This window comes from Copadichromis virginalis, linkage group LG18, assembly GCF_057382275.1.
Source record: "Copadichromis virginalis isolate Kocher_CV1m ecotype Utaka linkage group LG18, C_Virginalis_male_GT1.1, whole genome shotgun sequence".
In the NCBI taxonomy this organism is placed as follows: Eukaryota; Metazoa; Chordata; class Actinopteri; order Cichliformes; family Cichlidae; genus Copadichromis; species Copadichromis virginalis.
The window spans coordinates 9479885-9622805 of record NC_140635.1 but is presented as its reverse complement, the minus strand read 5'-3'; the positions used below and the strand labels follow the sequence as shown (position 1 = coordinate 9622805).

Below are 142921 nucleotides of genomic sequence, written 5' to 3'. Positions count from 1 at the left end.
ATTTCGCACAACACTCTGCCATCACTGGAATGGAGCCTCCTGGCTACATCCCACCCCCATCTTATAGAAGAGCCCTACCCCCAAGAGCAGTTTCAGTTAACCGCAATGAAATGGCAAACTTAAGATGGAGGGCAGAAGCTTTGCAGATGCCAAGCTCAGATCCCGGAAGGTGGTTTTACAGACAGGCAAGTAGTTCCTGGCTGGAACCTTATGGAGAACGTAGTGCGTCCTATCGAAAACAGGTACTTTCTTCTGGACATGAAGAACAACCAGGTCATGCCCGACAGTTACCCACTGAAGACTCAAGAGCAAAACAAATCTCAGGAGGGCCTGGCGGAAATTCTCTAACAGATATAGACAAGATGCGCAACATCAACAAAGAGATTCCGTCCGCTAAGATTTTAGGACAATCTACACATGATAGTGCCTTTCCTCCCCAACAGGGGCCAGCTCTCAATACCGAAACCCGAAAAACAGCTCCCGGTGACAGTGACAGCAGTAATCGATGGCCCAACAGGGGAATAAAAAAAAGTGACAGTGTAGCTTCTGAGCAAACCCGTACTCCATTTTTACCTTCATCTATTCTGGGTAAACCACCGCCACCTCCATGTAAGCCGGCTGACCAGGGTGTATCTGAAACTGTGACAGAAGTAAAAAAGGCAGAGCAACCTGAACCACCGGAGAAAGACAAAACCAAGAATCTTAAAAAGAGGCTTAGTGAAACAATTTTTTGTTTGGTGTCTGTCCCTGTTACTCCGCAGCTCACTGGGACAATTCGTGATCAGAATAATAACAACGAGAAGTCGCCAGACCCAGCTGACAGTCCCAGTGGCAACAAAACTGGCCATTTAACAAACCAAAGTCTCCAAAGCACATCTTCAGCTGAAGCTGAGCTGCAAGCACTAACTGGTAGCATAGCGAGCAGCAAAACGAGCAGTAGAGCAAGCAGCAAAATGTTTAAAAAACTACCCTGTAGACCCCCTAAAATAAATCATTACAAGGAGCTGAAGCTGTCAGGATCCTGGCCTGCAAACCAGTATCGAGACCAGGAGACACAAACTAGCCCAGAGGCCCGAAAAGCTGGCCCTGAAAACAAGGAAGCACAACAAGACCCTGTTCCTCCTGGCACCGAAGTAACCCCTGATAGCGGCGGAGTAGTGGGCACTGCCTTCAGTTTTCCCATAAAGGGAGTGAAGAGCCTAAAACTTTCAAGCAACAGCGCCTTCTCCCTGACCTCCACCTTCTCCAACCAGCTGAACAAGAGCACAGCTCAGCAGCCAGCAGTACCACCCTCAGGAAATGTGGAGGAGATCAAACCAGCAGCAAACACAGGACAGGAGAAATTTGAACCGTTCCTTTTGAAACCGGCCACCCAGCGACCATGGGATGCAGTCAAAGAGCTGGAGACCATTAAAAAAGAAGTCCAGGATCAGCAGCAGCAACAGAGCAGCAAACAGCCCAGTGTTGACAAGTGCATTGAGGACCTTAACGAGGCCTACAAAGACATCTTGGAGCTAGGTACTGCCAGCAATAAAGTCCCAAACGGTTCCGTCCAGATCCCTGAGCGTATCAAAATCCGACTGACATCAGAACCTCTCAACAAGCCCAGCAGCCTTAGGCGCAGTGCAGTAAGCTGGTCTGTTGACCCAGAATACAGGGAAGTGAAGAGCGCCTTCTCCAGGCCTGCAACAAAGTCGGTAACCTTCAGCAAGCAGCTTAGGGAGGAGCTCCCGGTGCCACCTCGGGAGACGGGCTTCAGAGAATACAGGGTTGTTGCGCATCTTTCACGCAGAAGGAGCAACGATGGCAGGACAGTAAAATTAGACCTGCCAGATGAACCTATCGAAACACCTCTTTGTGACTTTAGTCCAACAACGCACACCACAGCAGCTGAGGTGCCATGGGCAGACAGACAGCCCATGCAGGATGCCTCTACACTCACTAGTCCTCCAGATTATGAAGACATATGCCAGACTTTGCGTCAGTCTAGAGACCCATCGGATGCCAGTAAAGCATCCGCAGGCCATTCCAGACCTAATGACACAGAGACTCTTCAAGATCTCAGTGCTGAATCAGAGGAGGAGTGTCCTATTTGTAAACGAGAGCTTGAGAATCAGATGAGACAGGGTCCATTGCCTCCACTTCACGAGGAGAACAGCTCAGACAGCTCGGCCAATCAAAATGGCAGTCCGCCACAATGCACTGCATTAGAAAGTCCATCAGAAGATACAAAAATAGAGGAGCCAAATGCATCATGTTCAAATCAGTCAGGGTCTGAAGTGTGTGCTGAAAAAACAGAGCAGCATTCACTGACACAGGAGAATGTGGGAGAGGGTGAAAAAACAGACAATGCTCAGGCAGAAAACTTGGACAATTTATGCATAGTTAATCCTGCTGAGAGCATACCAGTGGATGGAGCCACAGAGGATCTCTCCTCTGCAGCCACAGTATTAGCAGCTGATCAGCCTACAGACCCCCAAGTCACAGAGGAACAGAGTGTTAATGAAACAGCAACTGAGGAAGAAAAATCAGAAGATAAAGAAGCCACTGCAGGAGAAACACCTGAAGGCAGTGCAGGCAAACAGACAGCTGAAGTGAAAACTGAGGAACAAGACAATGCAACGCCAGTTGACAAGCAGGAGCAAGAGAAGAAGCCATTTGCTCTCCCAGAGCATAGACTTGGTCTACGGACTCATCTAGGGCGAGACCTCCCTGGGTTACCTGAGTTTCCGCCTGATAGACTGCCACTTTCCGTTCCCCCGAACCTAGACCGCAGACTATCTCTTAGCTTGGAGGGTGAGCGGAGGAGCAAGGGCCCCTCACAGCGAATTGAAGCATTGCAGAACAAACTGGCTATTTCTCCAGGTCGGGTGGCAGTTGAGCGACTCGCCCGGATGAGAGATGTGGATGTTATGTATCGTGTGAGGCGCTTAAGCATCAGGAGTACTGACTCTGGGGAAGGGGAGACAGAGGCAGAAGGGGAGGGCAAGGAAGAACAAGCAGAGGAGTTCGACCCTGCTCCTCATATGGACAAAGACAACGAGCAAGAGGTCACCAACTCACAGGAGAGCCCCGAGACAGTGTTGCAAGATGAACAGGAGTCACCTCTCTCAGGTAATTATTGCCTATAATGGCATAGAAGTGAAGCCTGGTGGATGTAAAGATGATAAGAGAGTTTACTTTTTTTTTTATGCGGTTTTGTCATTTTTCCTGATTTTGGAGCTTGAAAACCTTTGCCCAATTAGACAATTTTGATTCATAAGATAATGGATTTTTGCTAAAAAAATACTCCTTTGTGAATAAATATCTTTCTTCCTCATGTCCCAGAACCCCAATGATCCCAGCCGAGGGGAGACAGTGTAGAAAGACTGCGTCCACCATCTCCATCTGAGGTTTTTAGCTCCAACACTGTGACCTGGCTGCCTACTAGAATGCCTTCATCTCATCTTGACACTGAAATTGCCTTCTTGTCCGACAAGAGCATTGTGTACACCCTCACCCTCGGCGCTGCGTTGACTACTAAGAGTGCTGTTCCACTGCCAAAGGGAGGTGCCTCTTTAACTTGTGGGGCAACTTCCACCCAGAATCCCACCCCAGCCTTCCCAAACTGACTACCCACTACCCCATCCGTCCTCCATCCCCAACCCCATCCTCTTATAGGGTTTCTACTAGTTAGTCTTGTAGCGGCTTGTCCTTTCTATTCTATCCTCCCTATGCTTTTCTCATTGGCAGACATTATGCAATTCTGTCGTGCATACTAGAATTTCTGAAAATGTCCGCAGCGAAAACATTTTTCGCATACCTGAACGTTTCTGTTTGTTTACGGGCGAGTTGTTGAGGATTATGAATGTAAGTGTTTATGTTTAACCTAATGTAGACATAGAGGGGTTTATTGTCACAAACATGTTCTGTTGCATTTAAACTACACCAAAATAACCTGCGTATTTGATTGTGGTAAGGCGACAGCTGTTTTAGAACTGGACATCACTGTCTTTGGCTAAAGAACTGTTTTGATTTTCAGATGAGATAAATCAGCCTTTCTTTTTAAAAAAAACAAAAAACAACTGAATGACATTGTGCCCTTTCTCATTGCTTTTGTACACACTGCAACCATAACTCTGCAACCATAGCTCTTCAGTGAAGAGTGACTCTATACCACATGGCATGACAGATCAGTAAACTATAAGATAACGTTGGCCCTACTTTAGAGGGGGAGAGTTGCCTTTCTTAACTAGATGTGCGATTCCTGGTTGGATAAGGTGAAGTCTCTGATTAGTCCCCTGATCAAGTTCAATCTATAGCTCCCATTTCCAGGTAATTTCAGGAAGCAATAAGGGCACAGATTGAGTTTAAATGATGGTTTAAGCAACCTTGATAAACATTAAAGATCGATATAGGAATTTAGAACAACAACAAGAAAAAAAAAGATATGTAGAGCAATATTGTAAAAACAGGTCAGTGGTGTAGTGGAGCTACCTGTAGGAACCATTGTCAGGAGTCTTAAGTGTGAACGTGTCATTGAGATCATATTACAGGGAAATGGATTCGTGTCAGGGTATAGGGGCGCTTAACAGGGGGTGGGTGCTTTACTTCATGATATATATATAGATATAGATATATCTATTTATATATCTATGTTCATACATCTGTTTCGCAAAGAGGCGACATTTCACGGAATATTTATTTTTGTTATCATCAAATTGTTAATCAGTTTGCATAATGTACAAAATAAAGTATATTTTAAATATTTTAAGAGAAATTTTGTATTTAACCATGACATTTTATTTCTCCACACCTATAACAAGCTGAAAGTATCATACAAGTGTATAGTATCATATTGAGAGTATACATAATTTTCTAGTGCTTTAAAATCTTAACAGAGCGGTATAAGGAGGGATGGCCCTGTGGTGTGCCTTGATCACACGATTTTGGTTTGAGTGAGCAAAAGGGTTCATCACTGCAGGAGTTAAACCTGATGGAAACTTTCTGATTGTGCCATGATTTCCTGTTTGATAGTGCTCTTTCACATGCTAACAGAGTCAGTGTTGGACGCTCCTTGTGATATTTGACACATCAATCCATCTCAGCTGTACGTTGGTGGTCAGACATGGCCTGTGTCTTATTTCTGTCTTTGTATGTCTTCCAGTTTGAATCATGTATCGTTCTGTTGTTGGTTCCACAAAAAAAAAACATGTTTAGAAATAAAATTGGGAATTTTTTTCTTTTCCTTCCTTCCTCCCACCCTTCCTTCGTTTCCTCTTCCTTCTAACCGCCTCCTTTCTTCCTCCGTTTCTTTCATCTCACGGCGTGTTCATTTTGTGTAAATTGTTGTGCTGTCACTAACGCTTATTGCACTAAAAGATGCAATGTAGGATGCAATTTTAGGCTAAAAACCACATATCTGCATAATGTTTCTTTAAAATAAATTTTAAATTATGAGTCTAAAGCTAAACGATGATTGAAAAAATTGCCTTTTGGATTAAAACAAGTTTGCAGGTACGTGGGTTTTCTTTGTTTTCATAAAAGGACTGTTTCACTGGTGTAACATATTTAAGAGATCTGTAGGAATCCATCACTGTTTAACCATCAACTTACTGTTATGTAGCATTTTGCAGTTGTAGCATTTTTATCAACTCAGACCTTTGTCTTGGTATTTCAAACATTTCATGTAAATCCGAAATAATCATGTCGCCTTATGATGTGTGCATTACATTACACTCCAGGAAATGCCAAATATTAACGTACTAAGCACTGTTTCATACCTTAGGTTTGTACCAACAACTTACTGTTCTGCCATCCCTCTGGCTGGAGAGGTACAGTAGCATTGCGGATAGTTTCTGCTCTTCATGCTGTTTATCTGTAGGAACATTGAGTCCAAAACTGTGAACTTCAAACAATACAAAAAGCATAATTTATTATAAGTACGAGAGGAGGGTCAGTGCTTCAAGACAAGCTCATAGTCAGCATCACAGGGAGGACAAGCTGGCACGCCCATAATTACTAACACATCTCATTTTCAATTCATTCTGAAGACTAAAGGGCCTCGCCTTAGTCTGGTGTATAAACTGCCCCTGACGACATTTAAATAGCTATTTCAGTACATACGCCCCCCTCCCCCAATAATTGGCATGTCAGGTACACTTGAACATAGTGTCGTTTGACTTTTTGTACTGCAGGTTATGTGCAACATGAAGTAATTATGCACACTTGTAATATTTTCTATTTTCATATGAGATTTAAGTGCTTTTTGTACTCACTGACATCTTTTTTTTCTTCCTTGCATGAAATGCAAGAGAGAGGAGGAAAAAAAAATGTTTTTCATAAAGTATATTTGCATTTGGTACTCCAATAGTAAAACCAGTGGGCAAAACATTATGTTTCATAATTTAATTTACAAAACTATGCCAAGTATTTAAAAGCTATTTTTAGAGTAAATCAAAAGAGAACTCATTCATTTTTTTTCTTTTAAGACATGCCTTTATCTTTGTATCTATAAATATGAGCATAATCCATAGTCATATGATTGTGCTACTGTTGTATGATACTGCAGTCTGATTCATAAATAAACTCTTTGCATGAAAATGGTGTTTGTGACAGTTGCTGTTGTCTGTATGTATGCAATTTTTATTTTTTTATTTTTTTTTAGAAATGTGCACTTATATCACATATGCGCCAGGACATGAGCAAAGATAATAAGGGGTGCATATGTATGAAATACAATATATGATAAAGTCTTTTATATTACAAACGAAACCAGTTATGTATATAAAAGCAGAACCAGTTACAGTTACCATTACTCTGATATCATGTTGGTTTTTGGAAAAAGTTTTTACATTGGTGGCCCCTTTACAGGTTCATCTCTGGAGCTAAATTATACATCCTAAAAGTGATCTGAGAAAATGAAAATTGTGTGTTGGTGATGCTGCCATACAGGCTTTGTATACATTGTTTTAGAGCTTGCACATGAGGCATCTGATCTCAGCTGCTGACACTGTCCCGCAATATGGAAAACGAGAGAAAATCAGCACAAGTAACTGGGCTCCTCGAGTGGGTAAGTCATTATTATGTAAATGTTTCATTTTCAAAGAGCTGACTTTTATTCTTTGAGCAATGCTAAGGCAATGGAAAGCAAGCATACGTGTATAAGCACAAATATGCGAGTGTTTTCACACATGTTCACTTGTGTGCTGGCAATTTCAGCCCAATTACCGTGCCAGACTGTCACACTGAGCTCCACTTGCTGGATCAAAGCGTTGGCAAAGACAATACTTGAGCTGAACCTTGTAAAAACCTCCCAGCATGCTCTCTGGGAGACTTGGAGGGCATCCATCCTCTTCAATTTCCTCTGTGTGCCATCTTTTTTTTCTAAGATGAGAGTGAAAAGTCAGATTACTGCTTCCTCTTATATGATACTTTATTGATCCCAATATAGGTAGGCTGTCTTTTCATTACGCTGTGGGTGTTTTTTGTTCATGGGCACAGCGTACAAAGGCACTGCAGCGTTGTTTCTTAAGCTACATGCAGCTTCTGACAGTTACCATATTTGGAGTGCAAGCTAAATTACAAGGATCAGCTGCGACATTAAAAACACTGACAGATGAAAGCGTTTTGACACCAGGAGGGTGACCTCCACTATATTAGCCAGTATAATGGTTACTTACACAGTATAGCTGTATAGTATTTTTTATATACTTTACTCTGGATGTGGCCATAATTAATAAACCAGTAAAAGGTTTTATTTCAGTCCTGTTTCACACTTTCAAGAGTTCCCAGTCTTTAATGGTAAAATGCCATAGTTAGTGTTATTTACAGAAAGCTAATTAAAGTTTAGTTAGCTTTCTCTGGACATTTAAACTGGAATTTTGGACTTTTTTGAGAAAAGGTTAGTCGTGGTCTTACCTTTGTTTCTTACTATGACTCTGAACATTTTCTCTGGTGCTCGTTTTTAACTGAAAGTTGTCTCAAAGACTGAGGTGGTACTTTTCCCAGTGTTGAACTTTCAAAATGGCCGCCTGTAACCTTGATAAGAGCTAGCTCAGGTAAATATATAAAAAAAATTACACCTGCACGCCTTCAGTTAAACGAAACTGTTGATTGTTGTACATTAGGGGCTAATACACTGCTACTTAATTAAATTATAAAGTCTGTACTGCTAGAATAGTGTTTCCTTATATAGTTATATGATGCTAATTCAGTAGCTAAAATATTTTGACTGCTACTGTGCAGTGCTATCTCTACCTTTATTATTAAGAGCCTAGAAAAACAATAGGTCACTAATATATACTCTATATATACTATATATATATAGTATATATAGAGTATACACACACACACACACACACACACACATCTAGCTTCTGTGTCTTGTATGGATTGACAGCATGGACAATGAACCTGAATATTGAAGCAAATCTAATTCAGAATGGCTTCAAATAAAGATAATCTGTCTTTTGAAGCGTCCAAAACCTTAATCCAATAGAATGACGTTAAGATGTGTATTTACACTGAATACAGCTGAGATGAAGGATATCTGCAAAGAAGGATGATCTGAAATTTCCCCTGAATGCTGTTCACATTGGATCCAAAGCTACCAGTTTGAGATTACTGCTGTCCAGTCAGGTGATGTACAAACTGTTGGTAAATGCTGGGGATTTGTAATGGTTGTAATTAGAATTCTTTTTGTCTGTAACTCTCACTTAATCACCAAATAATGCAAACAGCAAGGTTATTCCAAATCTTCATACACTTCCCCATTGTATCAAGGAAAGCATCACTTCTCTTTTGTCTTTTTGTGTACTTGGGATTCTTTGAATGAAACAGTCTGGCTTTGTTCTGCAGACCTCCCTGCCATCCATCTCCAGCTGTCCCTCCATCACAGCTGCCTCAGCCTCTGAGTCAGTCCAGTTCTCAGTAAGTTGCCTACATATCTGTCATTACTGTACACCTGTCAAGCCTGCTTGCCTGTGCTGGATGTGGAATAAGTAAGTCCATTAATGCCACAGTGACAGTTGCCCTCATTTTCTGCCACCCTTCAGCCTGTCCACATAAACTTGTATTCCTGACTGTAAACAGGATTTTTCTGCATGCAAAAAGCTTCCCATGAACACAATTGTAATAAAATTATTTCTTAACCAGTTTTTTTAAATTTTAGGGTCATTTTCTCAACTGGAAAATATGTTTTGGTTTACCAAGGCCACAAAATAACAGACAAATGGATAGATTTCTGTTAGGTAAGTGGTCATTGCCTTTATTGAATGCACATTAATCCTACTTGTGTGTGTATTTAACCACAAAGATGCATTTTATATAGGAAAAAAATGAGAGTAAAAGTCATGAATGTGTAGATATACCCAAAACAGATGTGTAAGGCAGCAACATTGTTGACTGAAATTACTGAAGTATATTGATTACGCATCTGACTGTTACTCATAGATAAAACTACATAAATGTGGCAAAAAAAATGACAGAAAAAGGTCAGAACAGAAAAATAACATTTTTCCAATGTGTTGTAAGGAGATAAATTATGAACATAACTACATAAAGTGATTTCTTTATCTTTAATCTTTATTCTGTAAAATGTTTGAATTGGTGACCCGTCCTGCAGTTACAATGCAACACCACAAGATGGAGACAAACAGCAATTAAACACAAAACCGACTGTAACAAGGAGCAAAACCCTAAATTGACCTGCTTCTCTTTCACCACAGTTCCCAAAGACACATATCGGTAGCCACAAGTTAATCACCTGGATGTGCTGATCTTTTTTTATATAGAAAATACAGCGTTAGGACTTATTTAATACAGTTTAATGTCCCTGCTGTTATCAAACATCTTAAAAAGCCCATAATTGCTTTACTGCATTTGCGTTTGTATTTTACTGTTTGATTCACTTTGTTTAAAACATGGCAAGGAGTCCTTGTAGTAGCAGATGAAGTTAAAGTAGTGATATGCATTTGTTTTTTTTTTGTCTGTTTTGGACATGAAAACTGCAACTTTTTAAACTGTGTCATACATGTGAGCTTTTGTAAACAGTCGGCTCAAGAGTTCCTGTTTTGAGCATCTCACAGCTGTCCTGTGTAAGCAGTTTGACATGGATCATGTTGATAATCTGTCAAATTTATGTGAAATTCTGCACAATGAGGCTGCATATGTAGTGACAGTTGTGCCCCTCAAGCTCCAGAGATGAATTTAAATGTCCTAACATGAAATGCAGCATCATCCCAGCGTTTGATGCAATCCTAGTTTCTTTGAACAAACTGGTCAGGTGGCTGGTTGAAATGAATGCAAGTGAAACAGTGCGCTGTGTATGACCCTGGTGTCATAGAGCAGGCGTTCCTGCGCAGCCTGGATCACGCAGTGCTGCTGGATTGTAGTTGTAACAGCTGATTCGATCCTCCTGCTCCGGGAGCCCGACGCTGCCTGGCTATTTATGGCAGATGCCCCTCAATTGAGGCTGCTCTCTTCAGCCCATACATGGTAGCTGTGGGATAAGGTTACTGCAACAATTTTGGCCCGCACTCCCTAAACTCTTTGGAAGTAGCGCGGTGTCGCCTCTGACCCTCAGTTTAAACTCTATTAGACCGGTGATACAAACCTGATTTGCAGAATGGACATTTCAGGAACCACCTATCTTCACTTTTGGAATAGTTTGAAGAATCACTAACTATAGGAGTATCCAGACACCTAGCCTGTGTACCTTTTCTCAGCTTCACCCCTCTTTTCCCCTCAGTTCTTTTCCCTCTGTCCTTCACCCATCTCCTGCATACCCCACTCCCTCTCCTTCTTTCTCCCTCTCCCTCCTTCCCTTTCTTTGCTTGGCTGTTCCAGGACTGATTTATTTATCTCAGAACCGCAGAGCTAGAGGGAAAGCACCGGGATATATTTGTCAGCTGCTGAGGTTGGACCTGCTTCACGGTAGATGACTTAGGCTCTCTGTTTGGGTTTACCTGCTCACACCTGCACCTCCTGCCTCCTCAGCATCATTGTGTGGCGGTTTGATATCTCTCCTTCCAGGATAGATGGACTTCACCTGTGAACCACTTTTCTCGATTCCTTTTTATTGGAGCTAACGTGAGTTGCAAGTATGATTTTATCTCTGCTGGTTTAATCTTATGTCTGCTATCCTAAATTCTAAGTCAGCACATCACATATAAACAGATTACATGATTGCAAATTCCTTTATTTTTATGAAACGTCAGTCATTTAGCATAAACATATAGAGGGCAACAATGCTTAAAGATACCGGTAACTTTCTGCTTGTTTGATTAAGTAAACTTGGCATTGTGCGCAATCACCAAATGATGCGCCGTCAAATTGGATGTCATTTTTAAAATGCTGAACAGATATTTGTAGGCGAAATGCTTTGTAATAAGACCTCTTTAGCTCAATGACCATCTGTATAATGTTTCTAAGACTTTGATTTGATTATATTTTTAGAGGAATCTTTATTTATAGTTTCAGAGTGGTACAAAACACTCATAGATGACTGTTACTCCTGTAGGTGGTTGTGTTTGCAGGTTCACTGACTTTAACAACAGTCCTATAGTTTAAATGTTCTCTTTATGATTGGAAGACGTCCTTCATTGTCCCTCCTTTTCTGTCATATGCCCATGAATGGAGGCAAACTTTACCTCCAAAACACAAAACTGAACAGTCTTCAGATGGTGTCTAGCTTACATTTTCTTCATAGCCGAGTCTGCTTCTTGTTAGTTTTGCACTTATGTCTCAAGTAACCACATGGGTATTAGCATTCCAAGCCCCAGATTATAGCTGTATGGTGGTATGCAAGTGCAGCTGATCTGATGAGTATGTGCTGGGCCAGTGTGTTGTTCCGGCATCGGCCGGCATCATTTCTCCACAGTTTTGTTTTTATAGCATGTGTGCCTCTGTGAGGGGTGGTGGGGGGAGCATGTGATGCCATACACCAGTTGTTTGGTGCTCTGCACCTGCTGCACTCATCAAAGTGAACAGACAGGTTTACTGGCCGGCCCCAGGCTTGACCCTGTGCCACTGGACTCTGTTCATCCACAAATGAGAATTGAGATTGGCTCAAACCTCCAAGTGTTACGAGCTTATGTGTAGGCATTTACCCAGTTAGCAATACATGCATACATACATACTTTGTTCTGTTTTATTGGATACGTGTTTGATCTACTTTGAAGAACAGCAAGGGTTTATAGTGTGTTTCATCTCTAGAAAACAAATATTCAAATTAGAAGATTGATTTGTTTCTTTCAAGGAAGCAAAAATTTCATGTTTCTAAAAAATTATTTTTCTTTTGAACACTGAGTCAAAATAACACACCAGATAAATATTTGTTAACATGCAGATATTATCCGACAGGACATATATCTGCCGATACACTTGCTCTCTGATGTATCCATCGGTGTGTGAATGGTAGATAGAAAGCAATTCTGCATAAGAAGGGCTCGTGTGATTGGGTAAATGAGACATGCTGTATAAAGCGCTGTGAGTGCTCTGGGAGAGTAGGGAAGTGCTATACAAGAATTGCAGGTTGACTGACTTTAACAACAGATTTCCATGCTTTTAAGCATAACTTCTCATAACTTTATCAAAGGGAAAGGATTTCTCTGGTGTGCATTAATCTTAGCTGTAGTCTAGGCTAATTAGAGCCATTTCTACTTCTTTAAAATCCTTTCATCACTCTTCTGCAGCCTGAATGAGAAACTTTCCTGACCCCTGTCTCCTCAGCTCAGCATGATTTGTGATTGTGCTGTCTGCTGTCCGCACTGTGTTAGGCAGCTATCCATTCTGGGTCTTCTAATAGTCTGGCTTTACTCTAATTGTATGATTAATGTTTAGGTTAAGGGTGATAGAAACCTCTGAAGTTGGCCAATGCATGCAAATTAATAAATTAGTTCTTTAACACAAGATCTCTGTAGATACTCAAGTGCCATGGATAATCTCTGACCGATTTTTAGCATGTGATTATGAGTGAAAAGGGAATTATTGTGCTCCTTTTCAGCTCTGTATTTTTATTCTTGGCCCCTTCTAAAGTAGTTTTGTGTGATTCATAGTTATAAATAATCCTATTTTTATCTCTTATTCGACCCCAGTGCAGTCTCTTGTTTCTTCAGCACTCTGAAACAAGCCCTTTCAGCTCCTTTCCCCCTCCATTTAAGCTAACTTTCTTCTGATTGGCTGTCATTTGTAAACATAAAGTTTGTACACCATAGAGCTGGGGACTTCGGTGCCAGAACTGTGTGCCTAAGGTGTCCATATTAAGGATATCCTCTCTTACTGATATCGTGTTCTTGCTTCATAATGTTTTACAACTCATAACTGAGGGTTTGTCGCCTTTGTTTTGGTCATTTTATTGTCTGCAATCACGTTGATTATAGTCAGTCTGAATCTCCAGTAGTGTAACATGGGCTTTAATAAGAGCAGTGGCTAATCATGGAGTCTGTCTCAGCTCAGTTGTCTGCTCTTTATCCAGCAAACAGTAGAGAAGCTGCAGAAATGGATCTGCATTAATGCAAAGTACAAAAGTAACTATGCACTGTATCTAATTGAACTGATGTTTCTCCTTTGTCTGCTCATGAGTTGCCTTAAGCTACCTCGTAATGTTGTATAATGTGAAGACAACGGACAATGTACCCCTAAAGAAAGGATAGCCAAATCATTAAGTAATCATTTCTCGCGTGAAATCGTCCTCCTCCTCTGTTACTGATTCTCTCTCGGTCTCCATCTCTGTTTTGTTTTCCTCCCTCTCTACTGCTCTGAGAGTTGATGAACTCTAGTGTCTCTCCTCTGCATCGACCTCTGTGCTCATCAATATCCATATAAGAGCAGAGCGGGCAGATTTCTGTGTTGAGCGTCAGGCAGAGCTGATGCAACTCAGCAGAGAGGAACACAGATGTGAATCTAAAGAGGGAATGCCAGAGTAAATGTTTAAGGAAGGAGGAAGCATGAAAGTTCCAGCAGTGCTCACTCTGCTTCTCATTTGACCTGTGTGTGCATCTTGTACGTGTGTGTACATGTGTCTACATAAGCACATGTATCTCTATGTGATTTAGTGCACAATAGCTAATCAAAAAGGAAGAAATTCTCCTAATAAAGGCAGGCCAACCTTTATTAGGCAGGCCAACCTTTATTAGGCAGGCCAACTTTGAGCATATTGTCTGCTGCTGCTGGAAGTGCAAAGTAGCATGTAGATATAATCAACATTTTTCTGCAATGAAACAAAAGCTTTTTGCTGTTCTACAGTAAGCACCAGATGTGTTGTAATCTTGTTTTTTTTACTACTCTGGGAAAAGTTCTGGGAAAAGAAAATGACAGAATTAATTTATTCATGTGGACTAAAACAAGATGTGAGTAGTTAGCGGGAGCAGAGATTCATATGCTGTACAGAGTATTAGAGAACCTGAAAAACAATGCTGAGCAAAGTAACCCATCTGCAGTGTGACATCACAACGACGTTGTGAAGAAACATAGAGGAAAAAAAGAGAGCGTCTTAACGTTTAAATTTAAATGTCTGGTTTAGAAAAGAGTCACACAGGGACCAAGCTGTGCTTGTGGCCACAAGAGGAGGCTGACTGCTGTTTCTATGTAATTATCTTTTAAATCCAGATTAAAAATAAAATCTTGTGAATAAAAAGTACAGATTTATGAACCATCCATCCATTTTTTTCTCAGGTATTGTTCTTGGGTCACAGGGAAGTTGTAGCCCATTCCAGCTCATATTTGACTAGATGCACCCTGGACATGAAGATAATTTAGTACCAACCATTAACCTAACATATATACTGGTGGACTGTGAGGCAGGGCCAGAGGATTTAATTTAAAAAGAATCAAGTTTGTAACCCTGGATCAGTTTTAGCTGCTGGTTGCTGATAGTTGTTTGTTGTTCATCACTTTTTGGCAAAATTAACTCCAGGGTCAAATCAACCAAAGCAACAGACAGTACACAAGAGAGGTAAGGAAGAGGAGTGGACAGAGACAAATGTCTCATCCCTCAGAGACGAGTGTCAAGGATGAAAGGATAGCAGCAATGGCGAAAGGGAAAGTTTCAATAGTGATAGTGAGACCTGCTACAATGTCTGGTTTGGAGACGGAGGCACAGGCAATATCGGAGCTTGAGAAGGAGAAGAAGGTGGCACAGCTGAAGATAGTAAGAGGGACCAGGAGGGTCAGTGGTAGAAATGAGTATGTCAGAGGGACAGCTCAGGTTCAGTAGTTTGGAGACAAAGTTAGAGAGTGAAGGTTGAGATGGTTTAGACATTGGCAGAGGAGGAAAAGTGGAGACACTAGACAAAAGATGCTGAAGACGGAGCTGCCCGACAGGAGGAAAAGACCAGATTCACGGTTGCAGTGAAGGATGACATGTAGAAGAGGATGCTAAGGGTCAGGTGAGATTGAGGCAGATGATCCACTATGACGACAACAAAATATATAGAGTGTAAAGGAAATTTGGGGAATGATTTCTCTGTTTAGTTAATCAGTGTGTATAATGATTTTTTTATTGTGTCATTATGGTTAATATTTGGAATCATTTAATCATTTTTTTCTTTATAATGTTGACACATAGCAGTTTAAACTCACCAAATGACTTCATGGAAATTATTTTTCTTTAACTCACTAAAGTGGCTGCAGATTGTGATGCAGTGCAGCAGGAATGGTATGCACGGGAATTAAGTGCTTGTTTTTGTGAGTTGAAATATTGTCTTTAACTCAGAATGCAAAAGCACAACATTGTACTCGACACAAGCCCCCCATAAGTATCATCGCAGAAAGTTTTAAGCCCAGTAAAGCTAAGGCTGTCAAAACAGATTCAAACAAACTATCCTATGGTGTTGCTGTCTGTAGGAATACCTCCAAACTTAGCTAAAACTCTTTATATCCAGCTTGGGCTTCTCAGGTCAAGCGTGATTAGCAGAGAGATGCTTTGATGCTGAGTCATGCAGGGATTTGTTAAGTGGTGTTTACATGATGTTCTGGGTGTTGAGTTTTATTGAAGGTTGCATGACAGCGTTTGTACATCCTGTGCTGAAAAGTGATGAAATTGTAGAGCAAAGTTTCACATTGTGTCTTCCACCTAACAGACCGTGAGACCACCAAGTGGTCTGAATGTGCACATCCATCCCTTTAATGTCGCTGACGGCCTGTTAACATCAGAGTTTTGTTGCTATGATTTATTTACAGATAATGTTTTGGCAGGATATTCTAATTTCAAAAGTGAAGTATTTTTTTTAATTTAAAATTTAGATTTGCTGATATTGTGCATTAAGAAAGCTCATTTATTGTACAAATGCACTAAAAATTGTACAAAAATTGCATAAGTGAGATATTTACAGCTGACCTTTTAAATGATATCCTCATATAAAATTAAGGAGACACTTCTTTATTGGGTTACTGTAAATTCTGAATGATAGAAGAGGATTGCAAATCAGATCTTAAACCTGAGCGCTGGTCGTGATGTCTGACACGAGTTCCCATCTTGTCATCAGCTCATCCACCCGTAGTCCATCTTTATTACTTGGAAAGCTTGAAGTATTACATCCCCTGCCACTGTGGTTTACTTCTAAGAAAAGCCTTATGAATGACGTCTGGCAGATTTTGAAATGATAAATTTGTATGCAACCAATGAGACAGAGAATGAGTGAAAGAGGATGTCTTGTGTTTGTTGCTACTGGAAGTGGTGGAGAAACCGATAAGACAAAGTGAAATAAAATGAATGCAATAAAGAGTAGAAGAGAGAGAAAGACATGGAGAATGAGAAGGAGTTGTTGGGAATGAGTGGGAGAGACAAGAGGAGTGTGTGAGGCAGATGCACGGATGGCAAATCTGGGGAAGGAAAAGAAGGAATGGCAAGGAAAACAAGATAGAGCAGCGGGGAGAAGGCGTGGAGATGGTCCCTTGATAAACACAGGCAGGCTGCCTGACGGGGTGACCTCTCTCCGAGGCAGCCACTCACAACACATGTTGCCTTATTAGGGGCGTCTACAGGGTGCAGAGGCAGACTGGAGGAGGTGGGGGTAGTTTGTGTGTGAAAGGGTGAGAAAACGCATCACGCAGAGAAGACGAGTGAGTAAGCAAGTGATTCCAAAACTGTGTAACAAGATTTTGTTTTTAAATCAGGTCACCGATCGTTAAAAACAACTTCATCCTCTGTTATCTACAGGAAACACTACAGGCTGCATACATCCTTGCTCCAGGTGCTCTACACATTGTGATTTTAGGGCTTTTTATGCCTCGTACATTGCATCACATATAAGCATTTATTGTCACAAATAGCAGAGAATGATTGAAACTGTGGCCCACAAACAGCTAAGAAATCTCACATGACTAATTCTGAATTTTGAGGTGTTTTTATTTACCTTGTACTTTTAATGTACTTTGAACTATAAATTTTTTAATTGCCATATATAATTTTAGCAGTAAGCTACGCTACCTAATGTATTTGTGATCCAAACTTTCTGCTGAAAACATTACATATACAAGGGCAAAAACAAGAGTGGGAGAAAATGGATGGATGGATATTTCAGAGTTTAAGTTCTTAAAAACAGAGAGCTTTTCATACATTCTCCCAATATATATTTCCATGTGTTATATCACTAAAGGTGGCCAGCTGTTGCACTGCTGGAGGAGATTATGCCATGACTCTCTGAAATCTCACTGTGACCTCCAGGGTGCTGCGTTGTCCTCACTCGTCTCACTGATGTAATGACTGACAGAAGTGGCTTCTGCCATTTCTTCAATAAAACTGCCTCTGCACCAGCACTATGTGATTATCATATATGCCTGACTCGCTGGCATATTTTTAGCAGCAAACAATGAACATGAAGCAGGTGCTGAAGCAAAAAGCAATGATCTTATAGCACAGTTTTGATGGAGTATGATGAGAAGGAAACCAAATTTAAGGCCATTTCTTATCAGCCACATCCCTGTATATGAAAGTCTTACTGACTTCAGGGTGAAACTGATAGCCTTGCAACTAGAGTGAATCATTGCTTTGGGAATACACTGAATTTTATTTTCTTGTAAACTGTAATACTAAACTAAAATACTAATAAATAATAAATACTAAAATGACTAAAAGTTTCACAGCCACACTGCAGGTGATCTGGGTCACTTTGGTATGTGGTACTGAATCTGATACATCTGATGTTTTAGAAAGCGACTGCTGTTTGAACGGTCATGTCGCTTTAAATCCGTCTTTTACGTCACTGACACAAGACAGACACCAATTATCAGCGCCGGAGAAGATTCCTGGCCATCCCGTGTAGATGTTAGTGAAACTGTTGGGAAGACAAAGTTGGAGAAATGTGAACATTTTATGTGTACTGTATAATCTGCAGATTCTGACAGACATTTCCAACTATCCTTTGAAGCACCGCTCCTCTCTAAAACAGCAATAAGGATAATTATTAGGCCATATATAAATAACAAAATAACTCTATAACTTAAAACAGAGCGCGTTGTGTGTGACGTCTTCTTTTGCGCATGCGGGCCGCTTTGAGGGGTCACACAAGAGCGCATTTGCTGTCGCATTTTATTTGTAGTGTGAACAAGCAGACAAAAAATCGGATTTGATCAAAAAATCAGAACTGAGCATTAAGACCTGCAGTGTGAATGTAGCCTAAGAGCCTAATCATAATATTAATGCAGTGTTTGGCTTCAGTTTATAGAAGTTTGATGGCACTTGGCAATGTTGGCTGAAGCATGCCCTTACTATGCCAGTGTTAAGCTACCATCTGACTTCCAGTAGTCCTGGGCCCCACACCACCACCTGCAGTCCTCCTGGCATCCTCCTCCAATCCTGTTCCAGAGTTTTCATCATCAAGGCTAATTTCTGCCTGTAATCTGATTAGGGTTCTGAGCTGCTTTAGCACCCTGCTGTGCTGTCTCTCCCTCTTTCTCTCGGCTCGCTTGCGTGCACGAACACACACCGACATACACACCGGCATTGCACGACTGCCAGTCTGTCCAGGCTGTAGCTTGCTTTGTGGCCAGTCACTCTGCTCTGCGTGTCCGTGTGTGTATATATGTGTGTGCGTGCGAGGTCGTGTCACCACCTCCATCCCTCCTTTTCGGCTTGCTGGTAGCAACCTTCATCTTCACTGCTGCCACTCCTGCTGTCCACCACCGTTACCACCACTGTGACCAGAGGGGAGTATAGGCGTAGGCTATCCTTCTGTTCTTCTCCTTAAACATGTTTCGAAACCCATGGATCTCTAGTTACCATGTGAACCATGTGCAGCCCTCTGGCACAGGTAAGGCCTGTTGAAGAGGAAGAGGCTTTAGGAAGACTTTCTTAACCCACTTGAATACCTTTAACTGTCTAGATTAGCTTGGAAGATCCATGCAATTTAGCTCTTAGCTAAGAAAAGTGACAGAGATTGATAGATGAGGTGATTCACCTTGAGACTTCTTATTGGTTGGATCAAACAGTTGTGATATGAGATTTAAACTATGCAAAATTTTTTAAATTAAGATTATGATACTAAAAAGTGTGGTTTAGCTACTCTCATTTAGCACTTTATATTTCAACAGGTAGATGCTCCTGTGGATGCCTTATCTTGTAAATGCACTCTTCATGAAACGCTTTGTAAAAACATCACAAGGTGTATGATGGGAAGACACTGTGTGGAAAGCAAAGCCCTAGTTCACTCAGGGAGTCTATTTTGCACCTCTGAATATTTATAGAAAATCCCTCTCCTCTCCACGCTCACTTTAGGACCGTCAGCAGCCTAAGCCGCTCTCTGGCAGTGCCAGCTTTGATGCTTGTGCTGCTTGTTTTGTTGACAACCTGCAGGCGTTTCCAAGGAAAGACAAGCTGACATCTGTACAAGGGGCTTTCCACCAGAGGAAGTATGTTAGTGAAATCACAGACTGACAGATACATGCAGCTCTACGAATTCCCACAGGCTGTGAAAACGCTGAATGTTTGTGGATTTGAGAACAGATTATGCCAAAGGTTATGGCATTTATTGATCGCACATGTGAAAATACAGAAGTACAGAGTACAGAAGTAGTCATGGACAGCTTTTCAGCAATCTGTGTTTTGTAAACAGAGAAGAGCATAAATTATAAAATGAAGGAGTCTAACAGATTTTGATTTCTCTGAAGTCACCTACATATTACCGAGAAACCCTTAAACTTGATACTTGTCAGGATTTTGCCTTCTCCAGAACCACATCTTTACACATCCACGCTTCCTTCTTACCCTGCAAAACAAAAGTTGCACAGCATTGCCACACAGTCACTCGGGGGCCAAAATAAGATGTTATGGAGGCGTCTGGAGCAGTAATGTGATCGGTCCCCTATACTGGGATACAACTTTACAACAGGCTGCTGTTGCTGTGACATGTGAGCGAGAAGGTCAGATATCAGTTGGGAACTGGATGTGAACTCAGAGTTTTCTTTTTTTGAAGTGAGCTCATTGTGGGGTTGGAAATTTCCTGTGAGAAATGAACCAAGTGTTTAGTTTGAGAAGAGCACAGCAGCAACTCTTGGTCAATCGCTCTATAATATCAACCTATTTTATATCGGTCTTGTGTTTTCCCATCAAAATAATCCTGTGAATTATTTCAAAATGTCTTTGTCTGTCTGTTCCCAGCTTGGTAGGTGTTTTGTCCAAAGCTGGTCATGGTTTCGTTTAATATTGATTAAGTTATTTATTGATTGATTTTTGTTTCCTGCATTAAATGTCATTGTTTACTTTAACTTAAATTCTTGTGCCCATGTAAAGAGATTTTCTAATGTTGGTAAAAGGTTGTTGTTTCCTCATAAAAAATTAGATTGTGAATGGGTTGAAGTTTTGATTTTCCTCATCTTTAAATGTCAAAAGAAAAATAATATAAGGCTATATGTCTTGTACTGATTGTTGGATTGGTAGGTGTTATAGTACACTATAAAAAAAAACTCCACCAAGCAACACTGGTGGATATGTATGTTGTTTGAAGTACTTTGAAATCAAATATGGATAAGGACCGAGCAATTCAGTCGTGGATTTATACAAGTTTCAAACACAAAAACACATATTTAAAGTGCAGCTAGACAGGATTTAACACCTCTGGAAAGTGATCGAAGCAACAAGGCTTTTCCATTCTTTCTTGATTGTCTCTAAGCAGTACAATTATAGCATAGTTATACCATGTATGCTACAACCATGCTACCAGAATTGTATGCTTGTAAATACAATAGAGCAAAGATTGTGCCATTCTTTTGTTTTATTGTAAAGTTGTAGTTGTTTTTTTACATTTAGATGTAATTTTAAAGTTCAAAATAGCTCAGCTGTTCAGAAGGTTTTAAAAAACTTTCTTTATGATGCATATTGAGCTGTTTCTTGTTCCTTTTCTTAAATTTTGTTTCAGGTTTTGTCTTTGATTAGTGGATAAAGAACTCTGTAATACATTATAGTGAAACATACGGTTTATTTACGGGGCGACCGTGGCTCAGGGGGTTGGGAATCGCATCTGTAACCGGAAGGTCGCCGGTTCGATCCCTGGGCTCTCTGTCCTGGTTGTTGTGTCCTTGGGCAAGACACCTTACCTTGCTTGCCTACTGGTGTTGGCCAGAGGGGCCGATGGTGCGATATGGCAGCCTCGCTTCTGTCAGTCTGCCCCAGGGCAGCTGTGGCTACAACCGTAGCTGCGTCCACCAGTGTGTGAATGAATAGTGGCATTGTAAAGTGCTTTGGGTGCCTTGAAAAGCGCTATATAAATCCAATCCATTATTATTATTTTGATACAGATGCTTCGGTACTTGCAATGCCAACATATATATGTATATATTTATTATTCAAGTTTAACTGTGTCTTGTTTCTCTTCTCAGGATTTGGATCTAAAGCGTCTACCAAACTTTGTACCTCCACCTCGCTGCCAACAGACACCTTAAGGTCAGTAAAGAATAAACTCTCTTTATGTGAAATCACGATGGGATACCAATATTAAAACAATTTAAAAATGGGTTTATAGCAGGTGGATTTATTTATATAGCTACCTATAATGTAAACTAAAAGTAAATGATATGCAGCATTTACTGTTATTTTATGTTTTGTTATCTAGGGACGCATTGAACCGATCTATATGATTTACTTACTCGAGTGCTTTAGCTTATCATGCTTAGTAACCATTAAAAGCTGAGATGCCTGGACCAGCTTATGCTAAGAAACCTTTTAGTTCACATGGAATTAGAGCTATAATACCTCCTTCAGGACCACACTGCACCAAGCTCCGTTTTGCATTAGTTTACAGGACAGCGTTAGTGCTCTGGGGCTACAAGCTAAATAGCTTCACTTCTATATAAATTATAAGACAAAATTAAAGGTATCTGGTCCTAAAAATGAAGAGTAGCACCCTAAAATCTTATTTAAAAGATGACAAGAGCAGCTCAATGAGATTTAATTCTGGATATGTAAGCATGAACAATGTAGTTCAGTTTTAGCTTTATGTTTACTCTTACATCATGTTAGCTCAGCATCACTTCCAGAACTTTAACGCACACAACTGATGTTAAGATTTATGTTTAAGTGATGAATAAAATAGTTGGAGAAGCTACTGGATACAAAAGAAGGGTGAGATTAATTATCCTGGCTTGTGTGATCTGTTCATGCTGCCAAATAAAATCATTAAGAGAAGACCTTAATTGGCGGTTTCTAATTAAGGAATTGATGACCTCTTTCTTAAGTTGGATCTTAATAGAAGCTACACCAGCTGAGCTTCAGCGTTACAGCTTTTACCTCTTTAGGACAGGTCAGCTGAGGAAGAGTTGTTGTGAGGGCTAAAGAGGAATTTAGTTGGCTATCTGAGGTTTAGAGCATCATTAGTTTTCTTTGGGTTGACTTTAGACTTCCTGATTAAAAGAATAGAAGTTTATTGCATCATAAGTTTCATATTGGTTTGTGTCTTCTTCTCTTCTTTTTCAGTTTTCAGAGTGACTTCTCCTTGAATGACAAGACCGCTTTGGTCAAGAGTGTTTCAGATACAGATGCCAAACTTCTGGTTGTCCTCCCCAAAGGTGGGCTTCACTTCTAAACACTTACAAAAAATAACACAGAATAAATTAATATTTAGTTAGTCATGCCATTTCTTTAACTCAAATTTCTGGTCCTACTTTTAGTTTCAGAGTTGAAGAAATATTTTGAGGGAGCGGTCAGAAAGGATTTGGGAATGAACAGGTATTTTCAAGAACGACAACGTATTTTGATGTAAACATGTCAAAGATTTCCTTCACTTCTAACCTGCACCTGCTGTATGTTGTCTCCAACAGGAAGGAGAGGATAGCCCGGCGCCTGGAGGGCATTGAAAGTGATGCACCACCTGCACTGGTGCCTGGTGGATTGGTCGCCAACAGGATGCTTGAGGAGGATCCCCCACGATACACCCGTGCCTCAGACCCCTGTGAGCCTTGCGTGATGGGTAAGCATGGGATGATGCATTGCTGGACTGTGCTGCTTTAATTGGACTACTGAAATATGTCTCAACAATTGAAGAGGACCTCATTTCTAACTCTATATATGCTTTAATAGACTCTGTTAGAGTAGGTTGGCATAGTTGGGTTTTTGTGCAGACCCACAGCTCATTGTCTGTCTGAAACAAGGGGAAACCTCCCTCTTTAAGACATCCTATCCTCAGATTAACAGATTTTTTTATGCAAGGTGCATCAGCATGCACAGATCAGATGGAAAGTACAGGAAGTCAGCCTCAGGAACAACATAGGGAATCCTGTCAGCTTTTAAAATACAAAAACTCAACATGACACTTCTGAAACAATTTGGAGCTTTTGAAATAATGGAATGAAACCACATTGGAGATGCAATGTCAGTGTGTGTATTCCCAGAATTGGTGTTATCTCAACATACCTTTGAGCAATCAAGCACCCCTGAAACTGCTTGTAATTGCATGTTGCCACAGTTTGCAAGATGGGAAGTAAAAAAGTGATACGAATGTCTGAGAATGTTCTGTTTCACCACATCAGAAAAATGTCACCCTTGTGTAAACTGCATCTGTGTTTTTTACAAAATGTATTTTGTACAATCATGTGAAAAGGAACGTTTTCTCAGGACTACACAATCACTCTATGATTCAGCAGTAGTAGTTTTCTGTATGACTTTATCAGTCTCTCACATAACTGTCGAGGAGTTTTGGCCAACTGCTCTTTACAGCATTGATTCAGCTCATTGAGGTTTGTGGGCATCTGTTTATGGACAGCTCTCTTGAGGTCCCACCAAAGCATTTCAATCAGGTTGAGGTCTGGACTTTGACTGGGCCGCCGTAACACCTTGACCATTTTTGTTTTCAGCTACTCTAAGCTGTTGTAGATTTACTTCTGTGCTTGGGATCATTGTCCTGTTCCATGACACAATTTTGGCCAAGCTTTAGCTGTCAGACTAATGGGCTCTTTGACGCTACAATACATTGGTAAACTTTTGGTGAACTGAATTATGGTCGACTGCCCAGACCCTGTAGCAAAACAAACCCAAATCATCAACCCTCAACCATCCTGTTTGACAGTTGGTCGGAAGTGTTTATTTTGTTATACATCTCTTGTTTTTCTTCAAACATGGTGCTGCACGTTCTGGCCAAACTTCGCTTTGGTCTTGTCCGTCCAAAGAGCATTGTTCCAGAAGTCTTGTGGTTTGTTCAGATGCAGCATAACAAACTTATGCCATGCTCATGTTCTTCTTAGAGAAATTGGGCTTTCTCCTGGCAGTGCTTCCAAATAAGCCATACCATGCTAACTGAGGCCTGTAGACTTTAAGATGAAAGCTGGAAAGAAAGCTGGAAAACCTGTCAAAATACAGGTAAACGTCCAAAATGTATGCCATCCTTCCCAAAAAGTTGAATCTGTTTATCTGGAGGTCGCGTTTTCAGTGGGAGAAACGTTTCATCACTCATCCAAGTGACTTCTTCAGTCTCAGCTGCCTGCTAGTTTCCCCAACCTTATAAAGCACAATTGCACAATGACTGGAAGTAGCCCACTGAATGAACAATGGGCTGTGAGGTCAGTTCCTTGATCATTAATATGCAAATTCTCATGACCATTGATCAACAACCACTGATCAAAGCCTGCGGATCAATGGCCATGAGTATTTCACAGAGAGTTGGGGAATGGCGGCAATCACAGCAAGATGGTGACAGATGTACCCTTAGGCCCCCTCCTCGATTCAGCGATGGTCTTTCCCTTTTTACATAATTAGCCTCCTTGACTCCCCGCTCAAACCTGTAGACTGCGGAGTCCTGACCTGAGGAGTTAGCTCTTCTGTGTTGTGCCATCCGTTTCACCAGAGGTTGTTTGGTTTCCCCGATGTATAAGTCCTGGCAATCCTCTTGGCACTTAACAGCGTACACTACATTACTCTGTTTGTCGGGGGACCCGATCCTTGGGGCAGACCAATTTTTGGCGCCGCGTGTTTTAGGGTTTAAAAGCCACGGAGATGCGGTGTTTACAAAAAATGCGTCTCAACTGTTCCAATACTCCTGAGACATATATGGGATCACTAAGGGTTTTCGCTTATCCTTCACATTTTCCAAAGCCATTCAGCAGACTGGATTGGGGTCTTTGCCAGGATGATTCTGGCCTGGGATTATGTCATTGTGTTATCACACTCAGTTAATAAAATGCATTTGATTAGCAGCACCTGGCATCTACTTTTCCCCTTAATTCTTAAAGAAGTGTTAGGGATATGCTAGTTTTTCACAGGCCTGCATTGAGTTCTGTGAAGAATGTTCTTTTTCACATGAATCTATACTTGATCTCTTGAGCATTGTTCTGCTGTAAGTGTGACTCAACTTCAACATTTTCAGTTTACAAACGTGTGACATGATTTTGGTATAATTTTTAGTTCTCCAGGGTTATTGCTGATAATTAATGAAGTATTTTTACTATTTACCACAGTGAAACGCTACAGCCGAGAGGAGACGGTGGCTCCACAGAAGCAGGTGTCATCTCCTGACAGGTCACCTCAGGTCAAAGGTGGTGCTGGCAGCAGCCGCCCAGAGCCAGTGTTGGTTTATGTTGACCCAGTAACACTATCCACCTCTTCTACACCCACATCTGGCCCCACAGAATCCACAAACCTCAGTTCTAAGGCTGAGCGCATCGCCCGCTACAAAGCTGAGCGCCGGCGCCAGCTCTCAGAGCGTTATGGCATCCTCCTGGATCAGGAAGCGGACAGCGATTATATACCACGCTACCGTTCCAGGCGTGATCCAGACTCCGCTGACAGACAAACTACTGCCAGGCGAGACAGGGACAGACCAGAAGTAGAGACAGAAGGACGCGACCCTAGGGTGCCGTACCGCTCTGGAGTGGGCAGGGTTTCCATGAGGACTCACCCAGATCCTGCGCCTGTTAGCACATCAAGCTCCTCCGAGTCAAACCAAGCCCCTCCCCCCTCTCAAGAAAGACCAAGCCGATTTTCAGAACGGGAAAGAGTGATGAATATGGAGAACTATCGGCGTGGTGGAGCTCAGGAGCGCTCAGTCTCTTCTAGAACAAGGACTCAGGAACAGCATCCAGCCCAGCCCCAACAACAACAGCAACCCCACCAGCAAGATGCTGCCCAGCAGGAGCCAAGTCCAGCCACCACCCGGGACTACAGCATTGCAGCAGTGCCCAGCTCCCCTCGCACTGCCCGCCGGGCATCCCTGCCCTCCACTCGCTACGGCATCTCACCTGGGGATTTATTCATTGAGCAGCAGGCCCAGAGCATCCTAAACAGGCAGGGGTAAGATGACAAAATAAAACAAATTGCATGCAGTCAGGTTAAACTTTGTTATCTTTTACACTAATACCAAAATACAGCACAAGTATATGTTAATATAACTCCAAAAAATTAGATTAGAATAATAAAATACTGCATAAATACTAACACCCCACATAAATTATTGTTAGCTAAACTTCTGTTATTGTATTCCTACTTTAGCATAACATTATTGATTCTCCTATTTTGTTGTGTGGTTTTACTCCATGCACCTGCAAATACTTTAAGATTTTACTGCTGTCAGTAGTGCATCAGTGATCATACCATAACATTTCTGATGCTTCTCTTTCAGTTAATATTTCTTAATAATCCTTTTCATATGCTAATTTTTAATTACTTTTTCATCATTACAAATTCAAATTATTATAAAATATTTATTTGCAATCTTGTTAGAATTTGGTGTTTGTAAAAAAAAGCTTGAAAGAAGTATTTTATCTTTTCAAAATCTATAATCTGGAGTTTGTGGCTCCCATTATCTGCTGAGCTTCTTAGCTTGTGGCTTTTACCACTGTGTCAGTGCTAGGATCTTTCTGGACTGTGGGCCCAGCTCAGTCACACTTGGCCTGCTCCAGTTTCACATAGAAAGAGGCTCTGGGGAGCTCATCAAGAAAAGGTTGTACGTGAGAGGGATGATTACAGGGCTGGATTTTGCTTGCCTTTAGAGGCGAACCTCACTTAACAGCAGCCTGGTTCATTAAGCAAAGAGTTTGTCAGTTTCTATTATAAACCTGAAGACGCCACCACAAAAGGAACGAGACGCTTAATGGATGTGAACGAATTCAGGGTGATGACACTGTGGCAAATCTTATATGAAGCCTATAAATAATGTTCTTACTTATTAAACTTGACTCTTGTTGTAGTTGTAGTTGTCGCACAGTCCAGCTGCTTAGTGCACATTTGGTCTCTTAAGAACTTGAGCAGAAGTTTCTCTCAGGGTTTGATACTGATGCATGAAATCATCCTGTAGCCTGGCCGCCCTGTCAAAGAGCGACTGGTCTCTCAACACAGACTCAGAGAGTGATGCTCAGACAGACTTCACCTGGCCCTCAAGGTACAGTCCACTTGGGATGCCGTTAGCGTCAAACCCCACCAATTGCCCACTGTCCACTGGGTACATATGGTTTTATAACACAGCACTGAGGCACTAAATAAAGTCCAGGTTATGATTGCTCATGTGATATTTTCAGGTAAAAACCAGGCTGTGCTTTTCTTTTAATGCAGTCCTTTTCTGGGAATAATGGTGTGCAGAAGGAGTTTGAAATGTCTTAAGTGCAATTTTCCTAAAAGCCTTGAATAAAGCCTTGAACAATTTTGAAACCTGCTTACTTATATAATATAATACTCCTGACAATACTGTGACAAGTAAATGTAATAACATAATAAACTTGAAAGAAAAATGTTTCCAGTGGACAGTCAGCTAAATCTTTTCCATACATCAAAAGCATAACTATTCACAATTATTTTTAATTCATTAATAATTCCCACTATAATTGACATCATAGTCTCTCATTTAACAGTTGTTTGGTGTTCTGAGGGTTTTTCCTTTTTCAACTGACAAACTTTAATTTCTAACATTTTTTAATTCAAAGATTTACCTAAAACCGCATCTCACACGATCAGTTTGAAATTTTCAGTTTGAAATAGGCACTAGATTTTGGCGAGCAGTTGATAAGTGTTAGTGAAACGGAGTTGATGGGGTGACAACATTTGAAAGCTCCAGACCCTGACCTGAGTCGGCCGCAGACCTACTGACTTGGCACTTGTCAGCAAGGCTGTACTCACATGCCCCCTCCTCAGGTTCTGGCCTGTTAGCATCTATGAAACTATATCTCAGTCTTACACTGAATCACTTACTTATAATGTTGTGGAATAAGGAGCTTACATTAATGATTTTAAAATGTTCTAAAATGGTTTTGTGAGGTAAACTGGTAGAAAACTGAAGTTTTATCTGAGTTTTGCTGTTAAAAAAGTGTGAAGACTTTGGCTATATGTGGATTTCTGGAGAGGACAGTGGCATAGATAAGAAATACAGCCAGTTTGCAAATAGCTGGTGAAATGATGAACACTAAAATTCTCAAATGAACACTCGAATGAATAAGTGAAATTAACAAGGTGTGGTATGACTTAGTCAGACCTTTCACCAGACTATTATGCATCACAGCACATCACAGCAACATCAAAAATAATGGTGCTTATTTGTAAAGTTTATTGGTTCTTTTAGGGCGCTTATTTTAATCACTTTTTCTTGAATGCACCCAAATGACTGTGACTTCTGTTTGTCCTTGTCAGCTGCTTATTCTAGCTGGTATTAGAGTACAAGAAGGACTCTTTTAGGTCTTTCATGCCATGTCAGATAAAGCAGAGGCACATCAATTATGTGTGGCTTAGTGGTGTACAATGAGATTAGTGCAACCTTTAGCTACCAAGGGTTATAAAGTTGTAGATAAAAATAGTTTGACTGACTTTTTTGGCATCGGAGAGAGAGAGGGACACTTGGATTCAAATTTAAACCTAGGACATGCTATACCTGAGAGCTGGAATTGGTCTTGTGATAGCCTCATGTTTGTGTTCTTTATGTCTGACATTGTCTAGTTGGAATTAATGGAATTGAAATTAGGTTTTGATGGGGTTTTTTCTTCAGACAATACAACGGTTGTCAGTTTATGTAATTATTTACCAAACTTTGTGTAAGGCAGATTTACTGGATGTGATTAAATAGTGCAGAATTTGGCAAGTATCCCCTTTGCACCTTTATATTGCACTGTTTCTGATTCAGATTTGTAATTTCACCATATATTACAAACTTACACAGAAAGAATTTTCTGTCAGTCTGACACAGCCTTTTTGATGTTAGATGTCCAGCTATGACCTTAAGGCCAAAGTGTATCAAGCCGGCTGCATGACCAGGAACAAGTTTATTTTATAGTTGACACTTTTGCATTCCTTGGGTCAGACTGTCAACACAAAGTGCCATCGTGTGGCAGATTTGGAAACATGCAGCTTCCCAAAAATTTAAATAAAGTTGAAGAGTTGCCAATTTTGATGGTGAAAGTGAAGGCGATCATCGCAAATTGTTAATGTGCATATGGAAGAGGGCCAGTCAGGTAGAGACAAACTTCAGAGTAAATTGGGTAAGGGCTTTAATTTCTATTTCTATTTATTTATTATTTATTTTTTAGTGGAACTCTGGATTACAACTTATATACCCTTGTGTTTGAGTTGAGTTTTGGGCTTAGAGGAAATAGTAGTTTCAAATTGAACTGGAAGCTCAGTTTCCCTTGTGCATTCCTTTTTCCAAGAATCCGCGTAAGGGAACGATTGTCCAGGGATGAAACTGTCAAGAGGCCTCCTGACTGCAGTCCTGATAGGCACCAGGATAACAGACATCGTATTCAAGGGAGCACAGCTCAATATACGCGACAGCATTCAGAACCCACCCAGCAAAGGACAGTTCCCCAGCCTCAGCACAGCCTAGGCTACCATCCGATTCATGGGCAAATACCCTACCCTACTTCGAACTCCGACTACCAACACTCTGGCCCTGCTATGGACTCTCAGCCCTATTTGGCCATGATTCCATTAGAACCAAGTGCCAGACCTTCTGAACCCCCTGAAGTACAACCACGAAGAAGAGTTAGTTCTGACCAAATCTATGCTGCCCATAGGGAGGCACGATTGGAAGCGAGGCAAGCCCTAAAGGAAGAAGTCCAAACAGAGGGCCTGTTAAAGAGCAGGAAAGCTGTGTTGCCCTCAGAGATACGGCGAAGGGAAAGGAGTGTGGATGACACACATAGGGGACGACATGAAGATGCAGACTGGCAGAACAAAAGTCCAGAACGAAGGAGGGCAAGTCGAGGTGAGGAAGACTGGGATTGGGAGAGACCAAGGGAGAGGGGGAGGGAGAGAAATGTTGAAAGGATCAGAGAATGGAGGAGAGAGCTTGGCCATGACGGCCTAGAGGAAAGAGCATTTAGATCATCGCAGCCCAGACAGCATCAATCCTCTGACCCTATATGCTATCAAGAGCCCCAAATTCAGCAAGCAGGGCCTCTAATGCATCAGCACCACAACAGACAGCATGCTGCACAACTTCAACAACAAGACCCGCAAATGCAACATAAGTATGACCACGTGAGACAGCAAGTGGAGAGTCAAAGACAACAACAGGCTCAAAGACAACAGGAGTTGGAGCTACAAAGACATAAGACTGTACGTCAACAGCAAGACTCCCAGGAGAAACAACATCCCCAAATACACCAGGAGTCTGAGCATCACAGGCAGCAGCAGCAGGCTCCATCTGGGCACCAGAGGCTTAACTCAGCCTACCTCCAGAAGGGCTCCTCTTTGCCTCAGGCCAGACACAGAAGCACGGAGATGAGTGGAGGGTCCAAACTCAAGACACGAACCCGCTCCATGTCAGATATAGGTATAAGCCAGCATGCTGTCCTGTATGGTATGGACATCGGCAGAGAGGCATCCAGGACCGGCCCTGCACCAGGAATGGCTAACGGGGAGACGGGCACCCTGGACACAAGGGTGTCAGTGGCACAGCTGCGACACTCTTATCTGGAAAATGCAAACCGGAAACCAGAATTGTAGGTCCACTGAGCATGGGCTCTGTGTTGCATTGCTAAATAACTGTCTAACAGTGCATTAATAAGCTGGTGCAAATAAATAATACAGTGGCAATCTGAGAAAATAATAGTGATGCATTTTATGTGGCATGGAAGGTGTGAAATACTGTTGTGTTTCATTACATTTCTGCAAACTGTTTTGACAGTTGGGTCACAGCTGCATGTTACCATCAAGTAACTGACCTTTATATTTGTGTTGCAGTTAGGTCTGTGTGTCTGCTTTTATTTTATTTTTTTAACCCAAGTGCGTCTGAAGGTAATATGTTAAATTAAAAAAACAAGACCAACTATCTTTATTATTGGTTTAAATGTACTTTTCCTTTTTGTTGTCTTCGTCACACTTTCCAAATTCATCCATTCCTCCAAAGTGAGACTACTAAAGTAGATCTCTCAGCTGTGGAAGTAGATCCGTCTAGCAGCAGTGATCGGGACAGGGGTGTTCGCAGACCTCGGCGCTACATCACTCCAGGAGACAGTCGAATGTCGGAGAGGTTTAGGACCCAGCCCATCACATCTGCAGAGCGTTTGGAGTCTGATAGGTACAAGAGGAGGTTTCTGTACTAGGAACTCCTTATAACAAGTCCATTGACAAAGCAAAAAACACAGAATGGCATGAAAGAGCATGACTCTGCACCGGCCATAAGGTTATGGTCCCGTGGTCAAAAGATTAAATGAAATATGGTATAAATTCAGAGGAATGATGTATTTTTATGTCTTCTACAGGTCTCGTCTGAGCCCTTCACAACTACAGGATGCTGAAGGCGAGTACAGTCTATCAGAGAAAATGTATTTAGTTTAAAAACTGTTTAAGGAAATTTTCACAACTTTTGCAATATATAATTATGCATATAACATAATTCTTCCTTTTTAAAAGCAGATGAAGAAAAACTGGATGAGAGAGCTAAGATGAGTGTGGCTGCAAAGAGGTCTCTCTTCAGGGTAAATTATTCATAACACAGGATTAATGCTTTTAAACCGTTTTAAAATCATAGTTTCAAAAGCTGAAATTTGGCTTAGATCACCTTTGGTGAGTTATCTGAGTATACACGGAGGTTGAAACAGGTATACGTTTTGTTTTGATACAGGAACTTGAAAGAACATTGGAGGGTGGTGTTCCCAAACCACGCTCACGAAATGCGGCTGTAGAAAGACGTCTGAGAAGAGTTCAGGACCGCTCACACACACAGCCTGTCACCAACAAGGAGGTGGTCAATGCTTCAAGGTAGATGGGCATTTTGAAGCTTTTCTTTTCCTTTACTCCTTCCCTTCATTTTTAAAAGTCATTTCTCTGCTCCTATCTGTAATTTTCTGTGCCTCTCTTGTCTTTTTCTTCCTTTCTCTTTGACACATCTGAAGACACTTCTATTTCTGCCTTCCATCACCTTAATTTCACTGTTTTTTTCTGTATATATATATATATATGTCCTTTTCTCCACTTTAAGTGATCCTGCCACATCTTCACAACCTCCGGTTTTCCACAGTAATCTAGATAATGTGTCCGGATCCAGAGTAGGCAGCACCAGTGTGACTAGCATCAGGTGGGCTCTGATGTTTTCCTGAGTGTACGTGTGATATTAATGTACTTAGTCAAACAACTCTGCTCAGACAAGTATATAAAGACTGGTGATGTGTAAAATATCTCCCTGGACCCAAAAGGGTGGATGCTGGGGTGGTGGATGGGTTGAAACAGAAGATGGTAACGCAGGGCAGCAGCATCGACATAAGGGAGAAATGGGATGTTTTCCAGCATAAAAATAAATTTATGAATTTTATAGAGAAGAGGGTGCGTTACAATGTATAGTAAAAAATTATATTTAGCACTGAAGGCATCTAGCCATTATGCTTGATTAAAAATAATAATAAAAAATACTCTTTAATAATGCACTTAGAGAATTGGGGTAATTTATAAACTGGAATAATTTATGTTATCCAAGAATTTATTGATATATTGGGGGTTCTTTTGGGTGCGTTCGTTCATAAAACAGTCCAAAAGCAGGAAAAGTCAGACGCAGGTAGTAAAATACAAATTGTCTTTAATAAGACATTAAGAGAAAAATGGCAATAAAACGTGCTATTGAGCTTTTCTGGATAAGTCAAATTCAAATCAAATTCAAATTCAAATTTTATTTGTCACGTACACAGTCATACACAGTACGATATGTAGTGAAATGCTTGGACAACTGCTCGTGACCTAAAGAAAACGAAAAAGGAAAAGGCTATGAATAAGATAGGAAATAAATATGAAAAAATTAAAAAGGGTAAATTTAACTAGGAAGGAATAAAATATAAATTAAGGTTAAAAATGAAATAACTGTACAACACAAATTAGAATGAAGGGTAAATTTAACTGGGAAGAATAAGATAAAATATATAAATTAAAGTTGAAAATAAAATAACTGTACAACAAAATACACAATATAGAACTATATAAGAACTATATAAGTCCCAAATTAGGTTAGGAGGAGCAGGTCGACTTCAGTCCAAGAAGTAAACAAGAATAAAGAACAAAAGAGAGCAAAAAGATAGCCTGAAAAGCTGCACATGAACAACCCTTACATTTGCTTCAAGCAAATCCCTCCATTGAATGACATCCACACATATGAATTGGAGAGATCTGCATGATGTTTGTGCTCTAAATAAAGCTAAAACCCACAACCACACCTAGTTTCTAACTACCCTTTCCTATTTAATTTGCCATGTTGTTTGCGGTTAATAAATCTCCGTCTCCCTCTCCTGGTTGCAGTGCTGATGTGCTCATCCAGCTCACCTTACCTTGTTATTTCTGCCCCCCTCATGTCCTGCTTCTTTGCTGTGTGCACCTTATACGAGATAGAAGACACTGCTTACACAATAACTCATTCAGAACTTTAAACATTCAGTTTCCAAGCATCACTGCTTCTTGCAGTGATTTTCACATGCAGGTCACAAACCTCGGTGAAGGAAAAGGTTGCATATCACCAGAAAGGTTAAAGCGTGAGCTCACGTGTCTTGCAGTTTGTTTACCAGGCCAGGTTTAACTCAGCACACTACTGCAAACATTCAGCTGCATTATATGATTATCAGTCATCTGTGGGCTGATCTGCTTATGCCTCTGTTGCTGTGACTGTAATCTGACACAGCTGCCACAGCCATTTACTCATCAGGTAAACTTATAAAGTATATAAAAAGCAGACTTTAAGGATGCTGCTCTGCAGGTGGTTAAAGTATCAAAAAGCAAATTTGAAACTCTATAATAATGTTTTGTTGTTGTTGTTTTTTTTTTTTTTTTTAACAATTATTACTCTATTAACTCAAAGAAATATTTTTGTGTGCTTTCAGTGGCACAATTTTCCATTTAATCCAAGTCAAAGGCAGATATCACTGTAGTATAAAAATGTCCCAGGTTAAAGTAAACATTTATTTATTTTTTTAAATCAGTCACTGACATCCCTTTGTCTCTACCCCAGCATTCAGGGTTCCTCTCAGCCAGGCTCAACAGTCCAGGAGCAGGACAAGGAAAGCCAGGAGCACCAGAAACCAGCTCAGGCTTCCACTGCAGAGGTGGAGGTAAATGGCCAGGAAGGTGTCCCAGAGGAGCCAGACCTTTCCACGCTCAGTTTGTCTGAGAAAATGGCCCTGTTCAACCGCCTCGCCCATTCTACAGGCAAGACTGGTGAGGGGACTCGAGGGGACACCCGCCAGCGTAGAGCTAATGCTCGTTTTCAGACTCAACCTATCACCCAGGGAGAGGTGAAGAAGGTACAATAATTTCACCTTTTGCAATGTCAATATACAAAGATCCCTAACGACCACTACTACTTCTTCTACTTTTCTTCTAACATATATGAGCAAAGCTCTGTGCAATACATATGTTATAATTAGATTTGTTTTATTCAAAACTGACGTGGGATTAGACATAAAATAAGGCACAAAAATTGGTAGAAGTATATAGAAAAGAGACTGAAAGAAATAACATGAAAGACTGCAATGCTCAACAAAAAGTGCAAAGAAAGCAGAGAAAATTGGCTGAAAACAAACAAAGGGAACAATTACAACTAACAACAATGAAATTGTGTAAGTAGTGATAAAATGAATTGAATGATATTCTTGTTTATCACAAAAGCTCTAGAGTAAAAGCAAATTTCTGCAGGAGGTTAACAATTTTCTGATGTGCAGACAAAAGTGTAATTTAATTAGAATGAACAATAGATCATCTAGAGTTTCTTTGCTGTAAGATTTGTGAAAAACCTGCAAACATTTTACTTTTAGGTTACTTCCAGTGACTGCAGTGAGCACCACGAACAGTTTGCCTCAGTGCTTTAGCGACAGCTGACGTGGTTCTCTGTGCAGAGGGATGACTTTTACATAGCACAAAAAAGGTCACAGAGTTTATTTTGCACTTGTGTTTTTTTTAAACTTTACTAGCCTCCATATGTCACAAATGACTAGAAGTCCACAAATGGGAGGCCTGACACAATTTTCATTTATCACATTAATGTTGTTGTTTCCAGAGCTACCCTGAATTTTATAATACTGTATATATTAGTAAGGGTGAAAAATGAAAACGTTCCTCCCCGGCATCCTCTGACAAAGATAACCTGACATCACGCTGAGATATTTTATAAAAGGTCGACTTTATCTCCACCATGTTCTCAGCAGTGAGTCATAGTCAATACCTGGTTTCCACACAGGAAGATGAGCTGGCAGTAACCTCTGCGGTGTGCAATGGTGACTTAGAGACCAGTCAGGAGGAACATGTAAGACCCCTGCTGCATTTGTGGAGCTTATGATTGGTTGCATTGAAGAATCCCGCCAGGACTGATCTGATCAGGTCCTGCTAGAAGCCAGTGTTTGTGTCTAGTGGCTTTTGGTGTCGGTTAAAAATGAATTTTATTTTGCCTCAATGTTAGATGTGTGTACTCTTTGCAAAACAGCATGTAATTAAAAGTTCCGGTTGAGTTTTTTTGTTATCTGTGGCTATGTTTTTTAATGGTTGCTGCTTCTGGGACATGCTTGTTCCCTGCATAACAAGCATGGGATATTCAAATGCAAGCAAATACAGCTCTTTAGTTTGTTTAGTCCTGAAGTAACTTCTGTTGCAAAAGAAATGCTTACCTGTGGATTTAGTATGTGGATAGATGTGATACTGAATGTGTACAAAATTTGGTGAGACCTTGAATTGCAAACAAAATCAGTGTGTTGTAGTGGTGTGGAGCTTTAGCATGTTATTGATGACTGGTTATTTCCGTAAATGTATAAGCTACCTGTGCTGGAGCACCTTGAGGAAGAGACATAAACTACACAATGTAGGAGATAACATCAATACAGCTTTGATGCACTTTTCTGGCTTTTAAAGTTTAATTCCTAACCACAGATGACATATTAAAGATAAACTGCATAGTGTAGTGCTTTACACTTTGGCCTAACAAGCGAAAGAGCCTCAGGTTGTTCCCAGCAGGAGACAAAAACTCTTGGCTGTTGTGTCAGGAAGTCATCGGGAAAGTGTGTACTTGCGGTTGGCTGTCTTTTATATACAGTGTGTGTTTCTAACTAATCCTTTGACTGACTCTTGTTTGAAAGATTCAAATCAAGTGTCAAATTTTAAATCCAGCTTTATTTTTTAGCTCATCATGCTCCAGTACTTTAAAGTATTAGGGTGTCTGTATTCATTAACTTCTTGTTGCTCAAGAATTTCAGGTGCATTTTAATTCAATTCAATTTTATTTATACAACTCCAAATCACAACAATGGTTGAGGTGCTTTAAATTGTGAGGTAAAGACCCTACACTGCACTGATCACTCCATGATGCCACACTGGTTAACAAAAATGGAAGTATGAACCTAATTAAAAGGAAATTACTGAGCTGTGTTTAAGTATGACGACGTGGCTAAGATGTATATTATCAGGTAATTGTGTGAATGACAGCTACTGCTGTGGCTTCAGTTGTGCTGTGATTGCTGCTTTCCTTCCTCTCAACAGTCCACATGTTTCTTCCCTACCTTTTGGCCTCTTTGCCATCCCGTCGTCTGTCTGTTCACCATCACATCCACATAGGCCTACGTTCTGCAACCTGTCCCTCCATTGAGTTCTAATTTGTCTGCTTTAATTGTATTCACGTCCTCCGCCCTTCATATCGATCCCTTCACCTCTTCTGTTGTTCTGTCTTTTGTGTCCCGACTTTCTCACACGACTCCTGCTGTTCTTGCAGCTGAAAAATAGCGGCGAGATCAAACTGGAGCCCCTGTCAGCCTCCCTGGTTCGATCGGTGGCAGCTGTCACCTCCCAGGCCTCCATCGCCATGGTAACCAAGGCGTCAGGCAGCATTGCCGGTGATGATGATGGTCTCCGTTTAGAGAAGTCCACTGCCGTCACCTACATCCCTGCCCAACAACAGGCTTCCAGTAGCAACAGCATTCACCAGGAGAGGGCGCCGAAGTACTTCTCCATGACCCAGAGTGGGGACCCAGGCCACCCAGAGTCTGAGCTCAACTCCTCCCCTCATCCCTTCCCTGAGAGCCAGGAGAAATTTGGGGCCCCTCCTGCTCCCACCTCCTCAACTGATCACAGGCAGGAGGAGGAGAGCCGGAGAGCACCGAAAGAGGAGGAGGTGAGGCAAAGACAGCAGGGAGGAGCCAGAGAAGCCGGCCAAGGCAGCAGCATTAAGGGTAAGCGGCACTCCCCCGACAGGGACAGAGACGACAGGCAGCAGCATCCCCGGCTTCAGCACTTTGCCGAGCCCTCTTTGTGGGGGGGCGAGTCAGAGTCTCTGCCCAGCTGGAGAGCCGCAGACGGAGACTCCCACGAGAACAGAGACAGAGCAGAGGGAGGAGGACGAGGAAAAGGAGGCTACCTGAGGGAGGCTGCAGCAGCGCACAGTTCCTCCACACATGAGCAGGAGAGAGGCAGTGGCCCGGTCTCAGGTAGGAAGCTTCTCTGTTGATTATAACATAAAGAGATGGAGATAATTGGGGTGATGGGTGGGTGGGTGGGGGCAGGGGGTGGGGGGATTGAGAGAAGGATGGACAAAGATATAAAAATAGAAGGGGCAAAAAGAAAAGACAAAATGGAAATGACAAAAAGACAGAAGGAGAAATGTCTGGGGAAGGGGCTGCTCTCATTATCCTCATTGTCTCATGCAGCATGCTCCCACGCATGATTGGTTTTTGCCGGCTGCACACACACTTGTCCCAGCTGGGGGTGTTTGATTTGGCTGATACAGAAAGAGAGAGGGAGAGGCGTCTGAGACTGCATCTAATTAGCATTTTTTTCCATGAATTTACCTCGTGGCTTCTTTGTCTGGAAAGAGGAAGCCCTTTCCTAACATGCTGTTGATCAGCTAAGATTTTTATATAGAACTGTCTCTCCTCACTGCTGTGGCCTCTACAGGGGCTGTCATCCCTTTTGCACCACATTACGCCTGTGGCTTAGCTGTGCACATGCTACAGTAAAATAGGCCTGACCTGTTTTTATGTACTAATGCACAGAGTGTCCAGGGGTGGTCCTTTCCCATGCATGCACACAAACAGTACATGCAGAGATGAAAGCCCTCATTGAGAGAGTGCAGAGCAATTGTTGGACACTTAAATAAAGCAGGTAGAGGACAAGAGGGACACAATGGAAGGCTTGTCTGCAGGCTATAGCCTTATTTACTTCTGCATGAGTAAATCTTCACTATAGTAAGATCCTTTATACGAGCTTATCATGATTCACTGCGGAAATACCACAACATGCCTAAAAGCCTTAATAAGACACATGTTAAGCCTACTGTGTAGTTGTCCTTCTGACTGTGGCCAGAGTTTTTCACCATACTGTGAGGTATCTCCACAGTATATTTAATACACATTAAGTGGGGATAGTCTGGGATTCCTCCCTGCAGGAAATCCTGATCATCTCACACTTTACTTTCTATGCAGCATTTTTATTTTCTGTATCAGTATAGTGGACATTTTTTAAAAGAAACAGAAAACTGCACTGTAATGCAGCGAGGCTCTCTGGTATTCTGTGCTGCTTTCAAAAATATTTCCAGTGTAATATTATTCCTGCTATCCCTGCTGAGTCAACATACATATAGATTTACTTTGCTGCCCTCCTAACTTTGCCTCGCTCCAGAGAGTGTAATGAACTAACAGTGTCATATCAGGCTTTTCTGTTTTTGTTTGCCCAAAGGGCCATTTGTCACCTGCTCACATTAATAATTACGTTTCTTTTAATAGCTCAGATACCCATGTTCAAAACTGTGTGCACACTTTAAAGTATGTCAAGTATATCTGTGCTTTCAGGTGATTCAGAGGATATTCGTGTGCATCTCAGATATGTTTCTGAGGGTGAAAACACAGGCAGGCAGAAAGATAAGATAGCACACTAGCAACAAAACATATTCAAAAAGTTGCTCAAAGCTTCTTCTTCTTACATATAACTTGCAGAGTAACAAGTTAACAAAAGCATTTTTCATTGGTGGGAAAAATGTTTTTGCTCAAAATATTGAGGTGAACGTGTCTTCTAACGTCTGCAACTATGTGACTCGAACTTAAATCTGACAAAATCGTTTCCCTGTGTGCATGCATGCATTTCACGGAGTTGGTGCACAAACAGATATATGGTAACCTCATCTTCGTGTTTAGTAACACATGAATCCATTTCCAGATAATTATCGGAGTATTTACACTGTGATTGTTTGCAAAAAAGGGTTCTTTCAAAAAAATGCTTCAGGAACGTTTTGATATATTCAAATTTATAAGAGACAAACAAAATTATAATCAGTTCAGTGAAAAGAACAATGTGGTCATTTCCAATAAACCCAGCGCTAAAATATCAGATGGAGCTTCCCTAAATTCATCAGCCAACAAACAAAAAGTGAAAGGTAGATTTTAAAGAGCCTTTAAACTAATGCTACACCCACACAGTGCGTTTTAAAAGTTGACTTTGACTTTTCTGTTAGTTTAATTTAGTTTTACCTTTTAGGGCTCCTGCATCCATGCTAATATGTTTTTACTTCAAAACACTGCTAACATCGACACTGTTTCACCGCATTAACACCAATTAAGGTGGGACTATTGAAAATACTGCTGAACCAGATGTAGTTTGAAAAGTCTTAGTTCAAGATATAGACTGTATATAAAAGTTGAACATAGAAATGCTTTAATTCTTGCCTTTGGTTGGAAAAAGAAATCTGAGAACGTAGAAGTCTGAAAAGATGAAAGGTGTAATGTTGTATTTCAGGCTGTTGAAAAGATTTGAATTTTACCCAGTTCCCAAACAGATCCATGTTCACTCCCACTCAGCAATTTTCTGTTGAAAAGAGTTACTAAAAACTTCTAAATGGTAACCATTGTATATATAAAGTATAAAAAAAATTTGCATGCCATTTATTGTAAAACCAAAAATTGTTTGCACGGACAGGGATGAAGTGGTAAACAGTGTCATCTCACAGCAAGCTCATCTGAGGAATTTCCAGAGGTATCATATCCTCTCAGATTTTAAACAAGTGTAATCACAGTGGGACATATTTTCCATATTTTCACATCTGGAAAAGTTATCTTTTTAATATTTTTTCAACAGGTTTTGATGGAAGGCCTGTGGCACATAATCTTTTATGTAAATATCTGTAATTTTGATCAGTTAATATTAGGGATGGGTACCGGTGTCCGGTGCCATGATGGCACCGGTTCTGACATAAACGGTAGTAACCAGACCGAAAAGCAGCGCACATTTCGGTGCTTTATTTCGGTGCTTTTTTTTCCTGAGCTGTGATACACTTTTAGCCAATCATTTTACGTTTCCGAGGATAGTAGGCGGGGCCAGGTACGTACGTTCTGTTAGAGCAGAGCCACAGATTAAAAATGTCCAAGGCGAAGCAGTCAAAATTCTGGCTGTACTTCATAGCAAAATATGCAAACTCAGCAGCCTGCAACAAGTGCTTTAAGCTGATACTGTGATACTGTCAAAGGAGGTAACACCAAGAATCCGATTAAACAGCTGGCGACGCATAGCGTTTTTTTTTAAAGCCCAGAAATGCGCCGTATTTGATAGCTTGCTGCGAGACCTCACACCGTGCACGTCGGGTGGGTTGCCAGTTATCGGACCCGGAGCAACATCCCCCAAAAACCCGAAGAATAGAGTCCTGGCCCCTAGCTCTGCCAGTGTAGCAGAAATGATGAGGATGATGATGGCAGCAGTAGCAGCCGTTCTTCTCTGCATGAGTAGCTTCATGTTGTTCGTGTGTAATTTACGTTGCGTAGGCTAACCACGTTATTACATTAATGCATGTAAGGTGAACTAGCAAACATCATCATAGCTACATGCGGCTGTCCTCTTGTTTGATGGCAGATGCTCCCTTCACCCTGGCCAAAAAGGCTAAAATGACCAAAGAAAAAGTGGGAAACAGCTAAACATGAGAGGTTTTGGACAAAGTTTGTGTTTTTTCCATTGTTTAAGCACTGCTTCCAGCCAAGAGTGATGCCATATATGCCACATAGCTGCAGAAAAGGCACACATTGTTATCTTTTTACAAAAAAAAACAGCTGAACATGAGAGGTTTTTGGACCAATTTTGTGTTCTCCGTTCTTTAAGCACCGGTTCGAGCACCGTTTAAGCACCGGCACCGTTTCAAAAGTACCGATTTGGCACCGGTATCGGATAAAACCTAAACGATACCCATCCCTAGTTAATATACACTATTGCATTCTATTTTTCTCCCAGATGTGCCGGATCATCACGCGTCACTGAGGCCACTGATAGCTAAAGTGTCATCCAGGACTGTGTCTCACGTTTCAAGCAGCCAACAGCAGCAGAAGACCGTCATTCAGCCTCCCCAGACCCTCCCTAAACCTTTCACACAGCAGTCTCCTCCAAACCAACCCAAACCTCCGTCATACATCGAGCCCCAGCCGTACTCCCAGGCCCCACCAACATATCCCAAGCCTTTCAATCACTCGCCACAAACCCAGCCCAAACCTCAGGGATTCGTCCAACCTCTCCCTAAGCCTTACCAGCAGACAGCACCGCAGCCTCAGCTCAAACCCCAGGTGCCTCCTCAGACCCCCCCCAAACCTCAGTCCTTGCCCCAGGCGCTCATCAAGTCCCAGTCCCTGCCCCTGGAACACATCGAGGACTTGGGCAGACACAGTGATCATTCTGGGGACCTGCTGTCCCCCACAGAGTCCGGAGACCAGCTGTCTGACGGCATGTCCAGCAAACAGATGTCCATAAAGGAGAGGTGAGTGACAGCTGAAGGTTTCATCTAGTGCAGATTTACTTATAGATTTATTTATTTGTTGTAGATGTAAAAGCAGAGGGGGAAAAAAGATGTAGAGGATATGATTAAAATGTCCAAAACAACACCCAAAAGCAAATTAGTACTCAATTCCAAAATTACGATTTGTGGTCTCTGGAAGGTGCTGCTCCTCATAACGACAAAACTCTATGGTGGTAATCCCTCAGAGCGCTTATTTGGGCAGCTGTTTTGGAGATAAAAAACATGCTCAGGTTTGAGAAACAATATCTGGTATAAAATGCGAAGTCTATTGCTGCCGTGTTTGTTGTTATGCCTCATTATGTCTAGTGAAATTGGTTCAGTAACCATACAAAACCATTTTTTCACATAAATTAAATAAGTGCAGTGTAACCAAAAGACCTGAAACTAATTTTTTTCTGAATATAAATACCTTCAAAGGCTTTGCTGCCAAACATGGAATACAAACAATGGCACGCATGACCGTGACTGGGATCCTTTAGGTGAATGAAAATTCACAAAGAAAATAATTCTTTAAAGCTTGTAGCCTAGCAACACTGGCTAGGCTACAAAGTGGATTCACAAGTTCTGGATCCAATCAGAGTTCGGCTCTTTACAAGGTGTAAAATTAAATGCCAGCAAAGATCAGATTTTGATTCTTTTCTGCTGGCTGAGTCAAAAAAGCCAAAGCTTGCTAACATTGTAGTGTTGCACCTGATAAGACTGTGTGTCCTTCACTGCCGTATATAGGTTTGTTTAACTCTTTCACATCCATGGAGGTGGGAGAGATTCATTATTAGCATCACTGTGTTTCACAGCTGGCAGAGAGCTGAGTGGACTGTTAGAGTCCCCTGAGAGTTTGCACATTCCTCCTAATGCCCTCATTTCTGCCCTGTCCAGACAAGGAGAGGAGATTATGACATACTTTCCTTTACCCCTCAGCCATTCGTTATCAGGGCTCCTCATGCAGTCTTTGGAGGCCTTTGTTACAGTTTTTCTCGATTGCTTAAACACATTTCTTGAAACTATGCCTTGTATTTTCAAAACAGTAAACACAAATCCATAACTTCTCACCCAATTTCCCAAACATCGTATTGTCAGGTCAAAATGAAGCTCTATACTCAAAACCATTTGCTCTTGCTGAAAAACCAAACTTTGACTACAGACATCACACACACGGCCTCAAAAACACATGCACGACAACATAGTCGTACACATTGGTGCAATAAATGTAAAACAGTATTCCCAAAACTGGCAAGTTATGTTGCTTGTGGTTCTTCCCCTCAAAAACCTTTTCACATGATGAACACAAAAGACGCAACCAATGTACATACAGTGGGATATTTTTATTCCTGTACCATACAGTACAATACACACCAAAAACATTATTCCACCTCAGCATCCTGTCTTTGGTTTGAGTCAGGCCAGAGAATCTCATCGACATAACAAGCTATATTGGCCCTAGCTAGGCAGCGGGGGTAAAATCCTCTTGCATGCCTGATCCACCCCTGGCATGCATCTACTGATATGTCTAGGCAGGCGTCTTTCACGGCCTGGAGGAGGACATAAGGTGTTGTACACCTTCCACTGCCTTGCCGAAAATACCTCCTCTATCAGGTTTAGAAAGGGAGAGTATGCAGGCAGAAAGATGTTAGAAAACCTTGGGTTATTGGTAAACCAGTCATGAACCATAGCAGCGTGATGGAAGCTGACGTTATCCCAAACAACAACGTAGTGAGGCTGCTCTGGCTGTGCTGGTTACCTGCAGTCCCGCTGAAACATATGTTGTCTCAGACCATCAAGAAAAGCAAGGAGAAGCATAGTGTTATAGGGTCCTAGAATCAGATGGCGGTGGAGTATCCCTCGTTGGCTGATAGCTGCGCACATAGTGACATTCCTTCCACGCTTACCAGGGACATTTACAATAGCCCAATAACCAATTATGTTCCTCCACCTTCTCCACCTCCTCCTCCCTGGTGTCCTAGACCACCTTCTCCTACTGCTCCTGGACCTCTTCCTTTGCATGTCTTTGGATCCATTGTTTCAAACCTGAATGAGCTGACTTGGGCCCTTTTGTTTATCCATTAAAGTTTCTGATTGGTGTGTGATACATTTTGACTCATAGTGTTTCCACTTCGTTAACTATGTGCTATTTGAGCTAAAGCTGTGCTGATGTGAGTTAATTGACTGCTAGTGCTTTCTAAGTGACCACATGGTGTAAGCACTGACAAATGTAGGGATTTGTGTGTAGTTTTACAGTTCACCACATCTGACTCATGTGGTAAAGCAGGGGCATCGTGTTTATAGTTCAGGGAAATGGGTGTGCTTCTTGGAAAGTGGCATTAAAATTTGAAATTTGGGTTCACAAGATTGGTTATAGTTTTTAAGCAATCGAGAAAAACTGTGATAGTTGTGTTTGCAGCAAAAGGTCTCTGGTCTGGATTTTCTCCCTTGAAAGGATTTCTTTCCTATGATTTGAACTAAAAGCACAAATATGTAAAACATATTTATATATAAATTTGAAAAGCACCATTATCTCAATATTTTTATTTCCATGTATTTTTATATTGTCATTTTGTACACATATATGGATTTAGCCATCGTAAACGTGGAGGTTACCCATTGGCTTCTGGACTTTGGCCCTAAGAATTTTACAAGGCACTGTCCAATGACAGAACACAGATTTTTTTTAAAAATAAGTATAGGATATTAATTAAAAGCCTAATTTTTGCCTGTTAAAAGATTATCTCTTGTCTTATGTCAGAGTGGCACTGCTGAAGAAGAGTGGTGAGGAGGACTGGAGGAACAGGATCAATAAGAAACAGGAAGTGGTTAAAGTGGCATCCACTGAGCAGCCAGCTCAGCCATGGGAAACAGATCAGACCAGCCAGAAGAAGGTTAGTCTTTACTGTGTATACAGTATAACAACTGTGAAGCCTCACTGTGGTCACATTTAGAGTGAGTCATATTTGATTTGGCAAATTTAAACCTAAGCTAAAGAAGAAAGTACCAAACAAAATGTAGCTTTAAAAAAAAAAAAATTATAGTGAAAATTAAATCTCTCTTTCCAGTATCCAGCATTAAAATAAATGATCATTTATGCAGTTAACACTTTTGTGATTATATTTATTAATTTATTTGATTAAGTCAGACCCATTAACTAACTGTGCGGCTGACTTGCAGTTTTGTCGTGCTTCCCAGATACACTGGGCTGGTTCTTGCGCACTGTATGTAGAGAAACTGCACTAAAACCTGTCTCCTCGCATAAATGTTTGTGGTTTCTACATCGCTGTGAATAAAACTGTGTGTGCTCAAATATGACTGGCAGGTCATTCTCCACGGATTACATTTCCTGGAGATTTAAGTAAAGTGGGCACAGGTTTCTCGCTTGAGTTCCAACAGATTGTGGTTTAAAACAACATTTGTCTTAAATGTTTGCAGAAAATGTCATGACATGACCAATATAAATGAAACCAAATAATAGGAATAAATTTAATCCCCTGTTTCAGAAAAGTGTTATATCCGCTTTTCATTTAGCTTCAGGTATATTTTTACAGAGCCTTTGCTCTAACAGTTTTTGTTAAACATAGTAAACACCAGTGCCTCATTTCCCTCCCCATCTTTCATCGTTACCATGCCAGCTTCTGCCCCCCCTCTCTTTCAGTTAAGTGCTCCTTTTCATTTCATTCCCTTTAGCCCATCTGTTGTTTGAGCGCAGTGGTGTCCGACCAGCGTGGCATCCAGCCCTCAGACAGCAAACACTAAATCATACGCCTCGTTCTGCTTGTAGAATTAGCAGTCTGGGCTATTACAAATGAATTTTAACACAATCGGGGAAGCTTCAGGCTAAGTTTGACTTAAACCTCGAGAGGTAATACTTGAAAGCTTATCTGACAGAAAGAGTTATTTTGGGAATCTCTTATAAGTATTTCTGCATCTCTGTTGGCTTAAACAGCAGCTAGAAAGATATTTATAAGCTCAAAGAAGTTCTAATTTTGGGATTTGGGACTAGGGCACTTTAAAGGACTCCTTTCCTGCAGCTCGTACACTCAAAATTAGTATTCTGTGAGTTGAAACCGCCTGCTTAAACGCTGGATGCTAATCCTTAAGGCGATCTCGCCCCTAAAACCCATTAGCAACAATAGCAGTAGCCCCCCCTCACTCTGACGTGTACTTCCCCTGTGTTTAACCCCTCAGGAGGAAGGGGTGGTTGTTCAGGACTCCTCTCTGTCTGTGTCTGAACAGCTGTGGGTAAGACCTGTTGGTTATTAGCTTGGCGTGGGATCTCTGTTTTCCTGTCACAGTTTTGTTTGGATGTTGTGCGAGGCTGCTTTTTGCTTTTCCTGAATCTGCTGGTCTGTCGATGTTCTAACAACATCTAATATTTAACATTTAACACATGGTCTTAATACTAGATTATATAAACTCATTGGGGCTCTAAATATTTTAATTAAGCACTTCTTAAGTAAAGTGCTCATGCTCAGAAATACTATAGCATTTGATGAGCAATCACGAGTTCACTTTGCACAAGTCACATCTCCACAGGTTGGCTAAGAAACTGCTTTAAATGCCAATATATTATATTTAACGAACCATGGTATGAAGATATGTGGCTTATTATATTTTTTGAGTTTGAAATAAAATACACTGTGAATGTCTTTTATAGTTTTGTATTTTGTTGTAAAATTTAAAAATAATTCCCGCAACTCGTAGCCACCATTGTTGTTAAGATTGTAGTGTTTGGTTGCAATTTTTGTTTCCTTCTATGACATGGACATGTTTGATATTCAACCTTTTTTACAACCTTTTTTATTTAAACCTGAAAATAGTTTAACAAGGAAAGCAAAGAAGAAAACATAATGGGCGTTAGTCAAACTGTATATCACAATGATGATGTTCACAGAGGCGATACGAAGAGAATACGGAAATATCTGTGTTTGTGCAGCATAGCTCCTCTTTGCCGATCTAGAAGACGGCAGTTTTATATATTCTGATTTTCTCGATCGATTCCATTAGCAATAATTTGTATTTAATGTTTGTTGCCCTTTTGGAAATTCTATTTGTGTCTTGTGGCAACTGTCAAACAAGTATAACAACATTTAACAATAAAGAAACCACTGTTATGCACATTAAAAACCTTAGAAAAACAAAAGAAAGTGCTGCAGTACAAATCCAGCAGCAGCAAGACAGCATCTATTTTTGGTCGTTATCAGAGGCCAGTTAGACTCCTTGTGCGAGAAAAATGTAGACACAGTGTTTGGTTTTATGATCAGCAGATCTTTTAGTTGACTAAATGCATCAAATGCTTTGTCTTTGCGCACAAGCACTTTCCTCCGTCTTTCTCCTCTTCCTAGCAACAGGAAGGCTTTGAAAACTAATTCTACATGTTTCCTTTTTACTGGAAATTGCAACCAAAAGCAGCACTTTAACATTTTATGATGCTTCTAATATGGAGTGCAACCAGTTTACATTGCAGATCAAAATATGTGTTAAATATTTTCAACTTTTAACCAGTAAAAATATACCGCACATGTTTGACAGTGTGAACAGGCAACATGTTAAGACCCACGAGATTGAAAGAGACGGGGTTCCTTTAAGCTTTACGTTTTCATTGCACAGGTAATGTAATTTTCTCCTGGGCGAAGCGGCTTTTGCAATTTGTTGCCTTGTTACTAACAGTAAACATAAATGTATTCAGCAACCTTTAACAAAAGTAAGTGCATTCTTTATTTTGGAGTGTTTTATTTAGAGACAGTGAAACTTCCTTAATTCTTTTGAAAGACTTTTGTCATTTCTTAAATGAATAATGAATATTTAAAACCGGCATGTTTTAAAGGTAAAATTAAATTAGCGTCATGTTTACTGTTTAATAGTCAAACTGCAGTCCCGATTTCTGGCTTTGGTCTTCTTTCCTTTGCATCCATCGTTTGTCATCCTCTGTGTTCATCGTTTTTCCCTCGTTTCCTTTCCTGTCTTTCGATTTTCCACCCACTACTACATCCTCAGGAGCCTGTCTTCTCCTCTACCTTTTCTCCTCCTATCTCCCTTGGCCAAAAGTGTCAGTATATTGACCATCATAGTCAGGTAAGGTCATGCGCCTAGCATGCTCAAACAGGCAGCATGTACTGGAGTCTTATCGTTCTTGCTTGGTCTGCAGCTACTCATGTGTTGAGCACTTTCTGCGTTATTGAAATTGATTTGGTTACGCCAACACGAGTGTACAGCCATCACTTCCACTGAGGAATACAGTAGACTATATATAGCAATGCACCTAGCATGCTCGAATGCATCCAATCTTTTTATAACTGCTTGGTTTGATACTGTTACTACATGAATAATTGCGCCTTTGGGAACAAAGCAGTGAATTGGAGCTACAGAGGTGATGCAGTTCTTCCATGTATTTGTTTTATGTTTTAATCTTATTAAAAACAAGTCCTACATGGCTGGAAATATATTGAATTGAAGACTAACAGTTAGCTTCATTGTGTAGAGATGATTGCTTTTCATGCAGGGCTTGACACTTTAACCTAATAATCATTCATAATCTGATAATTTGACATGTCTGTGCAGAAGACGGGGGAGGAAATTGAAGCCCAGATGACCATTGAGGAGAGGAAGCAGATGATTTCAACTCGGGAGGATGCTTGGAAGGCAAAGGGCAAAGGAGCAGCTAATGACTCCACCCAGTACACAGTGGCTGCACGTATGGTCAAGAAAGGTGGGTGACTGGGGTGGTGTTTAAAAATGCTATAGAAAAAGACTTTGAAGCAACAGTATGCACCCAAAAAAATGGATGTATTTGGACTCTAGTGCTATTTACAAATCTGCATTGACTTAGTTGGTGACACTGGCTGTCGAAATGTAGAGATGCACTTGGCTTCTGATGCCAAAAATGCCAAATGCAGAGTCTTTTTTTCACAGGCATTAAAGAAAAATTCAAAGACCTGATTGTGAGCAGGTTCATGTAGTAGTTACATCGCTTGCTCTAAATTTGTGTCTATGTGTCTGCAGGCCTGGCAGCCTCCTCCTCCGTTATCAGCCCAATACTGTCGCCTGTCTCCACCAAGCTGAAGAGCAGCATGCCAGCTGTCAACAAACCACAAGAGGGTGAGATAGATTTGCAAGTCATCACTGTCACCCCAGAGAAATCGCTGTCAGAGCTTTTAAAAAACTAGTTTGCAGTTTACAGAAGCTGATGGATTTAAAAATAATTCCTAAAGTTCATAAAAAAATATCAGCTAATAACTTAAAACAGTAATAACGGCACAAAACACAAAAAAGCTGGATGAACTTGTGTGTTTAATTTAATTACTTTAAGAAAATTTTAAGGGGTCCTGATATGTTTTCCTTTATTTTCTGTCAACTATAACTTTAAAATAACTTGGTGGATCCTCATATTGAATATGGCCAAAGTTTCAAATACGTAGGCCAGTTTATGTACAAGTATGAGACAGAAACTTTAGACTATTCTAGGTTTGCTATTTATCCAGAATATCAGTGAGAGCAGGTAATCCTGTGAACACAACAGCCTCACCTACCTACTGTTCACAATTTTTGTATGCAAATAGCAGAAGAGCGTTGGCTTAAAGGGAGAGACACTAAAACAGCTTGAAAACAGAGGAAGAACTAAGAGACTATGCCAAGGCCCAGTATATGATAAATAAGGATAATTTTGAACTGTGAATAATGTAAAAGCAGTCCAGAAAAATACAGGGATAGAAACGAACGTAATGAGAGCACCTCAATCTTATCACAGCTGTTGTTTTAAAACTTGAATTATGTCTTCCAGAAATTGAGGCGAGGCCGGACATGGAGTCAGATAAGAAGCTTGACAAGTTGGAAAGCTTCTTGGGGCGCTTGAATAGCAAAGGTAAGTACATCCGCAGTGACTTTGACCTCAGCTTAGGAATATATTTCATTTTAAAAGCATTTTTAGTGCCAATCCCCCAAAAATATCAACACTCTGCAGTGTTACCTTCAAAGAATCTGTATAGATTGCATCCTTATTATTTTAAACTGTTTTTTTTTCAGTGGCAGGTTTGCAGGAAACCACTATAACAGTGACTGAGAAGGCCGTGAAGGAAGTGATGAAGCTGGATGATGAGATCTTCTCCAAGTTTTACAGGCGTGTCGCTGAATTTCCACGCATGCCCACCAGGATTGACATCAGCGAGGATTTTGACAGCATATTTGGCTCCCAGGCTCCCAAGTAAGAAAAAAAAGCTTCTAATTATACATCATCGGCCTCTTGGTAATTATTTTCCATTGTACTCATACTCATTTTTTCTTCCTGACTAGGCTGACTTCAGCCATGGTGCAGCACAAGCGCTCAGTTCGTCCTTCTAGAAACGTTCAGTCATCTAAAAACCCTCTGAAGATGCTGGCAGCTCGAGAGGACATCCGACATGAGTACACAGAGCAGAGACTTAACGTGGCACAGTTGGAAAGCAAGAGAATGAAATCCGAGAAGACGAGTAAGAACATTACTCTGTGTTTAGGAGTTTGTAGAACAGAAGACTTAATAGAGCCCCTCTGGTGTGTAATAAAAAAAGCAACAACAGCAAAATTGGAAACATTATTGTTGTTTGGAGCCAACAAAACTACATCGATTTTTAACCTCTGCAAATTAGCGTGACCCATTTATACAGACGTTTTTTTCTGCAGGGATTTTATTACTTTAATGTTTAATGAAGCAGTTATGTTAGTTATTTATTAATTTTTATTCCAGTAGGCCTTTATTGTTTTTATAAAGTGTGTATTTTCTCATTTCAGTGAATAAAACCTCAGAATACTCCGAGGCTGCTCTGGCAGGTCTGGCCAGTAAAGAAAACTTCAGCAATGTGAGTCTGCGCAGCGTCAACATCTCAGAGCAGATGTCTAACAACAGCGCTGTGCCGTACAAGAACATCATGCTGATGCAGATCAAAGGTGAAAACTCGCTTATATTGTGTGTTTGTCTTAACCTGTCTACCATTGTTTAATGCTGTGTCATTTCCAGCTCCCAGACATGAAATAAACATAATCTTGGACTAGAACCTTTTAAATGAGAGCTTCATTCATTCTTCATTTAGTCTAAAACTAGGTCTAGTGGCACCGTGGGGTAGGGGTTAACACATTTGCTTTACCTAGTTTAAGATCAGGAGGAGACACAAACCCAGCCTTGTGCTGATCCCAAATCTGAATAAATGGGAGAGACGAATCTGGTGTAACAGCTGTGCCATATCAAATATGGGAAGCCCTCTCCTTGGGGAAAAATTAGCAGCCAAAACTACCTTTAGTTTTCAGAAACTGGCTGTTAATGTTTAGGTTCATACTGCAGTTAGTGTTCTATATGAAAGTCATATTGTTGCATCATAAACTGCATCCATAAACTGTGTACCTGCGTGTCACAAACATGGGATCTGCTAATAAATCCTAGACTTTCCTTGAAAACTCTGCAATTTCAGCAATTGAATGTAATGGTATTAATAAGGCTTCAAAAGGCACTGAGAGGGTTAAATTAGCAGATAGCTCTCAGCTGTGTCAGCACCACCACCTGCTGTGGCAACCACACCCCTAATTTTAATGTTTCACAGTATTCAGTTCAGTGATTTAAACATGAAGTGATTGAGGTGAAGCAGACATCTTGCTGTAGGCGCCTAGGTTGGTAGCCTCAAGAAAGTCAAAAGTGGTCATGCCCCGAATAATAAATAAATAATACTATTATTATAAAATATTGAGTTTTGTATGTACAGCAACAAACAAAAGGGGAAATTGCTGTATACAAAACAGAATCTTTTTTAAAGGCTGTAATCTGCATTTTAATGATGATACATCAACAGCTATCTGTGAATAATAAGTCTGTTTTTCATATGTTGATTTGGTCATCTCAACGTGTAGTCAGGCTTTTGCTCCTGTGATAATCCACCAATAAGAAAACAAGGGTCACACAAATTGTCGTTTCCATCTGTCCTTGTAAAATACTCAAAGGCGCTACACAAGTTTTGCCTCAAGCAGAACATCTATGATAAATCTACGGAGAAAATGAATTAAAGTGGCTTCATATTTCTTGCAGGTCGTCGTCATGTTCAGACCAGACTAGTGGAGCCCAGAGCGTCGTCTCTGAACAGCGGGGATTGTTTCCTGTTGGTCACTCCAGAGCACTGCTTTGTTTGGATGGGAGAGTTCTCAAACGTTATTGAGAAGGCGAAGGTGAGTGTTACCACTCTGTCTGGTGTGGTCAGAGCTACAGTAGCCATACTAGTGTTTGAAAAAAAAAGATTCATTGATTATTTAACTTTCATTCTCTGCGCACACACCAACTGGCACATATGCCCATCTGTGCTCCTCATCAAACACGTTTTCAGCCTCTCCATTTTCCCAAAGGACGTCTGTCTAGACAGTTTTTAATAAACATTTGTTTTCCTTCTCTGTGATCTTTACACACTTTATTGTGATTTTATGCATGAAGAGCCAAGAAACAGTCGGCCAAATCTCTTTAGTATGACTTTTTTGTTGTTGACTTTAATATTTGACATTCTTATGAAGTTTCACCTCTTACTTCTGAGGGGTATTAATGGATTAATTAAGAAGCTAAATTTATTTGTTGTCTACATCAACATCATGGTGAGGATATGGCTACATTTACTCTTTATTTTTCTTTATATGCGACTCAGATCTACTTTATTCTTGTCAGTTTAAACAGCAAATCACATGTCTAGTCTTTTTTTTTATCATCATTGACACAGCTTCTGTATGTGTTACTAAGTTAGATACAGGTCTGATTTTCTTCACTTAATTTGACCTTAGTTTGAACAGTAACCCAAAATTTACACCACTCCAGTCGTCACCAAGATAACTCAACTCTGTCTCGGGGAGATGAGCGAGCTGAGCGTTGTGTCTCTCTACTAGAGCCTTGTTAAGTTAAGAGATGCTGACAGTAGTGGTTAAGTGAGCCTCCACATCCTAAAAGTTTGGAAAACTCTCTCAGGGAAACCATTCATGTAACATCCACACCGCTCCAGGCTCAGATTCCACATCCACACACAGGATTAAAAAGTTTCCTCTTTGTCATCTGCTTACACTTCATTGGCCTCCATGTTTACGTCTATGCATGCAGATTAAAACAGAATCTAGCCCATGAAACTGAAATCTATCATATTTAATAGCTGATAAGATGATTCTTTTTCTTTTGTGAATGCAGGCAAACGATTTGGCCACGTTCATCCAGACAAATAAGGACATGGGCTGCAGGGGGAACCAGGTGCAGACCATCGAAGAAGGGGTGAACCCACAGAGTCCAGATACTCAGGAGTTCTGGTCAGTCCTCGGTGGACAGATGGCATATCAGTGTAAGACATAAGCTTTTGTCTGTGCGTTTGAACCACTGCACACACTTGCGTTGATAATATCTTAACATTTTCGGTTACTATGTTTAATTGTAGCGGCGGGTCCAGCAGAGGAGGACGAGCAGTTTGAGAATGCCATCGTGGAAACCAACTGTATTTTCAGACTGCAGGATGATAAGCTGGTTCCTGATGATGATGAGTGGGGGAAGGTCCCACGCAGCTCCCTCCTGACATCCAAGGAGGTGATCTATAAAAGCCTCATTATAATTTTGATAGCTGCTTTTAAATTTTCAGCAGAATTTCACGTTTCCGCTTTCTGAACTTGGAAAGATTTCATGAACGGAGAGGAAATAGGATTTCATCACTGGTGTAGTTTAGCTTTATTTTTGGTTTGCATGTGAATGGGACACTTTTCAGCATTTCTGTCACATGTGCCACACGAGAATGCAAACCACTGTATTACAGAAGAGAAATATTACATGGAAGAAATCAAAGTTTCTTCTAAAAAAATAAGAAGCAGACCTGTAGATGAAGGTCAAAGATAATGAATGGACTCTCTGGAGTCTAGAAGGTGGTGGTGGTGGATCAGAGAAAGAATTTCTGATGCAAACTTTATATGAGATGCAAAATAAAAAGAAGCTGGAGATTCACTGTCCTGAATTTACAGGGACTGAACCTATGCTAACTTTCTGGAGCTAGAAAGGACTATTTTTGGAGACCGTCAAGCTATCAGCTTACACTTAGTTGGCAAGCTGCATGCATCCACTGTATATTGCACAGACACCTGCAAATTTGCACTAAGTAACATACAAAGGGGCAAGAGTTTCAGTCACTAAAGTGATGCACACACTTCTTGGATTGTCTCTTGCAAGAGTGTCAAACATAATGTCAAAGACTCTAATCCAGCTCACTGGGCAACTTTGGGAAATGTGAAGGAGACAATCATTTTATTAGACTTTTAATTGTATTTTCAGCATAGTTAACATATTATTCTACTGATAAATACCTCCACCACATCTATTCATACTGCGCCAGAGTAATTATGTAAAAAATAAACAATTAAATTGCAGAAAAGGGGTTTTTTTATACTAGAAAAATTTCTTCTTCTTTTTGTTTTTTTTTAGACTAGGTCCACAGTTAAACAAATCATTCTATGAATTTACAAATTTTTCTGCATTATAATTACAGGATAATCTGGTCAATAAGCTACCAGAACTTTTCCCATAATTTTACATATTAATTTATTTATTTTGTTGACATACATTTAATACGACAGCATTTCTTTATCACATAGAACAATCGAGTAATACTGTTGAAATTGCACTTCTCATATTAACAGATCTCAGGGATTAAATGTGTAGTTAAACATTTTTACATTGACAGAAAGAAGAGTTTCACTGGTCTGGTTAAGTTCAAAGTGGGCTGTATAAGGCCCTCGATATAAAATAAGTTTGATGTTCTTGGTCTATAGCAAACAGCAGACCATATAATCTGTTAGATTTTTCCATTAAAATGCTTAAAAAAGGGAATAAAGCTGCAAATTCATATGAGAAATCCAGTTCAGTGACTGTCAGTCAAAGCAGTCGTGCTCCTCAAAATGCAAACTTTAAGCTTTAGTAAAATTTACTGTGGTGAGTTATATATAGCTCACCACAGAACACAGAGGTTAAAACATGTTTGCAGTGATTGTTTTTTGAGTTTTTTGTATTTTACTTCTTATTTCTGGGATTTATATAACAACACTACATGTGTTATTGCATATAATATAGATGATTTTCTCCATATGTAACTTAAAAGGGCTTTATTAAGTTTGAAGCAGTGCTAACTGGGTGTCTGTGGTTGTTGTGCTTTCTGTGCTGCAGGTTTTGGTGTTTGATTTTGGCAGTGAGGTGTATGTGTGGCACGGTAAAGAGGTGACTCTGGCCCAAAGGAAGGTGGCCTTCCAGCTGGCTAAACACCTGTGGAACGGGACGTTTGACTACACGTGCTGTGACGTGAACCCTCTGGACCCCGGAGGCTGCAACAAACTCATACCCAGGTGAGAATACACATGCCTGCTTCACATTTTTACTTCTGGCCTCAATCGAACACCAAAAATGCATAGTGTTTTAAAATGATCAACTTTATTTCTTAGTTTTTAAAAGGCTTTTGGTTTCATGAAGTTTAACGTCCTTTTACTCTTTTTTTTTTAACCACGCTCTTCTCCACAGGAAGGGCCAGGGCCGTCCTGACTGGGCAATATTCGGCAGGCTGACAGAGCACAATGAGACAATCTTATTCAAGGAGAAGTTCGTGGATTGGACTGAAGTAAAGTCCCCAACGCCAAAGGAAAGCTGCGAGCTTGTACCTGAGCAGAAGGTGCAAATCAGGCTCTTGTTGTATGAGGATAAATAGCTTTATTCCACAGATTATCCACATCAGAGAAGCCTGATATATCGACTTGATCTCCCCATCTGTTTATTTGTTGGGCTGTCTCAGTCAGGCTTAGTTCATTTTGTCAGGAACAGTTTATTACACACTGGGACCAGGAATTAGAGCGGATATGCCTTTGGTTAGATGCTGTATGAAGCATTAGTGTGTCAAAGTGCCTTATTTTGCCTGTTGGCTCAGTTTTCACTATCACATCTTAACATTTCATTTGATTCTAATCCTATCTGCAATCAAATTCAAATTTCAAATTCAAATTTTTATTTGTCACGTACACAGTCATACACAGTACGATATGTAGTGAAATGCTTGGACAACTGCTCGTGACCTAAAGAAAACAAAAAAGGAAAAGGCTATGAATAAGAAAGGAAATAAATATGAAAAATTAAAAAGGGTAAATTTAACTAGGAAGGAATAAAATATAAATTAAGGTTAAAAATGAAATAATTGTACAATCTTTCTCCCAGGAGGCTCCAAGGCGAGAGTGCCGGCCTTACGATGCCACCCTAATGCTGCCTGTCCTGCAGTCATCAGTTTCCATGATTTTGGATGGGGTGAATGTCGGGCGTGGCCACGGTCGAGTGGAATCAGAGGACTCCATGAGGACTCAGGAGATCGTCACAGTTTCTGTGGACGTTTGGCACATCCTGGAGTTTGATTACAGCCGTCTGCCACGCCAGAGCATAGGCCAGTTCCACGAGGGGGACGCATATGTGGTCAAGTGGAAGTACATGGTCAGCACCTCAGGTTGGTCTCTAGTCATATTCTGACATGGTAAAAATGATCTACTTGACATTTTGCATTTGTGTGCTTTATGGCACACAAACAGGTAGGTGAGCTCTGATAATTCATTACAACACCACCTCACTCAAAAAGACGTAAACGTTTTTTGTTGTGTAGTGAAAAGAGTAGTTTTAGAGTGGTTTATTGATCCTTTTGTTGTCTGTTTCTGTATTTTGGCCCTAGTTGGTCGCAGGCAGAACCCAGAGGCAAGGAGCAGTGGGCCCGGGAAGGAGAAATGCTGCTACTTCTTCTGGCAGGGGCGACACTCCACTGTCAGCGAGAAGGGGACCTCAGCACTGATGACGGTGGAGCTGGATGAGGAGAGAGGGGCACAGGTACAAGAGACAAGGCAGTCAGTGTTTAAAAACATATTATCAGCTCTGCGGTGAAGGCTGATGTTATGAAATGCTACTGAAGTAACACACTAGCCCGCTTCCATTGAATCGTTCATCACAGGAGATTACGACGGCATTAAGATGGCTAAGAATGAAAGTTTTGTACAATGTTCTCTTTATAACGCGCACATGTACACATGTACAGAAAGATGGACAGTGCATACATTTGTAATCTTGACTTTAACAGAGTAATTTGACCACTGTGTGTTACAGATGCAGGTGCAGCAAGGAAAGGAGCCGGCATGTTTCCTGCAGTGCTTCAATGGAGGAATGATCGTCCATGCAGGCAAAAGGGAGGAGGAGGAGGAGAACACTCAGAGTAAATATTTGGACTTTTCCGTTTTTTATTCTATTTACCTTTATATATTGTTATTATATTATATTATTTGTTATTATTTAATATTGGTATTAAATAAAGAAAATAAATTGTTGTTGTTATAATATGATTTATGTTGGATTGCTGATTAAGGATTAAGGATAAAAACTTCCTGTCACTCACGCTTACCTGCTCTAATCAGGTGAGTGGCGTCTTTACTGTGTGCGTGGTGAAGTGCCGGTGGAGGGCCACCTGCTGGAGGTGGCTTGTCACTGCAGCAGCCTTCGCTCTAGAGCCTCCATGATCCTGCTCAACATCAACAAGGCCATCATCTACCTGTGGCACGGCTGCAAAACGCAGCTGCACACCCGCAGTGTTGGAAACACGGCCGCTCTTAAGATAAAGGAGCAGTGAGTGTTTATAAAGACAGTGTTTCCTCATTTTACACTCTCATCTGAGAATTGAATATCATTTCTCTCTTTGCTGCTTTCAGATGTCCTCTGGAAGCAGGTCTCCACAGCAGCAGCAAAGTGACCATCCATGAGTGTGATGAGGGGGTGGAGCCTCCAGGCTTCTGGGAGGCTCTGGGGAGAAAAGACAGGAAAGCCTATGACTGCATGCTTCAAGGTACAGGAAACAGCGTTTTTATGTGTTGACACCATAGACTCAGCTTGTCTGAAATTTGCTTAACAATGCATTGTTATAACACCATTGTTGTTTCCTAGCATCACTTATACTACCATTGCCACACTGCTGCAGCAGTAACTGTAATTATAACTGATATCATTTCTAGTAAAGTTAAAAATATCTTGTTTAGCTCACATTATGAATTCAATACATACAATAAAATTCATACAGCATACTTGCTTATACTACCACACAGTAAAATTGCTCTTTTGCATTCTTGTACATTGCACAATAAAGTGCATGAATATATTATCTGTAGGTCAAATTTTAACCTTTTTAAAAGCCCTTATGATGGCTTAATAACAATTTAGTTCAATTTTATTTTATTTATAACCAACTCAAGCCTCAATGTGATTTTTACTCTAGGGCAGTGATTCCCAAATTGTGGGCCCGGTGTTGCAGGTGGTCCACAGTAATAACAGAAACTCAGTTTGAAATTGCTCACAAGTATGTACAGTTACATATTTATATTCGTTTATATAAAAAGTGAATCAAAACTGGTAATAAAAGACAGTTAGTTTGTGTTATTGCAAATATTACTCTGACCTAAATTTTATGCTTATGCATTGAATTTTGTGTCCCAGTGCCAGGTGGGTTACACATTAGTCATAACACATGAGCTCAGTGTGACTATGCATATGACTGGGTAGCATTAGCAGTTCATAGTCAACAGCTTGTGTTTCTTGTTTTTTAGTATTAAAACATTCAAAGAAATACATCACTTTCTCTTGTGTTTTGAATTGAAGATTTAAGATTGGGTGGACTTCATGGGAATTTTTGGTTTTTAAAGAGGTCACAGGATTCTTGAATTTGGGAATGACTGTTTTAATGTAAAGACCTAATGCTCTTTACTCTACAATATAAGATTTTAGAGTATTTCACAAACTGCAGTATTTTTATTTTTTTAGGAATTAACAATAACAACAATTGTTTATCAAAAATATATAAATGAAATCAGAAATAACAGGTTTGATTTTTTTTTTCCAATGTTTAACAAAATATTAAATCATGAGGTGTAGTCTAAAGCTCTCCACACCTACACTGGTCATCATCCGAAGAAGGATGATGTATCTTGTTGTTTGTCAGATCCAGGAAAATTCAATTTCACCCCACGGCTCTTCCAGCTGAGCAGCACATCTGGAGATTTTGTAGCAAATGAGTTTTTCCACCCGTCCAGAGCTCCAGACCTGGTCAGCTCGCTGCCTTTCCTGCAGGAAGATCTGTACAATGCACCTCAACCTGGTGAGACTGAAACACAAACGTTTGGCGGGTGGGGATTTATATTCTTCTAGTTAAGGCTTCCATCCATCCTTGCTCCATAAGCTTCGAGTGAGGAAACAGGAGTGTTTTAGATAGACATGCCATCCACCTCATTTAAAATCTATAGCAACTGTGTGATGCTGTCATTATCAATATGGACCAAAATCTCTGAATGTTTTCAGCGTCTTGTTTAACCCACTACTAGCTGAGTATACCTAATAAAGTATCCAGTGATTGGATATAGGGAACCTTCCTAGAGGTAGAAAAAGTGGTGAAGCATATCTGTCTGATGTATGTGCATTTATGTAATTCTTTATTCATTTCCACAATTCATTACTGTTCATTTTTTGGACGATTCAGGGTTTGTGCGTCATTTGTTCATCTGCACAGTTAAGAACAGATTTGTGAGAACACACTGTTTGTGAATGAAGACCAATGTTTTTATTGACTGCTGGGGAATAAAATGAGCAGCTGAGCTGTTATGAAAACAGTTTTATTTTAATTATGTTGAATTATTTGTGGACAAAATACATGCATAAACTGTACTGTGGGAGCTCTAATGTGCAAGAGTATTCATATTCATCATCTCAGCTCAAAGGTTGTTTTTCTTTTCATTTAGTTTAATCTTGTGTCATTTGAGTAAAATATACACCTATGTACATTTCTACAACCTGAACCTTTAGAACACGTCAGTGTTTTAGAATGAGATCAGTTGTATCTGTCCAAGATGGTGCCAGAGAGAGTGAGGATATAAAAATAGCTTCATCCCATCATCTCTTTCTCACATCCTTGCAAAAACAAGATGAAGAGATGTTATTTAGGAACTGATTTTTTGCAAAATGAAAGACACACTTTCAAATCTCATTGTCTTTTTTATCCTCACACTGATGCTCGCACAGACTTAAAGGATCATTTGGGGGGGGGGGGGAACACTTTAAAATGTAGATGCGTAACTACAAATCCAGAACATACAGTATGCAGATTACACCGCATATTTCTTACTGTATCTTATGTCTCTGGCACAGCTTTGTTCCTGGTGGATAACTTCCATGAGGTTTACCTGTGGCAGGGCTGGTGGCCTCAGGACAGCGAGAGGACTGGCTCTGCTCATATCCGCTGGGATGCAGACAGGAAGTGCGCGATGGAGACTGTGCTGCAGTACTGCAAACGTGAGGCAAACATCCAGAAACTTTAAAAGCAGAAAAGAAAAACATTAGGAAAAGGTTAATGTGTGATTTAATGAGAACCTTGTGCTGATTTTCTCCTGCAGAGAGGAATGAGAAGAAGCCTCAGAAGTCATACCTGATCCACGCTGGCCTGGAGCCGCTCACCTTCACCAACATGTTTCCCAGCTGGGAGCACAGAGAGGACGTGGCTGAGATTACAGAGAAAGTGAGCAAGACATATTGTTATCCTATACTTTTTCTCTTGGACGTCACTGCAATAGCTTTCCATATTCATGTTCAAAGTAATTCATATTTAGTTTATACTCAGCCTTGCACCCCCTCAGGTCAGTTTCATGTCCGAAACAAGCTATTCTGACTCCCTTCATCCTTCTTTTAAAACATCTTTTTCCGTCCCAAATAAAAAGAAATAAAAAATTAAATAAAACTTCCTTTCTTCCTGCACCTCCTTTTTTATATGCCCTCATCCAAAGTGGAAAATGTGATTAACATTTAGATTATGCTATATTTTTCCTTCCTCACTGATACAAAGCGGTTTCTCACAATTACTACAAAGGAGCCTGTGCATGCTCTGTTGTGGCTGCAGGAGGCGGAGGTGTGTAACCAGATCATCCTGGTGGAGGACGTGTTGGCCCGGCTCTGTCAGAACACCTTCCCTCTGGCTCAGCTGCAGGCCCGGCCGCTGCCAGAGGGAGTTGACCCACTCTGCCTGGAGCTCTACCTGTCTGACCAGGACTTTGAGGTCAGTAAAGTGAAGAAAAACTATTTTACTTTTGCTTTGAAGTTTTTGTTGGCAGCGTTTTAGTCACACAAAAAAATCAGCATGTTTCTTTCCTTTTACCAGATTTTTTTTTTATAACTTTTAAATCTGATAACAATGACAGCTCAGTTGAAATCAAATTAGTCACATGACTTACCTGTGACCTAATTAAAGTAGAAGTGTAATATCTATAGTAGCAGCTTTTTGACACAGTGAGGCATTTTTTCTGAAGTGACATTTTCACTTAGTTATCTTTTATTGATGAGAAAGAAAATATAGCTGATGACATTTTAACACTGTGGCAAACAGGAAAATGTTGCCTGACTGTACCTATAAAAAGCAAAAACTGTATCTGTTTGGTTTGTTCCCTGGAAGTTCCCTGGCCGTTTACAAGTGTGCATTTGCAATTTCACCATCAGCCTCAGACTTACATAGACAGCAGACAACTTCTTTGTCAATCTGTCCTGTCTTACAAGTTTTGAGTTTCGGTCTGTAACCTGGAGGCTAAACAGGAGGATCGTCCCCAGGATGAGAGTGGCAGTGCACAGTTCAGGTGTAAAGTCCTGAGGCCTCTGAGAGGGGACTTTCAGTGCAAAAAGCCTGAATGTGAGGCCACAGACAGACAATTGAAAGGAGCCACACCAGCAAAATGACCTGCTAATCTCCAGTTTTGCCTCTTTTTCGTCTTTGTCCTCTTCCATCATTTTGAGAAGCATACATGCAGATATACTTACAGAATGAAGCTTCCAGAAAGCAAAGAGAAAACAGCAGCAACACTGGAAGTGCTGCAAAGATGCACAAACAGACAATTCTGAAATAGATCTCAGCCAATTTTATCTGGTGCATATTTTCTCTTTCTTTTTTTTTTTTTTATTGGCACAAGCAAAAATAACCTCAGTGATTCACATCAGTGATTTGAGCAGATATGTAGCAGGTACATCAACAAGTATAAATGGTGGAAAACCAGAACTGTACACAGTAACTAACCCTCAGTCATTAAAATCCATCTAACACCATCTAACTCTCACTTTACAGACCAGTTTGTAGGTGGATTCAGGTAAGAAGAGATGCTCGTGTGACTCATCCGCACTGATGACCCGTCCTTCTCTCGAGCACGTCAGCGCTGTGTTTAAAAAAAATCACTCCTGTCTCTTGAGTGTGGTGCTGGTCGAGGAGGAAAGGTTGTGCTTGGCTGCACGATTATGTCTGAAAAGATCATCCAGAAACACCCTTACGCTGTTAGACAGTACTTTATAAAAGCTGCAATCACAAAGGACTTGGCACTTCAACTCCTTCACACAGGAGACAACAAATACAAAATGACACATGATCCAAAATTAGCTTCCATCTCTGCTGGGAGAAAAGATGAAAAGTTACAACTGACCACTTGAATCAGTCAGAGAATTCAGGATTTGATTGGTATGTGCTGTAAGTGTGTACTTTTATACACTTCAGTTAATACCTCAGAGTTAAAGCTATAACTCTAATGTGCTTCTAAAGTCCTTCTTATTATAAATGACATAAAACATTCATAGTTTACAACTCCTTAAATATCCTACATACAGGACTTAAAAATTATTACATTATTTTCTTTTTCCTAAATGATCTTATGTAGGACGGGATTTATAGATAGGCTAAACTTTTCATGTTCATTCAGGGTGTGCCCATAATGGTAAATCCACTGTAGGCTACCTTTAACTCATACCTGCACATCTTAAAAATACAAAATTCTTAGACCAAGTGAGGTGCCATTTTTACAGCAGTGAAAACCCTAAAGATGATGATGACGATGACCTGTCAATAGCTTGACAAGGATGGTTAGTCATCGATGTTGAAGCTAGTGGCTGGAAAGAAATCTAAACTCTGCATTTAGTTTGCTTCAGACGGAGGAGAATGAGATTTCATTTTAGAAAAAACGTGAGATTTTCATGTTATTTTAATATTAATAAACACATCTAGCAGGCGTTCTTAAACTCAGCCTGGATAGACGTATATTTTCATTGTATGTTTGGTCTCAAATTGTATATAAAGTAGTAAAAAGTATTAAAAGCCTTAAATATATATTCTCTGTACCTGTAAACACCCAGTATTGCTCAGAATCGCATCAGGATTATTTGTCACTATTTACTAATATTGTATAGAAAAAACCCATCAGGAAATTATGGATTTTATGTAATGTTATAATTAATAATAATTAGTTACATCCTAGTGAGTTAAGAGGTCGCTTATCTCTTGATGTTTTCCTTGGTGGGAGCGGGTTTAGACTTTGAAATGATGTGTTTATGCTCTTGTGATAATTGACAGGTTTTATCTGCGCAGCTGCAGTTTATCTCTCAGACCACGCCGCACTCCTTCCACACTTCTCTGCTCCTGCAGCTTTTCTCTTTGCACGCACGCACACAACTTCTACCTTTCCTCTCAGTGCAAATAAATGCTCTTTAGTGATTCACTGTTATCTGCACTGCAGTCTGACTCACTATCTGTCTGTGGAGCACAACATGGAGGCATGAAAAAACACCAACACTGGATGGAGTTGATTTGTTTCCCCACAGGGCACAAGATATCACGTCATGTTAGAGAATCAGTGAATTAGCAGATGTGATTGTACAAGAAAATATTTGAAAATATTGTTTTCCTATTTATATTAAACTGAACTTTTCTGAAAATTGTGCGCTCTGAAACATCTCACTGTGAAAGTACCAAAAAATGTATAATCACTAAGCACCTACTCATCTGTTTATCCATGAAATGATCCAGTGCAAAGTGCAAAGGACAACATCCTGCAGATATGGCGCTGGAGCTTCACTCAATCAAACATGATTGATCAGGTGATTTGAGCACTTCTAAAGACGCTGATCTCCTGAATTTTCATTGCAAAGGTGAAGATAGATAGATAGCCAGCCAAAAAGGTGTTTGGTCTATCATCTGGACACAGGAAAGAGAACAAGGATACAGGAAACAGAGAAGAGTATTCCAAGGAAGAGGTTTGCAAAGAAGAAGTGGGATGTGAGGCTGAATAACAAGGAAGGAGAAAGGATTTGCATCCACAGAGACCGACGTAGGGCACATCGGACATCTGAAGAAGCTTTTATGCAAACATGAAGCTGTGGATGCTTAAAACAGCTTGATCTAATTAGGGTTGGGCAGATAGGCACAAAGGATAGAATTAGGAAGCAAAATCAATGATCATGTGAATAAACTAACCTTCAGAGTAAAACAGGAAGTAGGAAAAAGGCATACCTACACAAGAAGACTGAAACTAAACATGATAAGAGAGACATTTAAATGTTTCCTGTCTTAGACTTTTATCAAATTATATTTTTTGGTGCTTTGACAGTCAGTGTTTCATCAAATGCACCTGCTAACAAAACTTAACACATTCAGGGTGTGTTAGTATAAAACAAAGGCTGAATTTTGTCACCGAACAACAATATTGATCATGTTGAACCATTATTAGTTAGAGTTAAATTGCCATCTCTCCTCTCTGAGGCTGTGCTTGGCATTCAGTGATGATCCTATCACACTGCCTGTGTTCTCTTCTGAAACGTTTGTCTCTTTTTCTGACCCCAGAAAGCTTTGGAGGTGAAGAGAGAGGAATATGAACGTCTGCCAGGGTGGAAGCAAGTGAACTTAAAGAAGGCCAAAGGACTGTTTTAATCGTGTTTTTAATAGGAGTTGGTACGTGAAGAGGTACAAGAGAGGACAGTCAAGAGGGAGATGCGAGAAGAAGCCGCAGAGAGATGAACCTGCTTTTGATCTGATACGAGGAGAATGAGACTGGAGATGCACTCGCCTCGCTTATAGTGATGTTTTACTTCTCAACTTTGTCGTTACTTAACAAAATGAAATTCAAGCGGTATAACAAGCAGGTTAAAAAAAAAAAAAGACACCTGGCTTTGTTGCATACATGGCTTTTATGTGTGTCATAGCACTAAAATCACCGCTTATGGACTCGTCAAAGAAAAAGACTTGGACGCTTGTTGTCAGAGTGCCATGCTGTGGTTGTGTATGTGTGCGACTGTATATAATGTTTGTGTGCAACGTTAATTTGCGTAAAACTGTGTGTAGGTGCGCCTGTGACTTTGTATCTATGTAAAAACGAGTCCTGTCGTGTCAGATGTTGTAAGGAAAGTCGTCACTTCTTCTGTCCACACTGTCTGGATGCTGCCAGGCCTCATAGGTAACTCATATTGCTCAAAACTGCTGAAGTGACCCTGGTTTATTGGGCACCTGAGAGTTTCATTAGGAGAGAAACAGCAGCTTGAAGAATCTGATTGTATAGTGCCTTGCTTTTTGTGTACAGTTTATATACAGAAATTCTAGTCTGCATTTTTAAAGACTTTCTTTGTGATATAAGACATAGTGAATTAAATCACAATAATGCTCAACTCAGAAGTGGAGTCATTTGTGTCCTTGCTGCATACACTTTCATTTCATTGCATCATATCTCCAAAATACAGATTCTATTATGCTATCAGGAAAGAGTGAAGGGGGAAATTATAGCAACTGTTCCAAGTATTTTTACATAACTCAGTTTTTCCTTTTTCACTTTTTTTTCACAATTTTTTTTCTGGTGGTTGTAATGAACTACTGGACTCTGCCCTCTTCTTTTGATCTAACTTGAAGATTAAAATAAAAAAATTATCATAAAATGTTTTCCTAATTCCAAAGACGCTGTGATGCAGAGTAGAATATAAATAGGAACTGAATGCAATGATTCTATATTTTTTTCACAGCACAGCACAAAAAACATCAAGTGTTTGAACTTTGAGGGGGAAAAAATGTCAGTTTAAATTTCCTGGCAGCAACATGTCTCAGAACACTTGGGCCAGTGTAGCATCCCCACTTCTTTTGGAAACTACTGTTAAATGTTTGGGAACAGACCCGTTGCTGTGCTTCTGGGGGAGGAATATTGTTGGGACAGTGTAGTTTTTGTGTATTTTTTGTTTGATGGTGCAATAAGTCTTTTCAACCTGAAAGGTGAAAGGCCTGCAAGTGCTCCTGAGCGCAGTGATTTTCATGACAGAATCAATCATGGAAATCACTGCATGTGCTGCTTGAGCCTCTCTGAATCTTTAGATGATATTAAGCACTGCAAATAATGAGACAAGCATAGAAAGGCCTTTTTTTCAGAAACTGTAAGTTGAATGCAAGTTTATTTTGTGAAAAATCTAACTGATCCTATCAGGACAGCTGAAAAATCTTCTGCTGATTAAAGAAAATGAAAAAAAATTAGGTGCCCAGTGTCCGAAGTCTCTGTGGATTAACTATCATTTCAAATTTCTTTTTCTATTCTGTGTATCAACTTTTAATTGCAGTGGGGAGAACTTATAGATGTTTTTTCTAAGGTTTACTTTGAGATTTGTGTGTTGTGCTGAATAGTGTAAACTAAAGACAATTAAAATGTGGGGTATTATCTCAATATCCGGACATGGGTGTAAAAAATCTGTACTATTCCACACCTGGACGTTTGCTTACCCTAACGCACCTGCTTAGCCCGTGTCAGCCTGTTAGACGGTTTCAGCGCCCTCTGCCGGACACCATTTAGCATTACATTAGCTGGATTCAACAGTTTTACTACTGCAGTCACTCAGTAACATTGGTGCTTATTTACCAAAATATATTCCAGCAGAGAGCTGAACAGAACAGAGTCTGCGCAGACTTCGTCATGACGCGCATTGATCGGGAAGGGGTCTGGAGTCTGAGAGAGCGAACAACGTGCTTTAGATTAACCCGATTTAGTAAAACAGTAATTGAATCCATCCGCCTCGGTAAGTTTTGTTTTTAAGACAGAGAAGAAAATCTGAAGACATGCAGGCCACTCCCAGTTATGCGTCTGTGCTCAGATGTTTTGAAAGTGTATATAAAATACGCTTCTTCTTTTGCACAGCGAATACCTTCGTCAGAGCTGGCGTGGAGATCTCTGCAGAAGTTTAGCACTATTTAAAGTATAGTTTATTTTCTGGAAGATTTACCCAGATTCTGCAGTATAGTTTCAGACTTACCGGTAAACTAATTAAAAGTGCGATTTTTTTTTCAAAGGGAGCAAGTAACTTTACTGTTTTAGTTTTACTGCGTTTGCGTTACACCGCGCTTAAATTTCTTTGCGCTTCTACCCTAAATTTTTTTGGTAGTCTTTTTCCTTTGGTGAATTTTGACCTTTACTACAAGCATAATTTCACTAGACTGTAAATTTACTTTGACTATCATCTTGCTGAAGAAAGTCGACTATGATGGCATTATATGGGAAATTGCGCTTCCCTCTGTTTGTTTCTTGTTTGTTTCAGTATTAAAATGCACGATACAATCTAATAGTAAATTCAAAAATACATTTATGGAAGGTTGTTTCTTTTCTGTTTAACAATAATCACCAACGAAGAAGACGCACTACCACAAAACCTAGGGTAGAAGCGCAAAAATATTTAAACGACCTTTAGCCTAAAAAAACTTGGATCTGTCCGCCTGTGTGAATTATTTGAGAGGAGATTGGTTGTTGCATGGACATGATCCAAGGGCATGTCGGAGCACTGGGCGTAGGTTCAACACCTGTTTAACTGATTGTTAATACAAACATCTATTTAGCCATCCAGTGGCCTGCTGAGTTTAAATTGAGCATCAGAATTTAGAAGAGATTTTAATTTGCATTTGCAAAGAGGTCAAAGAACAACGCAGAGCGCAAAAACAGAAAATAATAATAGCAAACACAGAATCATTTATAGAAACAAGGTATATACCCGCCGTGATTACAGAATACAATCAGACAAAACAATCTGTACAGTCGAGTATATCTTGTAATAGAGGATTATATAAAGACGTGATGCTATGGAGCCTTCCATTCAGCCATATCAAATTAAAACAGACAGAATCTTCCACCACAACATATTAAGGATATCCGCACTCTTTGACATCATCAGGATCCAAGAACAAACTGCCATCAGTGAGAAAACGATGCTTTAGAACAGCCACTCCCAAAGTCGAGAGTGCTGCAGCCCATTTAAAAAAAGAAAACCTAGCGGGGCCCACCCAATCTGAAATCCTCCCTCTAATTAAAATACAAAAGAAATGTATATGTTTCCTTGAAAACAAAACAAACATAAACAACTCAGGCTATAATTTGCTATTGTTACCCAATCATATGCATAATGTTAAGGCCAGTGTGTGACCCCGCCTGCCACAGGGATACAAATTTAAATACATGAGCAGAAAATTAAGGTCACAGTAATGAATAATATCACAAACTAACCACCTCGTACTACCAGTTCGAATTCACTTTTTATATAAGTAAATTAACTTGTATGAACATGTAACTACACATACTTCCGAGTAATTCCAAACCGAATTTCTGTTAATACTGTGGTCCACCTGCAGTATCTTTACAGCCCACCAGAGGGCCCCAGCCCACACTTTGGGAATCCCTGCTTTAGAAAATTACTTTGGACACTAGAATGTAGGGAAAAAATGACCTTTCACATCCAGTAACTATGTGAAAGGTCATCAAAATGCACCTGTGAGAGTTTTCTCCAGTGACTGATCAGAGCAGGAAAAACACCCAGTGTATTATTGCTTGTTTCTTTTTCTCTGCATCATTGGCATTAAATTTATGAAGTTTTACTACTGAAAATTTTGATATATCCCAGTAGACAGCTGAATTAAAATGAAATAGGTTGCTGTTTGTAACAAAGCTGAAATGTAATTTTCAGCCTTTAAAATTTCATGTGGTTAAAAAGTTGTGAGATTTAAAAAATGCTGGGACATTAAAAAGTGCCACATTTTGACCTAACACTGTATACTTTCTGGTCTGTAACTCCAGTAATCTACATAGTATGTAGCATTGCGTCCTCAAATATATTGAAGTTAAAAAAAAAGAAGATCTGATTCTGATGGTGTCGAGTGGGAAGCATTCCAAGAATGTTTCTTTTTTATTTTCCTTGCAATGACCCATTTGTCCAAATATTGAACATTCATGGAGTTCAGTCTTTGATCTTTCAGAAAAGATGTCCTCCCAAGTCAGGCTGAGGCTGCTGCCGAGCACCAGGTGTCTGTTTGATGAGCCCGTTCAGCTGAAAGTGGCCGGGCTGCGGTCAAGGCAGGTGGTCACAATCAGAGCCACATCGACCGACGAGAGAGAAGTGGTGTTCGGCTCTTCAGCCACTTACAGGGCAGATGATGGCGGAGAGGTCGACCTGAACCGAGACCCCTCACTCAACGGGAGCTACGTTGGAGTGCAGCCCATGGGTCTGCTGCAGTCACTGAAGGCAGACACTTTGCACAAGTACTTCTTCAAGAACAAAGCTCTGAACCCTCACGTGGTGAAGTTTTCTGTGCATGAGCAGGAGGCGGATGGCAGGATACTGGCAGAAGAGACAAACGAGAGGTTTTTGATGGGAGACGGGGTCAGTCGGGACCCAGTCAAAGAGGGGAACATACGAGGAGTCTTGTTTACACCCCCAGGTACTGTATGTGGTTTTCCACTTAGAAGTATTCACTATCATTACAGTGGGCCCCCCTTTTTTTTTTAACAGGTGGCGAAGGTATATTTTCTGCAAAGGGTACATCACTTTTCTTGATTCAATTTCAATTCAATTTTATTTATATAGCGCCAAATCACAACAACAGTCGCCTCAAAGTATTTATATTGTAAGGCAGACCCTACAATAATACATACAGAGAATAACCCAACAATCAAATGACCCCCTATGAGCAAGAACTTTGGCGACAGTGGGAAGGAAAAACTGCCTTTTAACAGGAAGAAACCTCCCGCAGAACCAGGCTCAGGGAGGGGAGGGGCGGGGCCACCTGGGGTGAGAGAAGGAAGACAGGATAGAAGACATGTTGTGGAAGAGAGACAGAGATTAATAACAGATGTCTTGAAAGATGTCTCAGTTCCTAAAATGCATCTGGAGGACAGAGGAGGGGGTGGCTTGTCATATTAGCTGTAATCATATTTGCACAGCTGTATCCTTTGTAGAAGTACTTATTGTACTACTTTGGGAAGTTATTTAAAAGTATCCTTAAATATAAAAAAAATGTGTTTAACACCTCTGAGATCATAAAATACAGCACTAATTGGGCTGTAATGAAACTATATGATGAAACTTACACCAAAATCACGATACATGAGTGAAAAACATTTTAATTCATATTTAAACTGGAAAACATAGATGAAGTGTTGAATATGGATCTTTTATTGTAGGGCTTTAGGTTAAAGTTTCACATTATGCATGATTATAACCTACTTACATGAAACTTTTGTTGTCTGTGTTCTAGGAGAAGGTCCGTTCCCTGCTGTGCTGGATCTGGGCACCTTCATGTCTGAGAAAAGAGCCTGTTTGCTGGCCAACAAAGGGTTTCTGGTCCTCACGATTGCTGTGTTCAGTGACAGACAAAATATGAAAGAGATACATCTGGACCCCTTTAAAGAAGCCGTGGATTTCTTACGCCACCACCCCAAGGTGGGTCCAGTGGGTGACACTTAAGCTAGCAGCGTAACTTTACAAGAACCCATGTAACTGTGTGTTCAGACCGAATGTGAAGCAAATGTTTTTGTTTTTTTTTTGGGGGGGGGGGGGGGGGGGGGGGAATGATTGCATGCGTAGTCTGTGAAATGCAGTGAACTGGTTAAAAATCAGTCAGGTTTGAAGAATTGCTTGGCAAAAAGTGAGACACTGCTTTAGGGAGTCCTAGTTATGTGTAGTTACGAGTTATGTGCCAGAACACCCATTTTTTTCTTTAAACTGTTCCAGTTTAAATGCCCAGCAGGTCACAACTTTTAATACTTTGGAATTGCCGGTTTCTGAGCTCTGTGTGTTATTTCACAGGCGGGCAGTAAAGGAGTCGGCATAATATCAAGATCAAAGGGAACAGATATCGCGCTCTCTCTTGCTGCATTCGTGCCCGGTGTGGAGGCCTTAGTTTGGATCAATGGCACCAGTGCCAGTGTGGGCACTCCCCTCTACTACAAGAAACAGCAGATCCTCTCACCCTTAATGTTTGACTTCAGCAAGGTGATTACCACCAAGTCTGGAGCAAACCTTATCAAGTATGCTACTGAAGATCCCCTGGAAGAGAAGAACAAAGGAAGCCTCGTCCCCATTGAACAAGCCAAGAGCCAGTTTCTCTTTGTGGCTGCAGAGGATGACCTCAACTGGGACAGCAAGGCCTACATGGACCAGATGGTGGAGAGACTGAAGCGTCGTGGGAAGGAGAACTTTGAGACTATTTTTTATCCTGGAGCTGGACATTTGCTGGAGCCACCCTATGGACCCTTCTGTTCCTCTGCTTTCCATGGGATGCTTAGCTTCTCAGTGGTGTGGGGAGGGGAGCCCAGGGCCCACGCAGCAGCAGAGATCCACCTGTGGAAGAAGATAGAGGAGTTCTTTAGAACTCACCTGAGTTGTGATGCTGCACAGGCTAAAGCCAATTTATAAACAGGATTTGAAAGATAAAACAAAAAACAACTATTGAATATATTATTTTATTTGCTTGTGAATATTTTCTGTTCTGTCTTTGAATGCATTTCATGTTTGATTTTAATATCAGAATACTTTAATAATTCCTCAGGGAATTATGTGGGTTACAGTTACTCCAGGACAACAGTAAATGGCCTGTATTTGTATAGCGCTTTTCTAGTCCCCAAGGACCCCAAAGCGCTTTATACATCCAGTCATTCGCCCATTCACACACACATTCACACACTGGTGATGGCAAGCTACACTGTAGCCACAGCCACCCTGGGGCGCACTGACAGAGGCAGTAACTTCTTCCTCACCTCATCAAGCTCTTCTGACTGCTGCTGAGCTCCAAAGCTTTTTACCTGCTTGGAATTTGTGTTGACTGAATACATAAATTCATAAATCAAGTTTAATACAATGGCAGCAAAGATTAAAAGAAATATTTGTGTTCAGCTTGTGAGTGACCATCCTACAGCTATCTGGGTGAGGTCACTACCAGAAAACAGCAAGGAAGGAGACCAAAGACGCCACCTGGGAGATATCGCTACAGAATAAATGTTACAATACAAATGCGAACACACAGGAAAAAAAGGTTAAACCATACAAGACCAACTCCAAGTTAAAGAACTGCATTATTATAGCACATTTCTAAAGTATATTTCACTACCACAGTAGTACAAGGATGAAAATGGCACCACAGAAAACTAGCACATTACTCATCAATGCTGCTCTTTTTTATGATAAATAACAATGTATTTTAAAATACTGATGTATTGAAAAACAAGACAAATTAAGTGTAAAAACCTTTGACTTGTGGTTGTGAAAGTATTTGCACCACTATCAACTACAGCAGACTCCAAATGTGATTTTGTCATCCTTTAATAGGTAGAAAATGGAGAAATTAAAGTAGAAATGACTAAGTCCTACATTTGTGAGTGTTAAACAAATGTATTCCTGCTTCAGCATTTAACTGTAATGACAGATTAACTGCTAACAGACATTATCTGTTTATTAAACTCAAGAATTAAACATAATTGAATTTATGACTGTTTTATAGGTTCACCTTATTTGTTTACCAATCTAATGTCAGTCATCTCAACTCTGTATTGTCTTTGGTTGCTAGACTAACAAGCCAGTCCAAAACACTCTTTTCTGCTTTGGGGCGGGACAAGTGGTAAAGGTTCAGGTGAACCTGTGGGACCTGACACAGAAGCTAAGTCCTAAGAATTAGTGATGGGAATTCCGGCTCGTTTTAGAGAACCGGCTCTTTCAGCTCGGCTCACTAAAAAGAGACGGCTCTTTCGGCTCTTCAGGTTGTTTTGTTGCTTTAATTAATTTATTATTAACAACAATATAAAATTATGCACAAAAGGAATTACTAATGTAAAAAAAAAAAAAAAGTGGTTTTATTTATGTATGTTTATATATAAATATATACAGTGGCCCCTAGAGATAAAGCCCGTACAAACTCCAAAAAGCACGTACAAATTCTAAAGGACGTAGAAACTCCAAAACACATTTCTAGCGTTAACTGAACTTCCAAAACAGAGCTACCTAGATCACTTAAATTACACAATTGAAAGCATATGTGTATTGTTTGTGTATTTATACACAGGCGCTCATATATATTCAAATAATTTAAAGAAAACGTTCATTTATCGATAAAACAGGCGGAGCGAGAACACATCCGGGACTTTTTCGCGTTCTCGGCTTGATGCATACTTTGAATTGGAACAGTACTTGGTCTCCGACTGATGACGTATCACGAGTACACGAGAACACAAGTACAAACAAGAGAAAGGGCCTATGCTTCAGGTTTAATATGGACAAGTAAATGTGTGTCTATGTGGGGGCCCACTAGTACAAATGTGGTTTAAGTTGACAATAACTGTTTTAGTTGTACCCTGGGGCATTTCAAAGGTGAAAGCCATTCCACTTTAAAGGTATAAGGTTTTATGAGTGAAACCAGAGTTAGGACTTAGGAGGCCTGGTGTTTTATTTTGAAAATCTTAATTTATATACCATGCAGTAATTGTTACAACATTGGGTTTTATTTTTGTTCATTTCATAAGAAAGTAACTGTTTTCAGTTCATTTTTTTCCTTTCCCAAATAAATACCTAGTCATATACAGCAGTACAATGAACCCAGCCCAATCTCACGCTAGCTTTTACCATAGCTTTGTGGGAATGGGCAATTGTTTGCATCGTCTGTCACACCAACCCTCTGCATGTCCTCCTTCACTACATCCACAAACCTCCTCTGTGGCGTTTCTTCTTTGTAACATAAATCTGTAACATATTGTTAAATAGTCTAGTCCAGGGGTCGGCAACCAGCTGTGGCACGCGAAAGGTTGTTAAGGTTAAGGTTGTCTCCTTGACCTGGAGACAACATATAAGATGACACCGCCATGGACCTCAACCTGCAGGCTTTGTGTTACCTGTTTCTTTATACAGGAGCATGTAGGGGTGGACTGCCTTTTTATTTGATTACCCTTTTCTCATGTTTTTCTTAGTTAGGGACATTTTGGGGGACGTTATACTCTTACTTGTTAAACACATGCTCCCATCCACTCTCTTGGTCCAGAAGCTCCATAATCCAAGTGTCCCAACTCAGGTCTGATGGCATTTTTTCAGTGGTGCTTTTAACCTCTTGGGAACTTTCACTACATTCCTTACTTGATGCAGAAAGAAGAAAGGAGTCAGGGATGCATAGCAAGCACAACAAGACACCAGCAGCCCAACCTTTCACCAACTGAAGACATTTGCAGCACCATAAAACATGACAGAGAAGAGCTGGGACTATGTGAAAGGGTGAAGTGCTGCAGTAAAGTTGCAATGGTCCTATCTTTTATACAGTCTATGGTTCACTCTATTAAGATGTGATTATTTCCAAGGTCCATTTAGTTTTAGTTAGCTGAAGCTAAACCAGAAGTTAAAACGAGATGGTGAAAAACATTTTTAGTTAATGTTACGACTGTTGTCGTAATGTTGTCTCATATGTAAATCTGAGTGTGCAGGTGCCTTTCCGTGATTGGTGCATCCATGGGACGGCCCATACAGATTGGCTAATGACCTGGAGACAACATATAAGATGACACCGCCATGGACCTCAACCGGCAGGCTTTGTGTTACCTGTTTCTTTATACAGGAGCATGTAGGGGTGGACTGCCTTTTTATTTGATTACCCTTTTCTCATGTTTTTCTTAGTTAGGGAGATAAGACATTGTCATTTGGTTTTATTCTTTTCATAAATAAGTTTTGTACATCCTTTAGATACGGTCCCTTTTGTTTGTTGTTTTGGGGTCCACCCCGAAGCTATAGTTCGCTCCTTTCCTTTGTTAGAATTCAATCACTGTGAAAAAAAATCACCATCAAAATTGTACTGGTTGTGTGATGTGCTGCTTGGGGTCAGACAGGGGTGGATCACCCTTATATTATGGTCTGGCCACCCTTAGAAAGGCCATAACACTAACTAAAATGAAAATTAAAACTAGACTTATAACTGGCTGGTGTCCTTACCAGTGACCTTGGGTCTGAACTGTGGGCTCCTCTTTCCAGGTGTTCGTACTGCCTGAGTGGGACCAAGATGTGCTATCTCGCCTCTTTTGGGTTTTCTGCATGTTTCTGGCTCAACATGCAAGTATCCACTTCTTGACGTTCGCTGTTGGTTGCAGCCACTTGAGGTTTTTGGGCTCATTTGGGTTCTCAACACTGGGTGACTTTGATGGGAGTGAAAGCATCCTCACAACATAAATCACCACACTACCTGCTTTTGTTTCAGATTTTTTCTTTATCCTTGTTAACATGTTTGGGTACTGGGTTTACCTGTAATGCATTTTGTGCTCCAAAAGCTGTTATTTTGTGCAGCTGTGCTCCAAAAGCTGTTAGCATGACCTTTTTTATCATTAGATTGTGCCACACCAGCATCTGAGAGAAAAGCTTTGAGTTTGATTTTGTGTTTGTTTTGCAGGCACTCAGGAGAATAAGTCATGATGTTTCTTGTGTTTGTCATGCTAGTATCTCAGTGCTTGTCAATCACCAGTCAACAGTGTCACCACTGTGAACAACATCCTTCGACTGTTCGAGCCAAAACCTTCGAGAAGTCCCTGCAGCCGCTTCAAAACTCATCACTGAGCTCGATCTCTCTTTTAACACGCTGGAGACAACAATGAAAGAGGACTTTCTTTCATATGCTGCTTTGAGGGCTTTGTTCGTGAATAACAACAGAATCAAAACCATCCATGAAGAGACATTTCACCCGCTGATTAATTTGGAGAAACTGGACTTCCACAAACCAGTTGGAGACTTTGTCTTCTGGATGGTTTCAGAAGCTGATTTCTCTCCACTATTTCAATCTTTTGGGAAAAAAATATACAACACTGAGTCCAGGAAACCTTTTCGTGCCACTGAGGAGCTTGAAGACCCTCTATTTTTGAGGAGTGTGACCAGGAGATATTTTATTTTGTATTCTTATGACCACAGTCATAATTAGAAGTATCAATCATTAATCATTTACCATTGTGGAATCTGATGACAGTATAATCTTTGTTTTATATCTATGGTAATCTGAGTAAAGATTAATGTATGCATGTTATCATCATTGTAATCAAGTCTCAAATGGTATCCACAGCATTGACAGGAGCTTTCCTTCAGTCTGTCAGTGAAAGGGATTTTGTTGAACCTTGAAACTGCCGTGACCCTGTCCAAAGACCAGCTGGCCACCTGGCCGGGTCAGTCATGGATATTCACAAATACCCCATAGTACTGGTGGAAAAGAAATATTGAGGGAAAATCCATGTTCAGACCATGTTCAGTGTGTCGTGACACTTGCACGATGGAAGAACACACCCACTTGTTGGTGCCATAAGAGCCACTGAGAAATTATTGTTTTAGCTGGCTCATTACAAGTCGATGGCTGGTCACCTGGAATAGCATAAAACTCTGGAGCGAATAATTGCCCGATTTTACTGGCCAGGAAACTGTTTTAGACTTAGAGCTTTTTATTGTCATTGTGCAGTTTCTTGCACAGTGAAATTGGGTAAGTGGAGAGCATAGAGCCGCTGTATCTGTGCGCACCACCATCTTGCATTTCTTGCATGTTTGGATATGCGCCGATGGTGTGCGTCCAATGGTGTCAGCTGGTGAACCAGCTGGTCATTCAAAAAGCACCTTTATGCCCCTCACCATTAATGGAGGTCCCATTTGAGCGCATTGGCATGGACCTCATTTTATCGATGAGAAAAAGAAAGTCTTTAGTTCAGCTGTTGTTAACTGATCTTGACTTTGTTAATTAAACACTGCAAACCTGCCTTCAGTGTGTCCTGTACATGAGGTCATTTAGTACACCACAGCACGGTGAGTTTTTTTGAGCTGATGAAGTTCAGCCAAAACAGGAAACTTGCAGCAGGAGACAGCAACTTGTTAAAATGTTATAAAAGGTACAATGAAAGATTTTCACCCTACAGGGTTGTCAATGATCCAAGGATAAATGTCTAATTTGGTAAAAATTTTATAAGCCATTTCTGGAGAGACTGCAGTGGAAATGTTGTCACTTTTGGACTTTGCTACCTGCAGCTAAACATTTGCAGCTAAATCATTTATTTAAAAGCAGAAGCTGCAACTGATCGAGGGAATATTTGTCTGAAAACTTAAACTGAACTCCAAGGGTACCATTGCTCCAGCTTACCATCTTTACCTGAGTGAATCAGTTTGTTGAACAATCTAAATGATTCAGAAACTTCTGTGACATCAACTTAACTAAGGCTCATTACAAATTTCACAAAACACTGCTGAATACTTTTAATATTTTTTTATTAGTTATTTTTGTTTTTGTTGTTATTTTGATTTTAATAAAACAAAATAAAATAAAGAATTAAATCATTTCTTTGTTTTTTTTTTAATTTAATTTATTTTACAAATAAATTAATAATAATATTAATAACAACAATAAAATTAGTGCTGTCAGCGTAAACGTCATTAGGTAAAATGACGTTAACGCTGACAGCACTAATTTGTTGTTTCCAGAGAGCAAGCCAAACACTGGTCCAGAAAAGGACGATCTCTAGTAGATTTTGTTTTAACCTCCTAGGACCTGGTGTCCACGTATATGTAGACATAACATTTTGGGTTGTCTAGACCAAAATACAAAATTTTGCTCTTCAAAAACCTGATATCCACTTATGAGGGAGGACATTACACTGCCACTGTTCAATCGAAATTTAAAATGAATGTCCTCATATGTGGATCTCATTCTTTTGAGAAACAAAAAAAAGATAGTCCGAATCTGATGTCTTTGTTTTTACATTCATCAGGTCCCAATCAACCCAAATGGCACAGAGAAATTAAAAATGCATGCCATGAAAGTTCAGGTCTTAGGAGGTTAAAAATGTCCCTGCTGATGAGACCAGTGAATGTGGGGCGACGGTGGCAAGAAAAAACTCCCTCCTGGAGGAAGAAATCTTGGGAGGACCAGGCTCTCTGGCAGGACCCTTCCTCCTGAGGGCAATACTTACCTATACTTGTCCTCTAGTGTGCGATGGTGGGCTGGGACGACTGCTTTTCCTTCTCAGCATGACGATGACCTTAACTTCCTTCCTTCCTTCCACTTCCTGTTTCAGAACTGAGAATGAAGACAAAACTGGTTAACAAGGTAACAGGACAAATTCTCTCACTTCAGGATGAGATGCTGTGTCTTCTTACGTTTCTCTTGTAAAACAGGATGTAGGCCGAGTGCTGCTGTTCCTCACAAACTACAGATCCAGTTGTGTGGAGCACCTGTGCGTCATTATAGGTGAGCCAGCGATCTGATGTAGAGTGCTGACTCTCCTCAGGATGGACAGAACTACAGATGTAGTGTCCTGAAATCACATTAAGACAAATGAATCCAACTTCTGGAAGTCAACTGATTCAAGCAAACAGTGATTTTGACTTAGTGCTTCTTAGAACATCAAAAGCTTTTGTGTGTGAGTCCTTCACTGAAAAGTAGCAAGTTTTCATTTTCTGTTTGTCACAAGTCTGTTGTTTTACCTGACTCTGTGCCTCCATAATGACTGATGATGCTGACAATACTATAACAGCCACCACCCTGAGAAGGAACAAATCCAAAGAGTGTTAGTTTCATAAAGTCTCACATCAGTGCCACAATTAAGCTGATTTGCTGAGGCTACGTCCACACTAATGCGTTTTCGTTTGAAAACACATCGTTTTCTCTCCGCTTTGACCTCCCGTCCACACTGAGACGGCGTTTTCCTCAAGGAAAAACACAGCATCTTGAAAACGCTCTCGAAAACGCATACATTTCAAAACGGAGTTGTCCCGTCGCAGTGTGGACACTCGAAAACGCAGACTTTCTAAAACGATGACCCATTTTAGTCATGTGATGCAGTCATGTGAGCAATTAAACAAAGATAAGCCGAGTGCATTATACAGCAGTTGTTTTGATTGCTCTCAACTTTGACAGCCCTAAAAACGATTAATATCAGTTTGTACATGCTCCGGATAGCTTTTCTTCAAATTCTGTAATTCTCACTCACTTTTGCGCATGCGCAGGACTGGAACATAGGCGTTTTCGGCCGTTTCAATGCAGACGCAAAACTATTTGAAAATGACTGAAAACGCTAGTGTGGACACGGAGTTTTCAAATCTATCCGGGCTAGTGTGGACGTAGCCTGAGACGTTCTGCAGTCTGTTTTTACCTGATTGGATGGCACCACCAAGTCCCTCTGCAGCCTGACGGGGTCATCCACCTTCTGAATCTTGTAGGTTTGTGTAAAGCCAAACCTCTTCAGATGCAAGATCAGAACTCTGGCAGAAAAGAAAAAAAACACAAACAAGGTAGAAAATAAGAAGAATGAGTGTCAAACACAAACAGAAGATGGGAGAAAACGACTGCTCAAATATTGTCTCGAAAAACTCTGATATTTGATGCGCCACAGTTTGGAAACCTGGTCAGTCGATCAATTCTGATGTGACCTTACTCACCTTGGCAGTGTATCAAAAGACGACTTCAGTTCTGAGGCCGTCCCTCCACAATCACAGCGATATTCTATTTCTTCTTCCTGAACAACAGCACAGAGAAAACAGGCTTTATGGTAGAAAGAAATCTCAACATAACACTAACAAAAAAGGTGTGTTAAGATCGCTGATACGACAACTCTATTGGAATTTGTGATCTTACCTTCAAGTATGTCTCTAACATGTTTATCACAGACCCCTCTGGAACCAGGTCAAGAGACAAACTGGTGAATTCCTCTTGCTGTGATGAGTGGTGACCGCAGCTACACATTTCAGGAGTAACGTAGTTAAAGTAAAGATCAGGTACGTGGAAAAGAGGTATATGAAAATATTGCAACCAGCTCTGCGTTTCTGAAAGACAGGCTTACCTCTTGCATGTCCTTATGTTCTCCATTTTAAAAATGTGATGGTCTTCTACTGGGCAGGTATAACTTTGGCCCAGGAGAGCTGCGTTCCTCTCCAGGCGAGGTGTGAGCCTTTTGACCTCATTGAGGAACAATGTTAGGAATTCATGAGCGTCCTGAAAGAAAAGCAGAGAGATTTAAAACAGTACATCAAAATCAGAAGGTAAAGCAAAAAACGAAATGTCCAAATAGCTGACGCACTTTCTGTGCACTGCCGGTGTATTCGGCAGCTTGATTGCTGAATGCCTTCTTAAAAGCTCTTAGGTGGTGATCTTTAAGGCCATAATCTGTCGACTCATGACAGTCCCTGACATCAATAAGCCTTCTGTAGAAAGGAAGGGTAAACAGACATTTCTGCTGTTAGATCTCTTTGTTCTTCAGGTGTTTGAAGAAAGTAGAAGGTTGACGTAGCGCACCTTAAGAGCTGAGCTTCTGGATCTGTGCTCCACAAAACCCCCTGACGCCTGATGTCTCTTATGAACTCCTCAATGTTGAGGAGGCTCTGCAGGCAGGAGTTCATGTAGCAGGTGTTTCCGATGTTTGGAAACCTGACACACACGCGCAACGTTTACAGTATCAGTGTAAAATAATTCATTTTCTCCACTTTGACAAAGTGACCTTTGATCTTTGTGCACCACGTGTACTCACCCGAAGCGGTCTATAGTCCCAGTTTGACTTTTTATTTTTTTCCCACCGCGTGCTACACTGCTCCAAAAAGGTAAAAACACAAACACAAAATTAGGAAAGATGTCAAGATTCTGAGCAGTGTATGTGCATGTATGCATGAGCTTTGACGCTGAAACATTTTGGAGGACGTCCAAAAGTAGTAAAAAAGATGTAAATACACAAGGTGGAAGACAAATGCCAATAAAAGGGAAATAAAACAGCTCCAACTAAACCACTGCTATAAATATCTCCAGCAGCATTAAAGAGTGGCGCATTTCTTTACCTCTGATGAGACGTAGAAGGAATTTCCTTCTCTGCCACGTTTTGTTTGTGTAATTTCTGTTTAGAAACAAGAAAACCAACATCAGTAATGGCATAAAACAAACATACCAAGGGAGTCTCTCCATGAAAAGTGTCCAGTTAGAAAATTTGGTATTATTTCATATTATTTATCACTTTAGTGAGCTGTCAGCTCATGAAGCAGATATATAGGAATATCTTTAAATAAAATAAAAACAATTTATTCATGCTTTAAATTGAGTTTTAAAGTTTGTCCTATGAAATACAAAATCCTTCATTTGGTTGTGATCAAAATTCAGTTTTTACAGAAATCATCCATGAAGCTTCATTAAAAGATTCAAAAATGCTTATTTACCATAAAAAATATTTAGAGAAACATCCTGCAAGTCCCTTCAAACTTACCTTTCTGTGAAAAAAAACCGTTTAAACATCTTTGAACTTAATTTGAGGACATGGATGTGCTAAATTGCTCTTAATTCTTCGCATTTAACTGTGATGAGTAAATGCTTGATGACAGGGACTCTTTCCATAAAACATACCTTCCAGAATTTAAAAAGAAACCAGCGACACTTCTTTTGTGTCTTCACAGTGCTGCTCTCTGCCTCTGCATCGCTGTCAGTTTGCTGCAGAGGACGAACAAACATAAGTTTATTAAAAAAGTAAAGTCACTTTAAATTAACAAGTGCAATTTAAAGAGAAAGTGCATTTCATATGTTTTGAGTAAAAGCAAACCGAGGAACAGCAGAAGTGTCTCCATTTTCTCTTCTTCTTTTGACCATTTTCAGCAACAGAAGCATCCGGGATGCTGATGAGGACAAAAGTGTAAATGTTATTTTTCAAAGTGGAAAATTTTAACAAGGAGTACATGCTGGAGATTGCAGATAAAAATTAATAACTGTAATGGAACAAAATCATGTATTTTGTACATTTACACTCTACATTTTCAAACGCTAATCTCTGAATCAATATAAATTATAGACAAGACTAGAAGTAGTAAAAGATGTAAATACAAAACACCAATAAAAGGGAAATAAAACAGCTCCAACTAAACCACTGCTATAAATATCTCCAGCAGCATTAAAGAGTGACACATTTCTTTACCTCTGATGAGACGTAGAAGGACTTTCCGTCTCTGCCACGTTTTGTTTGTGTGATTTCTGTTTAGAAACAAGAAAAGCAACATCAGTAATGGCATAAAACAAAGTATATGGTAAGAAAATACAATATCCTTCATTTGGATTCAAAATTCAGTTTTTACAGAAATCATCCAAGAAGCTTCCTTAAAAGTTTCAAAAATGCTTATTTACCATAAGAAAATATTCAGAGAAACGTGCTGCGAGTCTCTTCAAACTTACCTTTCTGTGAAAAAGAAGTTTAAACATCTTTGGACTTGATGTGATCACAGCGAAAATCTCCTCAGCTTTGCAAAAGTTCAACTGAAAACAAGCAGTCAGAGGTTGTATATTTATAAACTTTCAGCATAGAATGTTCATACCCTGAACAGCAAACATCATCATTATGATGTATGGGGCTAATTTGCATATTTTGGAATGTATGCTCATTTGAACTGTATGGCACTCGTCTCCAAGCAACTGCTACAAAATACAGGTCAAGTCAAGTGGCTTTTATTGTCATTTTAACCACGTGCAGAGGTGCTGTACAGAGTGAAATGAGACAGCGTTTCTCCGAGACCCTGGTGCTATATATGACATATACGGACTACATAAAGTGCAGTGTGCATAAATTGCAAAAATAAACAAGACAAAACAGTGCAAAACTAGACAGAACAGGACGATACAGACACAAGACAATGGAAATGTGCAAAATGCTGAGTATTGTGCAAAAGTAACTAACGTATGTGAAGGTGTGCGTGTGCCAGTGCAGTCACTGAGTGTTCAGGGGTCTGACGGCTTATGGGAAGAAACTTTTCCGTAGTTTGGTAGTGAGGGCCCGGATGTTCTGGGACCTCTTTCCAGAAGGCAGCAGGGTGAAGAGTGTGTTTGAAGGCTGTGTGGGGTCCTCCAGCGAGCGGGTGTTATAAGGAGGGGAGAGGGACTCCAATAATCTTCTCAGCTGCTCTCACAATCCGTTATAGAGTACTGCGATCTAATGCGCTGCAGTTACCATACCAGACAGTGATGCAGCTACTTAGGATGCTCTTGTTAGTCCCACTGTAAAAGGTGGTGAGAATGGATGGTGGGAGATGGGCTTTCCTCAGCTTCTGCTTGAAGTAGAGACGCTGCTGGGCCTTCTTGGTTATGGAGCTGGTGTTGAGGGAGCAGGAGAGGTTCTCCGCCAGGTGGACACCAAGAAATCTGGTGCTCTTGATGACCTCCACAGAGGATCCATTCATGTTAAGTGGGCAGTGATCCCACTGTGCTCTCCTGAAGTCAACAATCTCTTTTGTTTTGTCCACGTTCAGAGACAGGTTGTTGACTCTACACCTCTACAGATGGCCCGCAGTGCAACCCTTCAGCTTCCTAGTCCTATATACAAATTTAAAGACCTAGGAGACTTACTTCTCGTCACAGAGTTGTAGCATTCACAAGATTTTCAGAAAACTTGAACTCAAGGTCAAGGTCACTGATATTCAAACTGACCCCAGAACTTTAGTAGATGCACCAATGGTATCAATTCAAAATCCTACGCTTCTCGTTCTCGAATTATTGTCTTGACCAAGCTGAGTATACAATTATGAAACAATCATTTTCCATTTTTATTTCACTATCTGTAACTAAGACAAATAAACAGTATTTGGGACACAAGTCACTATTAAAGTGGTTAGTGAGACTCCACATCTGATAACAGTATAACACACTGCTTATTTATGTAAAATTGTCACTGAAGGGTGCCATTGCTACCATGCAGTGTTTAAAATAATCCACTGTCCCAGTTTGTGCTCAGTGTGCATGAAATGCTTTACACCAAACTCCACTCAAAAAATTTGCCAATTTAAATACGTATCATTAGCAAGCAAGCAACCACACTATAAGTGCCCACTGTTAATTCAACAAGCTGTTAATATTAGATCCATTTCAGACAGTGGCAGTAATATTTTACACTGGGCAGCAAATCAGCACAGCAGGATCTTTCAGAGTGAGACAGAAACTCTGTGTCCTATTTTTTGTTAATTTTTAATAGCTCTTGCACAGCCACTGTTAATGTGATACCTTTGCACCAGATACCCTACAATGCACCCATCAGTAAAGACTTCTTTTCTAAAGTATGAAGTACTCAGATACACCTTTCTGTACTCCTTACAGGACAATAAACCACTGATAAAAATTTCTGTAGTTAAAAAGGGATATTTGACATGAGAACACTCAACCGTTGGAGGTTATGTGAGGCCTGGAAGGTGGGACTGCTGGAAAATTAAAACGTTACGGCTTGAGTTCCACAAAGCTCAAGGTAAATAAAATACCTTTACAAATTTCTTCCATATTCTTAAAAAATTCTGATAATTTCTTTAATATCTTTTAAAAATTCTGATTGTAGCAGCCAAAAAGGAAATCACAAGGTATTGGCTCTTTCCCGGGCCGCTCAGGATATCAGAGTAGAAAAATATTGTGAATAAGATTTATGTGATGGAATCTACAGTTTACAGTTTCAGTACGACTTAAGTGTGCTTTTGTCAAATTATAGAGCAGATTTATTAAGCTCCCTGCGACCCTGGAAAGGATAAGCAGAAGCGAATGGATGGATGGATTTATCAAGCTTCTGCCGCCAGACTTTCCTGAAGTCTCTTCGGTTTAGAAATTTAGATTAAAATACTCTTAGAACTGCATATCTCTAAAAGTAAAATACAAAAAGAAACCCCCAAAACACTTTTGATGAGTTTAGAAAAACAACAGAACTACAGCTGGATATTTGAATTATTTTAAATTATAATACCAAGAAAATCACAACTAAATTAAAGGCTTGAGCAATGTGTGATGTGGTTAACTGTTGTTGTGGAAGTTTTCCATTTAAATAAAGCCTGCAGACGAGCGGTGAGCGGTAGCTAACAGTCTTTAATCAAAACACACAAAGAACAGACAACCAGGCTTGGTGGAGAGCCTACATGACCGTGGGGCAGGTCAGCAGAGTCTCCCCTGAGTCTAACATGGCTCTCAGTTAAATACCTTCTCCAGGAACAAAAGGCAGTACACAGCTGTTTCACACCTTAACCTCCTAGGACCTGGCGTCCACATATGTGGACTTCCCATTTTGGGTTATTTAGACTAAAATACTCAATTTTGCTCTACAAGGGCCTGATATCCACTGATGAGGACATTATACTGCTACTGTTCTATCAAAATTTTAAACGAATATCCTTATATGTGGCTCTGATTTTTCATAAAAACAAAAATAAGGTAAAAAAAAATCTGGTAATTCTTTGTTTTTACATTCATTGGGCCCCAATATGCCCAAATATCAAAGAGAAATTAAAAATACATGCTGTGGAAGAGTTCGGGTCTTACGAGGTTAAGGTTCACACTCCCTTGCTACCTACCAGAGTCCTCAAAGAGACAAAAGTTTCTTCCTGTGGAGCTGTCTGCTTCCCCCAACTTCCTTACTACACCCCCACCATTTGTCTTATAGTATGAGTGTGAAACATGTTAAAATCCAGTGGCACCAAGGCATTATACAATAAAATAATGTGATTAATACATAAGTAAAAGAAATTCCTATACACTGTCAACTGTGATTGGTGTGTGCGAGTGTATTATGCTCAAGGAGCTTTTAACTGCACAAATGAGAAGATTTGTGAAGTTTAGCTTCAAAATGTGTTTTTATATGTTCATTATGATTTTGAAATATGCACTTGTAAATAGCTTTCTGTATGTTTACATTTCTGTGTGTTTGTGTGGAGCAGGGATTTGTGAGCACTCAAAATTCACACAGTGCACACATTTGTAAAATCTTTTTTTTTAGATCATTTTGAGATGTATTATTTCCATAAAATATGCAACAGCCCAAAGAGAGTTTTACATGCATGTTTTTTTCTTAAAACCAAAACTCACTGAAGAAAATGAGTCACTAGTCCGTGCTGTTTCTTGATGTACCCGTGATCTTGTGGACTTATGACGGACTTGAGTCGCAGACCAAATATGGTTCAATACAAAATATGCTCAAAGCAAGTGAATACCTTATTTCTAGTGACGACTTGTGTGGACTTAGTACCTTACTTACTACCTTAAAATACGAGTAAACCATTAAACAGGAGTAGCTACATTGTCTCACCTTGTTTTGTTTTTTCTTCTCACATAATAACAAACTGCTTCCACCTAAAGTTAAGAAATTAATCTGTGGGTTGGACCATATCAATAAAGCCATTTTTAGTTTCCCATTTACACATTATATATATTTGAATATTTTTAATATGTTATGTTTCATGGGTCATCTTTTTAATTTGCTGGTCTCTCAGAAAGGAAACTGTGTAAATTAAACTTTAAACTGAAGTCTATTTGTCAGCTCATTATTCTTTGTTGCGTTTTTTTTTTAGGCTTTAATAGTTTTAACACAATTGTTTTTTGTTGTTGTTTTTAATTACAACATAAAGATCAATTTACAAAAGATAAGTACAGTAATGTGGGATCAAATAACAAAATCAGCGTTACGCAAAAATTAAAAACATGTATCTACACTCATCATATAATGTTTTTGGCACTGTGATGATGGAACAAATAGCCAAAACAAATAAAAAGTAATTTCAATGAAACATTAAGAAAGGCCGACTGGAAATAAACCATAGCTGACTGTAGAGTCCAGGATAAGCAGACAGAAGATCAAGTGACAATCCCAAAAAATTATAAAGAAAAATGAAAAAAGAAACATGTGTACAGGGCTCAGGAGATACAGGAGGGGAAGACATGTGCGAATCATAATTTCACCTAAAATTTCAAACTGTCATATTAACAACTATTATATTAATTATAAAATGTGATTTTCATACAGTCAATTTGCTGTCATGATTTATGTTTCTGTAACTCAAGCTTTCTAATCATCCTGTTTGAATCTATAACTTGGCTTTAGTCTGTGCTGCATCACAACTCAGGTGAGTTTTGAAGAAATCCTGGATCTTCTTCCACAGGTGGATCTCAGCTGCTATGTGGGCCTTGGGCTCACCTCCCCACAGCACTCGTTTGCCTACACCTGCATTGAAGCTGGAGGGGCAGTGGGGTGCATAAGGTGGCTCCAACATGTGTCCAGCTCCAGGGTAAAAAACAGTCTCAAAGTTCTCCTTCCCATGATGCTTAAGTCTCACTACCATTTCATCCATGTAGGCTTCGCTGTCCCAGTTGAGGTCGTCTCCTACAACCGCAAAAAGAAAATGGCTCTTGGCTCGTTCAATGGGGATCAAGCTGCCCTTATTCTTCTCTGCCAGGGGATCTTCAAGAGCATCCTTTATGATGATTGCACCTGACTCGGTGGGAATAAACTTGCTTTCGTCAAACAGTATTGATGACAGGATCTGCCGTTTCTTGTAGTAGAGAGGCGTGACCACATTGGCGTTACAGGCATTCATGCACACTATGGCCTCGACACCTGGCACAAAAGCAGCGAGTGCCAGTCCGATATTTGCTCCCTTGCATCTTGACATTATGCCAACTCCTTTACTGCCCACCTGTGAAATAACACAGAAATTAAAAGGCGATGCAAATCTATAAAACATTTGGAGCGCAGGGCTGACTCTACCTGTCATTATTTTCATTTTTGTGGACTACATATGCATATTACCATTACTAAATAAATAAACACATTCATATATGCACAGTGAAGCTATCATGATCCGGGTGAGTGGCTGGAAACTTCTACCAGGGTCTTGAGTCTCCTTGGTATCTGGCCCTGGGCAGGGCCGTCATATCTCCAACAGCTTCACTCACCTGGAGCTGAGTTGAGGCAATCAGGCTAAAGAGATTTAAGCCTTACACTGATATTCCCTCTCCAACAGTTTGTCAACTACTTCATGTTGGTAGCTGGCTCTAATGCTCCATGTTATTTGCCAAGTGCTTTTCTTACCTTGTTCTCTTGTGCCCTAGCTTTTCCCGGAACCTCCAAAACCCTTACCCCCAAATTAAGCTAATCTCTTGAACCTCGGATAACCCAGCTCTTCTCTGGAAATCTCTCCGTGCTTCACCTGCCTGCCCTCCTGCCATCACACTCCTTCGGAACCTACGGAACTCAGGTCAGCCATCTCACACCGTCTAACTCACGCCCCCTCTCCCTCCAAGCATCTTTCACTCCACCTGCAAGTAAGCAAGACATATAGCCATGCTCACCTTTTCTAGTACTCCCCTTTTACCACAGTTCTAACTCCACGCTCCTCAGTGTGATCGCTCTATGTACCAAGCCATGCTACAGTTACCCCTTCAAGCCCAATTTCCCCCACTTGGCCCCATGACCACGTTATCACGCTACGCAGAGCCGCTGTTACATTCTACAGTCTATTCCTCTTTTGGCAAATCTCTCAAGCTCCTCCAGATTTTATTGGCTTCTAGCATGGACCTTGGTTCACTTCACACTGCAAATTTTTGTTTGTTCTCGTGATTGTCCTTTTTGAGACTACAATTCTAGATTCTAGTGTCTTGGCAGTAGTACTGGGGTCTTTAGACACATCTATCACTAGTTTTCTTTCTAGAGTGTTTGAAATCTTTTGCTTCCTACCCTGCCAAGCTTGTTCTGTACTGTGTGACTCTCTTGGCTGAATTTCTTAACTTTGCATATTGAAACTTGGAAATGCTGTGATAACTTTGTATATCTATTTCTTGCTTAGAGATCTTCAACATTTCTTATTCTATAAAATTATAAAAGGATTTCTTCTGTTTTTGGGGTGATGCGTTCTCAAGTGACAGCTCAAACATTGCACAGCAGTGGCTTCTACTATCAATAAAAAGGTCAATTTTTCAGGGGGCTGATAATGTTGATCTTGAAAATTATTATATGTTAGAAATTATTATGTTATTGTGTGATAATAGAAACAATTCATGTTTTCTCAAGAAGATTTGTGCGATTACAAAAAATATGTCGTAAAGCTGAGGCTTTATGCTCTCTGAAATTTATTCAATTATCTGAATGAATGTAAATGAGAGTATTTCTGAAACTCCACTTAAGCTAATTAAGATCCCCATTAGCTACAGGAATACAGCAGATATTCCACCTGGGATCTACAAATTTACTCTCCTCTCTGAGAATGCACAGAGTATAGAAACATAAACTTTCCTTCAGTATGAAACATCTTTCTGCTGTCTGTGCGCACTAGAGCAACTCACCTTTGGTTGCTGTTTTAAGAAATTCATTGCTTCTTCAAAGTGGTCCAGATGTGTCTCTGTGATATTGTCACCCTTCTTATTGTACACCGCCACTGAGAGAACCACAAAGCCTTTGTTAGCCAGTAGACTGGGTCTTGCCTCAGATACTGAGGTGGGCAAATCCAACACAGCAGGAAAAGGACCTTTTCCTGGAAGAAAGAAAAAAGATTCTAATCAGCAGCAAGTCATATTTTAAATTTTATTCTTAATTTCTCTGGAAGCCAGTGAAGGGACGCAAGAATAGGTGTAATATGTGACAGTCAGCTATTTTTTGTTAGCAGTCTTTCAAACAAAGGTCTTGCTGCATTCTGTACTAACTGGACATGAGTTGTGGAGGACTGAGAAACGCACCTGAAATGTGAACTACAGTAAGCAAGGTGGGAGAAAATTAAAATTTGAACTAGAAGTTTCAGATGACTGAATGACAGTTAAAGTTTAATTTCAACAATGTTGATTTAAAAGCTGGTTAATGTTAAATGAACTAAAATGAACATAGAAACCTAGGAACCACCTCCAGTACCTGGAGGAGTGAAAAGGACTCCACGGATGTTCCCTTCATTGACGGGAACCCTGGTGACCCCATCTCTCATCAGAAGCCTCTCATTCATCATCTCTGCCAGTAATCTGCCCTCCTCCTCATGCACAGAAAACTTCACCACCTGGGGGTTTATGGCATTTGTCTTTAGATATATTTTGTGCATGGTATGTGGCCTCATGGAACACAGCAGACCCATGGGTTCTACTCCAACGTAGCTCCCACCTAGCGAGGGGTCTCTTTTCAGGTCGACCTCCCCACTGCCATCAGCCCTGTAGGTGGCCGAGGAGCTGAACACCACTCCCTTGTCATCAGTTAATTTGGCTCTCATGTTGACAACCTGCCTTGGCCTCAGCCCGGCCACCTTCACCTGAATGGGCTCATCAAACATACATTTGATGCTTGGCAGCAGCTTCAGTCTCACTTGAGAGGACATCTTTTCTGAAAAAGAGAAAAAGATTGGACTTTATGAATGTAAGATAAAAAGTCCCCTTACACAATACTTTTTGTAAGAAATTTCAGAGACAGATCGAGCCATATTACATTACATTATGTTTATTAATTACACCAACAACCCACTGTCCCAGTTTGGTCTCTGAGTGCAGGAAACCCAAATCCAAACTCCACTCAAAAAATGTGCCAGTTTAAATATGTATCATTAGCAAGCAACCACATTACAAGTGCCCACTGTACTCTCTGTCAATAATGTTAATACTAGATCCATTTCAGACAGTGGCAGTAATATTTTACACTGGGCAGCAAATCAGCACAGCAGGATCTTCCAGAGCGAGACAGAAACTCTGACTATTTTTTGTTAATATTTAACAGCTCTTGCACAGCCACTGTTAGTGTGATACCTTTGCACCAGATACCCTCCCATGCACCCATCAGTAAAGACTTCTTTCTAGTTAAGTAAATGGTTTGCATGGATTTCCATTAAAGGTTTTTTTTATGTTCAGTACAATTATTCAGTCACTCGTTGCACTTCAGGCAGTTTTGATTCCCGTTTTCATGATCACACAGCCACTTCAAAAGGTAAACACCAACTTCAAAGTGATATTTCTCTTCCATTGTTTACAATTAAACTTTTAAAAACAAAAAATTTGAATAGATGTTGATTAGGACAAAAGGTCCCAAATCCATGCCATCAATGCATAGTCACAATTAATTAAAAGTTAATAAGACTTGCAAGGTGGTAACACAAGCTGACTGGAAATAACAGAGGCACAAAGAGTCCAGGATAATCAGGAAAAAGTGATCCAGTGATACAGTCCTGCCTGGCAGGATGATGTGTTCACAGAATTTGATATATATTCTGTCATGCAATCAGTTAAACCAGGGATAGGCAACTCCAGGCCTCGAGTGCCAGTGTCCTGCAGGGTTTAGATCTCACCCTGGGTCTCGCACCTGAATCAAATGATTAGTTCATTACCAGTCTTCTGGAGAATGTCAAGACACGTTTAGGAGATAATTTAGCAATTTGAATGAGCTAAAACCTGCAGGACACCGGCACTTGAGGCCTGGAGTTGCCTACCCCTGGGTTAAACTGTTATTGATTTCTCAATGTTGTTCACAAATTACATTCTCTATACCCTCAAAGCAGTCCTGCAGCTTTGAGGGTATTCACAAGACCGCCTTGTGAATATGGGTCTTTTAACAAGAGGAATATATCTCCACGTTGGGTGAGTGTTGAGTAATTACATATGAGAGCATGAGGGTGGGAATGGATGTTTGTATCTGGTCGGGTATCAGACGCCACCTCTCTGGGGGCATCTCGGGCCCTCCAAGGTATGGAGGCCTATCTCCCCCCACCACTTCCCCTGCCAGTGACAGACGCCCTCAGACATCGGTGCGTTGGTGGTTCTTTGTGTCCGGGGATGGGCGCCCAGGTACACACCGACTCACTCCTTGGTGGCTGCTTGTCGGGGCCTGGAGCCTGGGGCTCGCTCGGACCACTTCGGGGGTGGGGTGCCCTCAGCCTCTCGGCCTGGGGCTCGGTCACTCAGGCACAGCTGGCTGCCAGCGGAGCTCACGGGCACGTCACTGCAACCCCCCCGGCTTCTGCTCCGCGGCTGCTGAGTGACCCCTCATCTGGGACTCTCGTCAGCTCTTTCTGGGATAGTGGCGCGGCTGCCCCTCTGTTGGTCTTCCTTGGTCTCTTGTGTTCTGGGGGCCTCTGGATGTTTGGAGTTTTGATCTCCTCCATACCTGCTTCATGCCCTGGTGGATGGGGCTGTGGCTCCCCACACCCTCTAGCACAGCGGTCCCCAATCCCCGGACCGGTACCGGTCCGTGAGTCGTTTGGTACCGGGCCGCGAGAGTTGAGGCTCAGGTGTGAAATGTATGGTTTTCAGGGTTTTTATCGTTTTTCAGCGTTATTTTGTTATCGTTTTTATCGTTTTTATCGTTAACTCGGTTTTCCTGGGTCTTTTCACGTGTGTTATGAATAAATCTTCTTTTTTTCGGTACCGGTACTAGTTTTATTATGTTGTATTTATCCGCAACACCTTAAAGGTCCGTGAAAATGTTTTTGGGCATAAACCGGTTCGTGGGGCAAAAAAGGTTGGGGACCGCTGCTCTAGCAGATCATTACATGAAGGAACCTTTTAAAAACAAGCGCGTTCATGCTTACAGGTGTACACACGGGTGCTCACACACACAAACTACACCCTTTTTGGCTCCTACCTCAAAGCACACTGTGCGCTGTTGATCTTACGTGCTGCACAATAATGTTTAATATTTAGTATTTACCGTTATATTCCCATAGATCATCGTGATGTTGTTTATTCTATTGCTCTCGTTTTCTTCTGCTTGTTTTCTTTTTTCATTCCCAACAGGTGAAATTAAAAAAAAGTATCTACTGTTATCTATTGTTAGCTAGTTTATTGTGAGGGTGTTGTTTTTAGATTAGATTGGATTAGATTAGATAGAACTTTATTAATCCCTCGGGTGGGTTCCTCTGGGAAATTCGATTTCCAAAAAAGCACAGCACCGACAGAAGTTACAGAGTTACAGAATATTATATATATATACACACACACACACACACACACACACACACACACACACACACACACATATATAAATACAGAGACAATATAAATAAAATATACGAAGGGGATAAATAGAATAAATAGGAATAAAAAATAAAAATACAAGTGAATTGCACATTTCAAGTATTGAGGTCTATTGCACCGTTGACTATTTACAAAAGTATTGCACAAAAGGTATTGTACAGTGAGGTGCAGAGGCACTACAGCTTAGTTGTTCCCCCCTCCTTTGTCCTCCTGTTTCCCCTCCCTCTCCCCTCCAGAGAGGAGTTAAACAGTTTGATGGCGTGTGGGACAAAGGAGTTTTTAAGTCTGTTAGTTCTTGTCTTGGGGAGAAGCAACCTGTCACTGAACAGACTCTTCTGGTTGTTAATGGCCGTGTGCAGAGGATGCCTGGCATTGTCCATAATGTCCATCAGTTTCTTTAATGTCCTTTTCTCTGCCACTGTCACCAGAGTGTCCAGCTTCATGCCGACCACAGAGCTAGCCCTCGGCCCTGTTTCAGGAAGCCGGTTTAGTGGAAAAACTGAGTAAGTATACCCTGAGTTAACGAAAACTCTGGGTTTTCGGTTTCACAAAGCGAGTTCAGCTGCAGCCTGAGTGAGTCACTATGACGACACACGCCGTGAAGCTAACCTGCCCCCTAGCAGGTTTACTACAACTAACCCTGACTGTCTCCGCCCCTTTGTCGGAAACCTGACAGTAGGAAGTGTCAGACATGGCGTGTCCCTTCCTTGAAGAGCCAGTAGATCGTGAAGCCCAAATTCTCCGCAGAGCTCTCCGCCGGGAGAGAGTGATCAGAGCGCGTTTGGACATTTTATCATTTCCTGATGATTTTCTGTGTGAACGTTACCGTTTTTCAGCACAATCTATAATTTATTTGGATAACATCCTCAGGCCATATATTACGCATGTGACACATCGCGGACATGCTCTCAGTTCTGTACATATTATTTGTATTGCACTTCGGTTTTTTGCAAACGGGAGCTTTCTGTATAATATTGGTGACGCTGAGCACGTTTCCAAGGCTACCGTCTGTCGGGCAGTCAGGAATGTTACAGTTGCACTGAAACGTCTCCTGTACTCGTCTGTGGTGTTCCCCGGTCATAGACCCACAAGATTCATCAAAGAGGGATGCCACAAAATTGCAGGTATCAGGATGACCAAAACTTAATTTATGATGTGGTGATACTTGAACTACTACTTAAATTTTACATTTATTTTCAGGGTTCCCAGGCGTGATTGGCTGTACAGATGGCACTCACATTCCAATCATTGCTCCTTCAGTAAATGAAGGAGACTATGTGAACAGGAAGTCTTTCCACAGCATTAATGTACAGGTACATAGTTCCCTGTAGCATGTCAAACTAACAAATTATTTCATTATAGTAATGGATGCTAATTTGTGTTCTCTGCACTGTGAAGATCATATATGATGCTGCCAACATTATCACAAATGTGGAAGCCAAGTGGCCAGGCTCTGTCCATGACTCACAAATATTCTGTGAATGTACACTGAGCACAAAATTTGGACATGGTGAGTTGAAAATACTTTAAAATATATAAAGACCAATTGCTTCAGGGACATTTGAACTGAAGTGTATCCTTCTGTCTTAGGAGAGTTCACTGGCTACTTGCTTGGTGATAGGGGGTATCCATGTTTACCCTATTTGCTTACCCCTTACTCTGACCCTGAACCGGGCCCACAGCAGCGATATAATCTGGCTAATTGCAGGACAAGAGCCAGAGTTGAAATGACTATCGGAATGCTTAAGGCCCGGTTCCAGTGCCTGCAAAGACTCAGGGTCACCCCAGAAAGGGCATGTGACATTATTGTGGCATGTGTGATTCTTCACAACATTGCCACAATTAGAGGAGAACACTGTCCTTCTGAACCAAACATCAGCAGTGATCCAAACCATGAACATCCTGACCCTCCCACGGACATACAAGATGGAAGAGCAGTCAGAGACACCATATGTCACAATCATTTCTTTTGACCCATCACCTCAACATGTTGAAAGAAGAATAAACAGATTTTTTGTTCAACTGGCTTTATTGGTCGCCTGTATTTCCTGTACACAAAGTATTAAAAGATGTAAACCTCATAAAGTGTCTCTGTTGCTTCCTCCTCTGTAACAGCTGTCAATGTTTCTTCATTATTTTCCTGTAGTAAAGAAATAAACAACATTGCTGTTCTACTGTAAACTCATATAATCTGTGGAGTATTACTCACAACTGCATGTTGGTCTGGCTCAACAGGAGGCTGCACCAGATGCAGTACACCATCAACTGATAGAATATGAGGTTTATACAGGTCACTTATAACTTACAAGGGACCAAATGGCAATTAACAAACATACCAATCACCTTACACTTCATTGTCATTATGCTCTCAAAGACAACCAAGACTGAGGGAAGGCAAAATCAGTAGGAAAATAACTTCACTACAAAATAATCCATTATGGTAAAGAGTTTATCAAATGAATGAGCAGCACTGCAAAGGTGACTGTGAAGAAAGGATGTATGCACATCATGTATTATTTTGAATTTACCCCCTATGTAGGCACTTGTGTCTTGCGGGGTTATTGACTCAGAGGATGTCCCCGCAGAGATGCCTTCGGCCACAGGGCGCCCACTGTTTTGGCTGAGGGCCAACTGCTCAGCCTCTGTGAGTGGTGGTGGTGGAGGACCCCCACCTGTTTTTCGGGCCTCCACTTTTTTTCTGTTGGCTATAACGGGTCACATTTGAGCATACAGAGTAAGCAAATATGTACTTGTAATGTGCTCAGATAATTTCAATAAGTGCTTACAGAAAGAAAATTAATGTAGCCTCTAACTGCAATTGATTTACATCGGACAAACAGACCAAGCACTATGGCTCATAATACAATTACACCTTACCTGTTTGGACTATATTTTTATATTTCATTTTTACTTGCTGCCAGGCACGTTTGGGGCCTGTTGGGTTGCACCTGCGCTCACATCACATCACAAAATAAAATGTATAAAATAACAAATAAAATAACATATGATAAAATAACGTGTTAAATGGGTGGAAATCCCTAGATCAATGTTTAAATTAACACTCACGCATTGACTCTGTCGGCTATGTTTTGCCATGCATGCTCTCTTTCTTTTGCAGCTGTGGCTGTGTTACTTTTTTCCGCGGAATTTGCATGTTATCGGCATATGCTGCCATCAGAATTTCGGCCTCAAGCGCTGTGAAATACATTGACCGTGCCTTTTTTCCCTCCGTCTCCATGGTGACTCGCTTAATCTGTGCTCCGCTTATCAGGGCTTTATGTATCCTCGTCCGCGCGCTTCACTTGGGGTTGACGCAACTCCGCGTTGATTGAACTAATTGTTATCAGCCTTTCTGAAACCGAATATTCCGAGTTGGACAGTTCGGGGTTACTCAACCGTGAGTGTCGTTTTTCACTCTGAGTTTTCTAAACCGGCTTCCTGAAACAGGGCCCTCCTGATCAGTTTCTCCAGCCTGGATGAGCCTGGATTTCTCCAGCCTGGATTTATTATGTTGCTCTTTGTTTTTTTTTCTTCCCCCCTTTCTCACCATCTCTTCTCCCCTCTATTTTTCTTTCTTTCTCACCCTCTCTTTCTTTCACCCTGTCCTATCCCCCAGTCATGTCTGTCCCATCTTTAAAAAATGAAAATAAAATAAATACATAATTATAATAAAGGTCAGTTAAATAGACCAATATGGCAAAGCCACGATGATCCACTTGGTAAAGTAAATCCACTTGGCATCTTTCTTGGCCTTCAGACAACAATTCTGATGGCTAAAAATCCAAACGGGACAGGCAAAAATAAATAAATAAATAAAATAAAATAAAATAATATATATATATATATATATATATATATAGACCTCAATACGTAAATTATCACTGTACTGTAACATGTACAGTACTTGCAAAATAGTTTTCCATATGTTTACATTGCTGTGTATCTATGTGGACTGGAGCACGGATTTGTGAGCACTCAAAATTAACTCAGTCCGCACATTTGTATATCGTAGATTATTTTCAACCTTTCGAGACAAATGTATCTCCATATATGTGCAACAGCCGAGAGTTTTACAAGGATGTTTTTTTTTTCTTAAAACCAAAACTCACCGAAGCGAATGAGTCTGGTGGTTGGTTTTGTTTCTCGAAGTACCCGTGATCACGCGGACTTAAGACAGACTTGAGTCGCAGCCCAAATATGTTTTAAATTCAAAATACGCTCAAAGTACGCTTCTGGTGACGACTTGTTTGGACTTCGCCTTAGCCAAGTATCCCAGAATGCATTTCAAACGAAATTCAGAACTGGAAGTAAAGTTCTGAAAAAGCACTGTTTCTAGTGCATAAAATAGTGCGACGATTTCGGCGAGAATGTAGCAACATTAAATATCCGGCCAAATTATCAAAATATTACCTATTTGCAAAAGTTAAGCACAAGATATATAATTTTTTAGGATATATTATATATATATATAATGGGTGACGTTTGCTTTTCTGCAGTGGTTTATTCTTGAGAAAATCGGTTTTGCAGAGTTTAAAGTCAGCCTGCAAAAAGTGTCTGATTTTATTTCACTTTAATGTGTTGACATCGGTGTTTTTACCCACCACAGTCGAGCCAGCCGCCGCTTGTTAACCGCTTAAACGTTCGTGCGCTTCTACACTGAGTTTTAGGGTAGTATGTAACATGTCGATCTGTTCCTGGATATCCTGAAAGCCGATGTCAAATCAGCTCCAGAAATGATCATATTATATTTCAGCTGTTTTCAAAACAAACGGTCTGTAGGTAAGTTTGTAGATTATTTTAGAATGCAGAAAACAGGTCATTTTAACATCTGACCTGATTGTTTTTGTTGAGTTAGCAGCATGATCCTTGAATACATGTACAAGAGTAACATAATATTTTTTAATATTATAGTTCATACAGCACACACATGTTACTGAAAGGTTACAAGTCTGTTGATTGTTCAGTCATTGACTAATCAGTCACCACACTGAAGTTCTTAACAACTGATTTGTTAAGAAGTCAGTCCACCGTTTGCTCCAGTCTTTCCAGAGTGCTTCACACTGATGGTCCCTTTAAAGTCGAGCATTGTGCAAGAATGAACTTTGCATGCCCTGGACTTTCAAACTATAGTCGGGTTCCTGATAAGTGGATACAAACAACTCAAAACGGTGAACTGTAATTGTCGCTTAACAGTAAAACTGGGTTGCAGTGTTTGTGAATGCAGCTTTATTGAAACTGTATAGAAGGTGTGAGAAGTTATTATAGAATATTACTGCTTACCTGTACTAAAAGAATGGAGCCGGTATATTTCGCTCTCAGATTGCTGCTTTACTTGAGGTTCATAGGATATTTAAAAGTAGAAGGCAACACTGGTTGGTGATGGAGATTGTTGGTCAGACCTAGAAACTGTATGTGTGTTACAGAGCTTTTTCTGGCTTTTCTTTTATTCTTGCAGAGGATGTTGTGCTTATTTTACGGACGATCTGATTTCCTCGTGTCAGCATTGTTCCCACATCATCATAATTAATGTTGTTCCAGGTTCAACATTGCAAGTGACCAATCACCTTCTTGTGACGTAATTCCTTTGCGACTTCGAAATACCCGTCAATTCGCCTGTCCGCCGAATTTGAAGTCAATTTAGGATACCTTCCTTTAATAAACGGTAAGCATTATACATATGTTCCTCACTTGGCTTGCTGTTTGTTTGCTAGCGATAGGCTACTTGACGACAGCATTAGCTAACCAGTGTTCTCTAGACCAGCGTTCCCCAACTTTTTGGGTGTTTCGTGGCCCGGGGGTTGGGTCAGGCAAAATTGCAGTAGCTTCCCTGATCATTTTACAAACATAAGTGAAGAGCATCTGGACTAAAAGGCCTAGACTTATGGTTGTGTGCTGAATCTATGAATCAAACTATCACCTGGAAACATAATTAACTGGTCCATAGCTGTGAAACTGGACATGAGTTCTTGATTCTATGGAGATTAACAGTAATCCAGAAATTTACAAATTTGTCCTGGTACATCGCGTAGATGTTGTCCCAGGGACATCGCGTAAATGTTGTCCCTGGGACATTGTGTAAATGTTGTCCCTGGGACATCATGTAGAATTTGCCCTGGGACATCGTGTAGATGTTGTCCCTGGGACATCGCGTAAATGTTGTCCCTGGGACATTGTGTAAATGTTGTCCCTGGGACATCATGTAGAATTTGCCCTGGGACATCGTGTAGATGTTGTCCCTGGGACATCGTGTAAATGTTGTCCCTGGGACATCGTGTAGATGTTGTCCCTGGGACATCGTGTGATAGCTTGTAAATAATGGAATGAAAATTATTGATTGTTATTAACTTGTGAAAAAGAAGTGTAACAAATCCACATGTTATGTTCTTACACCCTTACAGAAACTGTGACTCCTTCACAATGTCAGGTAAATGTCAACTCATGTTGAATAATCAACCAATCAAGCCTTTTATTATCACATGCAATGTTACACGTACAACTGCAATGAAAATTTCACCCCCTTCTGACCATACATATATTGCTTAAACATCACATTGGGAAGACAGGTCGGAAACAGTTAGGAAGGTCAGAAAACAATTTAATTAATAGATGAGGAGGAGAAAAAAGAACTACAACCAGACAAAGCTCCTAGAAGACTGAAATGGATGATGGTTGCAGCATGCAAAAAGAAAATGATATCTGTTGACTACAGCATATGCTTTCTCACAGATTACCTTGTGGGAGTAGCTGGACCAAACTCTATTGGTATTTCAAGTTTGAAATCCCTGTTTGACCAGACTAACATTTCAGATGAGGTACCTCTTGACATAAAAATCCTTTTATGTTGTCATAAAACTAATGTTAAATTCTGCTTTAAATACACTTTATTGTACAATTTACTTAATGAATCGTATTCCTTAGTTCTGTTTTTATTTATATGTATTTATTTATTTGTTTTATAAGGTAATAGATGGCCTAATCTATTTGCAGTGTGAGGTATGTTGAAAAGCTTGTTTGATCATAATGACATAGCATGTTTACGTTTTTTGTAATGTATTTGAAAACATAGGTGTATTTATGTTATTTTTATAGAATTTCCCTCACATTTATCCAATACCAAGCCAAATCACTGGAAAAATTTTGGATGGGTCCACAAGAGCACAAAGTGCATACTTTTTGAAGGTATGACTTGGACTGTGGTAACTATGTTCTTATCACAAAGGGTTTATAAGTTGCCACTATAAACAAACAGCATTTTCCAAAATTGAAGCCTTGTCAGAAGAACCTGAAAAATACCTTTCTGAAACCTTTTCTGTGTAAAGACTTGTTCAAAAGCAATGCACACAGATTAAAACATTTCTGTCTTGGCCAACTGATAAAGAACACCAAAAATTGAGTGGTGCGTGTTGAGTCTGTGGTCTTGATTTGTTTTGTACACACTATAGAAATTAATTAATGTAAACCAAAAATGACACTTTCTATATGTTTGTGTATCTGCAGAATTAATTACAAGTCTCACCTGACAAGCTTTTGCAGTTTTGCAGTGTCATTCTTGACAGAAAAACATACTTGTCACATTATTTTTATTTCCAGAAAAACATCTTTCAGATGTATGAGAAATTGATTGGAGCCTGTCTGGAAAACGGCAGCCACTGGACCTTGTTTGTAAGTTGCACAGATTTTGCACTCTCTCTAGTGCATGATACTTTTCAGTGTCCCTCATTAGGAAAACTCAAGGCCCAAGCCTACCATATCCATCTTTTTACAAAACAGTTTTGTGACATACCCAAGAGGACCATAGTCTATATGAATTCATTTGGCGAGTCGGAGGTCAGAAAAAGTGCGGTGTTGAAAAACTGGAGGTAATTAATTAACATATTTAACATAACATATTTAATTTAATTGAAATCATTACCGAACGTGGTTATTGATTTCTCTATATGCTTTTTATTTGTAATAACTGCGATCTCTCAGCTCATTTGCTTCAGCAAGAGGCTGCGCTGGAGAGTGGACCTTGTCACATGTGAGCCACCCACATCAACAGGATGGGAACTCATGTGGAGTGCATGTCATAATGGTACTGAAAACTATAGCTTTAACCTATATAAGTAATGTTTACATTTTTGCCTATTCAGTTTTTAAAGCCTTAGAGGCAGGATGGTAAAATCTCAATTTTTTTTGTAGATTGAACCATTTCAGCAGTAATGCTTTGCTTTGGTTGCTCTGTTTTTTTTTTTTTTCTCGGGGGGGGGGGGGGGTTAAAAACAAACAAACATTTCTTTGTTAATCTAATTCTTTTTGTTCTTTTTTTTTTTTTTCTTCTTCGTCAATTATTAGTTTGCCCAATCTCTCATTGACGGTAAAACACAAGTGGAGGAGTACAACACTGAAATCACAAAGCTCAGGTCCCGACTTTGCCACTACTTATTTTCCTCAATAGGTAAAGATAAAATGAGCTGCCTTCTTTTTCTCTAACATTGGAAAATGTAACTTGTACTTAAACAAATTATATTTTGCAGATCGAACTAGGAAGTGCAGTCAGTGCTGGTGTGTGATTGCAGCCAAAGACCGGGTACACTATGACATGTCCTTAGCCATATAGATTGTTTATTTAATGGACTTTGTTCATTTGTTTTTTGTTTGTTTATTTCTTCTTCTTTTTTTTTTTTTTTTAAATTCACAGGTGAAGTGCCAGAAATGTGGTGCATACAAGCACATGCGTTGTTCAAAGTCTGTTTGTGGCATCTGTATCTTCTGTGAGAGTAAGTCACAATATAACTAAACAATGTCCAAAAATGTTTAAAGTGAAATTTTTTTTCGTAATTTTGCCTTTGCACACCAGGACTGTGTAATTAAAGTGGACGTTTCAAGATCCAGTTTTTACACAAAACTATTTTAGACATAACTGTGTCGTATTGTGGGGATTTCTCTTCACAATTAAATTGATATAGTGCTGTTTATATCATTCTTCTTTATGTAACAGCACAGTGCAGCACAGCAGAGGGAAAGGAGTTGTGCAGCATAGTGGGTGGCTATACAGGAGGAGCAATAGAAGTAGCCAGTGAAGAATGTCATCAGGGAAAGCATCAGGCAGCGAATGACAAAGGAAAAGTTCCTAAGGGAGAGAACATCTGCAGCAAATCGACAAGTAACAGTGAGATAGGAAGACTGACAGTCAGAGATGAAGGTACACAGACTGAAAGAGATGAAGGTACACAGACTGAAGACAACGAAAAAGAAGCAGAAGTATACGGCACAAGTCTGAGTACAGATAATGCTGCTGCTGATGATGTTGACAGGATCGATGCAGATACAGAATTCCAAACTGATTCAGAAGGAACTAGTACAGTTTACAGAGTGCATGGTCGCTTATCTGTACCAAGCTCAAAAAAGAAAACCTACACAATAACAGAAGACGAGATCAAGCGCAGAATCAACGCAGAGAACATGTCAGTTCATGTTTTCAGAGGTTTGATTGGGGTAGGTATACATTTCGTGATTTTGATGTCACCTGAAATAAATCCGGGTTACTCGTATCAATGAAGTGACAATGTGGCTGGAAATTGTGCATTTGCTGCAACATATACACAATTACACCATGTAAACAAAAGCATTTAACTTTGTGCGCGTGTGTGTCTCTCTCTGCTCTTTTGGTGTTTGCACTTTTTCTTTTTTAGGGCCGTAAAGCCAAACTGCCCGCAATGATTCTTGACAGGCCTAAGAAGGCCAAAACTAAAGTAACAGTGTTTAGTGTTCTGAGTGAAGAGGAGGCTGGGGAGCTAGCCCTCGGGTTTGCCGGAAGATTGGCCTGCGATGTCACAACAGACATGGTCTGTAAAGGCATCGACCATTCAAGTGCTGATATGACAAAGTAAGTTAGTAAAACAATATGAAAGTTGTATCTTTTTTGGTATTATTTGTCATTTCCCCGTATTTGGGTTATTGGTGTAACATTGTTAATCTTACTTTCTAATAACAGACAGACTCTTCTCAAAATCCAACACAATCTTAAACATGAGCTGACTGATTCCTCAACCTTCAGTTTGCTGACACACACCTTTGGCCCCGCTGCACTGGATTCTGTCATTTCATTCCTGTGTGAAAAACTTGATCTTGTCTCTTAAATAATGAAACCTTTTGTGACTTTTGTTTGTTCTGTAAATCAGAATCTTGAAAATTGTTCATTGTTGTTCTAAGTTTGTGTTAACTATTTGGCAAAAATGATTGGTTCCTAATCCAAACAGCATAATGACTGTTCTAACACATATCTTAAAAATGCTACAAAGAAAGAAAATTATCACATATGTTTCAATATGAATGTAATTGTGTCACACTCGGTTTGTAGTAACTTTCCTGTTTTATTTTGAGTTTTGGTATGTTTACACTGTTATTTTTATTTCCCGTGTGTTCGTCTTCCCTTATTAGTTTTACTGTATTTAATTAGTCTGATTTAATAACTTATAATTATTTACTTTCCAGTGTTTATATATGCTCCTCGTTTGGATTATTGTTTGTTTGAGTTCTGCCTGTCTTTTCTATTAAAGATTTGGACTTTTGGACTATTAGTGGACCTCGTAGGTTTTTATTCTGTTCAATTGGTAATTGACTGGGTTTAATTTAGTGGCCTGGAAAACAGGCCGGAGGGGTCTGGTCATTTTAACCCCCTAAGACCCGAAATCTTCCATGGCATGCATTTTTAATTTCTCTTTGATATTTGGGCCGATTGGAACCCGATGAATGTAAAAAGAAAGAATTACCAGGTTTTGTTTTTTTTACCTAATTTTTGTTTCTAAGAAAAATGAGAGCCACATATGAGGACATTAATTTGAAATTTCGATAGAACAGTTGCAGTATAATGTCCTCGTAACTGTATATCAGGCACTTGTTGATCAAGATTTAGTATTTTGGTCTAAATAACCCAAAATGTGATGTCCACATGTGTGGACGCCAGGCTGGAGTAAAGTGTTAGAGCTATTTATACCTATGTAAACTTTTATACACTGGTTTTTACCTGTCTTGTTTCAGAAAGGTTTAAAAGGGTAATGTCCACAGTTTATTTATTTGTTTGAATTCAACATATTTTATTAAAGTAATTGAGCTTGAACACAGAAAAAACTGAATCAAATAATCATAAAATCAAATCACTTGCATATACTGAAGTCTAATCTACTCTGAGCTAATGCCGGTTTCCAACACTAATGATCGGGTGAAGGAGAGAGATGAGGGTGTGCACGGCCACTGGTGCTCTTATCCCTGTTCTTTGTGATACAATCCAACAGGAAAGCAGTCAAACCCTTGGACATTAGCCAAGTTAACGTTCACAAATATATACACACAGAGGAACTCTGAGCCCCAATGTCAGCATTAGCACAAACATGCCACTTCATACCAAATCTCAGTGTGAGGTCAGGTGTTAGTCTCATTCCATTATTCTGGCTATATTTTCTTACTCATTACTATTAAACTTATACTTAAGACTAACTATTAACAAAATCACACCCCAATAACTCTGTTATTACACTTTGTATTTAATCATAAAAAGGCTGGATGTTGAAACCTTTTACTTCTATTTTGTATGAGCCAGGATTCTCAACAGCTGATACTCTATGTCCAAAAAGTGACAGGTATCGTTTTATGGAGCAAAAAACTTAAGAGCGCATATTTTATAAATAATACCAACAATTACAAATGCAGACCTTTAATAGTAATAAGTAATCCTTTATTTATAATGCATAGCAATATAAAAATAGTAACATATGAAAATATTACAATGGGCACAGATGAATTTGTATCAAAAACAGCAACCAAGCCAAAGTAATGAATAACACACATAAATAACAACTGCTTGAGAGACCAAACAATTTCTTTTCATCTGTTCCTTGGCAGAAAGTTAAGACAGCTATTCAGCTTTAGGTTTCAATAAACAGAAGTAATGGATGCAGTCCCTTTGAAATGTCACACAAAAGTCTACTTGTGCATATACTTAGCTTTAACTCTTCTCTTTTTTGTTTTGTATTCCAAAAGGTTTTCATTTTCTCCAGAGGATGTCTCTCTTTCAGTGGTTATCGACTGTTCACATTCATTTTCAGACTGTTGGAATGTCGATGCTGGCCGAACGTTTCTTGCTAGAATACAATGGCCTAATTTTGCGTGCATTATCTGTCATCTTTATTTCGTACTGGCATATACTTTTGCCTACTTGTTTTGTTTTTAAGACATTTGTATGCAGTTCATCTATCATTGCAGTAATACCCTCTGGAATGAATGCCCACTGTTTAACTGTGTCTAAAACAGCATTTAGTTTTCCAACTGCATCTTCTGTGCATTTTTTGTCTGTGCTTTCAACTACAGGAGTGTCATTCAAAGTTGATAGAGGACTTTTCAGAGAGTTTTTCATTTGTTTAAAATGGCTACAAGCCACCTTCAGGCAAGCACATGTGTTATAGTGAGAGAACGTACAACAAGTGCACTGAAGTGTTTCAGCCGATGCAAAAAAACACAGATTTCCAAACAAACTTGGCATTTTTATCACTTTCAAGTCCTCACAGTGTACAAAGTAATGCCTTTCTTTCACTGCAATTCTTGCCAAGGTCTGTTTCCATGTTTGGATAGATGTCATTGTCAGCCTCTGCTAATTTTGCAAGTAACACTAGATGCTTGCAAAGAAGTCCTCGTAAGCCATATGTACAGTTGCAGTAGGACTCAACAGGGCAGACATCATACACCATGTCTTCTCTTGACTCAGATGGGACTTGATATGCATTAACTCCATGGCTGTTCTTGACTGTAATTTTAAGAGCCCAACCACTTTCCATCAGTCTTGAAGCAGAGTCTGAAACTTGAGACAAGGTGTCAGCAAACCTGTTTTTCATGCGGCCCACATCTTGCAGGGTTTTTATGACTGAGAAGTAGTCGTCGGCCTTCCCTAGGAGCACTTCAATCAGATCATCCAGACGCCTATTCTTGTAGCCAGATAAAAACTGGTATTTCAGGCGGTGGAAAAATCTGAAAAACAGTTATTTGAAATGATTAGTAACTGTAATTGAAGGAATTTAAAGTTTTAATCAAGACTGTATTATTTTTAAAAAAATTGGAATACCTATTGCACACGTCTTTTATATATATATATTTTTTTCTTCTTTTAAATGACATCAGAAACAGCAGTATGCGACATTACGTGATGGCAGAGCTTCAGTTCATCCTTTGTCATTTTTTTTTTTTTTTTTTTTTTTTTTTTTAATAAATAGGACAGGGGGAATGAATGAGAGAGAGAGGGGGAGAGAAAGAAAGAAAACCAAAGGGGAGAAGAGACGGTGAGAAGGGGGGGGGAAGAGAGACAAAAAAAAAAAAAAAAAAAAACTCCTGGGTCACCTGTATGGAGAAAAAAAAAAAAACAAACAAACAAAAACAAACAGAGGAGACAGCAAACAACAAAGAGCAAAATAATAATAGAGAAAACAAAGCACCATCACAATAAACTAGCTAGTCATAGATATCAGTATTTACTAAGTAATAAACGATATTGTGCAGCACGCAAGATAGACAGCGCACAGTGTGCTTTGAGGCAGCAGCCAAGAAAGCTTTAGTCCGCGTCTGTGAATACCCATGTGTGCATACCTGTGTGGATCAGCATGCTTGCATTCCAAAGGTTTCTCCATGTAATGATCTGCTAGGGAGTGTGGGGGGGCCACAGCCCCGTCCTCCAGGGTGTGAAGCGGGTATGGAGGAGATCAAAACTCCAGACATCCAGAGGCCCCCAGAACACAAGAGACCATGGAAGACCAACAGAGGGGCAGCCGCGCCACTGTCCCAGTAAGAGCTGAGGAGAGTCCCAGATGAGGGCTCGCCCAGCAGCCGCGGAGCAGAAGTCAGGGGGAGTTGCAGTGACGCGCCCGTGAGCTCCGCCGGCCCCCAGCTGCGCCTGAGTGACCGAGCCCTAGGCCGAGAGGCCGGGGGCACCCCACCTCCAAAGGGGCCCGAGCGAGCCCCAGGCCCCGACAAGCGGCCGCCAAGGAGTGAGCCGGTGTGTACCCGGACGCCCACCCCCAGACACAAAGAACCACCAACACACCGACACCTGAGGGAGTCCGCCACCGGCAGGGGAAGTGGTGGTGGGTGGAGATAGGCCTCCAAACCTTGGAGGGCCTGAGGTGTCCCCAGAGAGGTGGCGTCTGATACCCAACCTGACATATAGACACAGACATACAGGCACACACAGACACAAACATCCATTCCCACCCTCATGCTCTCATATGTACTCACTCCACACTCAACCAACGTGGAGACAGACATAAAGAGACGCTGTACACACAATCACACTCCCCAAGCGTACTCTACAAACCGGGTCTAGGTACCCTTGCCCCTGGAGGGGGGAATTGCACCCAGACCCAGGTGGTGTTACCCTTTTCCCTGCGGTGGGGAGAGGCAGACCACCCCGACTCCGCAGCAGCAGGGAGGCCCCACACCCCAGACCGCAGTCGGACGGCCAACTCCTCCTACTAGCCCTCCCGCTCCAGCAGGCCGCAGAGAATGGGGGTGGGAGAAGACTCCAAACCTCCCTCCACCCGCTCATTGTAGTGTTGATGCATATGTGTTCTAAGGTGCAATTAAAACCCAGGAGGGCATGGAGCTACCTGCCAAGGAGCAGCAGGTAAGCGCATAGTCCCTCCTGCTAACCCTCAATGACTAAGTGTATTTAAAATTGAGAGGTGGGCAACGACGTCAGGGGTGAGGTGTACACCCTGATGGTGATTTGGACTCCGTGATTGTGCCCACCCCCAAGATCCTATATGTATGTGTAATGAGAGTGTGAATAATGTGAATGTCTAAGTTGTGGGATAAAATTGAGGCAGAGGCAGCCAGAAGGGGACGGGGGGGGGTAGCCTCCTCTGCACCCTGGTGACATACCCCTACTCCAAGGCCCTGCATGTGTGGGTGGTTGTGGAGGAGCGGGAAGAGGGAGGCAGCTGGAGATGGGGAGGGAAGGAAGGGAGGGGCAGGTAACCCCTCCCTGGGGCCAGCTCCCCCGCTGACCCCAGTAGGCACTCCCACCCTCCGCGACCCGCCAGGGAAGGGGGGCCCAGGCCCATCAGACCGGGGCCCAGTGCAGTAGCGCCCCCCGGCTCCACAGAGCCCTGGACAGTCCACCCAACCCCACCACAGAGAAAACTGCACCCACCCCACCAACCACACATCTTCCAGACTACATAAGACGGTAAACGCCCAGGCTGAGATCTTCCTCCACCTCTCCTGTATCTCCCCCTCCTGCAGAGAGTTCCTGAGAGAAGAAAGCTCCTGCAAGATGTGACCATCCCCCCCACCAGTTGAAGAGCCCCCCAGGCGGCTCGATGCACCGGCGGCACCCTGCTCCAGGGCCGGGCCCCCATGCACCCACCCGCCCACAACCCCGGCAACACACCAACCAGGACCCGAGCCCCCGAGGCCCGGCCCGGGCCCCAGCCCAGAGACGGAGCGCCCCCAGAACCTCACGCCCATCCCGGACCCACCCAGGGGCAGCCAGGTTGCCAGGTCAGTAACCCGCGTCCGTCAGCACAGACCCTCCCCTAGCCCCGCTGCACGCAGCCGCGAGGAAACAGTAACCTGAGAGCCAACAGAGCCCTCAACCGGACGTGACCGCTACCCCGGGTTGAGCCCCCCAAGGAAGATGCCTCCGGGGAACCCCCCGGCGCCCTAAGCCTGTCCCTACCCCCTCACCAATCACAACAGTGAAGGCGGGACCAAACTATGACCCCCCACCCCCACTAGGTGATGGAGCTGATAAAAGGGGCCCAGAGCAATTGATCTAATGTGGTGGCAGAGGCTGTGTCAAGACTAATGTAATCTAATAGATAATTTCTATATTGGTTAGAATTAAGATTATTTTTATTTTTCCAGTTCATGAGGACTGTTTTCTTGGCTATGCATAGGGCAGTGAAGATCATATGGGCTATATTCTTTTCTGAAGTGACATTATCTAAGCTGCCCAACAAACACACTAAGGGGGAGGTTGGAATGTTACATTTCAGACATTTTGATAAGTCTTCACATATCTCGCGCCAAAACTTTTGCACTGGTGGACAGAACCAAAGAGCGTGGATGTAATTGTCTGGTGTATTGCCTTGACAGTGTGAGCAGTTGTTGGAAGATGTAAAGCCCATCTTGAACATCCGATGACCTGTATAGTGCACTCTATGAAGTATTTTGTATTGTATTAATTGCAGACTGGGATTTTTAATTAATTTAAAAGTTTTTAAGCAAATCTGAGACCAGAAGTTTTGGTCTAGGTTGACTGATAAATCTGCTTCCCACTTTGCAGTAGGAAGGGATATTGATTCATCTAATTTAGAAAGTGTTCTGTATATTTTAGATAATAATTTGGGGGATTTAAGAGTAAGAAAATGTGCCGCACTTAGTGGTGTTTGTAATTCAACTTGACTGAGGTTAAATTTCTTTTTTACTATGGATTTAATTTGTTGATATTCTAAAAACCTTGTCTTGTTGATCCCATATTGTTCAACTAGTCTGTCAAATGGAATAAATTCTGTTCCCTCTAATATATGTTCTAAGTATTTAATTCCTTTACAACTCCATTCTGGGAAATTAATCATATTATTGTTTTGTAATATGTCAGGGTTATTCCAGATAGGTGTACGTTTGCATGGGATTAATGAAGACTCCGTTATTTTTAGAAACTCCCACCATGCTGTTAGAGAAAAGCTGATGTTGATACTTTTAAAGCATTCATGTCTTTTGATGTTTGAGCTAATAAATGGTAGGTCTGAAATCTCTAGATCCTTGCATAGTGCCTGTTCAACATCTAGCCAGGGCTCAACTAAGAAGGTATGTTTTAACCATTCTGAGATGAACTGAAGCCTGTTGGCTAAGAAGTATTGGTGAAAATTAGGCAGATCTAATCCTCCTCTATCCTTGGTTCTTTGTAGCGTTTTTAAGCTAATACGCGGGGGTTTATCTTTCCAAAGGAATTTGGAAATATATGAATCCAGAGATCTGAACCAATCTTGTGATGGTTTGTTAGGGATCATCAAAAATAAGTAATTTATTTTTGGCAAGATCATCATTTTTATAGTGGCGACCCTTCCCATGAGTGATATGGGTAAAGATTTCCATCTAGTCAGATCGCCTTCTACTTTCTTTAGAAGTGGGATGTGGTTTAGTTTAGTTAAGTCTGAAAGCTTAGGAGAGATATTAATACCTAAATATTTAATATTTCCGGATTGCAGTGGGGCAGAGGAAGAATTATGGAAGGAGCAGTTAATGGGGAGAACTGTAGATTTTGGCCAGTTAATTGAATAATCTGAAACTCTTGAAAACCAGTTTATTAAAGTAATTACCTCAGAGAGGTTGGTTTGTGTGTTTTGCAGAAAAAGCAACACATCATCCGCATAGAGACTGATTTTATGTTCTATGTTCTTACATTTTATGCCCTTAATTGTTGTAGCCTGTCTAAATGCTGCTGCTAGAGGTTCGATAAAAATTGCAAAAAGTGAGGGGGAGAGTGGGCATCCCTGTCTGGTGCCCCTCAGGAGACAGAAGCTGGAGGATGTCTGGGCACACGTCTTTTATAAAGGAATGCTCTGTGCCGGTTTAGCTGATTTAGGCAAATCCACCTACTCTGTTTTTTGTTGTGATAACATAAAAAACGCTGCTAGAATTTAAAGGATTTGCCTAAAACCTGTTCTGGCAATGACATGACGAACCTACTCAGTTTAGCCTCTTGGATTAAAGCATAATATCTTTTTTTCAGCAATACAATTGAATGAGGTCAAAATAATAAATCATACCTTTCAATCACATTGTTTGTTTCAGAACGAGCGTGACTGAAGCGACGGCCGTAGTCACACCACATGTGGCCAATGCCTTCCCAGTGCTTCTGAAAATACTGGCACACCAAAGGGTATTGCTTAAATGTCTGGCAGAACTCTGCTGATGTGGCTTTAAAGTCGTCCTCCTAAGAGAATTGGATGCAACAGAATATATTTCAATCCATTTAACAGACCTATTGAAATCTTTAATATTATGTATTGAAGGCCTTTTCCTTTTATTGAATAACATTAAGAATTTTAAGTTATTAATAATATGTCGTGTTTTTGTATTAAGAAGCAATTATTTCTTCCCTTACAATGGCTAAGAAGGAACACTAAACCTATAAGCATATTTGGTTTCAGCATCTGTCTGTGAAAGAATCCCACTCACAAGTTCTACTGCACAGTGGGTGACACAATGATGTTCTGCACAGCTTAAGTACTTGTTTTGATAAGCAAGATAAGAAGCCAGTTTTAGAAATTGTTTCAAAAATCTATTTTGTATCTCTCTGTAACTTTTTTTAGCAACTGAAAGTTATTATGCTCTTAGTGTAATCAAGAAATCAAAATGTGAAATAGACAAATTACACTTACAGATGTGCAAGCTTTCAGCTTACAAAAGAAAGAAATGATTTCATTTCTCTTTTGGGTGTTAGAAAGCCCATGGACCCCGGACTCTGATTTTGAAAGCCATCGATTAACAGCCTGTGAATGTAAGAGAAAAAAAGTTAATCTGGAGAGAGAGACAGAGGAGCAGCTGTACAAAAAGCATAAAAGAAAGCTGACGTCCAAAAATAACTTTGTCACTCACTGGACAAGAGGACCTGTGCATTACAGAAATCAACCAGGCAAACATATTTTTAAATGTCAAAAAGAGCTTTGGGAAGCAGCCACCAGAAGATGAGTGCACTGTGGTCTTAAATGGATGGACATAGTCACTCAACATTTTATCCCTTTATATTCATTAACCTGAGTAGGTGAATATCACAATGAGGCAAATCATAACAACAGGACCCTGTTGTAAAAATGTGTTTCAGGTGCATCTTAGACAACGTGAAAAGAAAACAATGTGGTTTACCTGCAAGACATGGTACCAGCATAGAAGGATAGCTGACTCTGGAAAAACCTTCTGCAAAGCATTTATTTCCGCAAAGTCTTTGTCAACCATAAATGCTCTACAGAAAAAAAGAAAACACTAAATGAGATTAAACAGTATGAAAATGTTTTTGCTATCTCAAAGCACCACTTCAATGCCAAATTAAACATTTCAACTCACAAGTAGATATATAAAATACTGCATACAGCCTATAGGAATAACTTTAACAACTGGAAAGGAAAGTTTTTTTGCAGCCCATGCTGCAGCTATAGCATTAGATTCTGGCATGTTATAACTTTTTTGAAAAGGAATTATTTCAAAATTAATAGCTGTCAATGTATTATTTACCTCGGGGAAGTTGGGAAATGCTCACAAACTATTCCAAGAACAGTTTCCAGGGTTTTCTGACTTTCGTTGCTGACAATAGCATAGGCCACAGGGGGCCTGTTCTTCATACCGCGCTAAGTGAGTTAGCTGGATGAGATTGTTGACGATTTCGCGTGATCCTGGATCGTTCGGTTCCCCGAAGCCCATCCGGGACTTGCTGTCATAGCAACAGAGCCGTAAGCGTAAACCTGCTGGGGAGCAGGTTTACTTTATGTAAACAGGATTAGATCGCGGCCACACAGGTATGTCCGCGTCATTCATACGAAAGCAACAGCGATATTCCACCACTGTTTCACCATAAATAAATAACATCAATGTAACTAAAGATAATGCAGCACTTGATCCTTTTATTGATTTCACACAGATACATACAGGTCATTCCCTAAAAAAGGGAAATGTACTATTAACATTCTATTACATGTATGTGATTATTACAGATGTAATTCATATTTCAGAGTAGTAATTGTAAATTACTTCGTGTAATCAAGATGAGAGACCACGGCTATAAAAGCGAAGGTGGATTTGGGAAGTCTGTCGCAGTCATATCCTGTCCGTTTACGCGAGCAACCCATTGCGGAAGGTGCAAGATTGATAAGGATAGTCCTCAGAATTCAGCGTATATTGCGGGACAGACAGGATCCTTTAGCTCAGCGCGACAGTGTGCTCATAGAGAGATATCGATTTTCCCGTGAGGGTATTATTCACTTAACCAACTTGTTGACGAGGGGGTGCAGGACCACCACCTGTCTTTTTTTTTTTGCTCTGCCCTTTTCTTGGTTGCTGTTATGAACAAACAAACAGAGTATTCCAGGGTCTCTTTCCAAGAGACGACAAGCAATATAAGTGATAAATATTACCATTCTGTAGAATATTCTTATATTTCACTTTTACTTGTTCCCATGTTCTAGTGGGTCCTGTTGTGGCTCTAATGTGAAAGGGGATATAATATAACATATTATAATATAATATAATGTAATATAATATTGGATAATATGGTGTGATATGATAAATCTACCCTACCGCCTACTGGTGTTGGCCAGAGGGGCCGATGGCGCAATATGGCAGCCTGGCTTCTGTCAGTCTGCCCCAGGGCAGCTGTGGCTACAACCGTAGCTGCCTCCACCAGTGTGTGAATGTGAGAGTGAATGAATAGTGGCATTGTAAAGCGCTTTGGGTGCCTTGAAAAGCGCTATATAAATCCACTCCATTATTATTGTTATTATTATTATTATTAAATTACTTACGAGTTTGATTTGTCAGCAACTTTCTGCCAGCCCTCTCTCCTTGCTTTTGCAGCCTTTGCAGTGTTCCCTTGCGTTTTAATTAAACTCTGAAACTCCTGAAATCCCTCACTCAAGAGTTCTTGCTCTGCTGCCGAAAAATACCGAGCGCGCTCCTTCGACATTTTCGCCGACCAATCAAAGGGTTGCCGATCAATGTTTCTACTATCGATGCGTAGCCCCTGTTGGGCCACCCAGTGATCTCACATTACTTCATCCAGCTATACTAATCGTCAACAACAGGTGTGTTCGGGGAACCGGAATAGCGAGCTCAGAGTTAGCGCGATGATTTGGTCTTGGATGTTTCATTTGATCTTGGATGTAGTAAGCGACGTACGAAGCACAGGGCCAGGGACTCCATGCCCATGATCATCTCTTACAACAAGTGTGAATAAGGGAAATGAATACTGGTTAACGCAGTGCGTGGTGTCAACAAATACTAACTGTTTTGCATAGTTCTCCATGTTTGATTTCATTACAGGTGTCTGCAAAATAATCATTAGTTCTTGGTCAGATGTGTATGGTTGATAGAAGAGAACATGTTCTTGATGTTTTCCATTAAGTAAGGTATGTACACATTGACTGTCTCCACAGTTAAAGTGCTTCTTCCTCATCATGCAGGTTCTAACACTGTCAATGTCACGTGGTGTGACAAAATGCTCTCTGTTGTGAAGATCTCTGTGTCCATGTTCTTTGGCCCATTTATGACATTCGGTTAGTATGATGGCTGGCTTAGTTCCAAGGGAAAGCAGTTCCTCAATCTTCCTCCTCAAATCACTGGAAATATTGTTGAAATGTGCGTCTTTTGGGTCCGAAGGATCATGCCCATCATGCTTATCATATGTACGCTGCACGATGACTGTGTGGTCTTTCCAACATTTGAGTACTTTAAATGAAACATAGGCCTTACAGCCCACTGCTCTGTAGCTGTTTCGACTTTTTTCCCCAGCTCTGATGCAGTTGAATTTGTAATAGTCTCTTTTCCTGTCTTTACCTGAGGCAACAGTTAAACATTTATAATGTCCATGAAGGGTTAATGAGTTCAATTTTTCTAACACAACACTGAATGGGTCCTCCTGGCATTGTGACACATGCACACAAAGTTGTGTGTCTTTTCCAGTTCTTTTTTTTTTCGTCATTCAGAACACTTCTTCTAATTATGTCGTCCATTTCTGGTGGAAAAATAGCGAAGGTTTAATTAGTCAATATTCATTAATTCATTTTAACTTGTTTTGGGGTTTTTTGCAATACAATGTAAATATTAAATATAATATTAAAAAAAATATATATATAAAATAATATAAAACAAACAGGGGCTAAAAGAAGCTAAACTTTCATATGGTATGTCTCTGGCAACTTTAACATGATGTCCCAGGGACAACATCTACACGATGTCCCAGGGCAACTTCTACATGATGTCCCAGGGACAACATTTACGCGATGTCCCAGGGACAACATTTACGCGATGTCCCAGGGACAACATTTACGCGATGTCCCAGGGACAACATCTACGCGATGTCCCTGGGACAAATTTGTAAATTTCTGGATTACTGTTAATCTCCATAGAATCAAGAACTCATGTCCAGTTTCACAGCTATGGACCAGTTAATTATGTTTCCAGGTGATAGTTTGATTCATAGATTCAGCACACAACCATAAGTCTAGGCCTTTTAGTCCAGATTCTCTTCACTTATGTTTGTAAAATGATCAGGGAAGCTACTGCAATTTTGCCTGACCCAACCCCCGGGCCACGAAACACCCAAAAAGTTGGGGAACGCTGGTCTAGAGAACACTGGTTAGCTAATGCTGTCGTCAAGTAGCCTATCGCTAGCAAACAAACAGCAAGCCAAGTGAGGAACATATGTATAATGCTTACCGTTTATTAAAGGAAAGTATCCTAAATTGACTTCAAATTCGGCGGACAGGCGAATTGACTTCAAATTCGGCGGACAGGCGGCGGTTTTTCGCTTCTTCACTTGTATTTCGAAATAATCGAAGGCGGGTATTTCGAAGTCGCAAAGGAATTACGTCACAAGAAGGTGATTGGTCACTTGCAATGTTGAACCTGGAACAACATTAATTATGATGATGTGGGAACAATGCTGACACGAGGAAATCAGATCGTCCTTATTTTACCACTAGTTGACCTTTTAATGATGGAAGGCTTACCAGCCACATTTGAAACACTGTCCTCTGGATTAACACCATCATCAACACCAATATTTTAAATGCAAATGTTCGCAACCAGATAACCATTCACTCACTTCATAAATAAACTCATCATAACACATTGTTTTTGCTTTAAACCATGTTTCATGCTTTTCATTTTCATCATCTGGTAACACACAGATCAAAGTTTACATAGGTATAAATAGCTCTAACACTTTACTCCAGCCTGGCGTCCACACATGTGGACATCACATTTTGGGTTATTTAGACCAAAATACTAAATCTTGATCAACAAGTGCCTGATATACAGTTATGAGGACATTATACTGCAACTGTTCTATCGAAATTTCAAATTAATGTCCTCATATGTGGCTCTCATTTTTCTCAGAAACAAAAATTAGGTAAAGAAAAACAAAACCTGGTAATTCTTTCTTTTTACATTCATCGGGTTCCAATCGGCCCAAATATCAAAGAGAAATTAAAAATGCATGCCATGGAAGATTTCGGGTCTTAGGGGGTTAAAATGACCAGACCCCTCCGGCCTGTTTTCCAGGCCACTAAATTAAACCCAGTCAATTACCAATTGAACAGAATAAAAACCTACGAGGTCCACTAATAGTCCAAAAGTCCAAATCTTTAATAGAAAAGACAGGCAGAACTCAAACAAACAATAATCCAAACGAGGAGCATATATACACACTGGAAAGTAAATAATTATAAGTTATTAAATCAGACTAATTAAATACAGTAAAACTAATAAGGGAAGACGAACACACGGGAAATAAAAATAACAGTGTAAACATACCAAAACTCAAAATAAAACAGGAAAGCTACTACAAACCGAGTGTGACACAATTACATTCATATTGAAACATATGTGATAATTTTCTTTCTTTGTAGCATTTTTAAGATATGTGTTAGAACAGTCATTATGCTGTTTGGATTAGGAACCAATCATTTTTGCCAAATAGTTAACACAAACTTAGAACAACAATGAACAATTTTCAAGATTCTGATTTACAGAACAAACAAAAGTCACAAAAGGTTTCATTATTTAAGAGACAAGATCAAGTTTTTCACACAGGAATGAAATGACAGAATCCAGTGCAGCGGGGCCAAAGGTGTGTGTCAGCAAACTGAAGGTTGAGGAATCAGTCAGCTCATGTTTAAGATTGTGTTGGATTTTGAGAAGAGTCTGTCTGTTATTAGAAAGTAAGATTAACAATGTTACACCAATAACCCAAATACGGGGAAATGACAAATAATACCAAAAAAGATACAACTTTCATATTGTTTTACTAACTTACTTTGTCATATCAGCACTTGAATGGTCGATGCCTTTACAGACCATGTCTGTTGTGACATCGCAGGCCAATCTTCCGGCAAACCCGAGGGCTAGCTCCCCAGCCTCCTCTTCACTCAGAACACTAAACACTGTTACTTTAGTTTTGGCCTTCTTAGGCCTGTCAAGAATCATTGCGGGCAGTTTGGCTTTACGGCCCTAAAAAAGAAAAAGTGCAAACACCAAAAGAGCAGAGAGAGACACACACGCGCACAAAGTTAAATGCTTTTGTTTACATGGTGTAATTGTGTATATGTTGCAGCAAATGCACAATTTCCAGCCACATTGTCACTTCATTGATACGAGTAACCCGGATTTATTTCAGGTGACATCAAAATCACGAAATGTATACCTACCCCAATCAAACCTCTGAAAACATGAACTGACATGTTCTCTGCGTTGATTCTGCGCTTGATCTCATCTTCTGTTATTGTGTAGGTTTTCTTTTTTGAGCTTGGTACAGATAAGCGACCATGCACTCTGTAAACTGTACTAGTTCCTTCTGAATCAGTTTGGAATTCTGTATCTGCATCGATCCTGTCAACATCATCAGCAGCAGCATTATCTGTACTCAGACTTGTGCCGTATACTTCTGCTTCTTTTTCGTTGTCTTCAGTCTGTGTACCTTCATCTCTTTCAGTCTGTGTACCTTCATCTCTGACTGTCAGTCTTCCTATCTCACTGTTACTTGTCGATTTGCTGCAGATGTTCTCTCCCTTAGGAACTTTTCCTTTGTCATTCGCTGCCTGATGCTTTCCCTGATGACATTCTTCACTGGCTACTTCTATTGCTCCTCCTGTATAGCCACCCACTATGCTGCACAACTCCTTTCCCTCTGCTGTGCTGCACTGTGCTGTTACATAAAGAAGAATGATATAAACAGCACTATATCAATTTAATTGTGAAGAGAAATCCCCACAATACGACACAGTTATGTCTAAAATAGTTTTGTGTAAAAACTGGATCTTGAAACGTCCACTTTAATTACACAGTCCTGGTGTGCAAAGGCAAAATTACGAAAAAAAATTTCACTTTAAACATTTTTGGACATTGTTTAGTTATATTGTGACTTACTCTCACAGAAGATACAGATGCCACAAACAGACTTTGAACAACGCATGTGCTTGTATGCACCACATTTCTGGCACTGCACCTGTGAATTTAAAAAAAAAAAAAAAGAAGAAGAAATAAACAAACAAAAAACAAATGAACAAAGTCCATTAAATAAACAATCTATATGGCTAAGGACATGTCATAGTGTACCCGGTCTTTGGCTGCAATCACACACCAGCACTGACTGCACTTCCTAGTTCGATCTGCAAAATATAATTTGTTTAAGTACAAGTTACATTTTCCAATGTTAGAGAAAAAGAAGGCAGCTCATTTTATCTTTACCTATTGAGGAAAATAAGTAGTGGCAAAGTCGGGACCTGAGCTTTGTGATTTCAGTGTTGTACTCCTCCACTTGTGTTTTACCGTCAATGAGAGATTGGGCAAACTAATAATTGACGAAGAAGAAAAAAAAAAAAAAGAACAAAAAGAATTAGATTAACAAAGAAATGTTTGTTTGTTTTTAACCCCCCCCGAGAAAAAAAAAAAAAAAACAGAGCAACCAAAGCAAAGCATTACTGCTGAAATGGTTCAATCTACAAAAAAAATTGAGATTTTACCATCCTGCCTCTAAGGCTTTAAAAACTGAATAGGCAAAGATGTAAACATTACTTATATAGGTTAAAGCTATAGTTTTCAGTACCATTATGACATGCACTCCACATGAGTTCCCATCCTGTTGATGTGGGTGGCTCACATGTGACAAGGTCCACTCTCCAGCGCAGCCTCTTGCTGAAGCAAATGAGCTGAGAGATCGCAGTTATTACAAATAAAAAGCATATAGAGAAATCAATAACCACGTTCGGTAATGATTTCAATTAAATTAAATATGTTATGTTAAATATGTTAATTAATTACCTCCAGTTTTTCAACACCGCACTTTTTCTGACCTCCGACTCGCCAAATGAATTCATATAGACTATGGTCCTCTTGGGTATGTCACAAAACTGTTTTGTAAAAAGATGGATATGGTAGGCTTGGGCCTTGAGCTTTCCTAATGAGGGACACTGAAAAGTATCATGCACTAGAGAGAGTGCAAAATCTGTGCAACTTACAAACAAGGTCCAGTGGCTGCCGTTTTCCAGACAGGCTCCAATCAATTTCTCATACATCTGAAAGATGTTTTTCTGGAAATAAAAATAATGTGACAAGTATGTTTTTCTGTCAAGAATGACACTGCAAAACTGCAAAAGCTTGTCAGGTGAGACTTGTAATTAATTCTGCAGATACACAAACATATAGAAAGTGTCATTTTTGGTTTACATTAATTAATTTCTATAGTGTGTACAAAACAAATCAAGACCACAGACTCAACACGCACCACTCAATTTTTGGTGTTCTTTATCAGTTGGCCAAGACAGAAATGTTTTAATCTGTGTGCATTGCTTTTGAACAAGTCTTTACACAGAAAAGGTTTCAGAAAGGTATTTTTCAGGTTCTTCTGACAAGGCTTCAATTTTGGAAAATGCTGTTTGTTTATAGTGGCAACTTATAAACCCTTTGTGATAAGAACATAGTTACCACAGTCCAAGTCATACCTTCAAAAAGTATGCACTTTGTGCTCTTGTGGACCCATCCAAAATTTTTCCAGTGATTTGGCTTGGTATTGGATAAATGTGAGGGAAATTCTATAAAAATAACATAAATACACCTATGTTTTCAAATACATTACAAAAAACGTAAACATGCTATGTCATTATGATCAAACAAGCTTTTCAACATACCTCACACTGCAAATAGATTAGGCCATCTATTACCTTATAAAACAAATAAATAAATAGATATAAATAAAAACAGAACTAAGGAATACGATTCATTAAGTAAATTGTACAATAAAGTGTATTTAAAGCAGAATTTAACATTAGTTTTATGACAACATAAAAGGATTTTTATGTCAAGAGGTACCTCATCTGAAATGTTAGTCTGGTCAAACAGGGATTTCAAACTTGAAATACCAATAGAGTTTGGTCCAGCTACTCCCACAAGGTAATCTGTGAGAAAGCATATGCTGTAGTCAACAGATATCATTTTCTTTTTGCATGCTGCAACCATCATCCATTTCAGTCTTCTAGGAGCTTTGTCTGGTTGTAGTTCTTTTTTCTCCTCCTCATCTATTAATTAAATTGTTTTCTGACCTTCCTAACTGTTTCCGACCTGTCTTCCCAATGTGATGTTTAAGCAATATATGTATGGTCAGAAGGGGGTGAAATTTTCATTGCAGTTGTACGTGTAACATTGCATGTGATAATAAAAGGCTTGATTGGTTGATTATTCAACATGAGTTGACATTTACCTGACATTGTGAAGGAGTCACAGTTTCTGTAAGGGTGTAAGAACATAACATGTGGATTTGTTACACTTCTTTTTCACAAGTTAATAACAATCAATAATTTTCATTCCATTATTTACAAGCTATCACACGATGTCCCAGGGACAACATTTACACGATGTCCCAGGGCAAATTCTACATGATGTCCCAGGGACAACATTTACACAATGTCCCAGGGACAACATTTACGCGATGTCCCAGGGACAACATCTACACGATGTCCCAGGGCAAATTCTACATGATGTCCCAGGGACAACATTTACACAATGTCCCAGGGACAACATTTACGCGATGTCCCTGGGACAACATTTACGCGATGTACCAGGACAAATTTGTAAATTTCTGGATTACTGTTAATCTCCATAGAATCAAGAACTCATGTCCAGTTTCACAGCTATGGACCAGTTAATTATGTTTCCAGGTGATAGTTTGATTCATAGATTCAGCACACAACCATAAGTCTAGGCCTTTTAGTCCAGATTCTCTTCACTTATGTTTGTAAAATGATCAGGGAAGCTACTGCAATTTTGCCTGACCCAACCCCCGGGCCACGAAACACCCAAAAAGTTGGGGAACGCTGGTCTAGAGAACACTGGTTAGCTAATGCTGTCGTCAAGTAGCCTATCGCTAGCAAACAAACAGCAAGCCAAGTGAGGAACATATGTATAATGCTTACCGTTTATTAAAGGAAAGTATCCTAAATTGACTTCAAATTCGGCGGACAGGCGAATTGACTTCAAATTCGGCGGACAGGCGGCGGTTTTTCGCTTCTTCACTTGTATTTCGAAATAATCGAAGGCGGGTATTTCGAAGTCGCAAAGGAATTACGTCACAAGAAGGTGATTGGTCACTTGCAATGTTGAACCTGGAACAACATTAATTATGATGATGTGGGAACAATGCTGACACGAGGAAATCAGATCGTCCTTATTTTACCACTAGTTGACCTTTTAATGATGGAAGGCTTACCAGCCACATTTGAAACACTGTCCTCTGGATTAACACCATCATCAACACCAATATTTTAAATGCAAATGTTCGCAACCAGATAACCATTCACTCACTTCATAAATAAACTCATCATAACACATTGTTTTTGCTTTAAACCATGTTTCATGCTTTTCATTTTCATCATCTGGTAACACACAGATCAAAGAACCATGAATAGTTCTTGCTTCATTACACAAAGCAACAGAATCATTAGTTGAGGCTTGAACCATATAGATATAGATACTATTATCTATATCTAGTGATGTACTTACAATATAGATATTATTTTCATATACTCTCTTGTAGATGATTAGCTTTATTTAATTTAGCTTTTCTATCACATTGCAGTCTGTCCAGTTTCTCTGCAAGTGCTTTAGCAGTTATTTTCTGCGGGTCGCTTGGCTCGATAGTTCAAACGTTTGAATTTGGATATGGTAAGGATTTGTAGAAGAACAGAATGTGCCTTTGGTTTTCGGTTAAACATTTGCAACTCTGGTATAGATAAATGTGATATATTAACCTTGACACACTCCAATCCTTGCTATCCAAAAAGACTGTGTGGAAGAAAAAAATACAAATGAAAATTTCCCTTTAACGTTTTGTTTTAATGTTCAGTTTCATGCAGTTTGGTAATTTTAATTTCTCTTACCAAAACCATGATAATTTCATTTTCTATTCTAGATTTTCTAGTGCTGTCAGCGTTAGTCTCGTTAAAATCACGTTAACGCCATAACCGCATTAACTCGGCAAATCTCCGTTAGCGAGTTAATGCGGGTCGCCCGCTGCATGGGGCTGCATGGCGTCAACGCGTTACCGCAGTTAGCTCGGCCCAATAGATTTCATCTCATGATCTTACGTGATGTTACTAAATTACCAAGCCTTAAACTTGTAAATTCTAGATGGATGGATTTAAATTAAAGGTTTTTTATGTTTAATACAATTATTCCCTGGATTAGACAGTTTAATTCTTCTTTCTAGCTGCTTCAAAGCATGAACAACTACTTAAATGTTCAAGTTTCCACTTCATGTTAACGCTTAAATATTCTTTTACTCTCATTAAACCTAAATACATTCCTATAGAATGATAAGATCAGGAGAGATGACCGAAACCAAGGACATGAATGTACAGACAAAAGGAATCAAAAAAGAAATCCCCTCTCTCATGATACGTGAACAAGACCCTGAGATACATAAACTCTTTCACCTGGGTCAGCAACTCATCCCTAACTCGGAGTGGGCGCTCCACTTTTTTCCAGCTGAGGAACATGGCCTCAGACTTGGGGGTGCTGATTCTCATAAAAATCCTCCCTAGGGGTCCTCCCACCAAAGACTGCCTCAGTGCCCAGACTCATATACCTCATCCCCAGACTCTATTTCCTCTACAGAAGAAGTGTTAGTGTGATTGAGGAGGTCCTTGACGTATAAACTGACAACGGTCTCTAGTCTTGTCAGCCGAGGATCTTTATGGTCATGGTCGGCCTCCAGATCTGCTCCGTCTTTCTTTGCCAGCCTCCTGGTCAGCCCTCTTAACTGCTGTGTCTCTGCCGCTAGCCTCCTGAACTCTCACTTCTTTGTTTTGGATTTTTTTTTCTTAAATATGGTCCTTCTTTCCCTGTCAGTACTCTTACTGGAGCATTTTGGGTCACCTGAAGGTGTTTCAGGGAATTTTTACGACAGCCTGATAATAATGAATTACAGTAGTTCTGCCTAGAAGTAATAATGCATAAACTAGTTTTTCAACATCACTCTTAAACAGGATGTTTCTAATTTGAGAGATTTTGCGCAAATGAAAGAAAGCAGTCCTACATATTTGTAGTCAGAAGAGAGTCAGACACACGAAAAAAGCTCTAGTCAGAAATGCATAAGAACAGGGGTCTCAAACTCAATTTAGCTGGGGGCCGCTGGAGGCAGAGTCTGGGTGAGGCTGGGCCGCATTAGGTTTTCCACAAGAAAGGCATGGTTAAAAAATTCCAATCTTCGCAAATCTCTTTATTTTTTTTTTTAACACAAAATATGAAAAATAAATAAGCAAATTAAGAATTAATAAGAAAATTAATCAATCTGTAATACAGATTGATATAGACTCAATACTTGAAATGTGCAATTCACTTGTATTTTTATTTTTATTCCTATTTATTCTATTTATCCCCTTCGTATATTTTATTTATATTGTCTCTGTATTTATATATATATGTGTGTGTGTATAACTCTGTAACTTCTGTCGGTGCTGTGCTTTTTTGGAAATCGAATTTCCCAGAGGAACCCACCCGAGGGATTAATAAAAATAACTGTGAAAAAATAACTAAAAATCCCACTGACGTGTGTATAAATCTATATACGTATAATGTCCCGCTGGGCAGCAACTTAAAAAAAAAAAACTTTTTTTGAAGTGTTGTGAACGCAGCGCGCTGGGGCGAATGTCCGCGTTTGCCCAAAGGAGGAAGCCAGCCAGGTACAGAAAAGAAAGAAACACTCCATACGTCATACATTAAAATACATTATCAAACTCGCGGGTCGCACTAACATTAAATTTTCATATTAAGGTGGGGGCCAAAAACTATCGTCCTGCGGGCCGCGAGTTTGAGACCCCTGGCATAGAGGATTGCACTGCTGTTAAGCGTTGTTTTGGGTGTTCTGCATGTACACGAATAGCTTTTCATGATGTACTTTCTGGATAGCAGGAATGGTATCTGGAGCAAAGTTCACATAGCAACATTGGCTCCATTAGAGTTAACCTCTAAGTAAAATGGGACGTGCTTGCCACACTGGCAAATACTATTATACTCATTTAGTACAGGTCAAATATTACAGGTCTGCCACTGACTGAAACTGTATTTAAGTTGACATTAAATCCAAAAGGTTAAATTCAAAAGAGAGATTATTAAAAAAACATATCCAGCAGCTCTGCATTTGTTTGCAACTCAGGTTCTTATTCCAAAGGGATCAGTGGTAACTTTTTGTTTTGGTAAGCACTCCAGTCTGTCATGGCTCTCTGCACAAATGTCTTTACAAAGCTTTTCCTAACGGCTTCCTGTTGAAGCCGTTAAATCCAAAAGTCTAGGTGTATTGTTTGGGGAGTGTCTGTGTTTGATAAAACCAGTTTGATCCAGGTGAATTATGGATGAGATGACTTTCTCAATTCTGATTGTTACTGCCTTGGTTATAATTTTCATATCTGTATTAATTAGTGAGAGTGATCAATAACTACATGTGACAGTGGGATCCCTGCAAGGTTTAAGAAGAACTGTGATAGCAGCTGTGTTTAAATCACAGGGAATAATACCAGTTTGTTTTATTCCTTGGATACATTTTAAATATATTGGGCTGAGCATATCCCAGAAAAGCTTATAGAACTCAGCCGGGAAGCCATCCAGCCCCGGCACTATATTGTTTGGTATAAGAAATATTACATGGTTAATTCTTTTTCTGTTAATGGAGCTTCTAGCTCTTATCTGTACATCTGTCAAATGTAGTACATTTATATTATTAATATTAAACGTACTCCTTCAGTTTATAAATATGCTTACGATCCCCAGCCAAAATATCCCTAAATTTTTCTTAACCACTTATCCAATTCACTTAACACTTACCCAATAATTAAGGGGGCTGGAGCCTATCCTGTCCGACATTTAGAGAGAGGCAGGGTACACCCCAGAAAAGCTGCCAGTCAATATTTAATTAGACAAAATAATTCCTGATATTAAAGCACAAAAAGACACAGAATCACATCTACAACCAATTTAGAGCACCATCTATCCCAAACTTCATGTTGCTTCGCTGTGGGAGGAAGATAGAGTACCTGGAGAGCACCTGTTGGAGGTTATTACTAGGTGAAATGAATGTTGGGGAAAGGACATGGCCACTACCAGTAGTCCTGTGGGGGTGGTCTTTTATCTGTGATCTATTATTGAGTGTTTGTTGTGTGATCCTGGACCAGTTCTTGACCTTACCCCCTTTGTCCCAGGGCCTGTTTTATAAAAAAAAAAAAATATATATATATAAAAATATTATAACTGACCATAAAACTCAACAAAGCTAGTCACCTCAAAGTAACTTTGGCAAGAAGACGAATTAAACAGGAAGCCGGGAACAAAACCTGACATACTGGTAACTACCTCCAACAAATCCAACATGTTCTATTGAATATGTTACTAAGTAGTAAGGTGGTCATCTCTTAATACCAGAAAAGCTGCAATTTTCAAATCACTATGTGCTTTGATGATTACATAAATGTGGAAATGAGGAACAGTTTCAGACAGATGCAGCATGAGGGGAGGAGTCAAACAAAAACTTAAGGTGTGTTGAAGAAAACCTGCCAGCCATTTAGGTAGCCCTCTATGTATAACACAAAACGTGGAATTTCCCTCATCTCACGATTAACAAATTCCGCATCTTTTCTTAACGTGGTTTCTGGAAAAAGCCCTGGACTCTCCAACAACTTTTTGTTTATTTTCCGGCAAGCTTCTGTTAATGCTTCTTGTAAGTACTTCTAAAATTTTCTTCTATTTCTGGTTCTGCCCTTAAATCCTGATGTTGGATACTGTGTTATAATCTTATTGTAGTCATATTGTAGTCTCATTGTAGTCAATGTGCGATTTCCCAGGCTTTTCAGCATTTATTAAACAAAAGGTTGTTATTACGGCGACCGTGGCTCAGGGGGTTGGGAAGCGTATCTGTGGTGTTGGCCAGAGGGGCCAACACCAGTAGGCGGCCTCGCTTCTGTCAGTCTGCCCCAGGGCAGCTGTGGCTGGCTACAACCGTAGCTTGCCTCCACCAGTGAGAATGCGAGAGTGAATGAATAGTGGCATTGGGTGCCTTGAAAAGCGCTACATAAATCCAATCCATCATTATTATTATTATCTTCAAGCAGTTTCCTTTTTTCTACATAAAAAAACACATACTGAAATTTCTAAGGTACTGTAGACAATGAAAAACATTGAATTTTTTGTTTAACTGTTCAGTTTTAATTTAGTTGTTTTTCTATTACTTAATTACTTTGATGTAGTATGATTGCAGATAAAGCTTTAAAACTTAAGAAAATACAATTAAAAGTCTGAATTTTGTGCACGCATTCACATTTTCCAAAGCCATGCAGTGGAGAGGAAGAGAGAGAGGGGAAGGGGGGTTGGGGGGCTATAATCGGTACCGAGCAGCTCTGCGTTTGTTTGCAGTTCAGGCTCTTATTGTGAAGGGATTAGTGATAACTTCCTGTTTTGATAAGCGCTCGAGTTTGTCGTGGCTCTCTGCACACAGTCTTCTCTGCACACAGTCTTCACTACTGCCACAAGATGGCAGTATAAGCCTCTAAATAAACAGTCGTGCTCTGGCTAGTGCTCCCACACAGAAAGAAACAGAATCACATCTACAACGAATTTAGAGCATCATCTATCCCAACCTGCATGGTGCTGGACTGTGGGAGGAAGACCGAGTGTTGGAGATTACTGTTAAGTGAACAGAGTTTTGGGCAACATTACACTAAAGTCTTGAAAAAATATAATAACTCACCATAAAACTCAACCAAACTAATCACCTCAAAGCAACTTTGGCAGAGCGGAAGAGGAATTTAAACAAGAAATGGGAAGCGGGGAACAAAACCTGACGTACTAGTAACTACCTCAACCTCATTTTTCACCTCTGAGATGGGAGATAACATGCTTGCTACAGTGCAGGGAGTTCATGAAGACTGCAGAACCTTCATCTGCCTGTTTGATTTATTAAGCAGCATTGTTGAAAAGCTCCTTCTCTATCTCTCCTGTTCTTTGTGTTTCTGTATCTGACTGCTCCCTTTCTGTCATTTCAGCTCAGTGGAGCTCACGTCAGCTTCTGGCCTTTGAAAGGCATTATACCTGCACTAAGGGATGTATGTTCTGTGGGAACTTGAGATTGACTTTATGCTTCTGTGTTTATGAGTAAATGATGATTAATTCATTTGTGTATAGCCATTCAAATTTAAACTGCATGCAGATACCAGCAGATACCAGAACTGTAACTGAGATGTTAAAAGTATTTCACAAGTACAAGGTATAAAACATACAGGCTTTAGAGACAAGCAGAATAGGTGATCAGAGAAGTTAAGGCTGGGTTCTGAACACTATCCAATGTCCACTTGACATTAACTTGCTGTTGTTAATGGTGAGCTGTTTGTTGTGGCCCATTGTGGAGCCAAAACAGACAGGAGGCAGGTCATGATGCTCCAAAAGACTTTATCAGGGGTGAAGTTTTCAGGACTCCGTGAAACCTCACTGAATACTAGAGTTAACTCAAAACAACCCATAAAAACTGCTGGGGTTGAATTCTTTGCTGAATAATTGTATTGTTTTGGTGCTATTTAAAGAAGATTTAATCAAACTAAATGGAACTAAATAACATAAGATTTGAAGAGGTTAATCCTACTCTAGTCCAACATTTGTACTTTTGTTTATGTCACATTAAAAAACATTGAATTTGGAAAACATTTCCATTTCTGCAAAATCAGTTACACCTAAAAAATCTCACTGAATTAATTGAAGGTGATTTAAAGGATCTGGAGCAAGCTGGGGTATTTTACCTGGATATTAATACCCCTGGTTTTTGGCCTCTAACAATAACTTTTTGGGATTTTCCCTGTTTTTTTTCCCTCTCACTCACTCTCTCTCAGTCCTTCTGTCCCTTTCATTCTTCTGTGACGCTTCCTTGTGGGTCCACCTGTGGATGGAGTTTCCTTATCCTGTAGTTTCTCTCTCATCATCTAATCGCTTGTGGTATTTAATGAAGGACTGGAGCTGCTGCTCTCCCTTGGATTGTTGTTAACATCATGTTGGTAATTTGTGACGCTGAGAATTCAGTGAATAGTTTAAAAGATCGGCTTATAAAGTTCAAAGTTTCATTGACACAAACAAGCTTTCGGTCAGATTAGCAGCTGATTTCTTTCTTCAAGAAGTCCCCCGTACAGTAACAATTACAAATAATACTGTCTGTTTCAGGTGTTCACCTTTTTCTTCCAACTGATTAAAAAACAGTAAGAACGAGAATGGTTTTGGGCCAAGCTGCTGATCTGGTGAACATTACAAGCCTGCCATGTCTGCACTGTGTATTATTAGGCCATGTTCATGTAGTCTGCACCGTGTAATTATCTTAGCAGGCTGCTGACAAGAGGAGCCAAGATCTCTGTCCCATGTGGTGCAGATGTATTTATTTTTAAGACTGTGTTGTATCTTTAGGACTTTAGTAACAAAGGACAGAGACAAAGACTGTTTTAAAGTCAGTTGAAGAAAACTTGAAAGCCAAAATTCTTCTTAGACTATTCTTACACTTTGCTCAATAATGCATCACATGATATCGGCTCCCCTTTCTTCACTATTTCATGCTGCTAGCTGCAAGCTTCTTTTTATTTATTTAGTCCATCTGGAAGCCATAATGAGATATTATCCAGTGTTTTATTGTGCACTTTAAAAGCACATTTACTGGGTTTACAATAATGAAATCACTCAAATTTTTTGAGAAAGAGCTACAAATTTGAACCTAGAGGAAATGTGTGAAATAATTTGAAAGGTCCACTCTGTTTCTAAACATAATGGTAAATGGTCTGTATTTGTATAGTGCTTTACTTAGTCCCTATGGACCCCAAAGCACTTTACACTACATTCAGTCATCCACCCATTCACATACACATTCACACACTGGTGATGGCAAGCTACATTGTAGCCACAGCTGCCCTGGGGCGCACTGACAGAGGCGAGGCTGCCGGACACAGGCGCCACCGGGCCCTCTGACCACCACCAGTAGGCAACGGGTGAAGTGTCTTCCCAAGGACACAACGACCAAGACTGTCGGAGCCGGGGCTCAAACCGGCAACCTTCCGATTACAAGACGAACTCTTGAGCCACGATCGCACCCTACATTATGTTATTAATAAATCTTATTGATTGTAGCTGTAAGAGGTCAGTAAATAATTTTTATATATATATATATCTGTAGCACATGTCTCATACTATAATTTTTTTATGAAACTGGCAAAACAATCAAAAACCACAATCTGAGAGCTGCCTTGCTCTTGGAGCTTTCACGGGAAACTAAATCCTAGCAATAGTGATTGCGATTTGATTAACTGCAATGACTGGTGTAGAAAATTCCTTAGTTCTTGTACACTTTTTGTGTAGTTCTTGATTTTATCAACACACAAAGGAAAAAGTTGGTCTCCAAAGTCAAACAACTTTTGATTTACGCAAGAGCGCTTTTCTTTAGTCTTTGTCTCATTCCTTGCACAGTGCATCCAAAACAAGCAGAGCCACCATATCATCTCCTTTTAATTCATCTAAAAAGGACACGAGGAAACAGTGATTGTAGAAACATTTATTCAAATCCCTCTGCGGCCCTTGTGTTTGGCAGTGGTCCTCGGGCTCTTGCCAACATGCAGACAGCGAACGTGTTGGCCTGCTTTTGAAAACAGATGATCAAAGATTTCCACGTTTCTGGTAAAAGTATAACAATTACATGTTTATCCCACACATTTTGTGCTTTACATTGTTCCCAGTGAGGCCTGAATAGGCATAGACATCATGTCAGATTCTGTGTTGCAACACTACTGCATGGAAATCTGTATTTTCATAGTTTTTAGGAAAAAAAATACATTTAATGTTTGGTATATGATACCGTACCGTGTATATTTATGTAGATTTAAAAAAAAAAAAGCCCCCTGGCTTAACAGTGCAGTGGTTACACTGCATCAAGAGGGAGCAATAGGTTAACATCATGGGTGTTACTATTTCTGTTTTGAGAGTAATGCCTCCTGCAGGATTTGAAAAACTCTGTAAAACAATAGATAACTAATGAAAAGCTGAGATGTTCTATTAGGAATTTTCTGAGAGGCTTAAATGGGCTTTTTATTGTTAGTGTGTTCAAAACCATTATGAAATCCACTTGACTTTTTTTTTGGTTGCTCAAACAAAAGTAAATGAAGTCATCAAACAAAGGAAAAGAACAAACTAACACTACTCAATCAAAACTTAAAACAATACACATTTAGTGTTGCACTTGCACAAGCTTGAGCAACATCCTAAAGCTTTTTTCTTTTATTTTTGTGCCATAATTGTGGTTTAAGATGGAGTACAATAAAAAAAGCCATCTAAAAGGAGCTTTTAACATCATCTGTACACATGTAGAATTTAAAGACTTGCATATTTGCTTGTGCATATACTGTGCAGCAGTGGTGCTGCACATCATCATTGCAGAGATCAGTCATGATGTGACCCAAATATCTAACTTTAGGCACCACATTTAAAACCTAAAGCTTCCTGAGTGTCAAGCAGAGTGGACCAGTGATTTGTACTGAATATCAAAGCAACAAGGTTCTGAGTCTCAACCCAGTTTGTGTGTGCATGTTCTTTGCCTTTCTGGCTTCTTTGGACAGCCCAAAAACATGCATGCAATTAGGTTAATTAGTCATGCTAAATTGACTGTAGGTGTGAATGTGAGTGTGAATGGATGTGTTGCCCTGTGAGAGATTGGCAACCTGTCCATGGTGGAACCCAGCTTTCCCTATGACAGGTGGCATAGGCTCCCCCCGCCCCCTGTGACCCGGAATTAGGTAAGTGGAAGTAAATGAATGGATAGATTTCCCAAACAGAATGGATGAAAGATTTGTTTCCAATCCTTTGTAGTTAAGCAATCAATACTAAACTCTTTTTAGCGTTGATGTAATAAATAATAAACTTCATTTCATTCATTCATTTTCATTTATTTATTCATTTTCAGGCACAACAAATACCTATATTGAACATAACTTGAATTAAAACATGTTATTTCACTCTATCACTCATACTTAAAAATAACAATGAAAAACAAACAAACAGAAAAACAGCCTGGTGTAAGCAGTGCGTTAGCAAGAGGATGTAGTTATCACCCAATGCTTCCAAGCTTGGTAAGCAAACTATATCAATACAATATATTGGTGTAACAAACTAAATACTTGAACATCACACACTAGAATTGGAGCACAAAGTTCTTGGACTAGCTGATGATTTGCATTTTTAAATAATACAAAACTTACCCAGTTACGTGGCTGAGAGGTCAATTTCGGTGAGGCCCACTAAAACAGTACTGACCTAGTTTCCACGCACCTGTCACTAAATGTGGCTACATCCACTTGCACACAATTTAAATGGGTAAGTTATATAAAATTCCACCCTGCATGAAGCTGTTACAAGTAGAAAATTAGCCATAGATACAAAAAACGGCTTTGGTCCAAGCTGTAAACAAGTGTATTCCTACTGCTGAGAGTTACTCACTTCTTTGGATATAGCCTCAGGTGCCCGTTAAAAGAATGGCAGTTTTTGGCATACTTTTCAGCCTCAGAGCACAAAAATCAGTTTATGTAAAGTTTACATCTACATCAGTATGAATTCAGCTTAAAGCCTTTTCATTTAGCTTGATATAGTGATTGAACTATAACTAGATTCTAGACCCTCACTTTCACCTTGTCAGTACATTTTTGCTGTTGTTATGATTATTTACATACTCCCACCGTCCATCTGTCACATCACAAGTAAAATAAATTAATGGGACATAAAGGCTTTTAGATGATTGTAAGTAACAGATCAGCAGAGTGAAGCTTTATTTCACATTCAGATGTTAGTGCAGAAATGATCATGGATTACAAATTAGTAAAAGTGTTCAAATGTCTGGAGGTTTAGGTTGACCTTTTATGCAGTTTTGTGCTTTTCTTCCATGTCTTATTGCCATAAACTGTAACATTTGGTGGAATGATGTGATAACTTTATCTGCATAAATTCTGTGCAAGAAAAATTGCAAACTACATTCAAATAAAACTGTTTGTGTGGACAAGATAACAAAAATCTGGTGACAGTTAAGAGAGAAAAGCTCAAGGGGAGAGAGAATACAGGGTTTATGTCATATAATGAAGCTGAATAATCAGCTGTTTTGAATTTGTGTTGTTAAATAAATTTGGAAAGGGATAAAAATCCTCAGGGGCAGTAAGATACCAGAATCCTTGCTTTTCACTTATTTTGGCAGCTTTTGTGTTGCGAGTCAGTCACGAGCGTCTCACCTGTACAGTGAGGAGCTTCTCTGGAGTACATCTCCTATAAAAAATTAAACAGGACTTTTCTGAATAAGCAGACAGTGACTTAAGATGAATTTTTAAATGGATTACGAAGTGCGCCCCAGGGTGGCTGTGGCTACGATGTAGTTTGCCATTACCGGTGTGTGAATGTGAATGGGTGGATGACTGGTTGTGTAAAGCGCTTTGGGGTCCTTAGGGACTAGTAAAGCGCTATACAAATACAGGCCATTTACTATTTTAATGGAAACATACATTTCCAGAAAAATGTTGATATATTTTTTTTCTTTGCTAATTTGAAAAATCTCTTGAGTCCTTGAATCTATATACAGCTGTCATGGTCTCGGTGTCTTAAGAGCTCATTTTGTCAAATGATCTATGTTCTCGCTGTGACCCTGGATTACATAAGCAGAAGAAGATGGATGGATTCATGTTGTGTCACATTTCCTGTTTTATTTTGGTAATGGATATGTAATGTGTTTTGTGTTGAGATAACTTCCCCCGTCTCATTATACTGTATCTATATTGTCTTCATGTTGTCTCAGTCTCCCCTTGTTTATTGTTGTGTTGTCCCTCTGTGACATATGCATGGTTTGCATATGCAGGACTCTAAAGATATCCCCATGCCTAGATTAGAAGCTGGTGTTTTACACAGACAGTATGATTAATAATGAACAGAAAACAAAACAAATATCAAAAGTACACATACATAAGAAAAGAAGAAATTAATCCCATGAATTCAAATGTGCTTCAGAATAAAAGAATGAAACAACAGTTGAACTCGTTTTTAACCCTGTAAAGCCTGAACCATGAAATAACTACAAAATGGTTCATCTTTTTGACACAGGTATTTTTTTAACTTTAGACCCATAAAAAAAATTAAATATCAATGTGCATGTATGAGTCTTAATTTAATTAATTTTTTTATTTTTTTTACTTCAGCTGGCATTTTTGTGCAATTTATTGCTTGAAATTTTATTGTGCAATTTCTTCAGATTTCTCAGGGGGAAAATTCACACTAATAATGTGGAAGTCTCAAAAAAGTCATAAAAACTAATGTATTAAATATGATACACTTGGCATTTCAGCATTATGGGAAATATTCATATAAGATACGCTTTAGATCTCTGGAGTAATTTCAGCGATTACTCCAGAGCCAAGAGCCATTAGTGTCATTTGTTTAATCCATACAATTAACCAAAATTCCATAAACTTTAGGGATTTCAGTGTGTCATTAACTTTCAGTCCCCAACAACAACTTCCGTTTTCTCTTAAAAAAAGAAAACCTAGCGGGGCCCACCCAATCTGAAATCCTCCCTCTAATTAAAATACAAAAGAAATGTATATGTTTCCTTGAAAACAAAACAAACATAAACAACTCAGGCTATAATTTGCTATTGTTACCCAATCATATGCATAATGTTAAGGCCAGTGTGTGACCCCGCCTGCCACAGGGATACAAATTTAAATACATGAGCAGAAAATTAAGGTCACAGTAATGAATAATATCACAAACTAACCACCTCGTACTACCAGTTCGAATTCACTTTTTATATAAGTAAATTAACTTGTATGAACATGTAACTACACATACTTCCGAGTAATTCCAAACCGAATTTCTGTTAATACTGTGGTCCACCTGCAGTATCTTTACAGCCCACCAGAGGGCCCCAGCCCACACTTTGGGAATCCCTGCTTTAGAAAATTACTTTGGACACTAGAATGTAGGGAAAAAATGACCTTTCACATCCAGTAACTATGTGAAAGGTCATCAAAATGCACCTGTGAGAGTTTTCTCCAGTGACTGATCAGAGCAGGAAAAATACCCAGTGTATTATTGCTTGTTTCTTTTTCTCTGCATCATTGGCATTAAATTTATGAAGTTTTACTACTGAAAATTTTGATATATCCCAGTAGACAGCTGAATTAAAATTAAATAGGTTGCTGTTTGTAACAAAGCTGAAATGTAATTTTCAGCCTTTAAAATTTCATGTGGTTAAAAAGTTGTGAGATTTAAAAAATGCTGGGACATTAAAAAGTGCCACATTTTGACCTAACACTGTATACTTTCTGGTCTGTAACTCCAGTAATCTACATAGTATGTAGCATTGCGTCCTCAAATATATTGAAGTTAAAAAAAAAAAAGATCTGATTCTGATGGTGTCGAGTGGGAAGCATTCCAAGAATGTTTCTTTTTTATTTTCCTTGCAATGACCCATTTGTCCAAATATTGAACATTCATGGAGTTCAGTCTTTGATCTTTCAGAAAAGATGTCCTCCCAAGTCAGGCTGAGGCTGCTGCCGAGCACCAGGTGTCTGTTTGATGAGCCCGTTCAGCTGAAAGTGGCCGGGCTGCGGTCAAGGCAGGTGGTCACAATCAGAGCCACATCGACCGACGAGAGAGAAGTGGTGTTCAGCTCTTCAGCCACTTACAGGGCAGATGATGGCGGAGAGGTCGACCTGAACCGAGACCCCTCACTCAACGGGAGCTACGTTGGAGTGCAGCCCATGGGTCTGCTGCAGTCACTGAAGGCAGACACTTTGCACAAGTACTTCTTCAAGAACAAAGCTCTGAACCCTCACGTGGTGAAGTTTTCTGTGCATGAGCAGGAGGCGGATGGCAGGATACTGGCAGAAGAGACAAACGAGAGGTTTTTGATGGGAGACGGGGTCAGTCGGGACCCAGTCAAAGAGGGGAACATACGAGGAGTCTTGTTTACACCCCCAGGTACTGTATGTGGTTTTCCACTTAGAAGTATTCACTATCATTACAGTGGGCCCCCTTTTTTTTTTTAACAGGTGGCGAAGGTATATTTTCTGCAAAGGGTACATCACTTTTCTTGATTCAATTTCAATTCAATTTTATTTATATAGCGCCAAATCACAACAACAGTCGCCTCAAAGTATTTATATTGTAAGGCAGACCCTACAATAATACATACAAAGAATAACCCAACAATCAAATGACCCCCTATGAGCAAGAACTTTGGCGACAGTGGGAAGGAAAAACTGCCTTTTAACAGGAAGAAACCTCCCGCAGAACCAGGCTCAGGGAGGGGCGGGGCCATCTGGGGTGAGAGAAGGAAGACAGGATAGAAGACATGTTGTGGAAGAGAGACAGAGATTAATAACAGATGTCTTAAAAGATGTCTCAGTTCCTAAAATGCATCTGGAGGACAGAGGAGGGGGTGGCTTGTCAGATTAGCTGTAATCATATTTGCACAGCTGTATCCTTTGTAGAAGTACTTATTGTACTACTTTGGGAAGTTATTTAAAAGTATCCTTAAATATAAAAAAAATGTGTTTAACACCTCTGAGATCATAAAATACAGCACTAATTGGGCTGTAATGAAACTATATGATGAAACTTACACCAAAATCACGATACATGAGTGAAAAACATTTTAATTCATATTTAAACTGGAAAACATAGATGAAGTGTTGAATATGGATCTTTTATTGTAGGGCTTTAGGTTAAAGTTGCACATTATGCATGATTATAACCTACTTACATGAAACTTTTGTTGTCTGTGTTCTAGGAGAAGGTCCGTTCCCTGCTGTGCTGGATCTGGGCACCTTCATGTCTGAGAAAAGAGCCTGTTTGTTGGCCAACAAAGGGTTTTTGGTCCTCACGATTGCTGTGTTCAGTGACAGACAAAATATGAAAGAGATACATCTGGACCCCTTTAAAGAAGCCGTGGATTTCTTACGCCACCACCCCAAGGTGGGTCCAGTGGGTGACACTTAAGCTAGCAGCGTAACTTTACAAGAACCCATGTAACTGTGTGTTCAGACCGAATGTGAAGCAAATGTTTTTGTTTTTTTTTTGGGGGGGGGAATGATTGCATGCGTAGTCTGTGAAATGCAGTGAACTGGTTAAAAATCAGTCAGGTTTGAAGAATTGCTTGGCAAAAAGTGAGACACTGCTTTAGGGAGTCCTAGTTATGTGTAGTTACGAGTTATGTGCCAGAACACCCATTTTTTTCTTTAAACTGTTCCAGTTTAAATGCCCAGCAGGTCACAACTTTTAATACTTTGGAATTGCCGGTTTCTGAGCTCTGTGTGTTATTTCACAGGCGGGCAGTAAAGGAGTCGGCATAATATCAAGATCAAAGGGAACAGATATCGCGCTCTCTCTTGCTGCATTCGTGCCCGGTGTGGAGGCCTTAGTTTGGATCAATGGCACCAGTGCCAGTGCGGGCATTCCCCTCTACTACAAGAAACAGCAGATCCTCTCACCCTTAATGTTTGACTTCAGCAAGGTGATTACCACCAAGTCTGGAGCAAACCTTATCAAGTATGCTACTGAAGATCCCCTGGAAGAGAAGAACAAAGGAAGCCTCGTCCCCATTGAACGAGCCAAGAGCCAGTTTCTCTTTGTGGCTGCAGAGGATGACCTCAACTGGGACAGCAAGGCCTACATGGACCAGATGGTGGAGAGACTGAAGCGTCGTGGGAAGGAGAACTTTGAGACTGTTTTTTATCCTGGAGCTGGACATTTGCTGGAGCCACCCTATGGACCCTTCTGTTCCTCTTCTTTCAATGGGATGCTTAGCTTCTCAGTGGTGTGGGGAGGGGAGCCCAGGGCCCACGCAGCAGCAGAGATCCACCTGTGGAAGAAGATAGAGGAGTTCTTTAGAACTCACCTGAGTTGTGATGCTGCACAGGCTAAAGCCAATTTATAAACAGGATTTGAAAGATAAAACAAAAAACAACTATTGAATATATTATTTTATTTGCTTGTGAATATTTTCTGTTCTGTCTTTGAATGCATTTCATGTTTGATTTTAATATCAGAATACTTTAATAATTCCTCAGGGAATTATGTGGGTTACAGTTACTCCAGGACAACAGTAAATGGCCTGTATTTGTATAGCGCTTTTCTAGTCCCCAAGGACCCCAAAGCGCTTTATACATCCAGTCATTCGCCCATTCACACACACATTCACACACTGGTGATGGCAAGCTACACTGTAGCCACAGCCACCCTGGGGCGCACTGACAGAGGCAGTAACTTCTTCCTCACCTCATCAAGCTCTTCTGACTGCTGCTGAGCTCCAAAGCTTTTTACCTGCTTGGAATTTGTGTTGACTGAATACATAAATTCATAAATCAAGTTTAATACAATGGCAGCAAAGATTAAAAGAAATATTTGTGTTCAGCTTGTGAGTGACCATCCTACAGCTATCTGGGTGAGGTCACTACCAGAAAACAGCAAGGAAGGAGACCAAAGACGCCACCTGGGAGATATCGCTACAGAATAAATGTTACAATACAAATGCGAACACACAGGAAAAAAAGGTTAAACCATACAAGAGCAACTCCAAGTTAAAGAACTGCATTATTATAGCACATTTCTAAAGTATATTTCACTACCACAGTAGTACAAGGATGAAAATGGCACCACAGAAAACTAGCACATTACTCATCAATGCTGCTCTTTTTTATGATAAATAACAATGTATTTTAAAATACTGATGTATTGAAAAACAAGACAAATTAAGTGTAAAAACCTTTGACTTGTGGTTGTGAAAGTATTTGCACCACTATCAACTACAGCAGACTCCAAATGCGATTTTGTCATCCTTTAATAGGTAGAAAATGGAGAAATTAAAGTAGAAATGACTAAGTCCTACATTTGTGAGTGTTAAACAAATGTATTCCTGCTTCAGCATTTAACTGTAATGACAGATTAACTGCTAACAGACATTATCTGTTTATTAAACTCAAGAATTAAACATAATTGAATTTATGACTGTTTTATAGGTTCACCTTATTTGTTTACCAATCTAATGTCAGTCATCTCAACTCTGTATTGTCTTTGGTTGCTAGACTAACAAGCCAGTCCAAAACACTCTTTTCTGCTTTGGGGCGGGACAAGTGGTAAAGGTTCAGGTGAACCTGTGGGACCTGACACAGAAGCTAAGTCCTAAGAATTAGTGATGGGAATTCCGGCTCTTTTTAGAGAACCGGCTCTTTCAGCTCGGCTCACTAAAAAGAGACGGCTCTTTCGGCTCTTCAGGTTGTTTTGTTGCTTTAATTAATTTATTATTAACAACAATATAAAATTATGCACAAAAGGAATTACTAATGTAAAAAAAAAAAAAAGTGGTTTTATTTATGTATGTTTATATATAAATATATACAGTGGCCCCTAGAGATAAAGCCCGTACAAACTCCAAAAAGCACGTACAAATTCTAAAGGACGTAGAAACTCCAAAACACATTTCTAGCGTTAACTGAACTTCCAAAACAGAGCTACCTAGATCACTTAAATTACACAATTGAAAGCATATGTGTATTGTTTGTGTATTTATACACAGGCACTCATATATATTCAAATAATTTAAAGAAAACGTTCATTTATCGATAAAACAGGCGGAGCGAGAACACATCCGGGACTTTTTCGCGTTCTCGGCTTGATGCATACTTTGAATTGGAACAGTACTTGGTCTCCGACTGATGACGTATCACGAGTACACGAGAACACAAGTACAAACAAGAGAAAGGGCCTATGCTTCAGGTTTAATATGGACAAGTAAATGTGTGTCTATGTGGGGGCCCACTAGTACAAATGTGGTTTAAGTTGACAATAACTGTTTTAGTTGTACCCTGGGGCATTTCAAAGGTGAAAGCCATTCCACTTTAAAGGTATAAGGTTTTATGAGTGAAACCAGAGTTAGGACTTAGGAGGCCTGGTGTTTTATTTTGAAAATCTTAATTTATATACCATGCAGTAATTGTTACAACATTGGGTTTTATTTTTGTTCATTTCATAAGAAAGTAACTGTTTTCAGTTCATTTTTTCCTTTCCCAAATAAATACCTAGTCATATACAGCAGTACAATGAACCCAGCCCAATCTCACGCTAGCTTTTACCATAGCTTTGTGGGAATGGGCAATTGTTTGCATCGTCTGTCACACCAACCCTCTGCATGTCCTCCTTCACTACATCCACAAACCTCCTCTGTGGCGTTTCTTCTTTGTAACATAAATCTGTAACATATTGTTAAATAGTCTAGTCCAGGGGTCGGCAACCAGCTGTGGCACGCGAAAGGTTGTTAAGGTTAAGGTTGTCTCCTTGACCTGGAGACAACATATAAGATGACACCGCCATGGACCTCAACCTGCAGGCTTTGTGTTACCTGTTTCTTTATACAGGAGCATGTAGGGGTGGACTGCCTTTTTATTTGATTACCCTTTTCTCATGTTTTTCTTAGTTAGAGACATTTTGGGGGACGTTATACTCTTACTTGTTAAACACATGCTCCCATCCACTCTCTTGGTCCAGAAGCTCCATAATCCAAGTGTCCCAACTCAGGTCTGATGGCATTTTTTCAGTGGTGCTTTTAACCTCTTGGGAACTTTCACTACATTCCTTACTTGATGCAGAAAGAAGAAAGGAGTCAGGGATGCATAGCAAGCACAACAAGACACCAGCAGCCCAACCTTTCACCAACTGAAGACATTTGCAGCACCATAAAACATGACAGAGAAGAGCTGGGACTATGTGAAAGGGTGAAGTGCTGCAGTAAAGTTGCAATGGTCCTATCTTTTATACAGTCTATGGTTCACTCTATTAAGATGTGATTATTTCCAAGGTCCATTTAGTTTTAGTTAGCTGAAGCTAAACCAGAAGTTAAAACGAGATGGTGAAAAACATTTTTAGTTAATGTTACGACTGTTGTCGTAATGTTGTCTCATATGTAAATCTGAGTGTGCAGGTGCCTTTCCGTGATTGGTGCATCCATGGGACGGCCCATACAGATTGGCTAATGACCTGGAGACAACATATAAGATGACACCGCCATGGACCTCAACCGGCAGGCTTTGTGTTACCTGTTTCTTTATACAGGAGCATGTAGGGGTGGACTGCCTTTTTATTTGATTACCCTTTTCTCATGTTTTTCTTAGTTAGGGACATTTTGGGGGACGTTATACTCTTACTTGTTAAACACATGCTCCCATCCACTCTCTTGGTCCAGAAGCTCCATAATCCAAGTGTCCCAACTCAGGTCTGATGGCATTTTTTCAGTGGTGCTTTTAACCTCTTGGGAACTTTCACTACATTCCTTACTTGATGCAGAAAGAAGAAACGAGTCAGGGATGCATAGCAAGCACAACAAGACACCAGCAGCCCAACCTTTCACCAACTGAAGACATTTGCAGCACCATAAAACATGACAGAGAAGAGCTGGGACTATGTGAAAGGGTGAAGTGCTGCAGTAAAGTTGCAATGGTCCTATCTTTTATACAGTCTATGGTTCACTCTATTAAGATGTGATTATTTCCAAGGTCCATTTAGTTTTAGTTAGCTGAAGCTAAACCAGAAGTTAAAACGAGATGGTGAAAAACATTTTTAGTTAATGTTACGACTGTTGTCGTAATGTTGTCTCATATGTAAATCTGAGTGTGCAGGTGCCTTTCCGTGATTGGTGCATCCATGGGACGGCCCATACAGATTGGCTCCTTGACCTGGAGACAACATATAAGATGACACCGCCATGGACCTCAACCGGCAGGCTTTGTGTTACCTGTTTCTTTATACAGGAGCATGTAGGGGTGGACTGCCTTTTTATTTGATTACCCTTTTCTCATGTTTTTCTTAGTTAGGGAGATAAGACATTGTCATTTGGTTTTATTCTTTTCATAAATAAGTTTTGTACATCCTTTAGATACGGTCCCTTTTGTTTGTTGTTTTGGGGTCCACCCCGAAGCTATAGTTCGCTCCTTTCCTTTGTTAGAATTCAATCACTGTGAAAAAAAATCACCATCAAAATTGTACTGGTTGTGTGATGTGCTGCTTGGGGTCAGACAGGGGTGGATCACCCTTATATTATGGTCTGGCCACCCTTAGAAAGGCCATAACACTAACTAAAATGAAAATTAAAACTAGACTTATAACTGGCTGGTGTCCTTACCAGTGACCTTGGGTCTGAACTGTGGGCTCCTCTTTCCAGGTGTTCGTACTGCCTGAGTGGGACCAAGATGTGCTATCTCGCCTCTTTTGGGTTTTCTGCATGTTTCTGGCTCAACATGCAAGTATCCACTTCTTGACGTTCGCTGTTGGTTGCAGCCACTTGAGGTTTTTGGGCTCATTTGGGTTCTCAACACTGGGTGACTTTGATGGGAGTGAAAGCATCCTCACAACATAAATCACCACACTACCTGCTTTTGTTTCAGATTTTTTCTTTATCCTTGTTAACATGTTTGGGTACTGGGTTTACCTGTAATGCATTTTGTGCTCCAAAAGCTGTTATTTTGTGCAGCTGTGCTCCAAAAGCTGTTAGCATGACCTTTTTTATCATTAGATTGTGCCACACCAGCATCTGAGAGAAAAGCTTTGAGTTTGATTTTGTGTTTGTTTTGCAGGCACTCAGGAGAATAAGTCATGATGTTTCTTGTGTTTGTCATGCTAGTATCTCAGTGCTTGTCAATCACCAGTCAACAGTGTCACCACTGTGAACAACATCCTTCGACTGTTCGAGCCAAAACCTTCGAGAAGTCCCTGCAGCCGCTTCAAAACTCATCACTGAGCTCGATCTCTCTTTTAACACGCTGGAGACAACAATGAAAGAGGACTTTCTTTCATATGCTGCTTTGAGGGCTTTGTTCGTGAATAACAACAGAATCAAAACCATCCATGAAGAGACATTTCACCCGCTGATTAATTTGGAGAAACTGGACTTCCACAAACCAGTTGGAGACTTTGTCTTCTGGATGGTTTCAGAAGCTGATTTCTCTCCACTATTTCAATCTTTTGGGAAAGAAATATACAACACTGAGTCCGGGAAACCTTTTCGTGCCACTGAGGAGCTTGAAGACCCTCTATTTTTGAGGAGCTTTCCTTCAGTCTGTCAGTGAAAGGGATTTTGTTGAACCTTGAAACTGCCGT

General features: G+C 40.2%; 9 protein-coding genes across 17 annotated transcripts in view; 5 read left to right on the top strand and 4 right to left on the bottom strand.

Moving 5' to 3' along the window:
- jcadb (junctional cadherin 5 associated b) overlaps window positions 1-5241 on the top strand; it is a 15078-nt gene extending 9837 nt beyond the window's left edge. Inside the window, exons 3-4 of the mRNA XM_085439271.1 lie at window positions 1-3114; window positions 3328-5241. The exon at window positions 1-3114 is cut by the window's left edge and continues 776 nt beyond it. Of these exons, the coding sequence (XP_085295397.1) occupies window positions 1-3114; window positions 3328-3338 (3125 nt within the window). The 3' untranslated portion in view covers window positions 3339-5241. The remainder of the gene's footprint in view (window positions 3115-3327) is intronic.
- A 13581-nt stretch (window positions 5242-18822) lies between these two features.
- Window positions 18823-65623, top strand: svilb (supervillin b). 8 transcript variants are annotated; one of them, XM_085438826.1, is made up of 41 exons: window positions 18823-19232; window positions 21796-21859; window positions 22889-22980; window positions 23083-23140; window positions 23233-23381; window positions 25861-26692; window positions 27696-27779; window positions 30028-31323; window positions 31731-31901; window positions 32086-32123; window positions 32240-32301; window positions 32448-32584; window positions 32805-32900; window positions 34809-35100; window positions 36033-36098; window positions 37551-38262; window positions 42041-42557; window positions 45337-45469; window positions 46770-46823; window positions 48579-48656; window positions 49143-49290; window positions 49584-49679; window positions 50362-50442; window positions 50604-50781; window positions 50871-51046; window positions 51345-51500; window positions 52627-52763; window positions 53755-53902; window positions 53996-54141; window positions 55762-55937; window positions 56110-56257; window positions 56794-57073; window positions 57293-57444; window positions 57718-57823; window positions 58023-58230; window positions 58314-58447; window positions 59594-59749; window positions 60793-60936; window positions 61038-61159; window positions 61538-61693; window positions 65282-65623. In XM_085438826.1, the coding sequence occupies exons 1-41, from the start codon at window positions 19172-19174 to the stop codon at window positions 65366-65368; spliced, it is 8127 nt and encodes a 2708-aa protein (XP_085294952.1). In that variant the 5' UTR covers window positions 18823-19171; the 3' UTR covers window positions 65369-65623. The 8 variants fall into 8 exon arrangements, with proteins under 8 accessions (XP_085294952.1, XP_085294947.1, XP_085294948.1 ...); XM_085438821.1 differs by lacking the exon at window positions 27696-27779 and having other exon boundaries at window positions 18824-19232; window positions 23233-23363; XM_085438822.1 differs by lacking the exon at window positions 27696-27779 and having other exon boundaries at window positions 18824-19232; window positions 32844-32900.
- A 3088-nt stretch (window positions 65624-68711) lies between these two features.
- Window positions 68712-73205, top strand: LOC146687270 (acyl-coenzyme A thioesterase 1-like). The gene is made up of 3 exons (XM_085438973.1): window positions 68712-70162; window positions 70979-71163; window positions 71530-73205. Exons 1-3 carry the CDS (start codon window positions 69706-69708, stop codon window positions 72136-72138), a joined length of 1251 nt encoding a protein of 416 aa, XP_085295099.1. The 5' UTR covers window positions 68712-69705; the 3' UTR covers window positions 72139-73205.
- A 4952-nt stretch (window positions 73206-78157) lies between these two features.
- On the bottom strand, window positions 78158-83009 carry LOC146687269 (ubiquitin carboxyl-terminal hydrolase 37-like). The gene is made up of 15 exons (XM_085440309.1): window positions 82901-83009; window positions 82647-82702; window positions 82278-82350; window positions 82085-82168; window positions 81529-81584; window positions 81228-81284; window positions 80996-81127; window positions 80781-80904; window positions 80544-80695; window positions 80339-80438; window positions 80143-80219; window positions 79857-79965; window positions 79189-79246; window positions 78862-79019; window positions 78158-78781 (listed from the first exon to the last, which is right to left on the bottom strand). The coding sequence occupies exons 1-15, from the start codon at window positions 82925-82927 to the stop codon at window positions 78776-78778; spliced, it is 1269 nt and encodes a 422-aa protein (XP_085296435.1). The 5' UTR covers window positions 82928-83009; the 3' UTR covers window positions 78158-78775.
- Window positions 83010-87029: 4020 nt separating this feature from the next.
- Window positions 87030-90807, bottom strand: LOC146687268 (acyl-coenzyme A thioesterase 2, mitochondrial-like). Its single transcript, XM_085440308.1, has 3 exons — window positions 90357-90807; window positions 89798-89985; window positions 87030-88152 (listed from the first exon to the last, which is right to left on the bottom strand). Exons 1-3 carry the CDS (start codon window positions 90805-90807, stop codon window positions 87544-87546), a joined length of 1248 nt encoding a protein of 415 aa, XP_085296434.1. The 3' UTR covers window positions 87030-87543.
- A 7095-nt stretch (window positions 90808-97902) lies between these two features.
- LOC146687267 (uncharacterized) lies at window positions 97903-104010 on the top strand. Its single transcript, XM_085440312.1, has 9 exons — window positions 97903-99110; window positions 99847-99872; window positions 100175-101307; window positions 101420-101522; window positions 101783-101885; window positions 101965-102017; window positions 102129-102207; window positions 102429-103316; window positions 103425-104010. Exons 3-8 carry the CDS (start codon window positions 101054-101056, stop codon window positions 102986-102988), a joined length of 1152 nt encoding a protein of 383 aa, XP_085296438.1. The 5' UTR covers window positions 97903-99110; window positions 99847-99872; window positions 100175-101053; the 3' UTR covers window positions 102989-103316; window positions 103425-104010.
- A 1128-nt stretch (window positions 104011-105138) lies between these two features.
- LOC146687266 (uncharacterized) lies at window positions 105139-116163 on the bottom strand. Its single transcript, XM_085440310.1, has 7 exons — window positions 115907-116163; window positions 114375-115202; window positions 112712-112812; window positions 112346-112442; window positions 111862-111972; window positions 111247-111413; window positions 105139-106450 (listed from the first exon to the last, which is right to left on the bottom strand). Exons 2-7 carry the CDS (start codon window positions 115167-115169, stop codon window positions 105988-105990), a joined length of 1734 nt encoding a protein of 577 aa, XP_085296436.1. The 5' UTR covers window positions 115170-115202; window positions 115907-116163; the 3' UTR covers window positions 105139-105987.
- A 649-nt stretch (window positions 116164-116812) lies between these two features.
- LOC146687265 (uncharacterized) lies at window positions 116813-122063 on the bottom strand. The gene is made up of 9 exons (XM_085440311.1): window positions 121657-122063; window positions 120557-120970; window positions 119510-120408; window positions 119295-119397; window positions 118937-119039; window positions 118805-118857; window positions 118616-118694; window positions 117507-118394; window positions 116813-117398 (listed from the first exon to the last, which is right to left on the bottom strand). Exons 3-8 carry the CDS (start codon window positions 119761-119763, stop codon window positions 117835-117837), a joined length of 1152 nt encoding a protein of 383 aa, XP_085296437.1. The 5' UTR covers window positions 119764-120408; window positions 120557-120970; window positions 121657-122063; the 3' UTR covers window positions 116813-117398; window positions 117507-117834.
- Window positions 122064-126045: 3982 nt separating this feature from the next.
- Window positions 126046-138778, top strand: LOC146687264 (acyl-coenzyme A thioesterase 1-like). Of its 2 annotated transcripts, none has more exons than XM_085440305.1 (4): window positions 126046-126449; window positions 135278-135754; window positions 136566-136750; window positions 137103-138778. In XM_085440305.1, the coding sequence occupies exons 1-4, from the start codon at window positions 126308-126310 to the stop codon at window positions 137709-137711; spliced, it is 1413 nt and encodes a 470-aa protein (XP_085296431.1). In that variant the 5' UTR covers window positions 126046-126307; the 3' UTR covers window positions 137712-138778. The 2 variants fall into 2 exon arrangements, with proteins under 2 accessions (XP_085296431.1, XP_085296433.1); XM_085440307.1 differs by having other exon boundaries at window positions 126050-126449; window positions 135293-135754.
- The last annotated feature ends 4143 nt before the right edge of the window (window positions 138779-142921 follow it).

Bases quoted from the DNA above. Each gene is read 5' to 3' on its own strand.
- LOC146687269 (XM_085440309.1), bottom strand. From the start codon at position 82,927: ATGTTTAAACTTCTTTTTCACAGAAAG. The intron at 82,351-82,646 runs GTAAAGAAATGT...TGTCCTCATCAG, and splicing joins CCTTCTACGTCTCATCAGAG to CATCCCGGATGCTTCTGTTG. The intron at 81,585-82,084 runs GTATGTTTTATG...GTTTCTAAACAG, and splicing joins TTCTTTTTAAATTCTGGAAG to AAATTACACAAACAAAACGT.
- LOC146687266 (XM_085440310.1), bottom strand. From the start codon at position 115,169: ATGACGAAAAAAAAAAGAACTGGAAAAGACACACAACTTTGTGTGCAT. The intron at 112,443-112,711 runs GTAAATAATACA...TTTTTTCTGTAG, and splicing joins CATTTCCCAACTTCCCCGAG to AGCATTTATGGTTGACAAAG. The intron at 106,451-111,246 runs GTATGATTTATT...ACTGTTTTTCAG, and splicing joins ACAAACAATGTGATTGAAAG to ATTTTTCCACCGCCTGAAAT.
- LOC146687270 (XM_085438973.1), top strand. From the start codon at position 69,706: ATGTCCTCCCAAGTCAGGCTGAGGCTGCTGCCGAGCACCAGGTGTCTG. The intron at 70,163-70,978 runs GTACTGTATGTG...TCTGTGTTCTAG, and splicing joins AGTCTTGTTTACACCCCCAG to GAGAAGGTCCGTTCCCTGCT. The intron at 71,164-71,529 runs GTGGGTCCAGTG...GTTATTTCACAG, and splicing joins TCTTACGCCACCACCCCAAG to GCGGGCAGTAAAGGAGTCGG.
- svilb (XM_085438826.1), top strand. From the start codon at position 19,172: ATGTTTCGAAACCCATGGATCTCTAGTTACCATGTGAACCATGTGCAG. The intron at 32,124-32,239 runs GCGAGTACAGTC...TTTTAAAAGCAG, and splicing joins ACAACTACAGGATGCTGAAG to ATGAAGAAAAACTGGATGAG. The intron at 52,764-53,754 runs GTGAGTGTTACC...TTGTGAATGCAG, and splicing joins ACGTTATTGAGAAGGCGAAG to GCAAACGATTTGGCCACGTT.
- LOC146687264 (XM_085440305.1), top strand. From the start codon at position 126,308: ATGTATAACACAAAACGTGGAATTTCCCTCATCTCACGATTAACAAAT. The intron at 126,450-135,277 runs GTAAGTACTTCT...CATGGAGTTCAG, and splicing joins AGCTTCTGTTAATGCTTCTT to TCTTTGATCTTTCAGAAAAG. The intron at 136,751-137,102 runs GTGGGTCCAGTG...GTTATTTCACAG, and splicing joins TCTTACGCCACCACCCCAAG to GCGGGCAGTAAAGGAGTCGG.
- LOC146687268 (XM_085440308.1), bottom strand. From the start codon at position 90,807: ATGTCCTCTCAAGTGAGACTGAAGCTGCTGCCAAGCATCAAATGTATG. The intron at 89,986-90,356 runs GTACTGGAGGTG...TCTTTCTTCCAG, and splicing joins AGTCCTTTTCACTCCTCCAG to GAAAAGGTCCTTTTCCTGCT. The intron at 88,153-89,797 runs GTGAGTTGCTCT...GTTATTTCACAG, and splicing joins TCTTAAAACAGCAACCAAAG to GTGGGCAGTAAAGGAGTTGG.
- LOC146687267 (XM_085440312.1), top strand. From the start codon at position 101,054: ATGTATGAGAAATTGATTGGAGCCTGTCTGGAAAACGGCAGCCACTGG. The intron at 101,523-101,782 runs GTACTGAAAACT...GTCAATTATTAG, and splicing joins GTGGAGTGCATGTCATAATG to TTTGCCCAATCTCTCATTGA. The intron at 102,208-102,428 runs GTAAGTCACAAT...TTTATGTAACAG, and splicing joins CATCTGTATCTTCTGTGAGA to CACAGTGCAGCACAGCAGAG.
- LOC146687265 (XM_085440311.1), bottom strand. From the start codon at position 119,763: ATGTATGAGAAATTGATTGGAGCCTGTCTGGAAAACGGCAGCCACTGG. The intron at 118,695-118,804 runs GTACACTATGAC...TTAAATTCACAG, and splicing joins TGATTGCAGCCAAAGACCGG to GTGCAGTGCCAGAAATGTGG. The intron at 118,395-118,615 runs GTAAGTCACAAT...TTTATGTAACAG, and splicing joins CATCTGTATCTTCTGTGAGA to CACAGTGCAGCACAGCAGAG.